This window comes from Cricetulus griseus, chromosome 5 (genome assembly GCF_003668045.3).
Source record: "Cricetulus griseus strain 17A/GY chromosome 5, alternate assembly CriGri-PICRH-1.0, whole genome shotgun sequence".
Classification (NCBI taxonomy): domain Eukaryota; kingdom Metazoa; phylum Chordata; class Mammalia; order Rodentia; family Cricetidae; genus Cricetulus; species Cricetulus griseus.
Window position 1 is genome coordinate 181,214,953 of NC_048598.1, and position 138,461 is coordinate 181,353,413.

Sequence of the window (138,461 nt, forward strand, 5' to 3'; positions counted from 1 at the left end):
CCCTGGCGTGAAGGAGGTGAGACTGGGACTGTATCTTTATTGAGCTGTGTGAGTGGGGAAATGCCCAAAGAAATAAAAGGAATGTTCCACTGGATCATAGCAAAAGAGAACCCCAGTCTCTCAGCCCATGAACCAATTACTAGACTTGAGCCAGTGTAGATGCGGAATTCCTTGCATGAAGGGTAGGCCAGGTTCCCCTGAGGAAGGATCTTGATAAAATACCTGTTTCCCAGTTAGTGTTTCTCCAGCCCTTTCCTGGACAGACCTATATAGCCTTTTACAAAGGTAACTGTCCCCTGGGGGAAGGAAACCATCAGACTTTCTGGGGTTTATTGGATACTGACTCTGAATTAACACTGATTCTGGGAGACCCCCAAGAAATATTGGGGCCCTTCAGTTCAAGCAGGGGCTTGTGGAGGTTAAGGGATTAACGGAAATTTGGCTGAAGTCCCACTCACTGGGGAAGTGAGCAAGCTGTGAAGGCAGGAAGGCAGTCGCACAGCCTCACAGTCTCACAGCTGGTCTGGGCAAGGCGTGGGCAAGGACCAGAGCAGGGCACATATGAGCTACCGGGAGGGTGGTGGGGACCAGGGGATAGGACATGGCTTGGTTACTTGGGAAGCCAGGAACCAACACTGCAGTTTCCTCTGAGCACCACAAATGGGGCTACTGGGGGGGTCCTGAGCAATGATCCATTTAAGGGGCTCTGTCTGCTGCAGGCATGAGTGAGTGGGCTTGCAAAGGCAACGGCCAGTGGGAGGCAGCGCTGAAGTACCAGGAATCACCAGAAGGAAGCAACATCAGCCGAGAAGCCAGAAGCAGGGAAAGTAGTGCAGGACTGTATAGATACCACTTGTGTTTAAATTTCCCTGAATACACCGACCACTGTTAATTACAATCAGAAAACTTCTGTATCAGAGGCACCCACAGATCTGTTTCCTCCCTGTTTAATGTTTCCTTTTGTTTTTCTTTTGCCATTTTGGTCCTATGGCCCAAAACATGTGATTAAATTATAGATAGGGGGAAAGAATGGACAGAGGTCCTGAAACACATTTTTTACTCCAGTGAGTGTTTTTTTTTTTAAAGTTTGTGTGATGAAATTAATTGCCAGTTTGACAGAATCTATAATCACCCAAGGGATGGACCTCCGGCCATGCCTGTGGGGATTATCTTGGTGGTGTTGGTTGAGGTTAGAGGATCCATCTTAGCTGTGGTAAGACCTGGGTTGAACAGAGAAAGGCTGAGCACTAATTTCTTAGCTAGGGTTTCTATTGCTGTGATGAAACACTGCGATCAAGAGCAAGTTGGGGAGGAAAGCATTTATTCAGTTTACACTTGAGCATTGCTGTTCATCATCAAAGAAAGTCAGGACAGGAACTCAAGCAGGGCAGGAACCTGGAGGCAGGAACTGATGCAGAGGCCATGGAATGCAGCTACTTACTGGCTTGCTCCTCATGGCCTGTTTTAGAACCCAGGACCATCAGCCCAGGGGTAGCACCACCCTGGGCTGGGCCCTCCCTCACTGATCACTAATTGAGAAGGTGCCTTACAGCTGAATCTCATAGAGTCAGTTCCTCAGCTGAGGCCTCTTCCTCTCTGGTGACTCTAGTTGTGTCAAGTTGACACACAAGACCAGTCAGTAACATTAGCTCAGCATTCATAGGTCTCTGTGTAGCTGTGGACACTCTGTGACCAGCTCCCTGAGGCGCCAGTGCTAAGATCTCTCCACCTTGATAAGTAGTACCTTGAGCTGTGAGATAAGGTAAACCTTTCTCTTGTCTTTTTTTTTTTTTTTTGAGTATTTTTATAATAACAGGAAAAGAAACTAAGACAGTTGACATACAGACTTTCATTATGACTTTTTTGTTTTTTACATTTATTTGCCTATTTGCTTGGAGTCATGGCTAGTGCATGTCATAGCATGCCTGTGGAGATCAGAGTACAGCCCATGAGAATTAGTTCTGTCCTTTCAGCATATTGGTCCTGGGACCAAACTTGGGTCATTAAGTTCAGGGAACCGTGGAGTTGGCCTGTCCTAACCGCCACACATTGTAGGTTTTTCAGGTTTGAGTGCGTGGTTCCTGGGGCACTGTGTGTGTCCCTGAGAATCGAGGTCCTCCCTCAGGCAGTGACGCTTCCATGCCAAACTGTGCTTCTTGTATTGTTCCCTTGGAAGTCAAGGAAGCACCGAAGCCTGACAGGACAATTGGTATTGGACAGTAACCTGTGTGCCCTGTAAAGTTTGCACACATCATTGTATCCCAGCAGCTACAACTGTATTGGTCCTGGCAACTGACATTTAGTCTGTTCCTGATCAGGGCATGAAAACTCTGATTGCTCTCAACAAAACTGTCAAAATTCTGGTCTTGCTGTGGTCCTTCAGCCTGAGCCTGGTTTAATTTCTTGCCTGCCATATCAGATAACCTTGGCCTGGTAAGTAAGAATGGGCACTTAAAGTCAAGCTTGGTGGTAAAGCACCTTTTCTGGCTGAGCTATCTCACCAGCCCTCATGACATTTTCATGTGAGGATATGATTGTATTTTGTTCCTATTCAACCCTGCCCCACTCACCCTCCTGTTCCCCTCCCTCCCCCAAATGTTCCCTTCTGTTTCGATGTATTACATAGAATATTTTAAAATTCAATGTGTAGTTGGCTTGTCTTTTTTTTTTTCCCTCTCTTTGCTCTCTGGGGGGCCTGCCACCCAGCTCCCAAATAAATACATGATTCTTATTTATGAATACCCTGCCTTAGCTTGGCTTGTTTTTGGCCAACTTTTCTAATTTAAACTATCCCATTTCTCTTTAACTACATTTTGTGTCTGGGCTATTATTGCCTTTCTCTATTTTTCTTCTTACGCTGTGGCTGGGCCTGTGGCTTTCTGGCCAGCCCCTGGTGGCCTCCTCTCTCTCTCTCTGTCCTCCCTCTCTTCTCCTACTTATGGTCTCTGCCTGGCAGCCCTGCCTATCCTTTCTCCTGCCTTGCTATTGGCTGCTCAGCTCTTTGTTAGAACAACCAGGTGTTTTAGACAGGCAAAGTTAAAACACTTCAGCAGAGTTAAATAAATACAATATCAAAGAACACAACACATCTTTGCATCGTTAAACAAATGTTCCACAGCGTAAACAAATGTAACACCTTCAACTCATATTCTACAATAGCAATATTTATATCTAGATCCTGCATGATAGAAAACATGTTTCTCGTCTGGCTTCCTCTGAAAATGACACAATTTCACTCTTTTTTCACACCTGAGCCTGACTACACTTCCAATCTGTAATAGAGTATTTGTTTTCTTTTTCTCTGCCAGCTTGATGGGCAGAAGGCAGCGCCTGTCATGGCCAGTTTGCCTTGCCCGTTCTGACAGAGCAAGCATGTCTGGGGGCTGCTTTGGTGTTTTATTTTGCTTTCCCATGCCATCTGTTTGTGGATCTTGTTTCCAAGTGCACGACAACTGTGTAGGAACTGGATCTTCATCATTGACTTTGTATGTTACATGCCCAGGTGTAAGTCTTCATGGAGTTACTTTACCACGCCTGTCTTTCACCTAGTGTATTGTCACTGTCAACTTTCCTGTCTCCCACCGGGTTCTTAACTTGTCCTCTCTAAGAATCAAGTGGGCAGACAGGAGAGAACAAATGAGGAGGGTGTGATTTGTATGTGAATGACAACACAGACAGGATGGAGGGGCACCAAGCAGGAGCAACAACCCAAGTAGAGCAAAATAGAAGGTGACAGTGGGATACCAGCTGAGATGCTGCCAGTGAAAGTTATAGCTCTAGGTGCTCTGGCAAGCCTCAGGATGTCAACTGTTCTCCCTGGACCACAGAGAGAGCTTTGGAGCCTATCCTGGAACTTGCTCTTGTAGACCAGGCTGGTCTCGAAACTCACATAGATCCACCTGCCTCTGTCTCCTGAGTGCTGGGACTAAAGGCGTACACCACCAACACCCGGCGGTTTCAGTTTTTAAATCAAGAAGTCTTATCCTTGTTTTGGTGGCGGCCACATCCTAGGGGTGTGGCTTCAGGTGCAGACATGACCCCCTTATAAGGATGAGGGGCAGGCTCTCTTGGGTTGTGGTGAGAGTATCTGAAGGGCAGAGACTGCTTCTGGAGGGGGAAGATGTTTGCTATTATTTGTGTAAGTGCTTCCCTAACAAATACCTGTTTATCATCTATCTTGGGGTTGGGGTCTTGTGGACTCATTTAAACTCTGCCTTCAAATAAATATAGCAAAAAAAAAAAATTTTTTTTTTTTTTTTTTGGTATAGGGATTTTACCTGCATGTATGTCTGTGCACCATTTTCATGCCTGGTTGTGAGCCACCATGTGGGTGCTAGGAACCAAATCCTGGTCCTGTGGAAGAGCACCCAGGGCTCTTAACCACTGAGCCACCTCTCCAGCCCCTGCAAAATGATGTTGTTGAGTCAGGTTCTCACTATGTCATCCTGGCTGGCCTGGCTCTCTCGATATAGACTCACAGGAATCGGCTGGCCTTTGCCTCCTGAGTGCTAGGGCTAAAGTCCTTAACTCCCACTTGAGGCTACATTATTAAAAGATTATTAATCTTTTAGAGTACATCCTTTCAACAAAGTAACTTCAAAAGCCACCAAAATTATGTACTCTCTTGAGCTGTACACACACACCCTTGGGTGTGCACTGCTTCCCCAACCTTGTTTCATAGAATCCTGAATCCTTCCCGCTCTTCAGGCTGCCCCGTTGAGTCACCTCTCACTGCCAGTGACATCTGCAAGCACTCCTCCACGGTAGTCTAATCCCTCGTCGAACCCTCTGAGGGCTTGCAGTGGAGATTATTAAGCAGCTCCCATCCAGCCTTGCTCTCTTTGGGTGACGCCTGTCAAATGCAGAGACTCTCTCTTGCCCTAATTCCATTCAGGGGTCAGCTCAACTCTGGTTTCCTTTGGGTTCTTAGTCTTACTAATAAAATAACTTAAGACGGTTCTGGAACGAAGGTCATGGACAATTTTTATTAGATTTCGAGGAAAAGAAAAAGAGGGTGAACACATTGAAAAACTTGTGGCCTCCAAGAGGAGGGGGATGAGGAGACTGACTGCCTTTTAAGTTAGACAAGGAGGTCAAAGAAACAGAAAGCCCAAAGTCTCAGGGAAACTATGCCTAGGCTTTTGGCCGGTTCCCAAAAGAGACGAAGAAAAAGAAAAGGGAGCCGAAGAGGCAGCTCAGTGGCAGCTGACCACCAAGCCTAAGGTTCTCAGACCCACATGACAGAAAAAAAGTGATTCCTGCAAAGAGTCGTCTGTCCCCCACGAAACACTAGATAAATGTGCTTTTGTAAAGTTAAAGCACGGGTCGGAGAGATGCCTCGGGGGGGTTAGGAGCAATTGTAGTTCTGACAGGACCCGGGTGAGGCTCTCAGCCCCCACACACACCCACGGTGGCCAGGTCATGCACAGGCACACACGCAACTGACGCACACTCATACATGCGGCGCAACACTAATGCACACAGAGATTAAATTTAAAAGAGCAGTAATAAGAAAGGAAGACAGGGTGTCGATTCCGAGGGCCTTCCTTTGTGCGGCCTAAGGAAGGGCAGGGAGTGGGCTGGTGAGCCGGGAGAGCCAGCGCGCAGCGCACAGCCGAGCGCCTGGCCCTGCTTTTCCCGGCCTTTCCCTGCGCACACGCTTGTTTCCGGCCGGAACGTGGCACCGTCCCTTCTGCCAGCCACCGGACACCGGCTTCACGCGTCACCGGCGGCGGCGGGACTTGGGGTCCCGCCGGAAGACCCCGGGGCCTGGTTCCGGGGTTCCACCCCCGAGGCTCGTTCGGCCCTCCTGGGCTTCAAAGGAGCCGCCGCTACGGACAACCGCAGGACGGAGGTCGACGGAGACCGAGGGCGAGCCGGCCGGGAACCGGCAAGGGAGGGACGCCCGCAAGGTTACCTGGGAGCCGGGGGCGGGGCCGAGCGCGCGGGGATTCTGGGAGCCAGGGCGCGCGGAATGCCGGGACCCGCGGTCGGGCCGTCCAGAGACAAGGGAAAGGGGGCGGAGCGAGGCCGGGGGGCCGGGGCGGGGCCGGGCGGGGCGGGGCGCCCGGCGCGCGATCCTAACGGCTGAGGGCGCTGCGCGGGAGCCCACGCGGCACAGGCTCCGCCTGGCGTGGGTTTGAACGGAGCTCCGCCCCGCGCTCCACCAATCGGCGCTCGCGCGGCGGGCGACGCCATGGCGACCCTTTGTGGGCGCTGAGGGCCGGGGCTGCACGGCCGACGGGGTGGCGCCGCAGGTAAGCGGGCGGGCTGTGTGCTCCTGCGGGCCCGGGGCCGGCCTGCGCGGAGGCCGGGCGGCGGCTCCTCCCGCTCGGGCGGGCGGGCGGGCGGGACGGGCGGCTCGCGCGGCGGCGGCGGGGTCCCCGGGCCTCGGCCTCCCTTGGCGTCGGTGACGCTGCGGCGCGTTGAGTGACACATCCCGAGAGCCGCGGCGGCGGCTGCTGCGAGCCGGCGCCCCCGCCCTCCGCCCACGCGCCCGAGCTTCCGCTCCGTCCCCCTCCTTTTCCTTTCTCCTCCGCCCGGGGCCCCCGTGGGTTCGGTCCGCGTCGGCCTCCGCCTCGCCGTCCGTGCCCGGTGCGGCCGCCCCTGCGGGGGCTGCGGTTTGGGGATGGGGACGGGGACGGGGCGCTAGGCTTGGCCTGGCTCCTAGCGACACCGAGCCCCGTCCGGACGTCGTCCGCTTGCCGGCTGGGGGCGGATTCCCGAGAGGCCAGGGCCGCCGCCCGCCCGCCCGGTGAGTGCTGGCCTTGCCGTCTTGTCCTTTGTTTCCCGAGTTTTGATCCCCCTGAGGTTACCCGGTGTCTTGTGTTGCCTAACCCCTTCCCCTGCTACCGTATACCCCCGCCTCCTCCTGAACTCATCTTTTGTCGCCCGGTGTAGATACTGCCCGCCCCGGGGATCTGTGGAACTCGACGGGGAGCCAATTTGGTCTCCCCTAATCTAGCCTGAGGCTAAATGGAACTGGGGGTGGGGTGGGGAATGCCAGAGGCTTTCTTTTATGGTTTCTCTCACCCAAATAAGACCACCAGGGAAGGGGGTCCTCCCAGAACCTGGGACAGAACCTGGGACAGCTGTACTTACTGGTCCAGCCTGTACCTTGTCTTGGTGGCCTTTGTATCTGACTACCAGACAGCAGGGCTGAGGTAGCCATTGATTTAATAGCTCCACAGGAAACGTCGTCTGCATGCAGTATTAAGGTTTATGTTTCATCAGAGTCCTGCATGCAGCTTCATCGAGGTTCTATGGATGAAATGTAAAATGCATCCAGGAATCCCTTCCCCATTTTTGGAGGTGCTAGTTTTTAGAAGGTCAGGAAGTTTCCCTCAGGTTGTCACTGGAACCTACTGCCAGGCTTAAGAAAGCCCCACAATACTTCTAAGGAGAAATCTAATTAGGAATTTTTAGTGAACTGTTTCTACAAAATCTCAAGTAGAAACAGTGGGACAATAAACTTCATCATTGGGCCCGGCAATTTCCCAACTTGTTACCTCCTCCCAGTTGCTTTTGAGGAAGTAGTTTAAAGCAGTTGTGATTTTTGTTGTTGTTTCGTTTTTTTGTTTGTTTGTTTTGTTTTTATTTTTTGATACAGGGTTTCTTTTAGTCTTGGCTGGCCTCAGGCAGACACTGTAGCCAGAAATAACTGTTAACTGTCCTTGTCTCTGCTTCCCAAGTGCTGGGATTACAGGTGTGTCACCATGCCCAGTTCTGAAATCACTAAATCCTGATTCACCTTAAAAATCCAATATCCAGATGAGTGCTTGACTGGCCACAGTACAAGGCCTGGTTGTGATAGGTCTATTCACATAAAACCAAGACTCTGGTGGCTGCCTAAAGTCATGGTGGGAGCCCAGGAAGCTGCATGTAATCCTTCACTAGAAGAATTAAGCAACTCAGGTGGCCACAGGGAGCTGTACCCAGGGCAGTCTAAGAGAGTCCCTAGAGCTCAACCATTTACAGAACCTGTGCTGGTGATACAGACCTTCACCTTCAAGTTTCCCCTTTCCTCTTGCTAGTTACACCATCACCATCCTGTTCATAGCTTAGGTTCTAGAGTGACAGGTAAGCAAACAACTGTATTTTCCATTCCAGAGCTTTTGTCCTGGAATACCCCACAGCTTACCTTGTGACAACAACCCCCCCCCCCCCCCCCGTGGACATTGAATCCCTGGAACTAGAGTTAGAGGCAGTTGTAAGCCATCATATGAGTGCTGGGCACCCAAACTTCATCATCTGTAAGAGTCTCATCTCTCCAGCCACAGCGTGTTTAAAATCATTAAATCTGAGGAGGGTGAACAAGACTGAAGGACAGTCTCTGGCCCTAGCAGGATAGGGAGTGTTGGTTAAAGCTCTGTTGTGCAAGAGTTTTATGTACCCTAAGGAAAAGGGAACAGAGGCAGGGTGGTGATGGCACACACCTTTAATCCCAGAACTGGGGAGCCAGACACAGGTGAATCTTTGTGAGTTTGAGGCCAGCCTAGATGACAGGCTCCGAAGCTACACAGAGAAACCCTGTCTTGAAGAAAAAAAAAATCAAAAAAGCAGAGTTGGGGAAAGAAGAGAATGTTTAACTTGCAAAGTTAGTAAATGTGGAGAGGGTAGTTTTCATAGCAAATATGAAAAATTAATGTTTCCTAGGATGGTGCTGGCTGTAGGCTGCCTGGTGTGCTTGTGCATGCGACAAGTAGGCACTCCCAGAAATGATGACCCCCTTGTTCCCTGACAAGATAAACAACTTGTGGAAGCCAGTGCTCAGGACGAAGAAAGGGGCTGGGAAAAGGGACCTAGAGAATGGCAGGTTTTCTCTGCACGGTTAGAACTGTGGAGCATTTTTGTTTTCTGATTTTTTTATTCTCTTCCAGATTGTCTAGTGAGCTATGCAAATAACCAGCCAAACATGGGAGAGCATGTGGAGGCTGTGTCACCAACACTTCTGTGGCTGGGAGTTGGTCCCATCACTATTTGGCAGTCTTGAGGAAAGCTTTGCTGGGGGTGGCTAGGGGTGGGCTGACTAGGTGATGAACATCGCCTATGTGAGAAACAGCACCTCCATTCTGTAATCACAAATTTAAGAAGCAAAACAGTTTTAGTTTTATGACTCTGCAGAAACGGATGTCAGCCTAGCAAAAATAGCTTTCCAATTTGGCACAGAAAATGGTTTTTAAAGTCCCGGTGAAAAACTCAGCCTTTTCTGTTTTTCTGAGACAGGGTCTCACTCACTGTATTCCTTTGAACTGAGGAGATCCACCTGCCTCTAGTGCTGGGCTTTAAAGGCTTTTACCATCGTCACGTCACACCCTACAGTTCTGTCCTTTCTCCCATAGGCTGGTTCTCTAGAGAGAAAAGGTTCACATTTACCTAGCATAGCCTGCTTGGTGGACTCCTCATCTAATGGATATTCCGGGTTCCAGATCCGTCACAGCAGACTGCAACTTCTCAACCTTAGGATGAACTAAGTGGGTCTAGACAAGCAGGCTAACTGCTACCTAGGAAAAACAGGAGCCTAGTGCCTCCTATTACTGGTCTGGTTTTCCAGTGAGCTCTAAAGACTTAGCAGGGCAGTGATAGTGCACACCTTTAACCCCGAACTCAGGAGGCAGAGACAGGTGGATCTCTCTGTGTACATTCGAGGCCACCTGGTCTACAGAGTGAGTTCCAGGACAGCCAAGGCTACATATAGAGAAACCCTGCCTTGAATTGGGGGGGCGGGGTATTTTGTTTCTTGCATCCCATGACTGCCTGTAGTAGGTAAATTGCCTCCTTGGCTAGTCCTAAGATGGCACCAGAAATGCTGTGCCAGGCTTTTTCGTTTGGGACTCCAACCAGCTCCTAAATCATGACACGGGGACTTTTAGTTATGAATGCTTAGCCTAGTTTAGGCTTGTTTCTAGCTAGCTCTTTTGACTTCAATTAACCTGTTTCTTGTTTATCAACCTTTAGCCTTGGGGCTTTTTACTTTTCTTTGCTTCTGTGTATCTTACTTTCACTACTTCTTGTGTCTGCTAGCTGCCTGGCTTCTTGCCCCGGGCAAGAAAAGACCAATGATGACTTCTCTCTTCAGCCTGTGCTCTACCTGCTGTCACTAAGAATAGTAGCCAGAAGGGAGGAAACTTCCAGCTCAGGAACCCATTCATTATCTTCTCTGTCCTTTTGTGAGTTCTCTTCACTGCCTCCTCTGGTTGGCCATACCCTCCCTGGAACCAGACTGCCTTCAATTTAAGCTATCTGCTAGATTTCTGTCTAGGTATTCTGTCTGCAAAATAGGGTTTAATTCATGCCATATGAGCTAGTTTGGTTCAAGTTCTGTTGTTAAATCATGAAGAGTCAACCCTGAATCAAAGAGGAACTTGCCAAAGAGGAACTTTTGGGACTTCCCACCCCCTAATCCAGGGTTTCTTGTTATAGTTTGATATAGTAGATTAATCCTTAATAAATTTAGCAGTGTTATCCTAGTGCCTTTGAACGTGTAATTGTTTTTTAAAAAAATGAAAAAAATTAATGTAGACTTAGTGGCTAACACTTGTAATCCCGCCCCTCTGGAGGCTGAGGCAGAAGGATCTCAAGAGAACAGTCTGTTGAACATAGGTACTGTTAAACACACATACTGCCACACCAAAAAAGAAATCTCTGTGATGTAAAGTTACATTGGTTACCTTTCTGTCCCTGTGACAAAACACCTGAGGAAGCAACTTGGGGAAGGAAGGGTTGGTTTGGGCTTGCAGTTAATAGCAGGGACACATTGAGTCCATCAGACAGGGAAGGCACATCAGTGGAAGGAGGCAGCCAACCTGGTAGTCAGGAAGCAGTGTGATGACATCATCTGCACACAGGAAGGAAGCAGACACTAGGCTGTAGGGCCAAGCTGTAAAACTGAAAGCTGTCCCTGGTTGTGCATTTCTTTCAGCACAGCCCGACCTCTTAAAGGTTCTGTGATGTCCCACACAGCACCATCAGCTGGAGATCAAGTGTTCAAACCCAACCTAAGTATTTATTTCTAAAAGATTTTATTTTGAGTGTGTGTAGGTATTTTGCATACAGTACCTACAGAGATCAGAAGAGGGTGTCTGTCAGATACCATGGAAACAAAGTTACAGATGGTTGTAAGCCATCATGTGGGGGCCTGGAATAGAAGGTCCCCATCTCCAGCTCCATAGTCAGCGGAAACAGTTTAAAAAGTATTTTGCCTGGCGTGGTGTCACATACTTTATCCCAATCCCCAGGGAAGCAGAGGCTGGCCTGGTATGCCCAGTGAATTCTAGGCTAGCCAGGACTGCCTGGTTCAAAAACAAAACATAATAACCAGCAGTTGTTTAGGTGTGTTATGTGTGTGCGTGGATGCGTGGGGGGGGGGGGTGCAGAGGCTGATACCTGCTATCTTTCCCATTTGCTCTCCACTTTTAATTTTTTTCTTAAAGATTTTATTTATTATGTATACAACATTCTGCTTCCGTGTATATCTGCACACCAGAAGAGGGCACCAGATCTCATAACAGATGGTTGTGAGCCACCATGTGGTTGCTGGGAATTGAACTCAGGACCTCTGGAAGAGCAGTCAGTGCTTTAACCTCTGAGCCATCTCTCCAGCCCCTCCACTTTTAATTTTTGAGGCAGTGTTTTGTTTGAGTCCAGAGTCAGCCTGCTCCAGGGATCCCTTGTTTTTATCTCCCAAGCTCTGGCATTAGAGTTGGGCCATCACACCTGCCTGGCATTTACATGGGTACTAACTAAGGATTTGAACTCCGATTTTCAATTTGTATAGTAAGCCTCTTTTTTTTGTTTTTGTTTTTGTTTTTTTTTTTTTTTTTTGAGACAGGGTTTCTCTGTGTAGCTTTGGAGCCTATCCTGGCACTCGCTCTGGAGACCAGGCTGGCCTCGAACTCACAGAGATCCGCCTGCCTCTGCCTCCCGAGTGCTGGGATTAAAGGCATGCACCACCAACGCCCGGCGTATAGTAGGCCTTTAATCTGCTTAGCCATTGACCTGGCCTCATGAAATATTTTATTGTTTAGACTTATGTTCTCTGTATGTTCCCTGTTTTTATGTATGTGTGTGCCTGGTGCACTTGGGGATCAGAATAGGGCAATGGATTTCCTGCATCTTGAGTTATAGATGGTTTTGAGCCACCATGTAAGTAGTGGACTCAAGCCTGGATCCTCTGGAAGAGCAGCCATCTCTCTGGCCCCTCCTGATAGTATTTATACTTTGGTGGTCAACTCCTTTTCTTCATTACAAGATAGATGATAAAACTTGAGGGGTAGTGTGGACCAGAGCACTTGCTTATTTTCCTGGGCATAGTCTTAGAGCAAAAAATAAACTATTGGCAGTAGGACTCTCAAGTTTTTATCTTTAGATTATGATTTTCTTCTATGAAGTTGCAAAGGAACTTTATAGCCTCTGCATTCCTCTTTCCGTTCCTTTTTCACTTAGGGTTTCGTGGGATGTGTGGGAGCTGGGCACTTGTCCAGGCATGCTCTCACCTGAGATCTGCACCCACCTCCTGTGGCTGCCTGGTGGCTTGCCCTCTCATTGCATGAGTATAAGGAGGGTGTTTGCCCGGTCATTTCAGCTGGATTGTTTCCAGTGTGGAACAACTGTGAGTGGAGTCCTGTGAACATTCTTCTACATGTTTTTACACGAGCCTTAGCTTTCATTTCATTGAAACAAATACTGAAGAGGTCACGTAAATTATGTACAGGTCTGTGACAATGAAAGGAAAAAGAAATCGGTAGCCTTTTTGTGTCTATAAAGAAATCCTAAAGTTCAGAAGGATTCTTTTAAGAACAACTTGGCATTTAATTTCAAATATATTATTTAAAATAATACTTTTTTATTTTTAAAATAAAAAAAACTGGAGAGATGGCTCAGCAGCTGAAAGGTCTTGTCATATAAACGTAAGGACCAAAGTTCCTGTCCCAGGACCCAGATTTTTATTCTCTTTAAAATACATTTCTGTAGCTGGGTGTAGTGGTATCCTCTTCTAATCTCAGCTCTGGGAGGCTGGGACAGGAGGATCACAAGTTCAGGGCCAGCCCGGGCTACATAGCAAGATATCTCAAAGCAACAATGAAGCCTTATACAAATAACACATTCCTATTTGTGTTCATTTATCTGTTGATGAAAATTATGCTGCAATGTAGATCTCTGTTGTCTGTGACAGTGGCTGTGTCTGAGGCAGGTTCCCAGATGGTGTCTCTGGCACTTCTGTGTTGTCACTTCTCTAGCTGTTAGAAACTGTCCTGGGTACTGTCAGCCAGGAGGCTGAAGTATGCTAAATGGTGTCTTCCTTGGTTCCCACAGAGCACGATGTTTGCTAGAGGGCTGAAGAGGAAATATGGTGATCAGGAGGAAGGAGTAGAGGGTTTTGGCACCGTCCCTTCCTATAGCCTGCAGCGGCAGTCACTCCTGGACATGTCCCTGGTCAAGCTCCAGCTCTGCCACATGCTAGTGGAGCCCAACCTCTGCCGCTCAGTCCTTATTGCCAACACAGTCCGGCAGATCCAGGAGGAAATGAGTCGGGATGGTGTGTGGCATGGGATGGCACCCCAGAATGTAGAACGGGCACCAATTGACCGCCTAGTCTCCACAGAGATCCTGTGCCGTACAGCCAGGGCAGCTGACGAGGAGCACCCCACTCCTGAACTGGAAGATGGCCCCCTGCAAAGCTCAGCTTCTGAGCTCCCCATAGTCAGCCCAGCACAGGGGCAAAGGAGCCCTCCCAGCAGCCTCTGGGAGCTGGACAACCCACAAGAAAACCGGGGGAGCTTTCAGAAGTCACTGGACCAGATATTTGAGACCCTGGAGAACAAAAGCCCCAGTTCAGTGGAGGAGCTCTTCTCAGATGTGGACAGTTCCTACTATGACCTGGACACGGTGCTAACAGGAATGATGGGTGGGACCAAGCCCAGTCTCTGCAGTGGCCTCGAGAGCTTTGCTGCTGCTGCCCCGCCTCCCAGCTCCACCTGCAAGTCTGACCTGGCTGAGCTGGACCATGTAGTAGAGATTCTGGTGGAGACCTGAGAGGAGGCCCCTGGGGGGCCAAGGACAAGGCCACACCCCACGGAGCTCACCTGTACCATGATCCAGGGACAGACAAGCACTTGTTCCAAAGCTGGCCCCCGCCTCTCTGTCTCACTATGAAAACACCCTGGGGCTACATCCCTGAGGACAGAAGAGGCCATTACAGGAACTGAGCTCCGAAGGCTTTGGGCCCTGGGTTCACTTTCCTGTTTGTGGGATCACTGTGGAGGATGGTGGGCCAGAGTTGTGTTTAGTCTATTTTAAATTAGGTAGGTGAACTTTCTAAAATTAAGTTTTATATGTTTTGGGCAACATTTTGTCTTAAGATATATTTTTTAAACTTTTTATACTTTAGATTTTTTCCAGCTATTTTCTTAAAAGTATATTTTTTCTACAAACGTCCTCTGCTGCTACATTAGAAACATTTATAACCTAAATAATTACAATTGGTGTGTGTCATTTTTAAGGTTTAAATAGAGACTATTTTTTTGGTAATGAGTCTCTACACTCCCAAGGCAACGGTGTAAATGTAGACGGCCAGGTGTTTCCACACGAGGCTCCACCTCGGTCTACATTCGAGGGAGTGCCTGAGATGAGAGCCACACAGCTCCACTGCTCTTCACCGGGTCTGCTCTGCAAGTGCTGTCTTCCTAGGCTTCAGTGTGCAGATGGTTTTATTTATGCCTATTTATGTGTAAATGCCACTGAAGGCTAAAGTCAGATGTTTGGAAATTACACCACCAGTTCTATCTTGGGCAGTGCCTTATGTAGGGGCGGGGCGGGGAGGGGGTTGTCCTTGGCCATTACTGTCTGTTTCCCAGTACAGCACTGGGAGATCATGACATTCTAACAACACTTAACGCCTCATGTTCCATGTCAAGTGTGTCTATGGAGGCTACCGGGTACCATGCATGTGTGTGTACCCTCACTCATGTCCTCAATCGGGAAACACCGTGCTCGCTTGCTTTAGAAATGGTGCTCGAACATTGTAAGGTTAAAAGCAATCTTACTCCATAGAATGTTAGGGACCCTTCCTCCTGGGGTGGCCTCTGAGCTGTCTACTTGGGTCTCAAGGTCCCACTACCGGGTCACCTGTCAGACTCCTCGACCCACACTCCCCATGCATGGTTTTTGTTTCTCATGTGCTTTTTTGGACCTCCCCACCTGAGCCTAAGAGGTTTTTTGTTCTTCCTATATTTGTATGACTATTCTTAAATATCAACAATGTAAACCTCATTTTATTAAAAGTATCCAGCAAATGGAATGTGTTATGAACTGTTTTCCATCCTAATCCTTCAACTGAGTTACTGCCTCAGCATTTTATATGCTTTATAATAGATGCTAAGAACTTTTTATGCTAAACAGGCAATGGTTTTATTTTCCTGACCTCATGGCTCCCAAATTCTCCTTTACCTTTCAGCCCCTGCTGCCTTCCCTGGGCCTAAGGGCTCTAGGTAATCTAGGAACAGATTGGCTGAGCCTAGTCTGTGGCAGTGATCTTAAGTGTGTCTCCTTATAAAAGCTAGTTTAAATAGTTTTTCGGGAGGGGGTGGCTGGTTTTTTAAAGACAGGGTCTCTGTAGCTTTTGGAGGCTGTCCTGGAACACGCTCTGTAGACCAGGCTGGCCTCAAACACACAGAGATCACCTGCCTCTGCCTCCAAAGTGCTGGGATTAAAGGCATGCACCACCACTGCCCAGCAGCATGGTTTTTCTTTACATTTTATTTATGGGAGGGTTGTATTTGTTGCTGTTCCTGCGGATCCACAGACAGCTGAGCAGTCCCACCAGCTGGTTCTGCTTGTTTAAAGCGTTTCTGCTCCCTCTAGTATCTATAGTGTCTAAGCTCTTGGCAGCCTTAAAAAGTAGGATCTTTGGAGAATGAGGCCTGCCTGCTTTTAGGATGCTTGTCTTTAGAGAGCTGCTGGGAGACCTGAGACTGAGTGACCAGCCTATCCAAGGCTTTTTATCCTGCTGACCTTGGAAGGCAGCGAACCCCAGAGCATAGCTGCTGAGTTTCCCAGGCACTTTTGGGTTTAGTCATGCACGTGTGACATTTTTAGATTAGATATAAATTTGATGACTGGAAGCAGATTTTCCATGTGTTTGCTAATTTCGTTTACAAACACTTAACTAGGAATGCAGTGTTAAAATCTCAGCACTTGAGAAACAGGATTGCCAGAAATTCAAGGCTAATCTAGGTAAAATCAAGGCAGGCCTGTGGTAGGCTTCACTGGCCAGCATGCCTCAGAGGAACCATTTGGTCAGTGGCAGGCCTCAGCTGCTTTCTGTGCAGACAGTGGGCTCAGAGCCACCCAGGTCAGAGCTGTCTCATTTTTCATGCTTAGAACTGCATTACCTCATCTTTTTTGTAAAGTACCCCAAATGTGTACAAGAATTGGACCCAACAACATTTTATCAGGTGTAGGGTGGGGCCCATGAGGCCCTGCCCCTCTCTGAGGATCTGTTCAGTTAAAGGTCAGGTGAGTGGTGTGGCCACAGACATAGTGGTCCCCATTCTCCAATAAATAATGTCCCCACAGTTGTGCAGCCTCAGGCCACAGAGGGTAAGGAGATTGGGGGAGAAGGATGGAATGACTATAGTGTATAAAATGGCTATGTTGTAAGTCCCAAATACACGAACCACATCCTTACCTGTCCTGCACTTCCCTCCTCATCCCTCTACACAGTTAGTTCATTTCAATGTGTTGCTTTAGGGTCAGGAAGTTTGTGAAAGCAGCTTCCAGGCACCCATGGTGAGATGACCTGAACACTGCCCAGCTGATTGAGAGCACTTGACTATGAGAGAGACATACCAGTGTTCTGCTGACCCCACCAGTGTGACAAAGCAGAGCAAAGAGCAGAACACAAACCAAGCGGGGGCCCCTGTTGTCCCTAAGCTGAATCAAGTCAGATAGAAGCCAGCCCCCAGCAGGTTCAGGCTCTGCCAAGGCCCCCCCACCCATACAACCTTTCAGCTCAGACAAGTCACCATGCTGAGGACAGCAGACGGATAAAGAACAGGAACCAAGGAACCCAGTGACACCCAAAGCAAAGCCAACAGGCAAGTAAGCCTCAAATCTGAGCCTCTTACCTTCTGTTTGGCCAGAGCCTGAACCAGGCTAGGGTATGGCTCCTGCCTGTGTGCCTCCAGGTCCAGTTCTTGGTGAGGAAGAGGGTGGGAAGGGCAAGGACTCTCTGAGGACTTGCTACTGCTGTGCTGTGCTGTGCTGTTCAGGTGCTGCACTCAGTTGAGGCTTGGCTGTCCCAGGCAGCTGGACCCCTAGCTCTTAGCATTGGTGTGTTCTGAGAAGCTCCTGGCGGCTTCACCTTGTGTGCAGCTGCTACGAGCCCAAGAGCAGAGTGCGAGTGCGTTCAGAGCACTTGCGGGATGCTCTGCTTCACATGGCTTGCTCACTCCTGCTTTGTTTGATGGAAACTGCACACATTTAGGCATATATGTTCTCAGATGGCTAAATGGAGCTGGTAACAGTAAATCTTTTCAGCGACTTCTGAGAACATAATTCATATCCCACTTCTGAGACAGGGTTTCTCTGCATAGCCCCGACAGTCTTGGAACTCATTCTATAGACCAGGTTGGCCTCAAACTCAGATCCCCCTCCCTCTGCCTTCCAGTGCTGGATTAAAGGTGTATACCACCGTTCCCAGCTTGGGAATTGATTGTTAAACTACTCCCAGTGCTTTCCACGTTATACGTTAGGTGTCTTGACTGGACTTCCTGAATGCTGACTTGACACTACCCTTGGCTGACACCGTCTCCACCAGGCCCTGCTAACTGCTACCCAGCCTCTGGGGATTTCACATCGTAAGACGTCATCTGCTGGAAGTCTCTGTGCCTGGCTTACTCCACTCAACGTCACGTCCTTCAGGCCATCAGGGTTTCATCTTTTCCTGGGTAGACGGTACTCCTCTATCTACCCAGAGAGCCAGGCTGCAGTGAATGTACAAACAGCTCTTCCACAGACAGTTCCTTCCTTTGGATATACCGCAAAGCGGAAGGATCGCTGGGTCACATGGCAGTTGTTTTTAATTTGGGGAGAGTCTTTATACTGTTGCCCGTAATAGCTGCTCTCATTTACATCTCCACGCCCTTGCCAGCCCATCTCTACAGTGTGGCCGTGCCTCACTGCACTTGGCTGTGCTTCCCGGTGGTAGATGGCGGTAAGTATGTTTTTCGTATGCCTACTGGCCCTTGACTTGTTTTCTGTTTGTTTTTATTATTTTTGTGGTGATATCTTGTTTATACTCTAACAAAGCTCGCCTGAAGATCAGAGGGTGGAGCTAGCCACTAGTTAACCATAGAGGTCTGGAGGTCTGTACAGACAGGAAGTGATGTGGTTCCAATATATAAAACGAGTTCTAATCGGCCTTAATAAAAACCCACAGCCAGATGTTGGAACAAATAAACCCTGAAAGATCAGAGAGAGAAGAGCATTGCTAACTCCTTAGCCAAAAGAGGCCAAGTTCCTGTCTCCTCCTGCTTTATATTCCTCTCTTCGCCCTGTCATATCACTTCCTGTCTGTCTCTACAGACCTCCAGACCTCTACAGTTAACAAGTAGCAAGCTCCACCCCTGATCTTCAGGCAAGCTTTATTTGTTACAGTGTAAACAAGATGTCACCACACATTTACATGCTTTTTGAGCAGCATTTTTTACTTCAGTTATCTTTTCTACTGGGTAGTCTGAATGACTTACACACTGTTTCCTTTCCAGATAGCAGTACCTCTGCATCTGCAGGTACAGGGAAGCTGCAGCTTCCTACTGCCATGTACTGGTTAGTGCTGCTTTCTAAAAATGAAAACTTAAGGCAGCTTCCCCAAACATCTGGCACACCCAAAGCAAACCAAAACAAACACCCCTACCCCAGATAAAATAAAAACAGTGGGTTATCCTTTTGCTATAAGCCTCAAACTATATGTCACCTAGTGGTGGCTGTGTTCAAGGGTCATATATCAGCAGCACCTTCCTTCTCCCTTCCTGAAGGACAGTTCCAACACTCCATATGTCCTGTCTACACTGTCATCTGGTTCTGGACAGCTTGGTCAATTCAGTCAATAGTGAAGCTAACATCTCCTGAGGAAGTCATCCCCACAGTAGCCTCTCCAAGAGCTAATGAGTCAATAACAACACAGGCTTATACAGTCTTTTCTTTTTAATAAAAGTTTACAAAATTCAGTGCTGCCTGCTAGTGTCTGCCCCTAGAAGAAAACTGTCTCAGCAGATGACCAAGGAAGCTGTCCTGGGACACCCAGTGTGGTCTCCTGCCACCCTTTTACTCAGGAAAGCTGTCCCCAAGGCTATGGAGTGAGGGCAGGACCCAGCACAGAGGTGAGCACTAAGGGGATCCAGGGCCAGGGTGGGTTCTGTCTCCCAACTTCTGAACTCATGGCTCCAACTGTGAGCCAGGCAGGGGTCATCAGGCACCTGGTGCCAGCCTACAGTGTCCCCAGAAATGCTAATGGAAACCGGCTCTGCCCTAGGAATTCCCAGTGCACCCCTTCAGATCTGAGTGCATGAGGTATAGCGCAGATTGACAGAGGTTCTAGGCAACTAACATGGGTCCGGGAAACAGTGCCATAGAACAGTTCTCAGATTCTAGTACTAAAACAAACCAGTAAGAATGTAAAATATCTCATAAAGTTACAAAGTACTCTTGCTTTTAGCAAACACCATTACTAAAGAATGCCATCTTTAGGTTGCGTGGAGTAAAGATCTTTTTTTGTGGAATGGTGGTGTAGTGCCCATTTCCTTGTAGTGGTGTCTTCAGAAACAGGCTGTAGGTAATCAGGCTGCCCTGTCTGCTGCCAGATGTCCCTGAGAGCTGAGAGGAAAGTGGTGATCAGAATCTAGATAGGACACGAGGTTGCCTGCACATGAAGCCTCTGGGATTCTCTCCTAGGTCTCACTGTGCAGTTCACAGACAAGCGTCCAGGTCCAGGATGAGGACAGAGGCTATGAGAGTCATCCACTCGGGCCCTGGTCTCTTCTCTCTGTATCTAGTCACTGCTACATCACTTCCCACATGGCCAGACCAAGTTTAAATTGTGTGGCTGCCCTGAAGTCCAGAAGCAGGGTGGGTCCTTTCCTCACTGTGCTCCTGGCCCTTGCACTGGGTCTGGTCACCTTAGCCCTTGCTCCTGGCTCCAGCATCCACTGGTGGACTTCACAGATTTCCACCCTCAGAGCTGCTGCTGGGTATCTCCAAGTACTGTGAGGGATGAACGTCCTAAATGTCTTGTGGCTCAAAGGCAAGTGCAGCTCTCCTTCAGAGGTCTGTCCTTCCAAAAGGCTGAGGGCATGCCCTATTAATTCATAGTGGTGCCCTTTCCTGAATGCCATAGAACCCATCATCTGCCCCATATACCAACCAAGGCTGTGGGCGGCACCACACTGTGTCCTGATGCTTGGCTTTCCATAGAGCCACAGGGCTGTATTCCATCCCCTTCCCCCATCACCTCTCCCCAACACTGCAAAGCAGGTCCTGTGGCACACTCTCCAGTCGCTGCCTCACCGACTGTCTCCTGGGCACACAGAGAGCCCTTTGAAATGCCTGGTTAGAGGTGAGCACAAGATCCAGGTCCAGACAGGCCTGCCCTCCCTCCCTGGTAAGAGAGGGGTAGGAACAAGTCCCTTTCCTGTCCACACCTCTCTTTCCACTGGGCCCTGCAGTGAGGAGCTGATGTGTTGGCTGCACAAGGCCTCAGGGCTGTAGGTGCCTCTGCCAGCCTCTGCCTTGGCAGTCAGCCATCCTAGCCTCTTGATGCCCACCCCAGCCCGCCCTCAGGTGCTCTTGGCACTCTGAGAAATGAGCTTGTGACTACTCACCTTGGTCTGAATCAGGGCTTTGCAGTGGTGTAGATGGAAACTGCTGACTGCCAGCAGCTCTTCCGGCTTTCTGAGGTCAGAACCTTCTAGAACATGATCCTGTCCTCCAGAACCGCTCTAAGGAAAGAAACCTCTGTTACAGTGTTGCCACATTCATTCCAAAACTGTAGTATTACTCCTGGATGCCTTGGGTGTCACAGAGGGTCAGGCCCACAGCCTCCCTCTCTGCCTTGCCTGCTGTGAGCCTCCAGAACTGGGGTGCTCCTCAACCTTCCAGCTGTGGCTTGAATGTGTCTCTAAAAGTGTGTGTGTTATAATCTGAATTCCTAAGTCCACATGTTAACTGCATTTGGAGGGAAGCTTTGGGAGGTGATTAGTATTATCAGAATGTTGCCTCTGTGGTGGCATTAGTGGCTGTGTGAGCAGAGACTAGAGCTGGCATGTTGGCTGTGTCTCACCTCATGATGCTGAGCCATGTTATAATGGAGCCAGATGCAAGCAGGTACCAGCACCATGTTTTTGGATTCCAGCCTCCAGAACTATGACTCACATGAATGTGTAAATGTTATAAAGTACCTAGTCTTAGGCATTTTGTTAGAGCAACAGAAAAAGAATGTCTTCATAGTCAAATCCAGGAAGTTCCCCTTTGCTCCCTGGAGCCTGACACCCAGGAGCCCTGCTTCCTAGCCTGCAGGTTCAATATTTCCTGCATGTTAAGGCCAGGCTGACCTCTATGTGGGGTGTCGGTGGGTAGGGGCTCTGGGAGGGTGCTTGTCTCTCCTCCCAGTTCCTCTCTCACTTCCTGACAAGCTCGGTGTCCTTGGGTTGATAAGATAACCAGCCTGCACTGTGGTCCTCACCAGGGCCAAGCTGCCTTCTTTCCTGGCCTCTTTTTTTTTTTTTTTTTTTTTTTTTCTTCCCTGAGACAGGATTTCTCTGTGGCTTTGGAGGCTGTCCTGGAACTCTCGCTATAGACCAGGCTGGTCTCAAACTCACAAAAATCTGCCTGCCTCAGCCTCCCGAGTGCTGGATTAGAGGTGTGCACCACCACTGCCTGGCTCTCTAAGTTTCTCCACTTAAAGAGCATGATATTTGAGAATGAAAAGACCTTTGCCTTGCTCTGAGGTGTAATGTCTCTGGAAACTCAGGGGCTGGACCTGTGCACACTGCTGCTCACTGGACACTGTCCACTGATGTTCTCAAGCCACCTCCTGAGCTTTTTTCTCCTGCTGCTCTGCCCTGGACCTGGGCTTGGCTGGCTCCCACCTCAGACATCAGGCTTTCTTCTTGGGACTACCGAGTGGCTTCGACCTCCACCTAAGCCACATTACTACATTGCTGAGGTGTCTCAAATGTGCCTGACCCCACACACGTCACCTATCTGTGTGGAACTTGCCCTCATCCCAACCCTCCCTGTGCGCTGCTGTAGCCCCAGCTACCGGCCCTACGCAAACTGCCCATTTTCAGGCACCTGGCTCCTGCCTGTCCTTCCCCACCTGCTTCTGCTCCCTCTGGTGGCTCCCAAGGGGCTTACCACGGACACAGCACTACCTCCTCCCACTTGCCCTGGGCCCACATACATGCCTGCTGGTGTATTCTCCTGCTGGGGTCCTGCACATGCATCTAAGGACACCCCCACCCACCCCAGCTCTGCCCTGTCCCAGTCTCATTCTGAGAAGTACACCACGACCCTGCGGAAGACGGCCTTCCCAGTGCTGACAGCAGAGTCTGTATTCAACACCACCTGCCTTGTCCCAAGTCAGCGGTCTCCGAAGTGTGCCATGCCAGTGTGACTGGCCACAGTGTAGCCGCCACTTTCTTGTTACAGTTTCTTGAAAATGAAAAATCCCCACAGGCTCCCTGCTAGGGGCCTGTTGCCAGCTGACGGCTTTTCAGAAGTGACTGGATTTACCAGTGGATTTATAATTCGACAGCATTATTGTGAAGTGATGGAATTTTTAGGGTGAGGCCTGGTTGAATGAAGTGAGTCACAGGAGGGGTGTCATTGAGGGCTCTGTCTTGCCTTGGTCCCTGCCTGTTACTGCTTCTCTGCTTTCTGTCCACTGTGAGTTTTCTTCTGTGACACCCTTCATCTCCCCACAGGCCCAGAAACATGGGACCAGCTCACCATAGGCTGAAGTTGCTAAAATTTGAGCCAAAATAAGTCTTTTTTCCCCTCCAGGGACTCTGTCTGGTTATGTCGCCACAGGGAGAGAAGCCTCCCACCACACTCCCCAAGCCTCCTTACCTTCTGGGTGGCGTCTATGCCGAGGACAGGAAAGAGGTTTTCCCGACAGTGAGATTCACTCCAGAGACACGGTGAAGCAGACCCGGTGTCAGTGTTCTGAAGGGCTCTCCAGAGCTTCCTAGATTCAGAACTGGGAGAAAGACGCAGTCAGGACAGGAGACTTGAAAGACTTCCCGGCAGATCACCGAAGCCCGGCCCCACAGCAGAGGGCCCATGAGGACTCAGAACTGGGCTCTGCTCTCTTGTAAACCCAAACATTCACTGTCAACTTGTCTTCCCTTGTATCTGCCCACATGTCCCCTACCTATGCCTCTCCTTGGAGAAACCCTGAGGTCAGCTGTACCGGTATCACTCACTCAAATGTCTACAGCCGTAGGTCACAGCACGGATACACACTCGGGAGAACCGATGAAGAAATCCGTAGGGGAATGGTGTTTGTGGCCATGTGAGTGTTGGGTGCCATGTGTGTGTTCAACCCATGAGACGTAAAATGGCACCCAACAGCTGCAAGGCCATACAGGATGTGCCAAATGTTGGCTCATCATTTTCCCATGTGTTTGTGAACATAGAAGAGTGTTCCACCCTAAAGCAATGCCCACCCTCCTGTTCCAGCATGTCTAGCCTTGCCAAGCCTGACACCTGAGCCACCTGGGCCTCTGAAGAACTTGACAATGGCATAGTCACCACTAGCCTGCTGGGGCTGCCCTGAGGCAGGCACTCCTGACAGGCTACACTCTACAGGAGCACCAAACAGCTGGGCACTGCTGGTCACAGCCCCTGGGGTCCAGTGACTGCCCTCGGGGGTGATTCCTGTAACTGTGGATGGGGGGGGGTCACAGGTGTCAGGTACCACTGAGCCAAGTCCCTAGTAGCAGCCCCTGGAAGCCACACCAGGGGCACTACTGGAGTTATCCATCAATTCCAGGTCCCTCTGGAATGCTGTGGCCTACAGGTGGCTACAGGAACAATGTACTGTCTAGGAACAGCCAAAAAGCTTTGTGGAACCACTTTAGCAAACAGAAATGAAGCTGCTGTGACAACCCGTTCCCAGTCTAAGTGCATTACCACAGTCTAGGCACGGATGCAAGGCTGGTGTTTTCTTCACTGCTTTTTTCTAAGAAATGGTCTAAAGAACAAACGTCTTCAGTTGCCTGTTCCACTGGGACTTCTTGAAACGCAAACCTAAAAACCTTCTCATAGCTGAGGATGGACTGGAAAAAAAGAACACTCCAATGTTAGGAGCAATGTATACATTCGGTAACCTTATTTCAAATAACTGACTTAACAGAAATACATTTTGTCCCTGGTTGCACGCTCAGTGGTGTTGCCATCACTGGTGACATTATCCCTCAGAATCTCCAGGAATGGCAGTGGAAACATACTTCACCCTGCACAGGCTCTGAGTTAGGGGAAGTGGTGTCAACACGGTCTGAACCAAGTGGTGGCTGAGAGGCAGCTGGCAAGTGTTTGAGGTTTTGAGGTGAGTATTATGTTTGCTCTGTGTGCTGCAGCCCAGCTGGGTGCACTTCCCTACACTCATCTAGTGTTTTCTGTGAAATTCCCACCGGGAACCAAAGTGTCCTAACACTTCAAACATGGTGGGGATAGTCCCTGCTTCAGAACAAATGGGAAGGTGAAGGTGCAGCTCTACCGGTGTTCAGGGTGAGCCGTTTCGTGGGGAGAACCGCTGAAAGGCAGGGCTCAGAGGCAGTCAAGGAGGCAAAGGTGTGGTCATTTCTGAGGGCTGAGCAGGACCCTGTACTGGCACGACCTGGTTTAGTACTCAAGACTGGCCTGTGATATCTGATTTTCAGGGCTGAGGTGTTCTAACCCTACAGATTCAGGAGTCTTCTGCGTGCCTCAAACAGGACCATACAAGTGCCACTCCAAGCTTCAGAAGAAGAGTTCAGAGAAAACTGCCCAGCTTGGGCCTCCACCATGCCTTGTTCAGATCCATTTCTTCGGAGCCCCCCGTCCAAGCCCTCCATTCCTTGTCCTCCTCTTAAGCAGAGGACAGCCAACCACACAGCAAAAGACAAACCAGGGGAGGGGACTCAAAGGCTGGCAAGACCGCCACACCCTCAGCGCACAGAAGCCTGGGCAAAGTCTAAACGGCTCTACAAAACACTTCCCACTCAACCACAGAAATACCTCTGAAGATGGGCCAGCAGCAGCGCCTGTCACCCAGGGTCCACCCTGCTGCCCCTGGCAAGAACCATGCTCTTTCGCGACTGAAGGGGGTCTCCGCGGCTGATGGTCTGCGGCTCTCCCTGGGAGTTCAAAGGGCTGAGAAAACGGCTCAGACTTAGCCGAAGACTCCCGGAAGCCTTCGAACTCTCCCCAGCCGCCGCTGAGCTCCCCTGGGTGTGGGCAGCTGGGTGGACAGGCGGGAAGAGCCTCTTGCAGCCTGGAGAAGCCAGCCTTCGCGTCGGGCAGAGGCAGGGAGCCGCCGTCGCTGCAGACGCTCCCGGGCTCCAGACCATCACCACTCTGTGGTCCAGCTGTTGGGCGCGGGGACCCCTCTCCAGGCTCCTGCGCGGGGTCACTCACGGACTCTACCCTCATCTCCTGCCCGCCTTGCATCTTGGTGCGGGCTGGCCAGCCGACCCGGGGGAGCGCTGCTCAGAAGGCATGCAGCCGCCGAGCCCGAGTTGCCCAGGGCTTGCGGGGGGCGTTCACGTGCCTCTGTGGATCGGACCCCTCCTGGCGCGCGCCCGCCTGCGCTTGCGGGTGGCCCGTCCTGCCCGGGGGCGTGTCCTAGGGCCAAACAAGCGGGGCGATGGAGGAAGGCCCGCGGGCGGACGGTCGTCTGCGGGCGGGCGGGCCGCAGAACCGGGTCTGCGAGGCCGCGGGCGGAGGGTCGGGAGCTCGGGGATCGCGCGCGTCCCAGGCGCGAGTGTCCACGGGCTCCGGGACCAGGTCCCAGGCGCGGACGCGGGTGCGGACGCAGGGGGTCCCGGGCTCCCAGAGGCCCGCAAAGCGCGCACCCACCTTCGCCACCGCGACGCGCCTCCCGGCGCCCGGCCGGGAGATACCCACAGTCAGCTTAGCTGCAGCCAGCGCCGCGCGTTGCCCGGCAACGGAGCGCGCCCGCGGGCTTCCGGCGTGCCTCGCGTGGCGTCAGCACGCCACCGCGGGGCGTGGCCAGCAGCTACCCCCGCCCCCGCCCCGCCCTCTCTGGCTCCTTGCGGGGCCGCTGCTTGCCGAGGGCTGCGCACCGGCTGCGCTGCTAGCGGGACCCAGCCTGCCACCTGGCCGGCTTTCCTGCCCTCTCCGCCCTACAAGTGAGCCGTTCTCGTTTTGTTACGGTGTCCGGGGCCGGTGTGTCCGATGTGTCCCCCCGCAGTCGCACACCCGGCACGGGAGTAAAGCCACTGCCATGGTGCTGGCCCCTCAGCCTACACCCTCCCACCCCGCCTAGCCTTGGTTCCTGCGCTCCTGTTGAACGGTCTCTCAAGACTGGAGGCCGCGTGGGTGCGATAGAACGAAACTGTCTCGCTGGTTCAGCCTATTCCCAGACCACTCTTCCTTGTACGAGGATGAGGGTCTACTGCCTGCCGAGCAGGAGAGCCACTGCCCTCCCTCTTGTGCTCACAATCTGGCCCTGGTCACCAGCCAGTCCCAAGGCAGAGCAGGGCCAGTCTTGGTCATGGACCATCAGACCCTCACAGCGTCCTGCAGCCAGCTGTGCTGGGTAAGGGCCCTGATGAACTCACCTTGACCCAGCCATAGAAGTCCCTGGCCCTTTCTCATCTGTTCCCATCTGAGGCTCATTAAGTCAGCCTGCAGCGTGTCACATCCCTACCCTGGCCATGCGGGGACTAGCAGCCATTACCAACCTCCCCTGGGAAACAGGTGGGTCAGCTCTGCATCTAAACCCAACTCCAGCCTCCTCCTCCATGCACAGATTTCCCCCTCCCCTGCATTCCCCTGGGCCCTGCCCCTGCATGAATTACTCGGTCCCTCATTCTCGGCCAGCCTCCTCAGAAGACCTATTGGAAAATCTGATTTAAAAGCGACAAGATGAGCTCATTCCCTGCATCTTGGGGCACAGCCTTCCCCGTTCCCTTGGGCACTGTTCTGTAAGCCCTGCAGGCAGAGCTCAGGACTAGGTCTTGGCTGAGCCATTCCAACTCTGAGTGGCCCGATAGGATGGTGTCAGTCAGACACTGTCTGTGCTTACAGACACTGGCTTCTGTTGGCCTCGTTATGACCCAGCAGGTCCTCTCTGTCCATTGGTACTGATCCAAGTCCCCTCACCCACTGCCTTCATTGTCCTTGAGGTCTAGGGCGCTGGAAGGAGACAGGAAAACTGAGGCCTGGCTGGGTTCAAGTGGGACAAGTAGATTGGAGAAAGGAGTGCACTGGAGCCGCCCTTCCAGCCCTCAGCACCTCCCAGGTCTGCCCTTCCTGCCCTCAGCACCTCCCAGGTCTGTCCAGGTCTCAGCTTTGTCAGGTAGGAGGAAAGACCAGAATGCACACAGTTCTAGTTCTGCGGCCACAGGCCCAGGTTGGGGTGACCTGTGTGACCAGTGTGTCAGCTGAAAATGCTCCCCCAAAGATGTCCACATTCTAATCTCCAGAAGCCACGGATATGAAACCTTATCAAATGGATGGGTGTCCCGTATGAGGTGAAAGTGGGGATCTGGAGCTGTGGGGGAAACAGGTCCCTATAAGGAGTCAAGAAAGCTGGGTGTGGTGACTCAGGCCTGTCATACCAACACTGGGAAAGCCAAGGGTGGAGGATCCAAAGTTAGAAGCCAGCCTAAGCTACACTGTAGTTGTCCGGACCCTCGGGACAGCAGCCTAGAGCAAGAAACCTAGGGAGGGGAATGGGGACAAGAGACACAAGAGAATGACCACAAGACAGGATTCTGATCAAGTGGCAAATTTTATTTTTTTCAGGCTAGCTTATATAGTCAGTAGGATGGGGTAAAGGAGAGGGGGGAGAAGAGGCCAAGAACCAGGTGTTAGTTCAAGCAGGATGTCAGAAAACTATGGAAGGAGGATGTTGTCAGCGTAAAAAGTTCATGGGTGGTGGGGAGAGGGAGGGTTACCTAGGTGAGTGGTGGGGAGAGGGAGGGTTGCCTAGGTGAGTGGGGGGGAGAGGGAGGGTTACCTAGGTGAGTGGGGGGAAGAAGGAGGGTTGCTTAGGTGAGTGGTGGGGAGAGGGAGGGTTGCTTAGGTAAGTGGGCCTGTGGTTGGAACAAAGGATTGACGTCTGGGTCATGTTGTTCCTTCTGAGTGCTCATGCTTCTAGAAGCCATTTATAATCAAAAGACAGTTCTATAACTATGTGGCTTGCCAAGTTTGGCCCAAAGGTTCATGTCAAGCTGTATGGCTCCCAGCACTACATCGTGAGTTTGAGACTAGCCTGGGCTAAACGGTGAGACCCTGTCTAGCAGGAGGGAGGAAGAGAGGGGGGTGGAGAGAGGTAGAGGTGTCACAGCCCATGTTGGAGATCAGGGGTGCAGCTGTTCCAAGCCCCCTGAAGAAACAGCCCAGAAAACATCCAGGAGAGGCAAAAGAAGTGCCTGCCATTTTAGCCCAGTCCGTTAGTGATATTTCTGCAGCAAATGTGGTGAACCAACAGACCTGGGTGACCCCTGGAGACTCCACTAAAGAGGGGCTGCCTTGAGGAAGGAAGGGGTGCCTCGGGCTGACTGAAGGAGGAGGTCAGATAGCCCACCTAGGTGGGCAAAGGAGGCAGCGGCTCTACTTGGTTAAGTTAGGGCAGATTGGGCTAGAGAGCAGAGGCCCCTAAAGTTAAGGTGTGAGCGGATGGGCTGTGAGTCCCAAGTGTCCCTGAAAGGGCAGAACCAGTGTGTGGGGGAGGGAAGGAAGAGTCCTAACAGCCCTCCACCCCTCACTTGTTCCTCCCTCTCTAGCCCACCGTTCTTCTGTCTGGGGTAGTGCTGCTTTGCCCAGAGCCTACAGTCAACTCCGTGACTCCCATGGTCGCCTGACAGCAAGGACTGGTTGAACAGACTGTCACAGAAACCACGCAGTGTCTTCCGTGATGGGGGAGGATCCCATCCCTGCTTCTGTGCCTGTGGTTGGGATAGTCCAGAGCTTCCCCAAGCCTCAGGGCAGGCCTGCTTAGTCCACTGCTATAGGGGCGGCAGAACACCCAAATATACCCCGTCATCTCCCCACTTGCTAATCCCAGCTGTGTGCTGAGCTGCATGGATGCAGGGTTGGGAGGACCTGGGGACCACACCCAGACCTGACAAGTACTCAGCATTGAGGAAGTAGAGGCAGGGCCTCTGGCCAAGGGGCTTCTGACAGCCCTCAGCCTCTTTACCTGCAGGCTTGGAAGGAACCATGTCCACCGTCCAAACAAAGCTAAGGGCTGAGATGAGTAGGGTGGCTGTGGGGAGAGTGGTCACAGATGCCACCACCTTCCGCCTGCCTGTGGCCTGGGGTGGGGCAGGGCCATGATGATAGCAAAACTATTTTTGCCATGTTGCTGCTGCGGCTGCTGCAGGATGCATCAATCATTGATGCTCTGGGCGTCATGGGCAGCCTTCCTGGAGAGGCAGTGGGACATCGGGTCAGGAGAATGGGGAGGAGCAGAGAGCGAGACGGCCATGAGCACATCAGATCCCCAGTCCCCGGGACCCAGCTTCTGCGGGGAAAGATCATGGGGTGTCACAGAGCTGCACAACACCCCTTGAGTTGACTTTAGAGCAGGCATGAAGCCTTCGTGTGCTGGGTGTGGTTGCGAGTTGGGTCATCTCCCCACATGCTGGGGAGGGGTATCAGTTCCCGAGCCAGACCTTGCTGCAGGAGCCTCCCCCAGCAGGGCATCTGTCCCCAGAGGAGGACACGGGGAGGAGGCTGGAGCTGTAGTGTGGTGACGGGAACTCCTTGGCAGTGCTCTGCTCTGCAGCAGAAGATGGTCAGGCTTCAGAATGGGGGAAGGGACAGCCCATGGAGCATAGCAGGTCTCCTAACACATATGTTTATCTCCCCTGCTCCCGTTCACCGTGATCCCAGGGCTAGGGTTAAGCTTCGGCCTACAACTAGTGGTGGAAGGGTCTAACTGGGCCCTGGGGAGCAGAGTCTGGCTTGTGGCTGGCCCACCCACACAGGTGCAGCCTAGCTTCCATAACAGGGTCTCCCAAAGACGTGAGTGAGCCACACCCTGTGAGAGCCCAGGAGCACTCCTCAGGAGCGAGCAACCGGCCCCCTGTATTCTGTTGTACATATCTGTGCACGTAAACCTTAGTGTACGCACAGGAGTGTGTGTGCATGTCTGTGTGTACTGGCGCAAATCCAAGATGGCCTGTGGAGTGTGTGTTGGTATGAGTGCTTGGTCTTGTTTTTCTGTCTGTGGCTCTTCCCTGGAGTGGAAAAGCTCTCTAGGCAGATACCCCAAAGTGTCTGTCCCACACTGGCTAGTCTGACCTTTAGTCTAAGAGGGATCTTCCAGGAGATGGCAGCTAGATTCCCCATGTTAGGTCCTCACCTTGCTAGACTGCAGGCATCACAGATCTGCCTCCCAGCCCTGAGTCAGCAGACAACAGAAGGAAGGGGGAGCCTTTGGGTTCCTACCCCACATTCTGGGTCTGGGGCTGCAAATGAGTATGGCAACGGACAGCCTTTTTCTCAAGCCCTGGCAGAGCAGACACAGACGCTCCGGGCATGCATGTCCAGGTTCTGTCACCTCACTGGGCCAAGGGAGGAAGTTCAGGAGGGTCTCAGGTGTCTCAAGGGAGGCCTCACAACCAAGCACAACCTTCCAAAGTATGCTGTCCCCATACTGACAGCGGCCAGTGGGAGGGCCCTGGCACACCCAGGTAGCCCTCACCTAGTGCCATGCCCCAACATGACAGCCCCGGCTCTTCTCTGTTTGCACTTGGGTAGCCTGGATCACGTCCACTTCCCCCAGAAGCTGATGGGAGCCACCACAGCCCTAGGGGGATCGTGCTAGACAATCCGAGAATACTTTGCTTGTACTATGTTGCCCAGAGACAAGGGGACACAGCTGGGTCTGCACCCGAAGGTCTTTGGTCATACAAAACTGTACCTTGTTCCCAGGCCCTTGCTCTCAGACCCCGAAGCCAGATTCAGACACACTGGATTGGCAGGCCGAGACTGTCCAGCCTATCCAGCAGGCAGAGAGACCCACATACCCAGAGACAAGGTAATGTGTTCTTCATCCAGGGCATTTCCCCAGGGAGAGGTGAGACTTGCGTCCCACCAAGGCAAGGCTGTGGCCTATTCAGTTGTAGAAGGCTGCCAGGGCTCCTTCCCATCAGTGATGGGTATCTGTCTGACCAGTGTGTTGTTGGCAGGCTGCCCAACACTGCAGCCCAGCTAACGGGAACTGCCGAGAGTGAGTCATCCCGATGCTTGCTGGCTCACCTGGGCCCTGACTCCTGTGGGTAGTTTCCGCTTGCACTTAAGACTGTGTGCACCTGTGTGCATGTGCGCACTCTGTGTCCTGTTATGCTTATCTGTATATGCAAGTGTGTGTGTATGGGAGAGTGCGTGTGAGTGTGCGCGAGTGTGTATGGGGGCAAACCCAAGGTGGCCTGTGGTGTGTGTTGTCCTGATGCCAGTGTGATTTTTGTCCCGGTGTCTGTGTGGCTCTTCTGCTGCAGCTTAGCCTCCCCTGCCTCCCACCCTGTCTTCTTGCCCTAGAAAAAGTGGCGAGCACGTTCTTCCCAGCACATTGCCAGGGATAGCTCTCTCCCTCAGGTCTGCACCAGGCTGGGGGTCAATCAACTTTACTTTTGTGGAAACAGAATTGCACCTTTCCCTCCCCCCAAATGTGTTCCCTCTGCATGGTGCCCAGTGAGACTCTGCCCTCCCCTGTCAAGCTCCCTCCCCAGGCAGGCTGCAAGGACTGCCTTATCCAGTCCTCTCTGTTAGCATCCAGAATGTCCCAGGAGCACTGAAATCCCACCCAGCCCCGCTGCCCTCACCCAGCAGGTCTTGATGGTTCCCCCCAGGCTTCCACCTGGAGCCCCTTGACGGTCTCCTCAGCGCCTGTCCCAGCAGGCCATTTCCAGCACCTGGTCTCTTGCCCCTCCTGCCCTAAGAGAGGCCCTCATCTGTCCCTTCCTTCTCACCTTGCATCTCTGGGGGAGGGCAAGCCAGTGAAGTCCTGTCATGGCCAGGTCCCGGCTTCCAGGCTCTTTACCAAAACCATTGAAAGGACAAATCCTGACTTGGAACTGCAGGGTGGCCCCAGTTGTGGCCCTGTCCTCCTGGACGGCCTACAGGGAGGGGATCTGCTCAGGGCAGCCTGTCCAAACTAGCAGCTTCTAGCCTGTCCTTGCCCCTCCTCTTTTTGCCTCCGAACCCCATCTTCTCCTGAGGCTCTCAGATCGCAGTCATTTCCCTGCTCCACCGTCACTCCCTCAAGCAGGAGATAAGGAAGACCTGGATTCCGGGTGCAGGGATGTCGTGGGCCCTGGAGGACCTTCTCAAATCTCCGCTCCAGAAACGCAATCTGGAGGAGGGCGGGAGCGGAGGGTGGGGGCTGAGGTCAGCTGGGGAGGGGACAGACCTCATGGGCCTGGGTCCGACGGGGCGGGTCCGTTGTGGGGCGGGTCCTCAGCTGCGGCCACCAATGGGCTGAATGAGGCCGGCGGCACCGCCCCCGTCGTCCCTGCGGAGTGGTCAGCGCGGGCTGGGCGGACCAGGGCGGGGCCGTAGCCAAGGTCTGGAGGTACCCCAAGCGCTAGCCGCAGTCACAGCCCGCCCGCCCGCCCGCCTGCCCGCGGCAGCTCGGGGCAACGAGGCGCTGTGGGCGCCGCCCTTCTCCAGGCGCATCAGCTCCCGGCTGCGAGTGGAAGCGCAGGGCCGCCGCCGGCCCGCACCACCAGCCGCCACGATGTGCGACTGCTTCCACGTGGTGCTGCCCACCTGGCCCGGAGCCCCCGGCAGCGGTGCGCCTCACCCCCGCCTGCAGCCCGCTTCCCTCGGGCGGGTGGGCTCTGCGGGCGAGCTGGGGCGTGACGCGGGCGCGCAGTGCGGGACAGGCTGCGCGCGCGGGAGGAAGGGCAGGAGGGATGGAATGGGGACGGGCGGGCCGGCCGGTCCCCTGTGCTTTTTGGTCCCGCGCCGGCTCTGTGGGTCTCTGCATCTCGTTTGCACGCGTGCCTGTTCGGTGCGTCTCCCTCCTTTCCCCGTCTCTGCTGCTGCTCACTTTGTTTCTCGGGTTTCCATTACTTTGTGTGGCTGCTTGCGCTCCAGACTCGCTGGCTGGCTCTGTTTATCTCTCACGTTTTCATCACGGTGCTCCTGTAACCCGCTGGGACCCGCTGCTTTGCCCAGTAAGGCGGCTACTACGGAGGGAGGCAGGTGTGCATCGTACTGGATGGAACAGGCCCAGGGAGAGCAGGCGCCAGCCCTGGGCTAGCAGACCTGCTGCTAGATCTAGCTTCTGACCTGCTTTTGCGGGGACCATTCTGGCCAGACCAGGACTTAGATTGGGGTTACCAGGCTATGCGCTGTGCTGGATCCACCGTGTGGCTACTGTGTATATGAGTGACCAACTAGGTGTGGCTGGGACAGGGCTAGGCTTGAGGTCTGGGTCTTCCTTCCTAAAGGGCCCGAGTAGGGTTCTGTTGCCCCGGTCAGGGGGATTGACATCCTGCCCCCATGGTCAGTGCCTTTCTTGCTGAGCATCTGCTGCAGAGTGGGTACCTGCTGCTTTTATGTGATGGTCCCTGCCCTGCCCTGGGCCTACCTCTGGTGTCTTGGAGGGCAGGGTGGGGCAGCAAGAAACTGTCCTTCAGACTCTGGGTCAGTTATGCAGCAGCCTGGCCACACCCAGGGCACCTGGCCAGCCTCTGGCCAGGGGACTGGGATGTAGGAGCTGCCCCAGTACAGGCTGAGCTCCTCTCTTTGGGGGAAACAAGTCGATGGCAAATGTCACGATGAGGCCATTCAAGATGCAGAGTGCTACGCAGAGGGGCGGCCCTGCCTGGCATCTTTTTCACCCAGAGAAGAGCTCCCATAGCCCCTCCTATTTGTCCCGTGTGCCATGAGGCTGGATTGGAGCCTGGGACTCTTTGAGAACTGGCTTTTGCTGTCTCAGGGGGTTCTCCTGCTGGGATTCTCCCACATACAGATGGGACCCCAGGAGCCCTTCTACTAGCAGTGGGAGAATGGTGGCCCCCACCCCTTCCTCTTTTCCCATCGCTGGCGCTGACCCTGGTCCACATCACAGCAGATTGGCCTCCCCAGAGGGAAGAAGCCCAAGGACATAGGGCTGCTCTGTCTCCAGTTTGCATGAGTGGTTTCCTTGTTCTTAGGTTCAGGTTGAGGCACCACCTTACATTAAAAAAAAAAAAAAAAAGATTTATTTATTATGTATACAGTGTTCTGCCTGCATGTATGCCTGCAGGCCAGAAGAGGGCACCAGATGGCGGTGAGCCATCGTGTGGTTGCTGGGAATTGAACTCAGGACTCTTGGAAGAGCAGCCAGTGCTCTTAACCTCGGAGCCAGCTCTCCAGCCCCCTCTCCCTGTCTTACTCACATTCTGTGCCCCGCCCCCAAGGGCGTGCCTCTTCCTCCACCAACAGTGTTTCTTCCTGATTTAACTGGTGGTCCCCCACCTTGTCTGGAGCAGTTTCTCCTGTGTGCACCTAACTCTTAGGGAGTTAGGGCAGTGGCCTCTACTGCAGCTCTGGTAGGAGACTCAGGATAAGGGCCTGGATGGCTCTGCCCAGGCTGTCCTCAACCCTGCACCGGGGCCCAGGATATACATGAGGGGGAGGGTGGGTTTAGGCTTTTACCGCTGTAGTCCACTCCCAACAGGACAGAGCTGCCCCCTCATGTGCCAGTCATACCTGGTGACTCACGCCCCTGGTGCCCACCCTTGGCAATCGGCTACCTCCAAAGTCCAGAGCAGAGCCACCATTGATCCAGCTAACTTGCTCAGAGGCTGCCCCCTGGTGGATGTGCTGGGGATGTCCTACACAAGGGTGGAGAGGGGTGGAGCTGGACAGGGATGTGATCAACCCAAGCACCTTCACCGGCTGTGAGATGGACCTTACACACGCTCCCTAACTGACATCAGGAAGTTTAGCCCTGTAAGTGCTGGGTGTCACACCCTCAATGCACATATGTGGATTTCTTCCCAGAGGCGTAGCCGAATCTCAGAGAAAGTGACAGGGAGTCATGCTTTCCAAGCCGTGACCCTGGTGTGCACCTGCATGAGCCGGCACGGCCTAGGCGCTAACTCCCAGCATTCTTCAAGAAACTCCTGCTGGAGTCCCCAGGTGCCGTGGCATCGTGAGGATGTCTGGGTGTTCTATCTTTGGAGTAGGGGGTGGCATGGTGTGACCAGCTCCTTCTCCCCAAGAGTATAGGGCCAGAGCAGCACAGACCTGACATCTGTGCCCAGGAGTGCCTGGGCTGCCATCCTGAGAGAGCTGTGCCCCCATTGAGGGCACAGGCAGCACAGGTCTGTCATCTCCTGGACAGGGTTAGGAATCTACATTCCTGTTCTGAAGATGGGGTACTGAAGCAGGAAGCAGGGACACTGAGCCCTGCACCATGGCACCCAGCCGAGAGAGGAGATAGGTGGCTCTGAAAGATACTAGCTGTCCTGTCCTACCAGGCAAGGCAGAAAAGAGGCTGGGCTCTGGCAGCCTCTCCTCAGGGTCCATCGGCAGGCACGGAGTGGGAGGCAGTAGAGGGTTAACCTGGATCACTTCTCTACTTGAATGAGATGGGATAAAAGCTGCTTTTGGGTGCTGTATCAGTCACTAACAACACCCCAGGCTCTCTCTCTCTCTTGGCAATCGGTTACCTCTCTCTCTCTCTCTCTCTCTCTCTCTCTCTCTCTCTCTCTCTTTGAGACAGGGTTTCTCTGCATAGCCCTGGCTGTCCTGGCGGTCACTCTGTAGACCGGGCTGGTCTCAAACTCACAGAGATCACCTGCCTCTGCCTCCTGAGTGCTGGGATAAAAGGCGTGCGCCACCACTGCCCAACTAGGCTCTTCTTTTGGATGACTCAAGGGACAGGGCTGTGTTCACCCTACTCTCTCCAAGCCTCAGGCTGCACCTACTTTTTTTATTATCAGCCAAGAAAGGGGTGGTTTGGGCTTGAGAGTGGAGAGGAAGGTGGAGCCGGCAGATCCCCTAGCCTCCCAACCTCCTGTGTTGGGCAGCCGTGCCCACCTCCACCTCGGCTGGGGCTGTAGCAAAGCCCTTACTCTCCTCTCTGATCAGACAGGCTCTTCTGTCCTGGGCTGCACTGTTGCTGCCTCCGATGGGAGCATTTTACTAGCTTGCTGTGTCTTTCCTTCTGTAACCCTCCTCCACACCCCTTACTGAAGATGTTTGCATTGCAGATTGGATCAGCTTGGCTAGGGAGGAGAGGCTTGAGGCCTGGCATTTTCTGCCCAGGGAGAAAATCTTGCATTCAGGGACGGTGTCAAGTATGAGAGATGTCCATTCATCCCTTCCTGTCCACCTACCTGCGCCTGAAAACTGATACCACTGCCCCCTGGAGGTCCCCAGACTTAGGAGGGAGAGCAGAGATTTTCCCCTTTGCTTGTCTAGCAAGTGGGAATGGGCTGGGTACTTCGTGGAGGAGTCACAGAGGGCTCAAAGGCGTCGACGAGGAGGGAGGCCACAGGCAACAGTAACCATGTTTACCAGGCTGGATCAGGGTAGTTCTTGGATAAGGAACAGGGTCCAGGGACATGGAGTTGGACAGAGGGAAGGGTGTATCTGTGAACCCAAGGGAAGCTGTTGTTCTGTGAAGGGCATTTCTCTAGGGGCCCTGTCTTCCTGTTCCCTGCCTCTGCCTCCGGGTTTCCCTTCATTTTTCTTTTTTTGGAAGTCATGGGCCAAGGGAGCCAAGGCCTGCTTTGCTGGGATAAACATTTAATAGTCCGAAGCACTTTCTCGGATGGAAAACTGGATCTGGGCCCAGGAGGCCTGGGGCAGGAGGGCAGCGCTCCCACTCCCCACACTCCCCACACCCCCACACATGGCAGACATGCTTCCAGCCACTCCTGCCGCCAGCTCCTCCCTGTCCTGCATGCTGCAGGGAACACCTGGCCCCAGTGTGGTCGGGAGAGGACAGGGGACAGCCATGAGGGCCCTCTCCAGGGTCCTTGAATCCCAGTGATGAAGGAGGAGTGGTGGGCAGAGTCATGGGGGTGTCGTGAGGCAGACCAAGAAGGGACCTCAAGTCACTTTCCTGCCCCGAGACAGTGCTGTCTGGCATTGAGGGCACCAACAGCCCAGGGCCTCAACTGGACCTGGGCCTCCTGGTCCATGGGTTTGTCACCTTCCACTTAGGAGCTGCCCAGCACTGGGATTTCCAGGCGCAGGTGTCTCCGCCCCTCCCTGGTGAGTCAAGGCCCCTGCTTGCCTTGAGGGGAGATCAGAGCAGGAACCAGCCCGCAGGGCAGGCATTGAGCTCTAGCCACCTTGTCCCTTTCCAATGTCATCTTTGATTCCCTGGTGACCCTTGTTCCCTGAGAGCTGGACCCTCTGTGGGAGGGAGAAGAGCAGCCTGCCACAGATGCTGGGGGCCAGCCCACTCCTGGGTGGCTCCTCCTTGGCAGGCCTTGCTAGAGGGTGGGAGGGAGGCAGCAGCACCCAGGCCGTGCTGTGACACATCCCGTGGGAATGCCCTCGGCTGAGTCACTATCAGCTGCCCCCAGCCCCACCCGATCTTGTTACTGCCAAGTTCCCATGGTACCAAAGAGCTGGGCTAGGGGACCTGGCAGCTTCAAGCCAGAAGTGCCTATGTGTGCAGAGGGCGTCACTTGGCACATCCAGACACCCAGGTCTCAGGGTCTGTGACCTGGGACTCAGCAGGTGCCCACTGCCCCCCACTGGCTCACACCTGATCACAGGGCCCTGCTACATAGAATCAAGGGTCGAGCAGGGTGTGTGCAGGCATCCTTAAGATCTGAGGTCAGCCAAGCCTGCTGAGAGTCAAGTGAGCCCCTGTGGGTTGGATGTGGGCCAGGAGCAGTTCTCGAGGTCCTTCAGATCCTGACTTTCCCTCACTGCTGTCACCTGTCCCAATCCCTGTCATCTCAGGAGCCCTTGCTACAGCAGTGAACCCGGAGATGGCAGTAGGTTTCTATAGCAGAGCCTCTGCTGGGGGATCATGACCCCCTCAGGTGAGAGGATGACTCAGCCATCCCGAAGAAGCAGGTCCCTTTGTAGGGGACATCCCTCTGGCTACAGTGAGGGGGGACTCTGACTAAGGCTATCTCCATGGTGATCTCAGAAGAAGCAGGGGGAGTCAGAAGGCACTGAGGGGTGGGCCTCAGGGGCAGAGGGCCCTGACTGGATTGATCACCAGGCTCAGGAGAGTACATGGTGGCAGCAGGGGACTTGTTTCCTGGCAGCATCCTTCCCACCTCACTCCAGCTATACTGTCCCAGCTTGCAGCTCCTTGCTGACTCAGCCAGCCTTGCCCCACCTAGAGTTGACAGTTTGGTCTGGTGTCAGGCAGTAAACAGAGTTCCCAGGTAAGAGTGGCTTGGGAGTGGGGCCCTGGAGCGGGAGGTGGAGAGACCTTTCCAGCCTTCCTGTGTGGCATAAACAGAGCTGTTTTCTCCTTTCACCGTTAGGTTTTTAGGGCAGGGTTGGGGGTGCTGCTAGTTCTCCCCTTCCAGGACTGAGGATATCCCTGAGGTCTCTGTGCCTATTTGGCCACCAGTGACCCCTGCCTTCTCCCTTCCTTGGAGTTCTCTGAGGTGGTTTCCACCTCAGGCTGGTCTTGGCTTCTGTATCCCTACTGGCTCTTCTATTGCCCCCAGGGGCTCTCATTTCTGGGCCATGTGATCATCTAGGGCCTGGCATGTTTAACGAGACTGCCCGTATTGACCCTTCCCTGTCCTGGAACCCTGGGCTGGACCCCTTAGCTGTGTGAGCCTGCCGCAGCCTGCCCTGAGGTTCAGGGGCCCACAGCCAGTCCTGGGATCCCAACTACAGTTAATGCAGCTGGTGACTCCTGCCCAGGCCTGCTGGCCACCTAGAGCTGAGGGTGGAGATGGCCGAAGGTGTGTGAGAGGGAACAGCTCTGGGCAGTGGGTGGCTTGAGATCTGAAGCCTGAGGACCATTAATCTGGAAAAAAAAAAAAAAAAGGTGGGAGTGAAGTGCAAAGGCCAGTTCTGAGGTCTAGCCTCACCTCTGTTATGCAGCACCCCTCATCCCATCTCCAGGTGCAGGAGATGCCATTTGCCAGAGGATTAGAAAGGTATCCAGACTTCTACTAACAACTGCAACTTCTCTTCTTCTTCTTCTTCTTCTTCTTCTTCTTCTTCTTCTTCTTCTTCTTCTTCTTCTCCTCCTCCTCCTCCTCCTCCCTCCTCCTCCTCCTCTTCCTCCTCCTCCTCCTCCTCCTCCACCTTTTTTTTTAAAAGATAGGATCTCACCATGTAACTCTGACTCTTCTGGAACTTGTCATGTAGACTAGGCTGGACTCAAACTCACAGGCTGGACTCAAACTACCTATCTCTACCTCCCAAGTGCTGACATAAACCACCACATCCAGCCCCTTTCCCTTTTTTGACCCCCCCCCCCGGCCACTGCAGGGAAACTGAGGCCCAAGGTTTGGGAATGAGAGAGCCTGCTTCACGTCTGTGTATCCACAACAGCAGGCGGGCGCTCACACAGTTGGCAACTGGCTGGGCCAGTGGTTGTGAGTCAGACAGCAGGCGTTTCCTCTTCAGGTCAGCTGCCTGAGCTGGTGGGGGTGGGGAGCTGGGGTGGGGTCCCTGGCCTTGTGAGGGGAACCTCCTACTCCCTCTGGTAGGGTGTGTGCCTGTGTTGGGGAAGGGGGGTTGGCAGGGCACTGAGCCTGGCTGAAGACAAGGGAGGAGGGACAGTGAGGGGAGGGGCTGTGGAGGGAGGGACCGGTGGGAGGCAGCCAGCCCAGGGTTTCTCCTAGACAAGTTTGGGAACGAGTCTTCTCTCCGAGAAGTGGCTGCACCCCTTCTGCAACCCTTCCCCTTCTGGGCTCAGCCCTGCAACACCTGTCCCTCTCGCCACTCAGCAGGTCAGAGGGGGCTGGATGGGCAGCCAGCAAGGGGGGCGAAGGGGCAGAGCTGGGCTGGGCATCTTCCTTCTGTTCTGCTTCCTGCCTATGTTGGAGGATAGGGGTGCCAGGGCCAGGGCCAGCCAGGCTGGGGTGGGAAAATGCTAGCAAGGAGCTGTCTGGACCCCAGATGGTCTGGAATCAAGCAGGCCCTGGAACAGGACCTCCCAGTTTGCATTCCAGGCTGTGAGCTGCTGCAGAACTCCCAGCTGCCCGTGCCCCTGTTCCTGACTGGTGTGACTAGTGGTTTTTGCTTGGACAGAGCCTAGGTTGTGAGGGTCATTGGTGCCAAAGGTACCAAGTAGCTATTTTAGTAGCAGGACACAGAACTGCAAGGTTGGGCCTTGTGGCCTAGGGAGGGGTTCTCAGATGGTAGCCACTGACCTGGTTTGGTGTACTGAGGCCTGGGATGGCTATAGAGGGTGGAACTAGAAAGTGGGCTGCCCATGACGGGCCACAGTGTCCCTGGTGTCCATATTTTTGCCCTTCAACTCAAAGGATCAGAGTGGCTGGTCGGTTCTTGGATGGCTGAGGGTGTGGTGGCCATCCCTGCTGGCTTCTGAATCTTTGGGGGTTGATGGGCTAGTATACTTTTCCAAGTCTGTTTCTCCAGTTAAAGGAACCAGCCTGGGCCCAGCTGCTGCTCCTATAGACCACAGGTGCAGCGTCTTCCTAAGTCTGGGCAGGGCCACCCATTGCCATTTTCTTTCGGGTTTTGAAGCAGGCTCTTTCTCTGTAACCCATGTTGGCTTGGGACTCACTGTGCAGCCCTGGAGCCCACCTCAAGCCTCGTGTCTTCTTATCTCTGCCTCTCAAGTGCTGGGATTAATGGCCACACGCCACCACACTCAGCACTGCCAGGAGTTCCAACCAGCTGGTTCTCTTTCTCTCCTTAGCCATTTACTGCATTAGCACTTTTTCTGTACCTATTGTATACCAAGCTCTAAGTTCTTGGGGTGGAGAGGCAACAGGACCACCTCACTGCTTGAGAGTTTGCCTCTGCGGGAGTGGAGGGGGGCAGCCTGTGGAAAGTCCAGCATTGCATAGGAGAAAGCCATGCATTGAGGCAAGCTGAAAGGTCTCACGCGGGTGATTCCAGGAAGCTTGTTTTGGGAGAGAAAAGTGCGAACATCCTCCTGGCATAGCTAGCCTATGTGGGGAGAGCTCTGGCCCTGGACTGTGTGGCTCAACCCTTCAGAGCTGGCACTGGTCCCTAGTCCTCAGACTCATCCGCAGAAGCGTTGGGGGATGGAGTGGCAGGCCTGCCACCGCCTGGGGTGTTGCTTCACAAGGTCTGAAGGTCTCATGACAGTCAGCCCAGCTTGGCTCTTGCTTTGTGAAGTTCCAGGATGGGGCGAGGCCTGGGTACATGCAAGGTGGGGTGGACCTGGCTGTGAGTGAGCCCATGAGGGTACGAGGGTCCCAGTCTGAAAGCAGTGGCCTCCACAGTGTGAGCCTGCCCTGGGCCCCCACGGCCAGTGCTTCGAGTCGGGCTGTCAGTCACTGGATGCTCAGAGGGGCAGCCCTGATCAGACACAGGTGCACACTGATACACCCATACACACAAACTTACAGGCAGCTGGAGAGCTTTGAGGCTCTCAGCCAGTTTCCTAAGGGTCCCTCCCACTGCCCTGGCAACATGCAAACATGGCTACCACATTAGGCCCTGCCTGGAAGTCAAAGCAGTCTGAATGCAAACTCCAGTTTTGTTTAAGTGAATGCCCCACCCTGCCTCCATGGCCCTGCTGAGATGATCCTGAACAGAAAGGTGGCCACGGATCATGGGGGCAGCATGGCCCCTTTATGCAGCCCCTGCCTCCCTCACCCTACCTGCCGTTCATCTGTTCAGCCTTACCCTAAAACAGTTCAGTTCCTAGAACTCCATCTTCTTCAAACTGGGGGTGCCCCCATGAGTGCCCCCTCTGTGTCCTTGTTCAGCCCCATGGTGCCCTGGCTGGGAATTGGCTTCCCTAGGGTCCTGTGGCCCCTGCCTGAGTGCAGGTTTGTGCCTATAGGAGTGGCATGTTAGCGGCAGTGTTTGGAACTCTGTGAAGGGGTTGGGGTGCTGGGGTGTTGGGGTGCTGGGGTGCTGGGGGAGGCAGGGGATTTGGGGAAATACCAGGTGACAGTGGCCAGACCTGCTAGGCTTGGCTCAGGTGTGTTCCCTCTATAAAGCGGGGCTTTGGTGACTGTCAGCGACAGTCTGTGTCATTGTTTAGGTGGCAGTGTTCAAGGCTGGGTTGCTTGCAGAGCTGTCTTTGAGAGACTATATGGGCAGGCGGTTAGGGTGCCTCCATGTTCCCCCGGGCCTGGGAGTCACTCTGCCCTGAGGCTCCCCTCATCCCCACAGCTGGTAGGGGTAGGCAGCCTCTCTTCTCCCTCCACCCTGCAGCCAGCAGAGCTTCAGTTTTCCTCTCTGTGCCTTCCTGGGCAGCAGGGGGTGGGCAGTGTCCTGCTAGCCCCTGGAGTGCAGCCTTGTGGCAGAGTTCATGCCTCTTCTCAGGGCCCTTGCTCTCCACTCTTATAAGGAAGCAGGGGTGGCACTGTGTGGGTAGGATTGGCTATACTGCAGCTTGTTAATCCGAGATAGGGCCTGAAACCCAGCCAGCAGGGCCAGGGCTGGCCTGCCTCTTGCTTCCCACATCCTAGCTGTCAACACTTTTCCTCATAGGCTTTTGACACCCACGAGACTCCCCTGAAACAGATTTGGAATACAATTTCTCAGGGGTAGTTCTCTGCCTGGCTATGGAAGTCTGCTATTCTGGACCCCCATCCAAGCCCTAACTGGGTCCAGGCCCCAGGCCACAGCTCCAGCCTCAAGTAGGGAAACAGAACGATGTAGGTTCACCTATCCTTGCCTGGCTTCCAGGAAGGGGAGTTGACCCAGAGTCCCTCCTATAGCTACACCCTTTCTACACCCCTTGTTCTGTCCCCTTCTTTTTCCATCCCCTAAGTCAGTATGTGGCTTTTCGGAGCAATCCTGGGCACCCCAGCAGTGGTGGGGCACATGGACAAAGCCTGGGGGCATGGCAATGGAGACAGGTGGTTGGCACACGTCCCTCTACCCCCAGGTTATGGGGTGGTGGCCTGTGGGACATGCACATGAGGGCTCCAGGGATATTGGGTTTCTTGGCTATTGTCTTGCCTAAGGCCAGTCTTATAAGACCGTGGTTTTCCTGATACCCTGGAGCTGGGGGGTCCATGGTTTAGCCCACAGAGCAGCAGGGAGGAGAGGTGGGACCTGACAGGCCTTCTTTGACCCTCCCCACCTCCCTTCAACCTGGCCCCTTTGAGAAGAAAAACAGCAAAAAAGGTTCGAGAAGAACTGAGAGTGGCCAGTGCTGATAGGCATAGCTCCAGGGTGTGTCTCTGGGGACAGGTGTGTCAGGACAGGCAGGGTGGCCTCTGTGTATACATGGGGAAATCCAGGTTGGCCAGAGCACAGTAGTTATATCCAGAGTCCTGGTAGGCCTGGAACTCCTTGTCCCCATGGGAATGTCATCAAGGTCAGTGGACAGGACTCCATTATCGATAGACAAAGTCTGTGTAGCAGGGACTCAACTCCTCAGGCCTGGAAGCAGGGGTGGGGCTTCATCCTCAGCATCTCTTCCCTTGTGGAGGTGGTCCTGGAGGCCCAGGCCCAGCCACAGTCCACGCCCATCAGGGCTGTTCTGCCTCTGAATATTGGGGTTTTAGGCTGGAGTTCTATGTGGGAGGAAGTTTTGTTTGTTTTCTTCTGTGTTTCAATAAAACTTTATTTACAAAGGCAGGCAGTGGATGAGATGAGGCCACTCACTGCCTTTCTATCTTCTGACTAATACAGAGGAAGCACCTTGACATATCTTTAAAAACTTTGTAGAGTGCTGGGTGTGGTGGAAGCCCCTTTAATTCCAGCACTCAGGAGGCAGAGGCAGGTGGATCTCTGTGAGTTCCAGGACAGCCAGGGCTACATGGTGAAACCCTATGTCAAAACAAAATAAAAAACCAAAAATGAAAACAAAATTTTGTAGGGCAGAGATGAGCACAAGTGTCGCTAGGCGAGCAGAGCATACTGGTACCACGATCGCATGCTGGTGTCTATTGGCTTGTGCCTGGCTGGGAAGCTGCAGGCCTGGCAGGTAGACAGAAACGGCCTCGGTCGATACCAGCAGACCATTTTCCAAACCGATTGTCCCAGTTCACCTCATGCCTAGGATGGGACAGGAGTTCCGGCCACCTACATCTTTCTCCTCTTCTGCCTTTTTATCTCAGCCACTCAGAGCGGCAGACTCCTCGCTGTGGATTCAGAAGGCCAGTTGTAGCTCTTGTGTGCATGCTCTCCATGCCTGTTCCTCCCCTGTCCTCTCCTGCCTCCCTCCTTCCTCCCGTCTTTCAACTGGAAATTAAACTCAGGGCTTCTCAAGTGCTAGGGAAACATTCTACCGCCCTTGCATGGCTTGCTTTCTTTCTTTCTTTCTTTCTTTCTTTCTTTCTTTCTTTCTTTCTTTCTTTCTTTCTTAGTCTCTCTCTCTCTCTCTCTCTCTCTCTCTCTCTCTCTCTCTCTCTCTCTCTCTCTCCAGGGTTTCTTTGTGGCTTTGGAGGCTGTCCTGGAACTCACTCTGTAGACCAGGCTGGCCTTGAACTCAGAGATCCACCTGCCTCTGCCTCCTGAATGCTGGGATTAAAGGAGTGCACTGCCACCACCGCCTGGCTTCTTACCTGGTTTTCAACTGGGTAATTTAGTCCTTGGATTTGCAAGAATTATTAGTACTTTCTGGGCAGGATGTCTGTATTTGATAAATGTCTTACATCTTTGCCCAGGCCGAGGACTGGGTTTTCACACTCTCACCAGTGTCTTTGCCTAACTGAAGATCTAAATTTTAAGGTAGGCCTGATTTCTCACTTATATCATTTGGGCTAATTTTTTAAAAAATTAAAATTACATTTATTTATTTATTTATTTATTTATTTATTTATTGTGTGAGTGTATGTGTGTGTGTGTGTGTGTGTGTGTGTGTGTGTGTGTGAGTGTGAACACATTGTGGCACATGGAGAGGCTAGAGAACAGCTTACGGGAGTCAGTTCTCCCTTTCTATCACATGGGCCCCAGGTGTGATAGAAAGGTTATCAGAATTGGTGGCAAGCTCCGCCCAAGGAACCGTATCACCAGCTTTGGGCTAATGCTTTTGTGCCCTGTTTAAGACTTTTTTTTTTTTTTTTTTTGCTTTCTCCTATTAAATCTTCAACTTTGGAATTGTAATTCACATAAAATCAATGTTTTTGGTGGGCTTAGTCGGTGATAAAGACTAATATTTCCAGTCCAGTGGCCCCTGCACCTCTCACTGAGAAGAGCCACCCATTCCCATGGGTGCTGGGGCATCTACTTTCTTTTGTGGTTTTTAATCTGCATCTCCCTGATGGCAATGGTGTTAGGGGGCTGGCCCCTTTTTCTCTCATTAATTGGCCACTTTCACAATGTCCTTTGTAGAGCATGCAAATTTTGAACTCCTGTTTGTAAGTGTGGGTGTGTGTTCATGTGCCTGCATGTTTGCGTGTGTGTGTGTGTGTGTGTGTGTGTGTGTGTGTGTGTGTGTGTGTGTGTGTGTAGGACCTCAGACATTATTCCCTAGATACTGTTCACACTAGGCTTTTTTTTTTTTTTTTTTTGGAGACAGGGTTTCTCTGCGGCTTTAGAGGCTGTCCTGGAATTTACTCTGTAGACCAGGTTGGTCTCAAACTCACAGGGATCTGCCTGCCTCTGCCTCCCAAGTGCTGAGATTAAAGGTGTGTGTCACCAATGCCTCACTCACACTAGTTTTTGAGGCAGGGTTTCTCATGGGCCTGGAGTTCTCCAAGTAGGCGAGGCTGGCAGGCCAGTGAGCCCCAGGAAACCACTCACCTCTACCTCCCCAGTGTTAGTGTTAGGAGGGCAAGCCACCACACCCACTTCTTTAAAAAGATGAGCTCTATGGAAGCTTGTCCAGCACGGGTTGGTTCTGGAAACCTGACCAGGGCAACAAGGGAGTGAAGAGAGGACAGACACACAGACGCACATACAGAAAAGTTAGGGCTGGGTAGGCCATGCTCCCTGATGGAACCGCATTGACCAAGCACAGCCTGGAACCTAGGTGCATTTATTCTGTACAGCGCGAGGAGGAGGACTTAGCTAGTCTGCTGGGAAGTGGTCTCTCAGCTGCGGTCATCTAGGGAGAGATGTGCAGGCAGGCTCGCTGAACCCTCTGTCAACATTTGCACACGGACTAGAAGAGGCCTTGCCAGTTCCCATGAGTCTGAGGCATTCATTCGGGACTTCACGTACCAACTGAGCCTTCCTTCCTTCCTTCCTTCCTTCCTTCCTTCCTTCCTTCCTTCCTTTTCCTTCATCCTCTCATTGTGTACAAGTGTAATGGTTGTTGTAGGACCATGGGTTATGGAGTTCTTGACTGACAGCTCTTTTTATTTCAATCTTTGCAAATATTGTTGAATTTTTTTATTTTCACAGTGATTTTCTTGTTTTTTGAGATAGGGTTTCCCTGTGTAGCACTTTGTAGACCAGTCTGACCTCAAACTCACAAAGATCCGCTTGCCTCTGCCTCCCGAATACTGGGATTAAAGGCGAGCACCACCACTGCCAGGCTAGTTCTTTATTTACTTTTATTTTTGAGATAGGATCTCAGAGTGTAGCTCAGGGTAGTTCAGAACTCACTCTGTAGACCAGGCTGCCCTTGAACTCGAAGAGATCTGCCTGCATCTACCTCAGGAATGCTGGGATTAAAAAACCAACCCCACCATACCTTACTTCTCTTTAATATTTTCTTTGAGTCATGGTCTTGTTGTGTTGCCTAGACACTCTCTCTCTCTCTCTCTCTCTCTCTCTCTCTCTCTCTCTCTGTGTGTGTGTGTGTGTGTGTGTGTGTGTGAGCGCACAGGGGCCCATGCCATGGCACTTATGTGAAGTTTTCCCCATTCATCTTGAGTTCCTGGCTTTGATTGACAGGCACCTTTACTTGCTGAGCCATCTGTCTCACCAGGTCCAGGGGTGCCTTTTATTCCATATTTCTGACAAGCTGGTTGTCAGTGGTGTTTCTGTGCCTGTGTGCTGGGTCACTTTGTCTCAAGAATCTGACCATGGTTTGTTCCGTGAGGACCTGTGCTTCTCTTGCTCGGCATTTGTCCAGGCTCTGGGACCTGTCAACTGCTTCCTTCCATTGCTTCTTCAGCGAGGTTTTCACCTTTCCCTCCTTTTCCCACAGAATACTGAGGCTCCACTCTGCTCTGCTCATCTTCCTTCAGCTTTTCCTCGTGTGTTCCTCAAGCCGGTTATAGGATCCAGTTTGAAGTACTTCCTTTAGTTTCCTCCAATCTACTGTTGAGTGTCTCTAGTCCACACTCTACTCCAGAATTTTCACAGTTTTGGTTTTAAAAACTCAGGGTTGAATTTATTGATTTTTTTCTCTTTTTTTGGGGGGGGTTTCGAGACAGGGTTTCTCTGTGTAGCTTTGGAGCCTATCCTGGCACTTGCTCTGGAGACCAGGCTGGCCTCGAACTCACAGAGATCCACTTGTCTCTGCCTCCTGAGTGCTGGGATTAAAGGTGCGCACCACCAACGTCCGGCTGAATTTATTGATTTTTATGTGATACATGGTGACATATATCCCTGATTGGCTTGAAAATATATGTCTGAGGATAACCTTGAACTCGTAGTCCTCCTGCATTCACCTCCCAAGTTCTGGAGTTGCAGGTGTGGGGTTTGCAGGTGTGGGTTTGCAGGTGCGGGTTTGCAGGTGTGGGTTTGCAGGTGTGGGGTTGCAGGTGTGGGTTTGTAGGTGTGGGTTTGCAGGTGTGGGTTTGCAGGTGTGGGGTTGCAGGTGTGCGGATGCAGGTGTGGGGTTGCAGGTGTGGGGTTGCAGGTGTGGGGTTGCAGGTGTGCACCTCCCCTGCTGGGTTTTGCAGTCCTGGAAATTGAAACTGCGCTGTGTACATGCTAGGCAAGCAATCTACCAACTTAACTACATCTCTATCCCTCATAAGTTCTCTTCCTTTATGAGAGCCTGCCATCGGTCTTCAACACTACACATGGTTTCCTTTCATGTTTTAAGTAATCTGTTAGTGGTTGGTTGGAGTCTGTATTAAATGCACACCTGTGGACTCTTGGTGACACCTTCCATCACTTGCCTTGCTCTTCAGTGTGGACCTTCACCTTCTTATTTCTTTTTACTGCCTGTGATTTTTTGGTTGGATGCTGGACCCTTAGCAGAACATATTGCAGCAACTTTGGATGTTAATTTCAGGCTCCAGGTAGCTATTGTTTGTATTTCTTTCTTGGACTAAATTTGCAAATATGAATAATGTCTGAGCCCGGAAATCCCACCTAACTGCTATCCCGAGGTTGCTCCCACTCTCCCACGGAGGGTCTCTGGGTTTTCCATCAGCCAGTGTTCACCCTTGCACACCCTGTTTTCCCGTGTTCACCTGCGGCCTCCCGCCTTCATGTCCACTGACAGCTCCTATTTCCACAGTGTCTGGCAGACAGCTGCAGCAGCAGGAGCCAGGGGCTGAGACTGGAGAGAATGACTCAGTAAGTGTCACCCCAAGAGGAAGCCCTTCCTCTTCAGCCGCACCCCATCTCCCCCAGGCTGAAGAGAGAGCTGATGGTTAGAGGTAACTTTATTCTCTCCTGCCAGGTGACTGAAGGTCCTGGGGGTGAGATCATTCGGCCAAGGCCGCAGGGGTCCTCACCTGTTTATGAATACACACCTGAAGGCGCTGGCTTGGGAGCCCAGGTAAGCCTGCTGGGCAGAACAGCTGGCAGGAGGCAGGCTCAGGTGTGGCCCCTGGGCATCATTATGCCCTGTTCACTGGAGTCTCAATTCATTGCCCTTCCTGCTGCACGCATTTTGTCTTCAAAGGCCTCTCCTTCAGTGCCCCATCTTTTAGCTGTGGGGGTGGGGACACTTGCCACGTGTGTGTGTGTGTGTGTGTGTGTGTGTGTGTGTGTGTGTGTGTGTGATGTGGCAGGGGCATAATCCTTCATGGCACAAGCATGTACCCGTACACTCACACCATCTTGGAGAGGAGACTGTGGACTTCCTTGTGAGAGGAGCCATGCAGTGAGGAGAGGAGGCGTGTCCGAGCTAACCAGAATTCTACACTTTGACACTTTGAAAGTCTTCCCCATTCTAAAGCACCCCCACCCTCCACAGCCCCTGCTGCTTCAGGGTTGGGGCATGCCTGGACTCAGTGAGGAAATAGGAGGCTGAGAGTTGCTTTTCCCAGTGAGGTCCCTGGGTACTCAGCTCCCCTGTTCCTGGACAATCCGCATGCCCAGAGTTCCTGTACTCTGGCATCCTGGGCACCCCTGTCTCCTTAGCAGAGTGAGTGATAACTCCCAACCCCTTGACTACAGGAAAACAGCCAGGGCAGGCGCAGCTCCTCTGGCAGAAGGAGATCCTGGTGGAAAAGGGATTCAGGGGAATCCACAGGCTTCTCTAGCATGAGTCATTCAGAGGTAAGTGCCATAGCAGCAACAGTTGGGATATCCCTTCCTCAAGGCTTCAGCCACAGGAGATGGAGGGAGGGGCATACTCTCATGCCTGGGCGGGACAGATCGAGAGGCTAGTATCTACCTTCTAGTGAAAGAGTCTGACTTCTGACTAGCATATGCACACCCATGCCTCAATGTGCAGTGGACAACACGGTGGAAAATGGTACCCAGGCTGTGGTGAGGCAGGGCCTTGGCCAAGGGAGATGGAGGGGTTCAGTGGGTGCCCATCAAGGGGTACTTTGCCTCTGTGCTTTCCTGGAGAGTTTGGTGGACGCCGGGGGTGACCATCATCTGCAGCATCAGGTGGGCTGCAGATTTCCCCAGTGTTCGAGCCCCGTCCTGGGACCCAGCACGGGGACTTTATGTGGCATGGGTGCTTCACACATTTGTAATGAACCAGTGAGTGCTCTTCAGGGGGGAGGCTGACAAGAGCCTCTCCCCTGGTGACTCATCTGCCTGGACATTCTGCCCCCTGTGGGGACAAGGTGAGATGATTCCATCTGAGGCTGCCTGCAGCTGGGTTTTCCCCAGACCCCAGATACAGCAGTCTGGTCTACTTGGATGGTGCCCCAACCTCTACCCAGGCAGCACAGATCACCATCCTTGGGACACACTGACCACTACAGTAAAGCCCAAATGAGGCAGGCAAACATTCGCCATACCCTTCATGTTCTTCTGCCCCAGGGTATGCAGGAGGCCACAGAAGTGACCCTGAAGACTGAGGCAGAGTCAGGAGCCAGTGGCTACAGTGTCACAGGTGGAGGGGACCAGGGGCTTTTTGTCAAGCAAGTGCTGAAGGACTCCTCTGCTGCAAAACTATTCAGCCTGAGAGAAGGTACCACAACCATCCCATCACCGGGGGAGGGTGGCAGGGTCCATCGTCAACACCAGGATAGGGGCAATGGAGAAACCTGGAGGGCCTAGGCCTCACCTAAGGCTTCAGATGACCCCATGGACTTTGCTCAACCACTCCAGGCTGGGACTGCCCACTGTGCCCTCATTTTCTGTGAGTTGTTTGAGGTGCCACTGAGGAGCTGGACATAGGCTGTAGGCCTTCTCTTTGCCAATGCAGTACAGCCCCCAGGCCACTTGTATTCTGGTGGGGACTGGAGCCCTGAACCTGGTTTCTTCTTCCTTTAGGGGACCAGCTTCTCAGTGCAACCATATTCTTTGACCACATGAAATATGAAGATGCTCTTAAGATCCTGCAGTACTCAGAACCATACAAAGTCCAGTTCAGAATCAAACGGAAACTCTCGGCCAGCAAGGGAGAGGAGTCGGCTGTGCATCACTCTCAGCAAGGCTTGAAAGGCCAGGAAAACCAGGTAAGGCCCTGCCCAGGGACCCCCTTGCTATGGACACAATCTGGGGCACATGCAATTGTACCCAAACCAAACAGCTTCTTCTCCTGTTTCAGGACATTGCTGATGGATACATGGAGACCCCTACAAAGACTCTAGAGTCAGATGGAGACCGGGAAAGGCTAATTTCGAAGTCCAGGGATGGTCGCCAGAGGAGGCCCCAGGACAGACTCTCCTGGCCAAAATTTCAAGCCTTAAGGAGCAAGCGGGGGCCAGGCCCCCGGCGTTCACACAGTTCCTCAGAAGCCTCAGAGCACAGGGGCACACGTGATGTGTCCCCGACAAGCACAGACACAGAGGCCCAACTGACAGCTGACAGCCAGGAGCAGACTTCAACGACAGCAAGAGGAAGAAGGAGGTTCCTGAACCTGAGATTTGGTATGGGCTCAGGGCAGGGTGAAAATACAGCCAAGCAAACACACAGAGAGACTCAGGACAGGCAAGATCACGCAGGAGAGCAGCACGAGACCCAGCCACAGGAGCATGAGACACAGGAAACAGGGGTCATGACAACCCTAACTGCACAGATGCCCAAGGAACACAGCCATTCCAGCTTAAACAAAGAAGATGTTGGAGAAGTGGAAGTGAAATCACAGAGACAACAAAGGAAGAAAAAGCACGAGGCAAAGGAAGCCAAGGAGAAGACAGTTTGTGAGCCCAGGGGAGAGCCGGGCCCAGGAAGGAGTTGGGATGATGAATGGGAGGAAGTACAAAGTCTGGAAATTGGCATTGCAAGATTGTCTCTGCAAGACAAACCTGAACACGGCAGCACTCAATTTTCACTGTGCGACACGCTAAGCACTGAACATGGGTTTTCCAGGAAGATGACAGAAGGTGAAATGGAGGAGACAAGATGGAGAGAATCAGGATACAGGAAAAAAATAGACATGCAAGTCACAGACCAAACAAAGGAGGAAACAAGACACTCCACAGGAAAAGGAGGAGGGCGAGAAGACATAGGAAGGGACACAGAACACAAGGAAGGAGGGGACTCAGAAGAGGTGACAGATATGGGACTGATAAGGGTGAGAATGCCAAAATTCAGGATGCCATCATTTGGATGGTCCCCTACTAAGGAGGCAATCACAACACAAAAAGAGAGAAAAGATTTGGAAAAAAAGGACAATGAAAAACTCAAAGAAGAAATGGAAACATACAAAATGAAAGATATAAAGGAAAGAGAAACAACAGGAAAAAAACAAAATACACTTGGACAAGAAAGCAGAGAGACAAAAGAACGAACTAGAGACAAAAGTGAGGCCACAAAAAAAGAAATGAACTTCAAAATGCCCAAGTTCAAGATGCCCACCTTCGGTGTGTCCATGCATGGAGAGCCAAACGAGGAGGCCTCGCTAGAGGTGGCCGCCCCAAAACTGGAGGCAGAAGTCACCCTGCCCTCGATGCAGGATGACATCAAGACAACTGACCTGAGCATTAAGCTGCCCATCGACAACATGGAGGTGAAGGCCGACCACGTGGGCGTGAAGCTGTCCCAGCTGCCCGAGGGAGAGCTGCCCGCACAGGCTGCTGCTGGAGCTGACCTCAAAAGCCACATCCTCAAGGTCCACATGCCCGACCTCAACATGCCCAAGGTTGACCTGAAGGGACCGCACGTTGAGCTGAAGGTCGCCAAAGTGGACGTGAAGGGCCCCAAGGGCGAGGTGAGCGGCCCAGAAGTGGATGCGTCCCTGCCCGGCGTGGAGGTAGACATCCAGGCCCCGGGAGCCAAGCTGGAGGGGGACCTGGCCCTGGCCGACAAGGACCTGGCCGCCAAAGACAGCAAGTTCAAGATGCCCAAGTTCAAGATGCCCTCCTTCGGCGTGTCCTCGCCTGGCAAGCCCACCGTGGATGCCTCGCTGGAGGTGGCCGCCCCCAAACTGCAGGCAGAGGTCACCCTGCCCTCGGTGCAGGGCGACCTCAAGACACCTGACCTGAGCATTCAGCTGCCCTCCGCCGACCTGGAGGTCAAGGCCGGCCAGGTGGGCTTGAAGCTGCCCCAGGGCCAGCTGCCCGAGGGAGAGCTGCCCGCACAGGCTGCTGCGGGAGCAGGCATCAAGGGCCACCTGCCCAAGGTCCAGATGCCCAGCCTCAAGGTGCCCAAGGTTGACCTGAAGGGACCGCACGTTGACCAGAAGGTCCCCAAAGTGGACATGAAGGGCCCCAAGGGCGAGGTGAGCGGCCCAGAAGTGGATGTGTCCCTGCCAGGCGTGGAGGTTGACATCCAGGTCCCGGGAGCCAAGCTGGAGGGGGACCTGGCCCTGGCCGACAAGGACCTGGCCGCCAAAGACAGCAAGTTCAAGATGCCCAAGTTCAAGATGCCCTCCTTTGGCGTGTCCGCGCCTGGCAAGCCCACTGTGGATGCCTCGCTGGAGGTGGCCTCCCCCAAGCTGGAGGCAGACGTCACCCTGCCCCCGGTGCAGGGCGACCTCAAGACACCTGACCTGAGCATTCAGCTGCCCTCTGCCGACCTGGAGGTCAAGGCCGGCCAGGTGGGTGTGCAGCTGCCCGAGGTCCAGCTGCCCGAGGGAGAGCTGCCCGCACAGGCTGCTGCTGGAGCCGACCTCAAGGGCCACCTCCCCAAGGTCCACATGCCCGGCCTCAAGATGCCCAAGGTTGACCTGAAGGGAACGCACGTTGAGCTGAAGGTCCCCAAAGTGGACGTGAAGGGCCCCAAGGGCGAGGTGAGCGGCCCAGAAGTGGATGCGTCCCTGCCCGGCGTGGAGGTAGACATCCAGGCCCCGGGAGCCAAGCTGGAGGGGGACCTGGCCCTGGCCGAAAAGGACCTGGCCGCCAAAGACAGCAAGTTCAAGATGCCCAAGTTCAAGATGCCCTCCTTCGGCGTGTCCGCGCCTGGCAAGCCCACCGTGGATGCTTCGCTGGATGTGGCCGCCCCCAAACTGGGGGCAGACGTCACCCTGCCCTCGGTGCAGGGCGACCTCAAGACACCTGACCTGAGCATTCAGCTGTCCTCTGCCGACCTGGAGGTCAAGACCGGCCAGGTGGGCGTGATTCTGCCCGAAGTCCAGCTGCCCGAGGGAGAGCTGCCCGCACAGGCTGCTGCTGGAGCAGACCTCAAGGGCCACCTCCCCAAGGTCCACATGCCCGGCCTCAAGATGCCCAAAGTAGCGCTGAAAGGCCCCAGAGTGGACATGAAGGGTCCCAAATGTGAGGTGAGTGGTCCTGAAGTGGAGGCGTCCCTTCCCGGCGTGGAGGTGGACATCCAGGTCCCTGGAGCCAAGCTGGAGGGGGACCTGGCCCTGTCCGACAAGGACCTGGCCGCCAAAGACAGCAAGTTCAAGATGCCCAAGTTCAAGATGCCCTCCTTCGGCGTGTCCTCGCCTGGCAAGCCCACCGTGGATGCCTCGCTGGAGGTGGCCGCCCCCAAACTGCAGGCAGAGGTCACCCTGCCCTCGGTGCAGGGCGACCTCAAGACACCTGACCTGAGCATTCAGCTGCCCTCCGCCGACCTGGAGGTCAAGGCCGGCCAGGTGGGCTTGAAGCTGCCCCAGGGCCAGCTGCCCGAGGGAGAGCTGCCCGCACAGGCTGCTGCGGGAGCAGGCATCAAGGGCCACCTGCCCAAGGTCCAGATGCCCAGCCTCAAGATGCCCAAGGTTGACCTGAAGGGACCGCACGTTGACCAGAAGGTCCCCAAAGTGGACATGAAGGGCCCCAAGGGCGAGGTGAGCGGCCCAGAAGTGGATGTGTCCCTGCCAGGCGTGGAGGTTGACATCCAGGTCCCGGGAGCCAAGCTGGAGGGGGACCTGGCCCTGGCCGACAAGGACCTGGCCGCCAAAGACAGCAAGTTCAAGATGCCCAAGTTCAAGATGCCCTCCCTCGGCGTGTCAGCGCCGGGCAAGCCCACTGTGGATGCCTCGCTGGAGGTGGCCTCCCCCAAGCTGGAGGCAGACGTCACCCTGCCCCCGGTGCAGGGCGACCTCAAGACACCTGACCTGAGCATTCAGCTGCCCTCTGCCGACCTGGAGGTCAAGGCCGGCCAGGTGGGTGTGCAGCTGCCCGAGGTCCAGCTGCCCGAGGGAGAGCTGCCCGCACAGGCTGCTGCTGGAGCTGACCTCAAGGGCCACCTACCCAAGGTCCACATGCCCGGCCTCAAGATGCCCAAGGTTGACCTGAAGGGACCGCACGTTGAGCTGAAGGTCGCCAAAGTGGACGTGAAGGGCCCCAAGGGCGAGGTGAGCGGCCCAGAAGTGGATGCGTCCCTGCCCGGCGTGGAGGTAGACATCCAGGCCCCGGGAGCCAAGCTGGAGGGGGACCTGTCCCTGGCCGAAAAGGACCTGGCCGCCAAAGACAGCAAGTTCAAGATGCCCAAGTTCAAGATGCCCTCCTTCGGCGTGTCCGCGCCTGGCAAGCCCACCGTGGATGCTTCGCTGGATGTGGCCGCCCCCAAACTGGGGGCAGACGTCACCCTGCCCTCGGTGCAGGGCGACCTCAAGACACCTGACCTGAGCATTCAGCTGTCCTCTGCCGACCTGGAGGTCAAGACCGGCCAGGTGGGCGTGATGCTGCCCGAAGTCCAGCTGCCCGAGGGAGAGCTGCCCGCACAGGCTGCTGCTGGAGCAGACCTCAAGGGCCACCTCCCCAAGGTCCACATGCCCGGCCTCAAGATGCCCAAAGTAGCGCTGAAAGGCCCCAGAGTGGACATGAAGGGTCCCAAATGTGAGGTGAGTGGTCCTGAAGTGGAGGCGTCCCTTCCCGGCGTGGAGGTGGACATCCAGGTCCCGGGAGCCAAGCTGGAGGGGGACCTGGCCCTGGCCGACAAGGACCTGGCCGCCAAAGACAGCAAGTTCAAGATGCCCAAGTTCAAGATGCCCTCCTTCGGCGTGTCCTCGCCTGGCAAGCCCACCGTGGATGCCTCGCTGGAGGTGGCCGCCCCCAAACTGCAGGCAGAGGTCACCCTGCCCTCGGTGCAGGGCGACCTCAAGACACCTGACCTGAGCATTCAGCTGCCCTCCGCCGACCTGGAGGTCAAGGCCGGCCAGGTGGGCTTGAAGCTGCCCCAGGGCCAGCTGCCCGAGGGAGAGCTGCCCGCACAGGCTGCTGCGGGAGCAGGCATCAAGGGCCACCTGCCCAAGGTCCAGATGCCCAGCCTCAAGATGCCCAAGGTTGACCTGAAGGGACCGCACGTTGACCAGAAGGTCCCCAAAGTGGACATGAAGGGCCCCAAGGGCGAGGTGAGCGGCCCAGAAGTGGATGTGTCCCTGCCAGGCGTGGAGGTTGACATCCAGGTCCCGGGAGCCAAGCTGGAGGGGGACCTGGCCCTGGCCGACAAGGACCTGGCCGCCAAAGACAGCAAGTTCAAGATGCCCAAGTTCAAGATGCCCTCCTTCGGCGTGTCCGCGCCTGGCAAGCCCACTGTGGATGCCTCGCTGGAGGTGGCCTCCCCCAAGCTGGAGGCAGACGTCACCCTGCCCCCGGTGCAGGGCGACCTCAAGACACCTGACCTGAGCATTCAGCTGCCCTCTGCCGACCTGGAGGTCAAGGCCGGCCAGGTGGGTGTGCAGCTGCCCGAGGTCCAGCTGCCCGAGGGAGAGCTGCCCGCACAGGCTGCTGCTGGAGCCGACCTCAAGGGCCACCTCCCCAAGGTCCACATGCCCGGCCTCAAGATGCCCAAGGTTGACCTGAAGGGACCGCACGTTGAGCTGAAGGTCGCCAAAGTGGACGTGAAGGGCCCCAAGGGCGAGGTGAGCGGCCCAGAAGTGGATGCGTCCCTGCCCGGCGTGGAGGTAGACATCCAGGCCCCGGGAGCCAAGCTGGAGGGGGACCTGTCCCTGGCCGAAAAGGACCTGGCCGCCAAAGACAGCAAGTTCAAGATGCCCAAGTTCAAGATGCCCTCCTTCGGCGTGTCCGCGCCTGGCAAGCCCACCGTGGATGCTTCGCTGGATGTGGCCGCCCCCAAACTGGGGGCAGACGTCACCCTGCCCTCGGTGCAGGGCGACCTCAAGACACCTGACCTGAGCATTCAGCTGTCCTCTGCCGACCTGGAGGTCAAGACCGGCCAGGTGGGCGTGATGCTGCCCGAAGTCCAGCTGCCCGAGGGAGAGCTGCCCGCACAGGCTGCTGCTGGAGCAGACCTCAAGGGCCACCTCCCCAAGGTCCACATGCCCGGCCTCAAGATGCCCAAAGTAGCGCTGAAAGGCCCCAGAGTGGACATGAAGGGTCCCAAATGTGAGGTGAGTGGTCCTGAAGTGGAGGCGTCCCTTCCCGGCGTGGAGGTGGACATCCAGGTCCCGGGAGCCAAGCTGGAGGGGGACCTGGCCCTGGCCGACAAGGACCTGGCCGCCAAAGACAGCAAGTTCAAGATGCCCAAGTTCAAGATGCCCTCCTTCGGCGTGTCCTCGCCTGGCAAGCCCACCGTGGATGCCTCGCTGGAGGTGGCCGCCCCCAAACTGCAGGCAGAGGTCACCCTGCCCTCGGTGCAGGGCGACCTCAAGACACCTGACCTGAGCATTCAGCTGCCCTCCGCCGACCTGGAGGTCAAGGCCGGCCAGGTGGGCTTGAAGCTGCCCCAGGGCCAGCTGCCCGAGGGAGAGCTGCCCGCACAAGCTGCTGCGGGAGCAGGCATCAAGGGCCACCTGCCCAAGGTCCAGATGCCCAGCCTCAAGATGCCCAAGGTTGACCTGAAGGGACCGCACATTGACCAGAAGGTCCCCAAAGTGGACATGAAGGGCCCCAAGGGCGAGGTGAGCGGCCCAGAAGTGGATGTGTCCCTGCCAGGCGTGGAGGTTGACATCCAGGTCCCGGGAGCCAAGCTGGAGGGGGACCTGGCCCTGGCCGACAAGGACCTGGCCGCCAAAGACAGCAAGTTCAAGATGCCCAAGTTCAAGATGCCCTCCTTCGGCGTGTCCGCGCCTGGCAAGCCCACTGTGGATGCCTCGCTGGAGGTGGCCTCCCCCAAGCTGGAGGCAGACGTCACCCTGCCCCCGGTGCAGGGCGACCTCAAGACACCTGACCTGAGCATTCAGCTGCCCTCTGCCGACCTGGAGGTCAAGGCCGGCCAGGTGGGTGTGCAGCTGCCCGAGGTCCAGCTGCCCGAGGGAGAGCTGCCCGCACAGGCTGCTGCTGGAGCCGACCTCAAGGGCCACCTCCCCAAGGTCCACATGCCCGGCCTCAAGATGCCCAAGGTTGACCTGAAGGGACCGCACGTTGAGCTGAAGGTCGCCAAAGTGGACGTGAAGGGCCCCAAGGGCGAGGTGAGCGGCCCAGAAGTGGATGCGTCCCTGCCCGGCGTGGAGGTAGACATCCAGGCCCCGGGAGCCAAGCTGGAGGGGGACCTGGCCCTGGCCGAAAAGGACCTGGCCGCCAAAGACAGCAAGTTCAAGATGCCCAAGTTCAAGATGCCCTCCTTCGGCGTGTCCGCGCCTGGCAAGCCCACCGTGGATGCTTCGCTGGATGTGGCCGCCCCCAAACTGGGGGCAGACGTCACCCTGCCCTCGGTGCAGGGCGACCTCAAGACACCTGACCTGAGCATTCAGCTGTCCTCTGCCGACCTGGAGGTCAAGACCGGCCAGGTGGGCGTGATGCTGCCCGAAGTCCAGCTGCCCGAGGGAGAGCTGCCCGCACAGGCTGCTGCTGGAGCAGACCTCAAGGGCCACCTCCCCAAGGTCCACATGCCCGGCCTCAAGATGACCAAAGTAGCGCTGAAAGGCCCCAGAGTGGACATGAAGGGTCCCAAATGTGAGGTGAGTGGTCCTGAAGTGGAGGCGTCCCTTCCCGGCGTGGAGGTGGACATCCAGGTCCCGGGAGCCAAGCTGGAGGGGGACCTGGCCCTGGCCGACAAGGACCTGGCCGCCAAAGACAGCAAGTTCAAGATGCCCAAGTTCAAGATGCCCTCCTTCGGCGTGTCCTCGCCTGGCAAGCCCACCGTGGATGCCTCGCTGGATGTGGCCGCCCCCAAACTGCAGGCAGAGGTCACCCTGCCCTCGGTGCAGGGCGACCTCAAGACACCTGACCTGAGCATTCAGCTGCCCTCCGCCGACCTGGAGGTCAAGGCCGGCCTGGTGGGCTTGAAGCTGCCCCAGGGCCAGCTGCCCGAGGGAGAGCTGCCCGCACAGGCTGCAGCGGGAGCAGGCATCAAGGGCCACCTGCCCAAGGTCCAGATGCCCAGCCTCAAGATGCCCAAGGTTGACCTGAAGGGACCGCACGTTGACCAGAAGGTCCCCAAAGTGGACATGAAGGGCCCCAAGGGCGAGGTGAGCGGCCCAGAAGTGGATGTGTCCCTGCCAGGCGTGGAGGTTGACATCCAGGTCCCGGGAGCCAAGCTGGAGGGGGACCTGGCCCTGGCCGACAAGGACCTGGCCGCCAAAGACAGCAAGTTCAAGATGCCCAAGTTCAAGATGCCCTCCTTCGGCGTGTCCGCGCCTGGCAAGCCCACTGTGGATGCCTCGCTGGAGGTGGCCTCCCCCAAGCTGGAGGCAGACGTCACCCTGCCCCCGGTGCAGGGCGACCTCAAGACACCTGACCTGAGCATTCAGCTGCCCTCTGCCGACCTGGAGGTCAAGGCCGGCCAGGTGGGTGTGCAGCTGCCCGAGGTCCAGCTGCCCGAGGGAGAGCTGCCCGCACAGGCTGCTGCTGGAGCCGACCTCAAGGGCCACCTCCCCAAGGTCCACATGCCCGGCCTCAAGATGCCCAAGGTTGACCTGAAGGGACTGCACGTTGAGCTGAAGGTCCCCAAAGTGGACGTGAAGGGCCCCAAGGGCGAGGTGAGCGGCCCAGAAGTGGATGCGTCCCTGCCCGGCGTGGAGGTAGACATCCAGGCCCCGGGAGCCAAGCTGGAGGGGGACCTGGCCCTGGCCGAAAAGGACCTGGCCGCCAAAGACAGCAAGTTCAAGATGCCCAAGTTCAAGATGCCCTCCTTCGGCTTGTCCGTGCCTGGCAAGCCCACCGTGGATGCTTCGCTGGATGTGGCCGCCCCCAAACTGGGGGCAGACGTCACCCTGCCCTCGGTGCAGGGCGACCTCAAGACACCTGACCTGAGCATTCAGCTGTCCTCTGCCGACCTGGAGGTCAAGACCGGCCAGGTGGGCGTGATGCTGCCCGAAGTCCAGCTGCCCGAGGGAGAGCTGCCCGCACAGGCTGCTGCTGGAGCAGACCTCAAGGGCCACCTCCCCAAGGTCCACATGCCCGGCCTCAAGATGCCCAAAGTAGCGCTGAAAGGCCCCAGAGTGGACATGAAGGGTCCCAAATGTGAGGTGAGTGGTCCTGAAGTGGAGGCGTCCCTTCCCGGCGTGGAGGTGGACATCCAGGTCCCGGGAGCCAAGCTGGAGGGGGACCTGGCCCTGGCCGACAAGGACCTGGCCGCCAAAGACAGCAAGTTCAAGATGCCCAAGTTCAAGATGCCCTCCTTCGGCGTGTCCTCGCCTGGCAAGCCCACCGTGGATGCCTCGCTGGAGGTGGCCGCCCCCAAACTGCAGGCAGAGGTCACCCTGCCCTCGGTGCAGGGCGACCTCAAGACACCTGACCTGAGCATTCAGCTGCCCTCCGCCGACCTGGAGGTCAAGGCCGGCCAGGTGGGCTTGAAGCTGCCCCAGGGCCAGCTGCCCGAGGGAGAGCTGCCCGCACAAGCTGCTGCGGGAGCAGGCATCAAGGGCCACCTGCCCAAGGTCCAGATGCCCAGCCTCAAGATGCCCAAGGTTGACCTGAAGGGACCGCACATTGACCAGAAGGTCCCCAAAGTGGACATGAAGGGCCCCAAGGGCGAGGTGAGCGGCCCAGAAGTGGATGTGTCCCTGCCAGGCGTGGAGGTTGACATCCAGGTCCCGGGAGCCAAGCTGGAGGGGGACCTGGCCCTGGCCGACAAGGACCTGGCCGCCAAAGACAGCAAGTTCAAGATGCCCAAGTTCAAGATGCCCTCCTTCGGCGTGTCCGCGCCTGGCAAGCCCACTGTGGATGCCTCGCTGGAGGTGGCCTCCCCCAAGCTGGAGGCAGACGTCACCCTGCCCCCGGTGCAGGGCGACCTCAAGACACCTGACCTGAGCATTCAGCTGCCCTCTGCCGACCTGGAGGTCAAGGCCGGCCAGGTGGGTGTGCAGCTGCCCGAGGTCCAGCTGCCCGAGGGAGAGCTGCCCGCACAGGCTGCTGCTGGAGCCGACCTCAAGGGCCACCTCCCCAAGGTCCACATGCCCGGCCTCAAGATGCCCAAGGTTGACCTGAAGGGACCGCACGTTGAGCTGAAGGTCCCCAAAGTGGACGTGAAGGGCCCCAAGGGCGAGGTGAGCGGCCCAGAAGTGGATGCGTCCCTGCCCGGCGTGGAGGTAGACATCCAGGCCCCGGGAGCCAAGCTGGAGGGGGACCTGGCCCTGGCCGAAAAGGACCTGGCCGCCAAAGACAGCAAGTTCAAGATGCCCAAGTTCAAGATGCCCTCCTTCGGCGTGTCCGTGCCTGGCAAGCCCACCGTGGATGCTTCGCTGGATGTGGCCGCCCCCAAACTGGGGGCAGACGTCACCCTGCCCTCGGTGCAGGGCGACCTCAAGACACCTGACCTGAGCATTCAGCTGTCCTCTGCTGACCTGGAGGTCAAGACCGGCCAGGTGGGTGTGATGCTGCCCCAGGGCCAGCTGCCCGAGGGAGAGCTGCCCGCACAGGCTGCTGCTGGAGCAGACCTCAAGGGCCACCTCCCCAAGGTCCACATGCCCGGCCTCAAGATGCCCAAAGTAGCGCTGAAAGGCCCCAGAGTGGACATGAAGGGTCCCAAATGTGAGGTGAGTGGTCCTGAAGTGGAGGCGTCCCTTCCCGGCGTGGAGGTGGACATCCAGGTCCCGGGAGCCAAGCTGGAGGGGGACCTGGCCCTGGCCGACAAGGACCTGGCCGCCAAAGACAGCAAGTTCAAGATGCCCAAGTTCAAGATGCCCTCCTTCGGCGTGTCCTCGCCTGGCAAGCCCACCGTGGATGCCTCGCTGGAGGTGGCCGCCCCCAAACTGCAGGCAGAGGTCACCCTGCCCTCGGTGCAGGGCGACCTCAAGACACCTGACCTGAGCATTCAGCTGCCCTCTGCCGACCTGGAGGTCAAGGCCGGCCAGGTGGGTGTGCAGCTGCCCGAGGTCCAGCTGCCCGAGGGAGAGCTGCCCGCACAGGCTGCTGCTGGAGCCGACCTCAAGGGCCACCTCCCCAAGGTCCACATGCCCGGCCTCAAGATGCCCAAGGTTGACCTGAAGGGACCGCACGTTGAGCTGAAGGTCCCCAAAGTGGACGTGAAGGGCCCCAAGGGCGAGGTGAGCGGCCCAGAAGTGGATGCGTCCCTGCCCGGCGTGGAGGTAGACATCCAGGCCCCGGGAGCCAAGCTGGAGGGGGACCTGGCCCTGGCCGAAAAGGACCTGGCCGCCAAAGACAGCAAGTTCAAGATGCCCAAGTTCAAGATGCCCTCCTTCGGCGTGTCCGTGCCTGGCAAGCCCACCGTGGATGCTTCGCTGGATGTGGCCGCCCCCAAACTGGGGGCAGATGTCACCCTGCCCTCGGTGCAGGGCGACCTCAAGACACCTGACCTGAGCATTCAGCTGTCCTCTGCTGACCTGGAGGTCAAGACCGGCCAGGTGGGTGTGATGCTGCCCCAGGGCCAGCTGCCCGAGGGAGAGCTGCCCGCACAGGCTGCTGCTGGAGCAGACCTCAAGGGCCACCTCCCCAAGGTCCACATGCCCGGCCTCAAGATGCCCAAAGTAGCACTGAAAGGCCCCAGAGTGGACATGAAGGGTCCCAAATGTGAGGTGAGTGGTCCTGAAGTGGAGGCGTCCCTTCCCGGCGTGGAGGTGGACATCCAGGTCCCGGGAGCCAAGCTGGAGGGGGACCTGGCCCTGGCCGACAAGGACCTGGCCGCCAAAGACAGCAAGTTCAAGATGCCCAAGTTCAAGATGCCCTCCTTCGGCGTGTCCTCGCCTGGCAAGCCCACCGTGGATGCCTCGCTGGATGTGGCCGCCCCCAAACTGCAGGCAGAGGTCACCCTGCCCTCGGTGCAGGGCGACCTCAAGACACCTGACCTGAGCATTCAGCTGCCCTCTGCCGACCTGGAGGTCAAGACTGGCCAGGTGGGCGTGATGCTGCCCGAAGTCCAGCTGCCCGAGGGAGAGCTGCCCGCACAGGCTGCTGCGGGAGCAGGCATCAAGGGCCACCTGCCCAAGGTCCAGATGCCCAGCCTCAAGATGCCCAAGGTTGACCTGAAGGGACCGCACGTTGACCAGAAGGTCCCCAAAGTGGACATGAAGGGCCCCAAGGGCGAGGTGAGCGGCCCAGAAGTGGATGTGTCCCTGCCAGGCGTGGAGGTTGACATCCAGGTCCCGGGAGCCAAGCTGGAGGGGGACCTGGCCCTGGCCGACAAGGACCTGGCCGCCAAAGACAGCAAGTTCAAGATGCCCAAGTTCAAGATGCCCTCCTTCGGCGTGTCCGCGCCTGGCAAGCCCACTGTGGATGCCTCGCTGGAGGTGGCCTCCCCCAAGCTGGAGGCAGATGTCACCCTGCCCCCGGTGCAGGGCGACCTCAAGACACCTGACCTGAGCATTCAGCTGCCCTCTGCCGACCTGGAGGTCAAGGCCGGCCAGGTGGGTGTGCAGCTGCCCGAGGTCCAGCTGCCCGAGGGAGAGCTGCCCGCACAGGCTGCTGCTGGAGCCGACCTCAAGGGCCACCTCCCCAAGGTCCACATGCCCGGCCTCAAGATGCCCAAAGTAGCACTGAAAGGCCCCAGAGTGGACATGAAGGGTCCCAAATGTGAGGTGAGTGGTCCTGAAGTGGAGGCGTCCCTTCCCGGCGTGGAGGTGGACATCCAGGTCCCGGGAGCCAAGCTGGAGGGGGACCTGGCCCTGGCCGACAAGGACCTGGCCGCCAAAGACAGCAAGTTCAAGATGCCCAAGTTCAAGATGCCCTCCTTCGGCGTGTCCTCGCCTGGCAAGCCCACCGTGGATGCCTCGTTGGATGTGGCCGCCCCCAAACTGCAGGCAGAGATCACCCTGCCCTCGGTGCAGGGCGACCTCAAGACACCTGACCTGAGCATTCAGCTGCCCTCTGCCGACCTGGAGGTCAAGACTGGCCAGGTGGGCGTGATGCTGCCCGAAGTCCAGCTGCCCGAGGGAGAGCTGCCCGCACAGGCTGCTGCGGGAGCAGGCATCAAGGGCCACCTGCCCAAGGTCCAGATGCCCAGCCTCAAGATGCCCAAGGTTGACCTGAAGGGACCGCACGTTGACCAGAAGGTCCCCAAAGTGGACATGAAGGGCCCCAAGGGCGAGGTGAGCGGCCCAGAAGTGGATGTGTCCCTGCCAGGCGTGGAGGTTGACATCCAGGTCCCGGGAGCCAAGCTGGAGGGGGACCTGGCCCTGGCCGACAAGGACCTGGCCGCCAAAGACAGCAAGTTCAAGATGCCCAAGTTCAAGATGCCCTCCTTCGGCGTGTCCGCGCCTGGCAAGCCCACTGTGGATGCCTCGCTGGAGGTGGCCTCCCCCAAGCTGGAGGCAGACGTCACCCTGCCCCCGGTGCAGGGCGACCTCAAGACACCTGACCTGAGCATTCAGCTGCCCTCTGCCGACCTGGAGGTCAAGGCCGGCCAGGTGGGTGTGCAGCTGCCCGAGGTCCAGCTGCCCGAGGGAGAGCTGCCCGCACAGGCTGCTGCTGGAGCCGACCTCAAGGGCCACCTCCCCAAGGTCCACATGCCCGGCCTCAAGATGCCCAAGGTTGACCTGAAGGGACCGCACGTTGAGCTGAAGGTCCCCAAAGTGGACGTGAAGGGCCCCAAGGGCGAGGTGAGCGGCCCAGAAGTGGATGCGTCCCTGCCCGGCGTGGAGGTAGACATCCAGGCCCCGGGAGCCAAGCTGGAGGGGGACCTGGCCCTGGCCGAAAAGGACCTGGCCGCCAAAGACAGCAAGTTCAAGATGCCCAAGTTCAAGATGCCCTCCTTCGGCGTGTCCGTGCCTGGCAAGCCCACCGTGGATGCTTCGCTGGATGTGGCCGCCCCCAAACTGGGGGCAGACGTCACCCTGCCCTCGGTGCAGGGCGACCTCAAGACACCTGACCTGAGCATTCAGCTGTCCTCTGCTGACCTGGAGGTCAAGACCGGCCAGGTGGGTGTGATGCTGCCCCAGGGCCAGCTGCCCGAGGGAGAGCTGCCCGCACAGGCTGCTGCTGGAGCAGACCTCAAGGGCCACCTCCCCAAGGTCCACATGCCTGGCCTCAAGATGCCCAAAGTAGCGCTGAAAGGCCCCAGAGTGGACATGAAGGGTCCCAAATGTGAGGTGAGTGGTCCTGAAGTGGAGGCGTCCCTTCCCGGCGTGGAGGTGGACATCCAGGTCCCGGGAGCCAAGCTGGAGGGGGACCTGGCCCTGGCCGACAAGGACCTGGCCGCCAAAGACAGCAAGTTCAAGATGCCCAAGTTCAAGATGCCCTCCTTCGGCGTGTCCGCGCCTGGCAAGCCCACTGTGGATGCCTCGCTGGAGGTGGCCTCCCCCAAGCTGGAGGCAGACATCACCCTGCCCCCGGTGCAGGGCGACCTCAAGACACCTGACCTGAGCATTCAGCTGCCCTCTGCCGACCTGGAGGTCAAGGCCGGCCAGGTGGGTGTGCAGCTGCCCGAGGTCCAGCTGCCCGAGGGAGAGCTGCCCGCACAGGCTGCTGCTGGAGCCGACCTCAAGGGCCACCTCCCCAAGGTCCACATGCCCGGCCTCAAGATGCCCAAGGTTGACCTGAAGGGACCGCACGTTGAGCTGAAGGTCCCCAAAGTGGACGTGAAGGGCCCCAAGGGCGAGGTGAGCGGCCCAGAAGTGGATGCGTCCCTGCCCGGCGTGGAGGTAGACATCCAGGCCCCGGGAGCCAAGCTGGAGGGGGACCTGTCCCTGGCCGAAAAGGACCTGGCCGCCAAAGACAGCAAGTTCAAGATGCCCAAGTTCAAGATGCCCTCCTTCGGCCTGTCCGCGCGTGGCAAGCCCACCGTGGAAGCCTCGTTCGTGGTGGCTGCCCCCAAGGTTGAGACGGACGTCACCCTGCCTTCTATGCAGGGCGACCTCAAGACACCTGACCTGAGCATTCAGTTGCCCTCTGCCGATCTGGAGGTCAAGGCCGGGCAGCTGGGCGTTAAACTGCCCCAGGGCCAGCTGCCCGAGGGAGAGCTGCCCACAGACGATGCTGGTGGAGCAAGCATCAAGGACCTCCTGCCTAATGTCCTGGTGCCCAGCCCCAAGATGCCCAAGGTGGACCTGAAGAACCCGCACGTGGACCTCATGGTCCCCAAAGTGGATGTCATGTGCCCCAAAGGCGATGTGAGCGGTCCCAAAGTTGAAGGGTCCCTGCCTGATGTTGATCTTGTTTCCAGTCATTTTGAGCATCCAGAGGTCTCAGTTTCTCTTCCAGTGTCTTCCTGTAGTGCTCGCATTTTCTTTCCAAAGTTTCATAAACCAAAATTTGTTATTTCTCTACCAGCATCATCAGTGGACTGTGACCTATCTGTGTCTGAGCCTGTCCTAAGTTCAGCTGTGAATGCCGTGCCAATGTCAGATCTATTCGGTACTGAGGTTCTAGGTTCAGACTCTCCTCTTTCTCATGATTTGGAAAAATCCTTAGTTGATTCTGCAGTTAATAGTCAGCTTTCATCATCAGACCTTGATAGAAATGCAAGTTCCTTCAAGTTGCCTGGCATCCAGCTCCGTTCATTTAATTTGTCTCCTAAGAAGCATGCAGGGTCTATAAGTGATGCCGAGTCCTTGCCTGGTGATCCTGTTCCTAGTGTTGCTTTGTCTGTTGTTGAAACGGAGACTCAAGTTGGGACTTGTGCTTCTGTCGTGGAATCTCAGCAGTGTGTATCTATGGAGAAAGATACTGAGAAGGGGCGAACCCGGAAGCTCAGCTTCTCCATGCCTCGACTTGGACTACCCAAATTAAAGGGCTCCAAGGGTCGAGCTGGCGTGCCACAGGCAGATGTGAAGCCTTCACTTATCGGTACCACAGCTGGAGGAGACTTGTTAGTCCTACGAACCACTGTTAGTGATACCCATGTTTTGGCCAGTCCTTCAGAATGTGTCACTACAGAGACCTGTATCAGCTCCTCTTCCATGACAGCAGAGGCTACTGCCTCCAAAGCTGATCTTCAACTTCTCCAAGGTGTCCAGGATGTCAGAGGTGACAGCAAGAGTCATATGTTTGCAGATGTGTCTGTAAGCCAGCCGCTTGGGGAACTGACAGCACCAGTGATGGGAGACCTGCAGCCATCCTGTAGACAAGGAGGGAACGCCCCCACCATGGACTGCCCTGAAATGGATCCTACGGCAAAAGAGATGTCAACAGACTCGCATGAGCGCTGGTTCAAAATGCCCAAGTTCCGAGTTCCTGGTTTCAGGCGCTCCTCATCCAAGGAGAGAGAGGGCACTGGAGGACAGGAAGCTTCTCAGACACAGCCTCCAGCCGCCGGCAAACCCTTAGAGGCAGAAGTAGCAACAGCCACTGTGCAGCTGTCCCATGTGCCTGAGACCAAGGTAGAGGCATGTGTCTCCCTGGGGTCTCCAGAAGAAGGGACCAGTGTGAAGAGCCTAGAAAGTCCTACGTATGCAGATGTTGTAAAACGTGATCTCCATGGAACAGGCTCTAGGCTGCTCAGCTCCCCTGCTGCCATGTCCCAGACTCATCTGCCTGCCCCTGAGCCAGGGACCCATCCAGCTAAAGACTCCTCTCTTGAGATGTCTGGTGTGAGAGTCTCAGAAGCCCAGCTTCCTCCAGAAGGAACAGCCAAGCGGCAGCATCCTGGGCCAGGAGGAGACATTCTTGCTGAGGCGGAGGCTAGAACAGGGAGCTGGCCTTGCCAGCCCCAAGGGCCCCTGAGGCTGAAGGCTTCCCTCACTGATATGCCATCCCAGGTCTCTGTGGTGAGCACGCGTCAGCTCTGGGAGGATTCCGTGTTGACTGTAACATTCCCCAAACTAAAGGTACCCAAATTCTCCTTCCATTCCTCCAGCTCTGAGGCTGATGTATTCTTCCCTGTGGTGAGGGAGGTGCAGTGTGCACAGGCCGCCATTGACAGTGCCACATGTAAAGACGGCCCTGGGCTCTGGGAAGCCAGTCTTCTAAAGACAGGAGCCGAGGATCCCAGAGGGCCACCAGCAAGCCTTGAGCAACCAGAAGCATCCCCGATTTCTAAGGTCAGAGTGCACATTCAGGGGTCTCAAGCTGAGAGTCAAGAAGTCACCATTTGCCACAGGGTGGAACGAGAGGGTGCTGATTCCTCTGCACAACAAGCCTTTTCTACTCAGATCGTGAGGGAATCGGAGATTCCGGCTTCTGCAGTTCAGACTCCTTCTTACGGGTTTTCTTTGCTGAAAGTGAAAATCCCAGAGCCCCCTGTGCAGGCTAGTGTGTATACGGTGATTCCTGACTCCCAGACACAGGAGGGCTTGAGTGGAGCTCCCATGCCAGGTGCTGCAGGGAGACACTCCATTCCTGGCGATATCCCACCAGATTCCAGTGAACCATTTGAAATGATCTCGTCCAGTGCAGGCATGCCACCGATGTCACTCACACCTGAACTGCCTACTGGGCCCCAGCTTGTAGACAGCACCTCTGATGAGGAACCAGCAGAGATTCTTGAGTTCTCTGAGGACAGCCAGGAGGTAAAGACCCCCGAGATGGCTACAAAACAGAAGCCAGAAGGCAAAAAGGCCAGCCTGCTGTGGTCCTGGCTTCCAAGCATTGGGTTCTCCTCTGTGGAAGAGATGACTACTGATTCCAGAGACGACACCCAAAGACCTGCTCCTGTCCACGTGCAGCCTGCAGCTCGGCTGGACCCCGAACTGCCCAGGAAACAGGAGAAGACGGGCTGGTTCCGGTTTCCCAAGTTAGGGTTCTCCTCTTCACCTACCAAGAAGAGCAGAAGCACCGAAGATGAGGAATGTCAGGCAGAGCCGAAAGCCCAGGAAGAAACTATCACCTTTTTTGATGCCCGAGAAAGCTTCTCTCCCGAGGAGGAGGAGGAAGCCAAGCCAGAGGTGACAAGTGTCAGGCCCGGTTCCAAGGCAATGGTGGCGTCCTCTGCAAGAACAGAACTAGTACTACTGGAGCAGATTAGAGACACCAGCGACAAATCTACACCCAGGCCTGTGGCCAAATGAGGGCCAGAGTCCAGAGTCAGTGGAAGAGACAAACGACCTAAGTGGAAAGTCAGGGACTAAGCACTGTGACAGCGCCCCGCCCCAGAATGCATGTTGTAGATGGTGATCCACAGCCTGGAAACCCAAGCAGAAATGGATACCACTTCTGCATCCCATCCTATATAGACCCCCAAACAATGCTAGTTTCTTCTGCAGAATTGCCTAGCCTTGAAAGTTACTGCTGGAGAACTCTGTTGGCCTTTGTGGGGCAAGTCCCAAGAGGCCGTCCGAAGCCAGGAGTGCAACATTGCCTCTGAAGTTCCCATGTTTGTCTGTGGGTAGGAGCAGCTTTTGGTGTACTCTCTGCCCCACTGTTGCTGCGGTTTCCTCGTGTGCTCGCTTTTCCTGTCAGGCGGAATATGGTGTGTCCTGGGAAACCCCACTGCCTTCTTGCTCGTGGGCTTCCTCCTTTGTTGACTGTCTCACTAATGGCAAGCTTTGGGACATTGACTGTGATGATGGGTACGTGTGGCAGAAAGGTCTGACCAGCGGCTGACGGCGCTCTGTGACAACTGTGGGTTACCCACAGACAGGGGCTTGCCATTAGACCTTGGTATGTGTCTCTTTGTCTACCTGCCTGCCAGTGTGCATCTGTTTCCCCCAGGTGTGTACAAGCCCTTTGTTCTGGCTCCTAAGCTCCTCAAGTACTGATTGCAGCCCATACAGACAGTCCCATTCAGTCACCTCCTATGGGACAATAAAGGAAATGATGCAACCGGTGGTCCAGCTTGCCGGGGTCTTTTGTTCTGGGATCCTCATTTATCCCTATCCTTGGTTACTTCTATGCGTTGAATTGTCCATCTCTACAATGTTACTCCAGAAACCAGAGCTGAGGTTCACCTTAGGGACCCTGCCCCTTCTCATGTGTTTGTCTACACCCATGTCCAGAGACCTCAGTGCATACAAAAGAAGAGATTGGGGGCCCTGAGTTCATGATAGGGCACCCTCCTGCCAGCCAGGCGTCAGTGCTAGGATGGAGCCTGGCATGCAGAGTAGGGAAAACGGGGATCAGCTGACTTGGAGGCTCAGCTTGGGGCTTGGCCCACTATCAGAAGTTGCTTTCACCCAGTCTGCAGTGAGTCCCTAATTCTAGAGCAAGTTCAGGAGTTCGCTGCAACCCCCAGCTGCCTGCTAATGACCTGCTGATAGTCATTGTTCCCAGGAGGCTACTGGAACCTGGACCCTGCTCCCTTCTGACCCATGGAGGCTCTTAGCAACAAGTGTTTCGTGTCTCTCAGACAGGATGGCTGTGACCTGACTGAGCTACCCTGGGAGGACTGTGGGAGGAGCATACTGGCCACTCCCAAGGATTCCCTGAGAGGGCCAGAAGGGTGGCTGCTGACATGTACAGGGGAGTGGCCATCAAAGAGAGGTTGGGCTCTTCTCTCCATGTCACCACGAGTAGCCATACACGAGTATGGGGGTCATCCGAATTGAGGAGACATAGAAAATTCTGGAAAGCTGGTTGCTTGGTCATCCTTGCCCAAGGTACCTAGCCTCCCTCTGGTTCAACTTACAAACAGCAGCCAAACTTGATGTGTGCCCAATGGCACTATAGAGAGCGTCTGTCTAGTACACATTTTTAATTCCTAGCTTCTAAGGGTCACAAGTCCCTGCCTGCCTGAGGTGGTCCCCTGCTCAAGATTCTACAGGGCTGCCATCAGATGTAAACAGGGGCTGTGTCTCATCTTCAGATAGAAGGATAGGAGCCACTGAAGTTGCCATGATTGCTGGCTATATCAGTTACGGGGAACTGGGTGAGCATGGCAGACCTCAGCTCTCCTGGAACATGTCTGAGAGCCATGCAGAACCCAAAGAGCAGGCCACATGTGCACTCTTGGAGGGCAGGACTCCAGAGGCGCCAAGGACACCACAGAAAGGCTCACACCATCAACTGACCTCCCTGGTTCTGAGGGCCAGAGCTGGACAAGACTTTCTTTCATGAACACAGGCCTTAGCTGGAGTGACCATATTCATGGAGTCTTTGAGACTCCCTGTGGGATAAGGAGGTTGCTTGCAGGTGTTGGAACACTCAACAGGACACCTTACTTGTGAGACAGCATTGCTGTTTGGGTGTACCCAGTGAGGTATAACTGAGGGATCCCTGATGGAAGTGGGCCTTTGGGTGAACTTATGTCCACTGTAGGGGCTAAGCCTTCCTGATGCTGGAAACATTTGCAAGCAGAATCCTTGCCTGGGCAGGAGAGGCCTGTGGGTACAGTCACGACAAAGCATACACGCGCGCACACACACGCATTTGGAGACTGGCAGGAAATCCGGGCCCACACATAGTGAGAAGATGACACACAGGGGACAGGAATATGGCCCAGCAGGTAAAGTTCCTGCTGTAGAAGCACGAGAACCCAAATTCAGATCTCTAGCATCCGAGTTTAGCCAAGTGCCTTGTAATTCTAATGCTGGGGAGGCAGAAACAGTTCCTGGGGCCTGTGGATGAGCTAGTCTAGCTAATCCAGCAAGCCCTGGGTTCAGAGGGAGACCCTGTCTGAAAAACTAAAGTGGATGAAGACACCTAGTGCCAACCTTTGACCTCTGTACATGCATGGCAAGTGGGCCTGCCCAAACATAAGAGTATGTGCACACACCAACAACAAGAGTGGGCAGGGGGACAAATGACAGAAATACTTGTGACCTGGGTCAGGTCTACAAGCCAGTGACAGGGTTTTATTGGGGGTTGCAGCTGGACAGCTCTAATGCTACATCTGGGGACAGTCATAGCAACTCATCGTGGTTGGGCCAGAGAGGGGCAGCTGGGTCCTGGGGTCACTTATGTATAGTCCCCCCCCCCCCCCCGCATTGCTGTGGCCTTCCTCTCCTTTAGCTTCTCCTTCATTTAAAAGCCACCCAGAGCTCTGAGCAGCTGTTTGCCAGATGACAATCTCAGGCCCCAAGTGACAGAATTTTGCTTTCTCAGTTTCTGAGCTTGAGTGAATGGAAGCCCTGTGTTCACCTAGCACATCAGGCCAGAGTCAAAGGGGTCAACCCTCAGCCCTGCCACACACAGTCCTGGCTCGGGGCTCCTTTGTCCAGGCCCACAGCGTAGCGGGAACTCCAGTCACGTTCGAAGAGTCGCCTCAGCTGCTCCTGCACCAGGGTGACACCTGGCTGGGCACCAGGGGTCATCTGACTGACAACGAGGCCTACACCAGAGGTGCTGCTGAAATAGTCCTCTGACCAGTTAGAGGTACCTAGAGGGAGAGAGACACTTGTCCCTGAGGCTATGTCCCCTGCAGTCCAGCCGCAGGCTGAGGGACAGCTCAGAACACTGACTAATCTGTTGTCATCAGACTGCAGTCAGGGCAGCGCCTCAGGTAGGCACAGTAGGCCCTTTACCTGTGTCCTGGGCTTCAGTGTTCAGGGCTTTCCTGGCAAGCTGGGCTACTCGCATGATCCCCAGAACATTCAAGTGCCTCTCTCTGTCATCCAGCCCTCTGTCCTCCCGTGCCTCATGCCAGCCACTCACCTATATAGGCTGCCTTGTCCGTGACCATGAACTTGCTGTGGTTCACACGGCTGAATGGGATGTTGGAGTGATTGCCCACTGGCACGATGAAGACTTTCTTCCAGGAACAGGAGTGAGTTAGGGTGGGCAGGCTGGGAGCGGAACTTCCTTTTCCCCCAACCCACAAGGTCAGTTTCTTACCACTTCCACCGAGATGCCAGCCGAGGGGTTACTGAAAGCCTGCAGGGATCTCAGGAAAGCAAACATGGTGGGGTCTGTGTTGAACCAGCAGCTGACCAGTAAACGCACACGCACACCCTTGTTGAAGGCCGCTGCCCGGAGAGCGTTGTCCAGTACCGGCCAGTACCTAGTAAGAGGGGATCGGGTGTTCTGCCTAAAACCATCATGAGTAGGGGGCTCAGCTGCTGGTAAACTGTACCCAGGAGTTGCCGATCCAGAGGGCGGACCTCATCCAGACGCACCTGGCAGGGTGAGTGTAGCACTTGGTAGGGAAGTAGTCCATCACAGAGACATAGATGAACTCGCGAGCACCCGCCATCACTCCCAGCACTGCATCCAGATCCCGGGTACGGCCACGGGGGCAGAGTGCGGGTGGTGAGGCCTGTAGTGGGAGAGATGTCTCTCAGAACATGGATTCCTAACTACCTCCCTTGAAGCAGGCTTTTCCTGGGTTCGTGACACTACCGCTCACTCTACACACTCTGCCTGACCCTAAGAAACTCCACTCGGTGAGAGAGGCAGCTCCCCAATGCCCAGGGGTGCTCCTGAGGCCTGGGTAGGAGGCATCCTGGGTCCCAGGGGGCTAACTTCACAGGCTGTCCTGCCTGGGCAGTCGATCTGCTGTCTCCAGTGGGCTCTACACAAAGTAGGCTTTGCTCCATCTGCCTCAGTCTCTGCTCGGGACCAATCTCTGGGCTGGACTTTCCTCTGATGTGGCGGATTGCCAGCTTTCCTTCAAACTAAAGAGTAATCAGTGCTCGGGGCTCCCCTACCCTCTCTGGAGCCCAGCCACTGCCTTGTGGCCCCCCAAGTCCCCTCGACAGCCTGGAGAACCCTAGGACCTCAGGTGGGCCACCCACCAGCACTGCTCTCTTACTGCTGGCGCTGGTCCAGCAGCCTGCCCCAGTGTGGAGTCTGCCTCCCGCAGCAGCCCCAGGGACACTGTGGGTCAGCCATCTTACCGAGAAGTAGGCTGTGGTGGGAACCCCATCAAAGAAACCCCGAAAGGGGTGGAAGCAGTTGGTGTGGGAGGAGAAGTTCCGAGGCCAGGGTTTAGGGAGAACAGCTTGGGGAACCCCTAGCACCCAGTAGGTCTGGAATGTTTTCTCAAGATCTTGAGCCAGTTGGCTGCAGTTGTAGATGACAGCACCCAGTTCCTTTACCTGCAGGGATCAGGGTCAACAGACATGGAGAGCAAACTTCCCCAGGGGTGGTGTGGAAGCCACCAGGGATGTAAGGCAGGGTCCAGCTCCTGTTCAGCCGACAGCCACTGGTCAGCACCAACAGGTACCAGGGTCCCTGTTTTCCTTAACACTGTTCCAAAACTCAGAAACAAATACAGTAGAAAAAGTTTGAAAACACAAAGGAAACGAGACCATTGTTAAAGCCGGGTGTTGGTGGTGGCGCACGCCTTTAATCCCAGCACTCGGGAGGCAGAGGCAGGCGGATGTCTGTGAGTTCGAGGTCAGTCTACACAGAGAAACCCTGTCTCCAAAAAAAAAAAAAAAAAAAAAAAAAAAAAAAAAATCATTGTGAATTCAGTCAAATGGTAACTCCTGGTATTATATTTCTATCTGCCATTTGTACTAACAGTCGTATGTGTGTGTGCTTTAGATTGGACCTCGGGAAGTTTGGGTGCTAGTCACATACTGAGCCACAGCTCAAGCTTTGGAATGCATCACTTCTAAAGAGCCTCAGGCTCTGTAATCTGCATTTTTTATGTGTGCATGTGTGTGCAGGTACATGTGCATGTGTGGGAGTCAGAAGACAGCCTCAGGCTTCATACTTGCAGAGTATGTCTGCCTTTGCCTCCCTTGTTATTATTTCATGTTTCCCCTACATGTATGTCTGTGTGTCCCCAGTGTTTACAGAGGCCAGAAGAAGGCATCAGATCCCCTGGAACTAGAGTTACAGTTTATTGTGAGTTGCCATGTGACAGTTGGGAATCGAACCTCAGTCTTCTGGAAGATCAGCCAGTGCTCTTAACTGATGAACCATCTCTTCAGCCCTCCATCTTGGTTTTTTTTTGAGACAAAATCTCTCACTGGACTTGCTGACAGGCTGTCTGGCCAGAGAGCCCCAGGGACCCACCAGTCTCCACTTCCCCCTGCACTGGAACTACAAGTGTTTGCTACCATGCCCAGCTTTGTACATGGATTCTAGGGCAAGAACTCAGGCTCTTACGCTTGCAGGGCAAGCACTTTACCCATTGAGCTGTCTCCCCAACACTGAGCTGTGTTTTCCCTGAGAGCATGGCCTGCATGTCTGCCCAAGTCTTAAATGCTGTTCCAGGACCCGAGTGCAAGATCATACAGAATCTTGTAACTGGCGATTGTGATTGGGCCCCCCTATGACACATGACAAAAGCAACATGTGACCCAAGTTTCTGCTTGCTAACTTCTCACAATACCAGCTTTCTTCAGATTCCTGAGGACACAAACATAGCCCCTGGGGATGGAGAGGGGCGAAGCTGCTCCTGGGCCTCCCATCCCTGGATCTTAGAGCTCACCTGCGTCAGGGACCGCCAGTCCATGTTGGCACTGCCCACGAAGACATGCTGCCCATCTACGACCCAGAATTTGGAGTGTAGGACACCTCCAGTAAACTGCCTCATGGGAACGTGTCGTATCTGGGCACCTGTGATAGGTAGATAGGCAGATAGATAGACAGACAGATAGATAGATAGATAGATAGATAGATAGATAGATAGATAGATAGATAGACAGACAGAGAGAGCTGGCTCTTTAACTCTGGCTTCAGGACAGCCTAACAGATGTACTTAGAGTTCACTCATTTACCCTCAGAACGACCATATGCTCAAGGTTGTTGTGTGAGGAGACAAAGCCATAGGCTGACTGTAGACTCCTCTAGGCAGCCCAGAGCCTTGGTGATGGTTATGCCTACTGCCTTGTATTTTTCACTGTAGCCCAAGGCTTTATCTAAGTTCCCCTTCTCTGTCCTGTAGGCCCTGGGCTCAAGTCCTCCAGGATGCTGGCAAATAGAGAAACTTTCCACACACCTTGCAATCCTGCTAGTCTTTGGCTTTGTCTATTAGTGACAGCCGCGCAGTGCTGGGGAGCCCCAAATGCAGACACCTACCGTGAGCAGCCAAGACCTGGAGGTCAGTGGATGTCCTGGCCAGTGTTGGGCTGTGGGTGGCCACTGCCAGGGAGATGTTCCTGACCAGGAGCTGTTGAAACTTCTGTAGAAGGGCCTCTCCCTGGAAGGCCAGGCTAGCATGAGAAGCTGCCCCAGGCTGGTCCTCTGCCCACAGCCTAATGTAGACCAAGTCCTGACCCATGACCAGAAGCCAAATAAATGACACCAAATGCTCCATGCCCAGTCCCTCTGCTCTTGCCCCCAAAAGCCACCTGGGGAGCCTGGCCTTGCTGCTTTATGCCAGCTCAAGCACAGTGCTGAGCCCTGGGCACGGCTCTGTACTGACAGAAGCCTAACTTGCTGAGTGCAAAAGGCAAAACCAGAAAGCAAAAACAAGGACCAACCATCTGGGAAGATGAGTCGTTGACTCCAATGTCGGGTCCAGTGAGGGACCAATAGTATGAGGCGACATGGACACTCTCCTGAGCAGAGTCTAGAAGCTGCAGCCAAGCCTGGGCCAGGGGCTGGGCAGCTGGGCTGCCGGATGCAAATGGCAAGTCCTGGGGGATACTTTCCACAAGGATGAGCCTGGGGACCAAACCAAAAAGGGGCCCAGGTATGACTGTAAGAGCCACCAGTCAGCTATTTGCTCTACTCTGCTGCCCAGCTGGAGGGACTGACCTCAGTGTGGCTGCAGAGAGAGGACAGTGAAGTGGGAAAGGTTAGCCCCACAAACCCTAAGTGTGGTGATCCTCGGGGGAACATGCAGTGAGGGTGCTGAGAGCCTTGAGGGGGCCACAAGGAATTCCCTTGGGGAAATCTCGGTTTTATCCCTCTGGGACCTATATCGTCCCTGAGACCTATATCATCCGCTCGGGGACCCAGTGATGCACCCGGCTAAGACTCTTACCCCACAACCCCGAGAAAGTCCTTGCTGTTCACTCACTGACAAGAGTTACTCGGCTGCCCAGTGTCTCCTCCCTGGACCTCCCAGGACCTGGAGGGCGCTTCCTTGGGGCACATCTGATGACTGGTCAGAGAGGTGGGCACTTGTCCCAGGAACAAGATGAGAGTCACAAAGCCGAGCCCCACTACAGCCAGCATCCCCACTACCTGCAGGAGGAGAGACATCCCCACAGCCTCCCTGGCAGCCAGGAAAACCCTCCCTATTCTATCATGTCCAGGCTTCTGGGAAGGGATTGGGGGAGCAAGCGGGCATGAGGGACACACAGAGCAAGGCCCAGATGGACTGGGTGGTTTACAGTCCTCTCTGTGGTCCTCTCTGCTGTGATGAGGCAGGGACAAGCTCTGCAGCACTCCAGGTGGCCTCAATCTGGCCTGGGACACACCACCATCCCCACCACCGCCATCCCCGCCATCCCCACCGCCATTCCCGCCATCCCCCCGCCATCCCCACCATCCCCACCGCCATCCCCACCACCATCCCCGCCATCCCCACCGCCACCGCCATCCCCACCGCCATCCCGCCATCCCCCCACCATCCCCGCCATCCCCACCGCCATCCCCACCATCCCCACCGCCATCCCCCATCCACCACCATCCGCCACCACCATCATCCACCGCCATCCCGCCACCTACCATCCCCCCATCCCCACCACCACCATCCCCACCACCATCCCCACCACCATCCCGCCATCCCACCACCATCCCCACCAACCACCACCGCCATCCACCACCATCCCACCACCACCCACCCCCACCATCCGCCATCCCCACCACCACCCATCCACCACCAAACCATCCCCGCCATCCCCGCCATCCCACCACCACCATCCCACCATCCCTGCCATCCCCCCATTCCCCGCCATCCCCCACCATCCCCGCCATCCCACCACCACCATCCCCGCCATCCCCACCACCACCATCCCCGCCATCCCCACCACCACCATCCCCACCACCACCGCACCATCCCCGCCATCCCCCCACCATCCCGCCATCCACCACCACCATCCCCACCACCACCATCCTGCCATCCCCACCACCACCATCCCTGCCATCCCCACCACCACCATCCCCACCATCCCCCACCATCCCACCATCCCCACCATCCCCGCCATCCCACCATCCCCCACCCCACCCCCATCACCACCAGGCTGGTTTTGTAATCTTTAATCAAGCCCCAGGACCTAACATTTAAGAAACTAAAAAAGGTAAGTTTTTGACCATGGTTCTGTTGGAGGTTGGGGTCAGCCGGCCCTCCCTTAGGTTCTCCTGTCCTACCATGGCAGCTCTACTGTGTGGGCCGGGGGATGAAGCATAGCAGGGCCGCTCGGGGACCTCCACTGCCGTCTGGAGAAGTGCCAGCATCTGTCGGGAACAGTGTGTGTCACCAGCAACCCAGCTCCACGGTGTCACCTCCTTAGGCAGTTCCCACAGACACAGCTCAGACATGGGAGCAGCCCAGACTCCGCCCTGCAGGCAGCTGGCCTACAGATGCGGCCCCTGTGGGCCCCGAAGGCAGGCTGTGTGCTGCTTGTCCTGCTGGCTCCCTGGTCTCCCCCGATGTCTTGAGTGTTTGAGTCTCAGTTCCTTGTTTCAACCACAAGTGAAACCAGGTCTGAAAGTGCCGTTTCTGCTTCAGCCGCCTCATCCACTCCTCCTCCTTAGCTGGGGGCAGCTGCTTCCCTTCCCCAGCTGGGGCCCCGTTTTGGTCCCAGGGTGGGCAGCGGGCTGGAGAGTGGGGCACAGCAGAAGGGCCACCGAGGGCCCTGTACCCGGCTCTGCTGTCCAGGGCGGGGCGGGGGCGGGGGCGGGATGGGGGACTGGAAGGGATGCTGCAGCTAGTTGGGTTGCAGCACTTGCTTTGTGCTCTTGGAGTGGTCACTCTTCAAAGAGCCAAGGAGGCCCCTCGGAGGGAGGCCCTGAAGCAATGAGTGCCACCCCACACGGGAAAATCCTGACACAGCAAATGGGTCACCCACAAGAACAGGCACTGACATCACTCCCAGCCTGAATGCTATCTGGGGCCCAAGGCGTTGTAAGACTGTAGGTGGCTGGGTGTTGGAATCTGGGGGCTTCTTCAGCTCTGTGGGACAGGCCATCGCCCCGAGAGCAGTCAGCCCCATCCCACTGTCCACCAGCAGTTGTGTTCGATGGCAGCCTACAGAGAATGTAGCTAGCCTCAGCACAGGGAGAGGACTGACTGCACCAGCCAGGCCTGGGAATGTGTCTGCCCCGGAGCACAGTGTCACAGGGAAGTGGGGCCTAGAAACCACACTAAGAGCATGCAGTTGGGGGTGTGCTGAGGCAGAGTCACCCACAGAGGCCCAGCACCCTCTTACCAGAGATTCCCAAAGAAGGGAGTCAGGAGATCACCTCCACCCCAGAGCAGGGCTCCTGCTGGTGGAGCTCTCTCCCACCCTGACTCATGGGGGGTGAGGTGGGGGCAGCTCTGGAAGCCCAGCTTCTGCCTTCCACCCATTTTTATAATTTCCAGAGGAGGTATAGACAGGAGGTATAGACCAGGGTCCCCAGAGACGTCCCTCAAAGAACTGCTGGCCCGTCTTCCCTGGCCCCCCTGAGAGAAGTGTTCTCACACCCTCAAGTACCTGGGGCTGTCTGTCTGGAATCACTCTCTGGTACTGGGATCTCAGGAATGGGGTGCACTGGGGGCTGGGCCTTTGAAACCCCCTAGCCTGTGGGCCAAGCTGCGGTCCCCAGGCTGGGACAGGACTTGGCTGTCCAGTGGCTGGAGACCATGGTATCCAGGGATCGAGCAAGGAGTGGTTGTCTGCAGGCCTGTCTGGGTGGTTTGTGGGATCTGGGGGGCTGGGGGGCTGGGGCTGGGGGAGGCAGACAGAAGGCCCTCTGTCTGGCCCTAGCCTGGCTGACACTCACCTCTGGGTGCCCTGGCTTGTCCGTCATGGCTCCAGCCGCTGTGTGCAGGCTTTGCTTGTAAGGGCACCTGCCTCCTCTCTGGCCTATTGCTTCCCCTTCCATCCACTTCCTCTCTGTTCTGAGCACCCCACCCCCACCTCAGACTGAGTGGGCCTCTAGAGGGTGGGGCTGAGAACTTTCTCCTCCAGAGAAAATCTGCCATGCCTACCTCCTAGAAAGGGCCCCTCAGTCACACGTCCAGCGTCACAGTTAAGTTTGACTGAAGGTACCAGAGACTCAAGCAAGAGTGGTTCAAACAGTAAAAGTGATTGCATCATGACTAATTGACAAGTTGGTCCACTGATACAGTCATGATGGACACAGAGTGTGAGGAGGTGGGCCCTGTGGAAGCTAGGGCCTGATTGAAGTTCTGGGGGCAGAACTTTGCAGGCCATGTCTTGTACCTGGGTTCTTCATGTCTGCTTCCTGGCGACCTCAGGGCAAGCTGCTTGCTTCTTTCTTGCTCCTGCCTCTGTGCCTGATCTCACTGTAGGTCCACGGCAATGGCAGCGGCTGACCGACCCACCAGCCACACCCCAGGACTGGTGTCTGGAGGAGTTGTCTGTTGCAGAATATTGTTTTAAGGTGTGTTACCTTTGTTTGTGCTCTGGAACATTTGTGTAATGATGCAAAGATGTGTTTGAGTAAATGAAATCCACCTGCGACTGGTCAGGAGGCTGGGTCAGCAGCTAGCTGACAGGAAGTTGTAGGGAGGGGCCAGGTGGAGAAGGTTTATAAGGAGGGGCGGAGAAGACGCACTTCTAAGGAGACTGACTCAGGGAGGTGAGGTAGGTGAGCTGCTTGCTGTTCAGGCTGAGCATGGCATCCCACCCTAAGGAATGGGCTCCAACAAGCTAGCTCATGTACCAGGTTTGTATCGTGGTCCTACTGCCAGGGGCCCCTCAGCTAGTCCAAGCTTCACAACTGTCTCCCACATTCGGAGGGCCTGGTTCAGTCCCCTGGAGTCTCCACAGCTGTCAATCTAGACTTCATGAGTTTCCGTGATCTTGGTTCAGCTGTCTCTGTAGATTTCTCCATCATGATCCTGACCTCCCTTGCTCATGTGTTCCCTCCCCACTCTCTTCTCCTGGATTCCCAGAGCTCAGCCTGGTTCTTGGTTGTGGATCTCGGCATCTGCTTCCATCAGTTACTGGATGAAGGCTCTATGGTGATAGTTGGTATTCACCAATCTGATTACAGCGTAGGCCAGTTCTGGCATCCTCTCCACTATTGCCGGGAGTCTTAGCTGGGTCCTCCTGTGGATTCTTGAGAATTACCCCAGCACCGGGTTTCTCCCTAACCCCATAGTGGCTCTCTCTACTAAGATTCCTTTCTCATTGCTCTTCCACTGCACTCCTCCCAGCCGAGGCCATCTCGTTGCCTCCTGTTCTCATCCCCCATCGTCTCCCCCTGACCAAGTCCTCAACCCCCAGTGTGCCTCACAGATCTCATCTAATTTCCCTTCCCAGGGTGACCCATGTGTCCCTCTTAGGGTCCCCCTTGTTACCTAGCTTCTCTGCAGCTGTGCATTATAGTCTGGTTATCCTTTGCTTTACATCTAGTATACACTTATGAGTGAGTACATACCGTGTTTGTCTTTCTGAGTCTGGGTTATCTCATGCAGGATGTTTGTTTTTCTAGTTACATCCATTTGTCTGCAAATTTCATGAGGTCATCATTTTTTTTTCTGCTGAATAGTACTCCATTGTGTAAATGTACCACATTTTCCAAATCCATTCTTTGGTTGAGGGCATCTAGGTTGTTTCCAGGTTCTGGCTATTATGAATAATGCTGCTATGAACATGGTTGAGCAAGTGTCCTTGTGGTGTGACTGAGCATCCTTTGAGTAAATGCCCAAGAGTGGTATCGATGGGTCTTGAAGTAGACTGATTGCCGATTTTCTTAGAAACCACCATACTGATTTCCAAAGCGGCTGTACAAGTTTGCACTCCCACCAGCAGTGGAGGAGTGTTCCCCTGATTCCACATCCTCTCCAGCATAAGCTGTCCTCAGTGTTTTTATCTTAGCCATTCTGACAGCTGTAAGATGGTGTCTCAGAGTCATTTTTGTTTGGATTTCCCTGATGATTAAGGATGTTGAGAACTTAAATGTCTTTTGGCCATTTGAGAGTCTTCTGTGAGAATTCTCTGTTTAGCTCTGTACCCCATTTTTCAATTGGGTTATTTTGTATTTTGATGTCTAGTTTCTTTATATATTTTGGAGATCAGACTTCTGTCAGATGTGGGGTTGGTGAAGATCTTTTCCCAGTCTGTGGGCTGCCGTTTTGTCTTAGTGACTGTGTCCTTTGCCTTACAGAAGCTTCTCAGTTTCAGGAGGTCCCATTTATTGATTGTTGCTTTCAGTGTTTGTGCTACTGGTGATATGTTTAGGAAGTGGTCTCCTGTGCCAATTCCTTCCAGGCCACTTTGCACTTCCTCTTCTATTGGGTTTAATGTCATTGGATTTATGTTGAGGTCCTTGATCGGCTTGGATTTCAGTTTTGTGCATGGCAATAAATATGGATTTATTTGCAATCTTCTACATGTTAACATCCCGTTATGCCAGCACCACTTGTTAAAGAGGTTTTCCTTTTTCCATTGCACCATTTTGGCTTCTTTGTTAAAAGTCAAGTGTTCAAAAGTGTGTGGATTAATATCAGGGTCTTCAATTTTATTCCATTGGTCTATCTGTCTATTTTTGTGCCAATACCAAGCTGTTTTCAGGACTATGGCTCTATAATAGGGCTTGAAGTCAGGGATGGTGATTCCTCCAGCTGATCCTTTATTACACAGGGTTGTTTTGGCTATCCTGGGTCTTCGTTTTTCCTTATAAAGTTGATTATTGTTCTTTCACAGTCTGTGAAGAATTGTCCTGGGATTTTGATGAGGATTGCATTGAATCTGTAGATTGATTTGGTAAGACTGCCATTTTTACTATGTTGACCCTACCTATTTAAGAACATGGGAGATCTTTCCATTTTCTGATATCCTCTTCAATTTCTTTCTTCAGGGACTTAAATTTCTTGTCATACAGGTCTTTCACTTGTTTGGTTAGAGTTATGCCAAGATATTTTATATTTGTGGATATTGCAAAAGGTGATGTTTCTCTGATTTCTTTCTCAGCCCCTTTATCATCTGTATATAGGAGGGCTACTGATTTTTTTAGTTAATCTTGTATCCTGCCACATTACTGAAGGTGTTCACCGGCTGTAGGAGCTCCTTGGTAGAATTTTGGGGGTCACTAATGTAAACTATCATATCACCAACAAATAGCGAATGTTTGAGTTTTTCCTTTCCAATTTGTATCCCCTTGATTTTCTTTTGTTGTCTTATTGGTCTGTCTAGAACTTCAAGCACTTATTGAATAGATAAGGAGAGAGTGGGGCCTTGTCTTGTTCCTGATTTTAGGGGGATTGCTTTGAGTTTCTCTCCATTTAGTTTGAAGTTGGCTGTTGGTTTGCTGTATATTGCCTTTATTATGTTTAGGTATGTTCTTGTTATCCCTGATCTCTCCAGGACCTTTATCATGAAGGGGTGTTGGATTTTGCCAACTCTTTTTCAGCATCTAATGAGATGATCATGTGGTTTTTTTCTTTCAGTTTGTTTATATTGTGGATTACATTAACAGATTTCCATATGTTGAACCATCCCTGCATCTCTGGGATGAAGCCTACTTGATCACTGGTGGTTGACTTTTTTGATGTGTTCTTGAATTTGGTTTGCCAGTATTTTATTGAGTGTTTTTACATCAATGTTCATGAGGGAAATTGGTCTGTAGTTCTTTCTTTGTTTTTCTTTGTGTGGCTTGGGTATCAGGGTTACTGTAGCCTCAGAAAAGGAGTCTGGCAATGTTCCTTCTGTTTTTATTGTGTGGAACAGTTTGAGGAGTATTGGAGTTAGCTCTTCTTTGAAATTCTGATAAAACTCTACACTGAAGCCATCTGGACCTGGACTTTTTTGGTTGGGAGACTTTTAATGATTGCTTCTATTTCCTTAGGGGTTATAGGTCTATTTAAATTGTTTATCTGGTCTTGATTTAATTTTGGTGTGTAGAACCTATCTAGAAAACTATTTCTTTTAACTTTCTCAGTTTTGTGGAGTACAGGTTTTTGAAGTATGATCTGATGGTTCTCTGGATTTCCTCTGGATTTCCTCAGTGTCTGTTATGCCCCTTTCATTTCTGATTTTGTTAATTTGCATGTCCTCCCTCTGCCTTTTGGTTAGTTTGGATAAGGGTTTGTCTATCTCATATTGATTTTTCTCAAAGAACCAACTCTTTGTTTTACTGGTTCTTTCTAATGTAATTTTTTATTATTTCCTGTCATCCACTCTTCCTGGGTGAGTTTGCTTCTTTTTGTTCTAGAGCTTTCAGGTGGTTTGTTAATTCACTAGTGTGGGATTTCTCTAACTTCTTTATATAGGAGCTTAGTGCTATCAACTTTAGTAATGGCGTTTTGCCTTGCCTGTGAACTTGTAGTGATGGCCACACCCTTTGGGCGTGGTTCAGGTGTAGACATGACACATTATAAGGTTGAGGAGGAGCTGACTCGTGCTCTTTTGGGTTGCAGACAGCATTGAAAGGGCAGAGACTACATCTTCTGAGGAAATATTTGTCTTTGAAGTTGAGGTGTGTTTCTTGTATGCAGCAGAAGGATGGATCCTGCTTTCATATCTATCCTGTTAGCCTGTGCCTTTTTATAGGAGAGTTGAGTTCATTGATATTAAGAGATATCGGTGACCAGTGATTGATTCCTGTTATTTTTTTTTTTTGATGGTGGTGGTGGTGTGTGTTTCCTTTCTTTAGGATTTGCTGATGTGAGATTACTTATTGCCTGTGCTTTCCTGGGTACTTCTAACCTCCTTGTGTTCGAGTTTTCCTTCTAGCGCTTTCTGTAGGGCTGGATTTCTGAATAGGTTTTGTTTTCAATCTGTTTTTGTCATGGAATATCTTGTTTTCTCCATCTATAGTAACTGAAATTTTTGCTCGGTACAGTATTCTGGGTTGGCATCCATGGTCTGTTAGAGTCTGCATAATGTCTATCCAGGACCTCTGGCTTTGAGAGTTTCCATTGAGGAGTCAGGTGTGATTCTGATGGGTCTACCTTTATATGTTACTTGACCTTTTTCTTTTGCAGCTCTTAATATTCTTTCTTTCTTCTGTATATTTTGTGTTTTGATTGTTGTGTGACAAGAGAACTTTTTTTGTCCAGTCTACTTGGTGTTCTGTAAGCTTCTGTAAGCTGATATTCTTCTTATTCCCTATTAGTCTTGGGTTTGGTCTTTTCATGGTGTCCCAGATTCTTGGACATTTTGTGTTATGACTTTGTTGGTGTCAATGTTTTCTTTGATCAGTGAATCTAACTTCCCTATTGTATCTTCAACACCTTAGATTCTCTTCCATCTCTTGGTTCTGTTGGTTTTGCTTGCATGTGTTATTCCTGTTCACTTACCCAGATTTCCCATTCCTAGAAGCCCTCTGTTTGTGTTCTCTTTATTGCCTCCATTTCAATTTTCTAGTCTTGGACTTGTTTTTTTGTGTTGTTTTTTGTTTTGTTTTTTTTTTTCTTGGCTTTCTTGACTTTAAGGGATTCTTTAAGGGATTTATTGATTTCTAGTTTTTTTTTTTTTTTTTGTGTGTGTGTGTGTGTCCTTTTCTCCATTTCTTTAAGGGAATTCTTCATTTCTTCTTTAAGAGCCTCCATCATCTTGATCAAATTATTTTTAAGGTCATTTTCTTCTGCTTCTTCTGCACTGGGATGTTCATGTCTTCCTGATGTAGTGCCACTAGTTTCTGGTATTGTTATATTGCTCTTTAGGCTGTTGAATGCATTCTTGTGTTGACGTCTACCCATATCTTCTTCCCGTTGGTGCAGACTGTGTCTATCCCTCTTGATCCAATCCTCTCAGTCCACTCTCTCAGCCCTCTCTGTACAGTAGATGTCTGTGTCCCAGGGGGCTGCTCTCAGTCCTCTCTGGGCAGTGGGCAGCTGAGGTTGTAATGGATGAAATTGGGAGCAGCATGGGATTTGTAGGTTACAGGGTCCTGGGGGTGGGGGGTTGATGTAGCCTGCCTGCGGGAGTCTTTCCTGCTGACCTGCTAGTGTGGCTGAGATGGTGGGGGGAAGGGCTTAGAGGCTGTGTGGTCCACATGGGAAACTGGTCACTTATCTCTCAGTCCTCTTTGTGCAATTAATGTCTGTGTTCCAGGGAGCTGGTGAGGTCCCAGGGGATTGCTGGAAGAGATTTAAGTCAGTTTTCTCAGTAGCTTTGAAAGAGTCAGTGCCTGAGGAAACAGAATTCCCTCAGGCTTCAGCTCTTGTGTCCTAGCTGCTGCTGGTAGTGCTGGAATGGCAGTTGCTGGATAAGATAGCTGTAGCTTAAAAGGCAGTAACAATTTAAAAAGAAAAACCATTACCAGCACCACAGTCACTTGGAATCTAGCTCAGCCTCCAAACTTCACAGCCCTAAAATGGCATCTGAAGCTCAGCCATCATCTCAATATTCCTAGGAGAGAACAAAGCGCTCCTAGAGACTTTTGGGGACCAAACAAGGTTCTTTCATCTTTTTATTACCTACAACTTGATCTAGACTTGGTCACAGGGCCATACCTAACTGCAAAGGAAGCTGGGATGTGGACGTAGCCATGAACAACCGTGCTGAGGAATTCAAGTGGGGCTGTCTCCTGGCCTGGCCATAAAAGTAGGGTGGCCAGTGGCTCCTTGCAGCGTTTCTGCTTCCCCTCATACTCCAAGAAGGACCTCCTGAAGACCAAACCTCATCGCCTTTAGATCAGGGTCTCAAGAACTGCCCCTGCTTTGAGTAGGGAGTAGTTTGACCTCCCTTCTCCTTGGCAGGCAGTGGGCCTCTGTTCAGGGGCCTGGCCTCACAGTGTCAGGGAGGGGGGAAGGAGGCCAGCTTCACAGGGTGGGTAGAATTCCTGAGGGCAGGACCTAACCTCAGTGACCTGTGCCCAGAAAGTGGGTGGAACAGTCTGTCCTTCACTTCCTGTGGGATAATGTCCTAACTTGGCTTTGGGGTTGTCAGTCCCCTCTAGGACACAGAAGGTGGCCACTGCATGCCTGAATGTGCTCCAGGTACCCACCCAGAGGGATGGGTCTTCAAGGATTTTGAGTGGGGGGGACCACAATAACCAGCCAAGAGAGAAATCAGCTTTCTCTCGTGTTGGTCAGTGGGACAGGGGTTTTCCTCCTGCCTGAAGGCAGGGTTGGCAAGAAACCTTAGGTTTCCTGAAGCTCTCAATAAATAGTTTTCGGATATGGAAGGACTGACTGGCCCATGACTTCAAGGAAGCCCAGTCCATCTGCCACAGCTCCCGCCCTCTGCCACATCTGAGGCAGGTCCGGGAACGCCATGAGGCATCACCTTGGCATAGATTCAGCTTGAGTATGTCTAAGTAGTCTTGGGACCTATAGGGGCCAGTGCACACCCAGCACAGGTCTCTTGGCAACATGAAGACTGGGAGTTTGGTGACACCCTCTATCCATATTACCATGCCTCAGAAAACCAGGGTAGTTTTGATTGTGGAGACTGAAGGAGACAAAATGCCCGTGAGACCCCTTTGGCCTCACGTCTCCCCACACCCTAAGGAGCTGGTCCTTCCCCAGCCTCTGCTGTGTGGAACAGCCTGACTCTTCCCTCATGGTCCTTTCAGCACCCTCAAGAGTCAGGGTGCTGAACCAGCCTGGGGTTCTTTTCTCACCTTGAAGGATAAAGTGGCCACAGAGAAAACTTCAGGACAAAATAGACTCCTCTGGCTTACACACACACACACACACACACACACACACACACACTCACGCACACAAGGGGGGGCAGGGAGACAGAGACAGACAGAGAGAGAGGAGAGAGAGAGAGAGAGAGAGAGAGAGAGAGAGAGACTAGCTATCCCTGAAGTGTATGACACTGCTGCTGCTCAAACAGTGCTGTGTTGTTTTAATAGCGGGTTGAAGGCGCACACCCCAGAACTGATTCAGAATGCAGCACGGGGACCCCGTGAGTGTGAGTTCACCACCACCATCATCCCAAGTACAACAGCTGTGCATAAAGAACAGGCTGCCCTTTTGCCCTTTCCCAGGACGGCAATGCTGTGGCTGATGCATGCCCGTGTCACACAAACATGGGAGTCGTGTGTTGGCCCCTGATGGTGGCTGTGAAATCACCAGGTGTGAGCCTTGTCACCTCAGGACGGCTGTTGCCTGTGCTCTCCTCTGACAGGCCTCTGTTCCCTGGGCTCTGACACCCCATGTTGAGCTTGGTTCCCTATGCTTTTCCTTGCTGCATAAGAGGAAAGCAGAAGGCGGGATCTTGGCTTCTTGTGTTTGTGGCAGAGTCTCACAGAGCCCAGGTTGACCATAGCACTGCCTATGTAGCTGAAAATCGCCTTGAACTTCTGATCCTACTGCCTCCACCTCCAGAATGCTACAGTAGCAGGCACCATGGCAGCTGTTTTGCAAATGCCAGGTAAGCAAACTGAAAACATGATCACATCCCCAGCCTCCTGGATGCCCTTTTTCTGTTTGTTGTTGACGTCAATGAATTCTTTTTTAACACTTTCTTTACCTTGTACACCCCAGGGTTTGGGAGTTTTATAGTATTTTCTTTTTAAGATACGCAGTTTTCATTTTTTTTCTACAAATAGGTTTGGGAGGGGTTGCTTTGATGTTGGGGGCTAGAAAAGAATGTTTTATTATTCTTGCTTTATTGACATTAGAAAAATCAAAGATATTAAGTTCTGGTGTCAGGAAACACATGGCAACAGTAATAACAGTAATGAAAGGAGCTCCCAGCTTGTGACAGAGGATAGGGCACCCTCACTCTCCCCAACCCATGTCCTTCCAAAGAGTTTTCACCTTCACACTCTCGAGCCTAGGACTGGCCGACTCCTGAGGAACCTCCAGGGCATCTTTCCTAATATAATAGTACAAGGTGCTTTCTCCAGTTCACTTTTTTTTCTAGAAAGGGGTTCACTTTGTAGCTGGCCTGGAACTCGCTATATAGGACCAGGCTGGCCTTGAACTTACAGAGATCCCCCCGCCTCTGCCTCTCTGGTGTTAAGATTTGTAGCAGGCTTTTTTGGACTGACAGACCCAAAATCATGACATGGAAACTTTATTAATTATGAATGTTCGGCTTTAGCTTAGGCTTGCTTCTAGCTAGATTTTTTTTTCATTAGACCCTGAAAAATTGAGATAAAGGTCAAGTCCTGGGAAAACCAGTTATATTTTTTAGTTAAATTAGAAACAATTTTTAAAATACATGAGGTTTGTTTGTTGTTGTTTGTTTTTTTCCAAGACAGGGTTTCCCTGAGTATCACTGGCTGTCCTGGAACTTGCTTTGTAGACCAGGCTGATCTCGAACTCACAGAGATCCACCTACCTGTGCCTCCCAAGTGCCAGGATTAAAGATGTGCACCACCACCACGTGACTACAGTTGTAACATTTGTTGTCAGTCTCAGAACTGTTCCCATGAAAGGGATCAGTATACACCACTTGTAAGTTTTCTGGGCTTATTTCTTTATGTTTGTAGCCAAGATTTTTAGGAGGCTTCCCCTCATCAAATCTGACCTCTATTAACCTTGAAAGAATCCAGCCTTTCATTTCCCGTGGAAACAAAAGTATAACCTCTTCCCCAACACAACACATTTTCTGAATTTCATTTTGAAGTTAGGACATTCCTAAAGTATCTAGGCTGGTTTATCTCAGCAGTCCCTTTTACAATCCAGTGGCTCTCCACAGCTGTCATTCGCTCATCAGTATTCAAGAAATTCCAAGTCAACACACCATACAGGATCCAGACTCCCAGTGTGCTTCCCATCTGTATATGGCTTTTCCCTTTATATTACTTTACTCTCTCTTTAAGGACTTTATTATTATTAAACTATTTTTTCCTGTGCTGACTGTATCCATTTTGTTTTCTTTTTTTATTTTTAAAGATTTTATTTATCATGTATATAACATTCTGCTTCCATGTATGTCTGCACACCAGAAGAGGGCACCAGATCTCATCACGGATGGTTGTGAGCCACCATGTGGTTGCTGGGAATTGAACTCAGGACCTCTGGAAGACCAGTTGGCGCTCTTAACCTCTGAGCCATCTCTTTAGTCCTTGTTTTCTTTCTTAAGCCCCCACACATTTTTAACACACCGTTGTCTGTTTAGAGGGTTTTTTTTTTCCTCCCATCTGGACTGTCTTTACTGTGTCTTTAGACTTTTCTGACCACTTGAGCCAAACCTTAATCTGGTAAGCAGCTCTGCCAGCTTGCTCTGCCCCCTCCTTGGATCTATGAGGGCTGAGCCTTGAGCCCAGTAAGCATTGGACTGCCCCAGCTCCAGAAGTCTTGTGCCAGCACTGTAGCAAGTCCTTTTAGCCTTTTGTTTCTGCTAAACATGCCAGTTTTACTCAAGTGCTCCTTGTGCTACAGAGCCTCTTAAAGGAGTCATGTCCCCCTTTTCCCCCAGCTTTCTCAGGTCCTGTCTGGAAATTTGAACCCCATGTTAAAAGGCCAAATGTAACAGCGTGTCCTTTGGGCCATCAACCAGCCCCCAAATCATGACACAGACTTATTATCTATCTTAGGCTTGCCCACTAGCTCCCACCACTTAGTTCACCCTGTTTCTCTCCTTCCATGCTTTGCTCCAGGGCTTTTTACCTTTCTTTCATTCTGTGTGTCCTACTTTTCCTGCTTCCTCTGTGTTTGGTTGCCTGGCATCTCCCCCTCTTTCTCCTTCATTCTCTCTCTTCTTCTCCTCTCTGTTCTACTTATTCTCTCTACCGGCCAGCCCCACCCATCCCTTCTCTGCCTGGCAATTGGCCAGCCAGCTTTTTATTAGACCAATCAGGTGCCTTAGGGAGGCAAAGTAAAACAGCAGCACATCTTTACATAATTACACAAATGCAACACATTTTCAAGGTTAAAGCTGTTCTGCAACACCAATGTAACTCACCTTCACTTAGTTAAACAAATATTCTATTCCACAACAAGGATGAAGGGTGTGCATTGTCACATCTAGATGCTTTTTGTTTTTTGCTTTTGAAGCAGGGTCTTACTATGTAGACCTGAAATCCTGATCCCTAGGTTTCAGCCTCCCCTGTGTCAATTGACAGGTGTAAGCCACCAAAATGACTTTATAGCATATGGCTACTCCTCTGGTAGGGTCACAATTTGATGGCATTGTTGAAAGGGGCTAGAAACTTCTGGAGATGGGGCTGGTTGGTGGAAGCTGGTCACTGAGGGTGTAGTCCTAGGGTCTGAACCTCTTCCCAGGCCAGTTCCTCTCCCTCTGCCTGCTTTCTGGCTGCTGGGAGGTGAGCAGCAACCTCTGCCACAAGCTCTTACTGCTATGGAGTTCTATTTGGCCCTAACCCAAAGCAATGGACTCAGCTAACCTTACTGTGCCTTGCTTTTCTTTTCAGCAGTGCAGAGGACCAAACCCAGCATCTCCTGTGTGTTTGACCTTGAGGCAAAACTTAAGAATCCAAGAACCAAAACAAACCTTTCTCCATACATTGTCGTCCGGTATCATGCCATAGTGACAAAGGACCACCTTAGCATTTTTCTTCAGTATTTCCATATTATTTTTCTTGGTTGGGTTACTGGACTCTTGGGTTTATAGTTTTCATCATACTTGGAAATTACTTTGTCATTTCTTTGAACATTTTTTTCTGTCATGACATTTTCTGGAACTGTGGTTATTTATAAGTGGGAGTTCTGTTTTGTTTTGTTTTTTTCTTTTTTTTCCAAGACAGATTTCTCTGTGTAGCCCTGACTGTCCTGGAACTCGCTCTGTAGACCAGGCTGGTCTTGAACTCAGAGGCCTGTCTGCCTCCTGAGTGCCTCGGTCAAAGATCTGTGCCACCACTATCCTGCTAAATTGGATTCTTTGGTGTTATCACGTTAACTATGAATGCTTTGTTGTTTTCTTCTGTGATACATTTTGAGTGTTTCTCATGCCTTACCCTACAATATATGAAAGTATTACAGTTAAATGTTGGGGTTAAATGGCAAGGTCAGGAAATGAGGAAATAAATAAAGCTTCAGCTGGGTATGAGATGCCTGAGCTAACCAGCTAGGAGGAAGGTCAGGGCTCTGGGAAAAACCACACACATCTCAGTGGGCTCCACATGGCTCCCTTCCTAGTGTGTGGGTCTTTACATCTTTATAGACATCATTATAGACATCAGCATCCATTGCCTCTACCTGGATTGTGGGTAAGGAGGGCTTTGGAGAGTTCAGGAAGGAGAGCACCCAGAGTGCAACGGGAGCAGCAGAGGCTTGTCAGTGCAGACACCAGAGGCAGCCCTTTGCCGCTGCCACTCGGCTCCATCTGCTCACCACCCTGGAAGGGTGTACTCCCCACTTCTGCTTTCTTACTTACCGAAAAATAAACTCTGACTACTGCTTAATCCACCTGTGCCCATTGTGAATTCTCCTTCAGAAGTGCAAAGAACAAAGATTGGGGTGGCAGGGACCCCTGGAGGATGGTCTTCCCATTCATAAGAAAAATAGCAAGAGAATGACGCCGCCTTACATGTCTCCCTGCTGGTCTTGCATCCGCTACTTTTTTTTTTTTTTTTTTTTTTTTTTTTTGGCTTCTATATTTTCTCACCTCAGGATAGGATCTTGCGCTTTTCCATGCTGGGTCACTTTTGACTGGACATCACGTTACTGTGTGCTGGATTTTGTTGCATCCCCCGAATGAACAGACTTTACCCTGCCACAGCTGTTTTCCTTTTGAGACTGGTTTGTAAGCATCACTGCGCAAGTTACTAGGTGGCTGAAGACTGAGACTCATGTCCTGTCCCTCCTCTACAAATGGTGACAAGATAAACAGTCGCAGCCCTGGAACAGTTTCAAGGTCTGTGCAGCCTCCATCCCTGCTCAGCGGTTGCTTCCATGGCCTCCTGCAGTTTCAGCCACAAGTGCAGGTCATGGCCAATCTATGCAGCCCAGAGCTCGGCTGCTCGGTCCTCCCTGATGTGACATGTCTCTCGGGAGCACCTGCCCTTCTCCATACAGTAGAGGGCAGCTGTCAGCTCACTTGTCCCTTCAGGAGGGTGACAACCCTGCCCTGCTGTCCTGCCCTGCTGTCCCACCCTGTGACTCCTTGTGGCTTGAATCTGGAATGTCCCCTCACACACGCATGATTTGGCTACTTGGACCCAACCCAGCAGGTAAGACTGGGAGACTGTGGACCCTGAAGGAGGCGGGACCTGGCTGGCAGAAGTTGGGCAGTAGGGGGCCCAGGTTGTCTGGTCTCTACTTTCTCATCTGTCGGCTGGATGGGTGGTTAGGACCAGATTTAGATGTCAGCTAGCAAGCACCTATAACTCCAGTTCCCGATGCTCCAATGGCCCCTTCTGCTCTCCACTGGTCCTAGGTATGCAGTGTATACACAAACGCAGGCAAAACAGTAACACGGACGATTCTTATTTAAACAAACATCGGCTGCTCCCTTGTTTAGGCCGCCACCTGGTGGCAGCATCTGAATTTCAGTGATGGTTCATATTATTTAAAACAAAACAAAACAAAAAACAAAAAACATTTATTCTTCCCTCACATATTAAATGGTGACCGCAGTTTCCCTCCCCTCTTCTCTTCTTAGTCCCTACCCTCCCCCTCCCACCCCAACACCCACTGCTCCCCCATTTCCCTTCACAAAAGAGCAGGCTTCCAGGGTATCAACCAAATACAGCAGAACAAGTTACGTTAAGACCAGTCACCTATCCTCCTATCAAGGCTGTATGAGGCAAACCAGTAGGAGGAAAAGGGGCCCCAAGAGAAGAGACAGAAAAGACTCAGAGACCCCTACTCACCACTGTCGGGAGTCCGTCTAGAACACTAAGTTACACGACCACAACACATATGCGGAGGGCCTAGGTCAGACCCTGCACAGACTCCCTGATTGTCGCTTTCGTCTGAGACCCTGTGAGCCCTGTTAGTTGATTCTGTGAGGCATGTTCCTGTGGTGTCCTACAATCCTTCCTCCCTTTCTCCCCTGGATAGGATTCCCTGAGCTCCACCTAATCTTTGGCTGTGGTTCTCTGCGTCTACTCCATCAGTTACTTGATGAAGCCTTTTTGATGACAATTATGCTAGACTCCAGTTTGAATATAGTAGAGGGTTTTTTGTTTTTGTATTTTGGTTTTTTCCAGTCATGTTTGGTTCTATCCTGGGTCTCTGGCAGTGTCAGGCAGGACAAATCAGTTCAGAAGGTATTGTAGATGGTTTGGTGTCCACTCCCTCCATTGGAAGCCTTGCCTGATTACAGAAGATGGCTGGTTCAGGGTCTGTGCCCCTCACTGCTAGGAGTCTTCACACAGGGTCACCCTCATAGATTATATTATATTCGGTTTCTACCCGCACCTCAAATGCCCCCCAATACCAGTTGTCTCTCTCCTTCCATCCCAACCTGACCCTTCCTGTTCCTGTCACCCACCCATGAAATCTATTCTATTTCCCCTTCCCAGGGAGATCCATGTGTTCCCACCTGGAGCCCCTCTAGGTCTACGGTCCAGGACCTAGAGGACCGTAGCCTGGTTACCCTTTATTTTAGAGCTAATGTCCACTTATGAGTGAGTACACATGTCTGTCTTTCTGGGTTGCCTCACTTAGGGTGATTTTTTTTTTCTAGTTTCATCCATTTGCCTGCAAATTTCATGATTTTTTTTTTAAAGACATTACTTTAAAAAAAAAAAAAAAGAACCAAACATGACTGGCCAAAATAAATAAATAAAAATCAGTGAAATGACTCCTAACGCTATTCTGCTGTATTCATCGATCAGAACCTAGCCCTATCATCCAAGAGGCTTCCCCCAGCAGCTGATGGGAACAGATATAGAGACCCACACCCCAACATCAGGCAGAGCTTACGAGAACCCCACAGAAGAGGGGGAGGAACTGTAGGAGCCAGTGGGGTCAAGGACATCATGAGAACACGGCCCACAGAATCAGCTAAGCAGGGTTCACAGGGGCCTGCATGCGTCTGCCTCGGCCCTCTGCACACATGCTTGTGGTTGTTTAGCTTGGGGTGTCTGTGGGATTCTAATGGCTGTCTCTGACTCTTTTGCCTGCTCCTGGAACCCTTTTCTTCCTGGGCTGTCTCATCCAGCCTTGATTATGAGGGGTTGTGCCTACTCTCACTGCATCTGGCTATGGCATGTTTGGTTGATATCCCTGAGAACCCTGCTCGTTCCTGAAGGGAAACAGAGGAACTGTGGATCTGGGGGAGTGGGGTAACTGAGGAGCGGGGGGCGGGGGGTGCTGCAGTAGAGGGGTATTATATGAAAGAATTTTTAAAAATATATTTATACAGGGTCTCGTTGTGTAGCCCTGGCTGGCCTCAAACCGAGATCCCTGGATCCCAAGTTCTTGGACCAAAGGCCTATGCTACCACACCTGCTGCTGTTGGTGTCTGGACCCACACAGATGCCTTGTGCCAAGGCAACATAGCCATCCCCAGAGAGCCAAGGCGGCAGGCGCTGGTGTGCTGCCACGCGGAAGATGGTTTATTAGAACAAATTCCATGACAAATCATATAAAATAACCATTTTCTGAAAGACATCCACAAGACCACCTGAGAACAATGTACAGACACCTTCACGATGCCAGGCAAGTAGGATACCAATGCCAGGTCGAAGGCTGGAGGGACACAGGAACTAAATGTGGGGAGAAACACCAATTTGTGCATTAAAAAAAAAATTGTACAGTGATGGCCAGGGGGTACTGGCTCTGCAGAGAGACAGCCATTTACTATGGGGAGCAGGCTGTGGGCAGTGTGAGGGACATGCAGGGGGAGCAGCCAACAGGCTGGGCTGGCACCTCCTCCAGACAGACAGCAGGCTCTACACACATACACGTAAACATCAGGGGAGTTGGGCAGAGGCACACAGGACCCGTGTATGACTCGCTGTCAGCTAAGTGTAAACAGGGAGGCCCGTGCTACCCCTGAGGGCTCTGGGTCTCCTGCCGCAGCTACCTCTTCCCCCAGCAGATAGGTTCTGTTCAGGAGCAACACCCACACACACGTCAGGCAGGGCACAGAGCACACCCGTGCCAGCTTGGTCGATACGGGATGCTCCCCCATCCCACTCCAGCCAGCGGGCTCTTTGGCTTAGTGCCTCTGGAAACATCAGCAAGGGCCGCAGCAGGGCAGCCACAATCTGCTCCCCTGGCAGGCCCCAGCCGAACAAATCCTGAGAAAGCATACCCAGTAGTGGGCCTGTCCCTGCCAGGCCCCTACGAAGGATCAGGCCACAGGAGCCTGCTGCAGTTACCACTCTGTGCCCACAGCATCGAGGACGGCAGGGGACACGGTTTAGATCACAATGCCAGGAGCTTCCAAATCTCTTTTTCTGCCACTCTGGTAAAATACCAGAACCAAAGGGGCCGCTGGCCCACCCAGCTCCCCCAGTCCCACTGTAAGGAGGCCCAGGGTCCCGAGTTGGCATGAGTCCATTCAGGAGGACTTGCTGGGACAGTACCCAAACTCAGCGGGTTTGGCAGTTGTGTTGGCACCAAAGGCTTAGAGCCGTGGGGTTCCTGCCCCAAATACCTCCACGAGCCACTCATCTGCCCAGGCTGCTGGACTCTCAGCAGCTCCAGCCATGGACTCAGACAGGAGCCACAAAGTAGCCCCCTTCCTGGGCAGTTTGAGGACATGCCAAGCCCACCCAGCTTCTGTGTTTGGCACTGACGGACCCTTTTCTCTGTGTGGCCTCAAGCCAGCACACAGGGATGAGACAGGGCCTCTGAGGCTGGAGCTGTACCTAAGTCAGGCCTGCAAAGGGGCAAAGTACTCTTTCCTTTAAAGCTAGGGACAGGGGCAACAGTGTCGGGGAGGAGGTGAAGGTGGGCCTCAAGGGCTGGCCCTTGGCAGTGGATACCCCAGGGGCTAGGCTAGGAGGCCTGTGAAGGTGGGGGTAGCCATTGAGCTCAATGGAGTGGTTGGGGTGCTGGCTGAGGAGGGGCCCAGGAGGCACCCATCCATGGGGTTATGGCACATATGGGGTTTTCACAGAGAACCGCCTGCAGCCAGGCAGGGGGGCCATGGGATGCAGGCAGGCACAGGACACACGCATAAGAAGGCTGGCCTTGCCTGTCTCATAGGTTAAATCAGGAACCTCTCCGCATCAGGAAGAAAGGCAGGCTCTGGGAGGCCAGGGGGCCCACAGTTGGCCCGTTGTGGAAAGCTCCTGAGGGGCAGGGCTGGCAGCAAGGTGTCCACCGAGGCAGAAGTTGAGCTCTGAGCTGCTGGCCTGGCTTTCCCAAGCCCTTGCTGAATGGACCCTGCAGGAGTCCTGTTTCCCATGAGCAGGTCGAGGTTCACGCTAGGGTCCACAATGGCATTGATGACTGGAAGAGAGAGGAGAGTCAGGCCGGTTGAGAATGCCTTTGCCTGCCCTAGGTCTGTGCCACACCCACCTTCCAGCTGCTTCTGCACACGTCGCAGTTCCTTCAGGATGGAGCTGATTTCCTGGAAGGACAGAGAGGAGGTGGGCTACAGTAAGGACATGTGGTGGCCTTTCACCCTCCTGATGGACTTGGAGTAGGATTGAGGTTCTGGTCCAGACCAGCTCAGCAGAGCCCACTGGCTGGGGAGCCAGGCCCAAGGAGGGGTCCTTCTGTCTCTCACCTTGTTGGATGTCTTCAGGATGGGCACTTCATTCTCAGCGTTGATTCTGGCCTCTAGGTCCTCCCATGCGCGGCCTGTATTCTGGAAGAGGATCCTGGGAGGGGAGCAGGGACAAAGACAGAAGACAGGATGGTACCTTCCCAGACCTACGTCTCTCTCACTGGGGTGAAGAGGGAAACTAAAGCCCAGAGCAGGAACCTGATGCTTGAGGTGAGAACAACTCAGGGAGGGGCCGCTGGGGATACAGATGGGGCTGGAGAGAGGAAGGAGAGGGCCCCAACCTCAGAGGGCAGTGTAGGCATGCAGGGAGCAGCTCCCGGCACACGACCTATCAGGCTATACATTCTGATACAGATGCTAGGCCTGGCACATGTAGCCCTGCTGGCACTGCACCAGGGACCACCCACTTACTTCATCTTCTCAGCAAGATGCTCTGTGTTTTCACGAATGGCATGCGACAGCTGGGACACGGGGTTTAGCATCAGATTATCAAAGATCACCTGGAAGGACCTGGTATGAATATCGATGCAGCCCTATCCCCTACCTCAAGTTCACCCCCGGATAGCTGGCCTCCATCTCACAACCCAGACACACTGTCCAAGGCATGCCCCAACCCGCAGCTATAGTGTGGAGGGGAACCGTGCCTCCTCACGGTTCCGAGGCCTTGTCTTATTGGCCAGGGCATCCTCACAGCTGTCGTTCATGTTCTGATCCAAGTTGTGAGAGTTCATGGAGCCAGGTGGCACCTTCTGGAAGTTGAGGCTGGCCTCTGGAATGCGCTGTACCAGCTGCAGAGAACAGAACCAGGCACCATTGGCTTGTCTGATGCAGAGGGACCTCCAGGAGGTGGAGAGAGGCCCCTCCACTGCTCCAAATGGACAAGGGATAAAACAAGTTCCTATCTGCGCAAGTTCCTTCCCAACACCCACTCCCTTGGAAGTAGACGGCTACGCTTGAGGACAAGGGCCCATACCACAAGCTCTCAGGGATACTGTAGGGAGCCTTAGAGACCTCTACCCTGGTAGGTAAACACCCTCCCTAGCAATGTGCACCTGAGAAGTCTGGGACTCACCTCTTCACGGGCTGAGATGGTTGAGGCAGGGGTGCTGGGCACATTCCCAAGAGACGGGCTGCGAGTGGGTCCTGGCGAGCCCAGGGTGTCCCCATCCCCCGCCACATCATGAATCTCCCTAGCCAGAATGGCCACATCCTTCACTAGCGTCTGGCTCAGCCTGTGGCCAACAGGAAAAAATGAGCTCTGCTATAGGCCCTCTTGGGTGGTGGGGACCTACAAGCCCTCCATCCCCCCCCATGCACACTGAATTAGGGGGAACACAATTTCTCTGTCTGAGGCAGTGCTGGATAAAGGCCTGCGCCTGGGGAAGAACAGTGAATAGGAATCCCCCAGACTGTCTCCTCTCCCTGCACACTAAGGCTAGACATGGTGGCTGCTGAGCCCTCCCAGCATGGATACAACTCGGTCACAGAATGTGTGGGGACCACCCTGGCAAGCAGGGAAATGGAGGCAGGGGAGGAGCGATGGAGACCACCATGGCTAGCATGACTCCAAGGGTCAGAGCTGGGTAGAGGGACTTTGCAGCTCTTCCAGTATGGCTGAGAGCTAAGCTCTGATCCACACCAGGGCAAACACACACCTCTATGCTGACAAGGGTCTTAGGCTTGTCCCAGTAAACGTTCCTGGGCAGACAGAAGACAAGGGAGGCAGCAATTCCCTGAGCTTGCTACCTTGAGGCCCTGGTTGGGTCTACCCAAGCTCATGAGCACATGGCTGGCCCCCTCTTTAGGGAGGTCCCTGAAGGTCCTACAGCCCATCTCTTGCCTTAAAGGTTCTTCAGGATCATCAACACCATGGTCCATCCACTTGAACCCTCAGCACCAGGCTCCGGGTACCCTACAGCTATCCTCATGGGTCTACCTAAGACCTGCACCCTGGACAGAGATCCTGGCCCCAGCTAACCTAGGGACATTGCCACACTTGTCTCTCGTGGTCTCCCAACTGGGCTGCTCAGGACCCCCACTGGTTCCACGGTTCTAAAATCAAGAGGGCATAGAAGCAGGCCCCTCTGACTCTAGGTGACACCACAACCTCTCCCACCCATGTTGCCATTCTTGGGCTCTTTCCATATAGAGGCTGTACTGTCTCCTGGGCCCAGTAGGCTGGCAAGCTAGAGCCTGAGAAACCCTCATGGGACAGGTCTTTTCTTGTTCCTTCTCACACTAGGCTGAGACCTGGGGGCCTCTGTTCCTTTGCTTCTTACCTCAGGGCCATTTGTCCTCCTAAGCCCACAGCTGCTTCCCAGGAGGCCGCTTCTTCACTCCATTTCTGTTGCCCTGTCCCCTACATGACCTCATCCATCAAGGCCTCAGTCACTGTGATGTTACAGTAACTGTGTCCCCGCCCCACACGGGCCACTTTCTCAGCGCTTCAAAAGCCCTCAAGTCCGGCACCTTCCAACAAAATCCCTGATGTGCACAAAGGTCCTGGGGGTCCTCTACCTTTCCGGGCCTGGCCATGCTTAACTAGATCGATCCATCCCTGCATACCCCTCCCCAGAACACACCCAGAGAATGACCATGTAAGTAACTTTATTTAGAATAAAAACTGTGGTCACACTAGCTACTTGAACTCAAAGTTCCCCACCCTCCTGGACAGATATCATCCATCCATCTATCCAAACATCTACTAGGGACAACCCATCCATCCATGAAGCCATTCAACCATCTATCCACTTTTACCAACCCCTTTATTACCCTTTTACCCATCCACCCACTCATCTATCCACCACCCACCAAACAATCTCCATGCCTAATCAGAGTTAGGAGCCCAGCCTTGCTCTCAGCCAAGGGGAAGAATCTATGGCTTCATCACTCACCTAGCAATCTCTGCGATTTCTGCTGTTTGTACAATGAAGCCGTAAGGGTCAGGCTCTTCCTCATCATCGTCCGTGTCTCGGGGGCCGGTGGCCTGGGAACGAACCCTGGTAGAGCTGCTGGCCCTTGGGGTCTGCGTGGCTGTTGAGGCATGGGAGCGTGTGTGTTTAGGGGAGCTGTGGTGGGACCCATACTCCTCCTCAGAGGTGGACGTGTAATCCGAACCCTGCTGCCTCCGCCGCGTGCCTTGGATGAGTGGGTTGGTTTCAGAAGCGAGAACAGAACAAAGAACACTCAGTGGCTTGGTAGCCCAGGGTCCCTCAGGATGAGAGCCCTGTGCTGAAGGACAGGCTACATCAGTTGTTCCCAGAAACCCCCCAGCAGAAGCACCTCCAGCCCAGAGGACATGCAGGGCTGGGGACTGGGCACTCCCAGGGCCAATGCTGCATCCAGGGGGCTGGGAGGGGTCAGAGTGGTAGACGCCTATGCCAGGCGCGAGGAGAGCTGTTCGTTGGGCAGAAAATGAGGTAAGCCACACACAAGGACCAACTATGGTACTACATAGCTGGATCACACAAGTGGATGAGGTCAGGCTGAAGCCAGTCATTGCTAGGTTCCTACAGTTTTCATCAGACTCATGTCCTCAGGTGTGGCTGCTTGGGCAGGATCTTAGACTCCTTGGCTCAGGGCTATTTTGAGCACCAAGCAGCTCTGATAGCAAACACACTCTGGATGGAGGCATATGGGGCCTGCATGCTAAGCAGTGCTGGCAGGTTAGGGACAGCAGTCTCTGCCAAGTCAAGGTCCCCAGTCAAGCCAGCCACAGTGTCCTTACCCAGTGGGCCCAGCAGGCAGAGGTCTATGAGAAGATGCTGGGAGGCAGAGGAGGTAAGTAGAGTCAGCCAGGAACAGCAAGGCCAAGGGCTGGGGTTACGGCACCTTGGCTCAAACCAATCCACTCAGCCCACTGGGGCATGGCACAGCTCCCTCCATGGGGTGGGACAGAGGCTATATGGAATGGACACCAGCCACTCCAGGGATGGGACCAGCTCCAACAGCAGCAGCAGTCTGTCCCTTCTGACTGTACATACACAGCTTAGGGCATGGGGCTGAGGCCACTGTTCATGTGGACTGACACAGCCCTCTCAGGCCAGGGGCTCTGTGGCCATTCAAGGGTGCCAGGAAGGCTCCTGATAGGTAGACACCCTTCCCTGGGCTTCATAGCCATGGCAGGACAGGGGACTGGGAGCTGAGAACTTCGGGAGAGCCCTCATCGGGTTCTCAGGTGGGCAGCTTGGGCCCCCACAGCGTCATCAGAACTGTTAGCCTAGAGACACCAATCACTGGGGTGATGGGAGGCACCCTGGGGAGGGTGTCCTGCTACACAGGAGCCATGGGTACACCTGGCTGGTACACGTGTGTGTGTGTGCAGCTCTACAACACATTTACTCAGGGGCTCAGCTGCCGCTGGCCGTCCTGCCCACCCACCATGCCATGACTGTCACCGCACACTCACTGGAAGAGTATCTGGCGCTGCCCGGGCGGGCCCTACTGAAGGGTTGGCGGGGCCCCGTGTTGGCAGCAGGAGCAGCAGTCTTCCTGGCAGCAGCTCGGGCCTCGGCTATTGTAGGCTTACGGCTGGTGCTGTAGAGCTCAGCACTGCGGCCAGAGAAGCCAGTGCGGGCTGGGGCCGTCTCAGAGTCACTGGGACCTGTGAAGGAGCCTGCCCGCTTCCGGGGCATGGCCAGGATGTCCAAGCGGGTCAGTTTCTTGGCCTGCTCAGGGGCTGATCGATTGGCTGGCTCAGGGTTGGCTGCGGTCCCTCGTTCGCCATCGACAGCCTCAGTGTCCGAGGCATCCCCTAACCGGGCCCGCCTGAGTCGGGAGGCCCTAGTGGGCCTTGGGGTGGACAGGCTATTGGAGCGGGTCAGTGCCTGCTGAACCTTCTGAGCAGTGCTGGAACTGCGGCTTGGCTCTTCCCTGGCAGCTGGTGATGGTGGAGGAGCCACTGGTTTCCGGCGAGGCCCTTGTCGACCTATCCCAGTGGCCTCAGGGGTCTCGTGGTTAGAACTGGGCAGGTGGGCAGGGCCAGAGCCTCGCTCCTCTTCAGGCCAGTCCAGGGACCCTCGAGACCCATGGCCACGCCGCATAGCCAGGCGCCTTGAGGGCTCTCCATGGCCCAAGTCTGCAGGGCCCGGTGGGCGATGCTGTTTCTCTGACAGCCGATCTCGGGCACTGCCCTGGGTAGTACCCCCAGGGTCTGGCGCGGCTGGTGGAGACAGCAGGATCTCCTTCTGTGGCCCTGGAGTCTGGGGTGTTGTCGGGCTGGGTCCATTCTTGCCACTGAGCAAGCTAATGGTGCTGGCTGTGTCCACGTCTGAATCCCCAGATAGGGAGTCCTCTGGAGGCCTGGGGGTGCTGCCCCCCTCATGTTCATCTGCAGACTTGGAGCGCAGTCGGGCCTCGAGGGCTGCTAGGGCTGTCTCAGTCTCCTTCAGGATCAGGTGGGTGTCCTGTGTGTGGAAGTCCATGCGTGAGGCCCGGGCTGCAGCCAAGTCTTGTAGGAGGGGGTGGTTAGAGATGTGGGGGAGTTTCCCAGGTGCTGGGGGGCCGCTGGCTGGTTCCTTGGTGAAGCTCTCTTGCCGGGCAAAGGCCAGAGCCTCTTTGGGTGGGGCTGGGTCAGGCTCTGGTGACCGGCCACTGCGCAGTTGAATCATCATCCTCCCGTTGGCACTGACATAGAGGCTATCCCTTGCTGAAGGGCTGGTCTGGACCACCCGTCCTGGACCATCCACCTCTCCAGGAGCCACAAACGATTTCTTGGGGAAAGTGGCCTCCCCATTCTGATCACCAATGAAGAAAGAGGTGGGGGCTGGCTCCCCAGGGGCCCTTGGTGAGCGCCGACCCTTGGCCCATGCCAGCTCCTCCTGTCGTTCTGGGCCTGGTTCTGGGCCTCGGCCGCCATCTGACCCGCTGGCATCACTGAGGCTGTCAGGGTCCAGATCTTCCTGGCCTATAAGGTGACTAGCTTGCTCATTGCCCAGCTCTGGTGGCCCTGGGCCACTCCGCCTGGCAGCTTCAAGGCCTGCGGGGCTATCAGCCCTATCACTGGGCAACTGAGGGAGCAGTCGCCGAGTACGCACAGGCAGGGCTCCCTCAGGCTCTCCAGTTCTTCGCCCAGGACCATCCTCTGCAAAGCACAAGGCCAATACAGTTAGAACGGCCACAGCCCTGCAGGCCCTACATGCACACAGAGCCCCAACCTTCTTCCAGGCACAGGCTGAAGCAAACTGGATCTACGGTAGGACCTAAGGTTGCCTTGGTATATCCCCAATCCTTACAGAAACTCTTGGCTCACGTACCTGCCAAGCCAGTGTCTGAGTAGCTGTCGGCCAGACTAGCCCACCGGGAAACCCACTTCTGACCTCCAGGGGAGCCTGGAACCAAGAGGCTCTGCAGAGAGAAGGGCAAGAAAACATCACAGCATGGGAGACACAGGCCCAGAAGACAGGTCAGGGGCTAAAAGAAACCCCACCATGCTGTGCTTGCCATAGGCAACACCCTCTCCAAAAGTAGCCAGGAGGGCCTTGTGGCCTTCCCTAGGCCTGTGAGACCCCAGTGTCACCACCAACCGAGGCAGCTTCATCAGTGTATGGGGACTCAGTCCCAGGTCTATAGCTATGGCCCTTTTCTTCCTCGACTCTTCTTGGGGTGGCTGCCCAGCCTCATACCTGCTGCTCCATCTGGGGGGCCATGCCTGGTGCTCGGGAAGCAAACTCTTGCAGCAAAGCCATCCGCTGGGCCATACCCCCATCACTGGATTCATCTTTGTCACCTCTGATGACGGGGCGGAAAGTAGCTGAGGACACCCTAGAGAGTTCAGGGGATTCAAACACACCAAAAACCTGCAAAAGGGGACAGTGCCAAGGGTCAGAGGTGCCCGGATCTCCACCCCACCGAGATGTGGCCCCAACTATTCATCTGGGCATGGTGGGTAGGAAACAGGCCCTCTTATGACAAGGTAAGAGGCAGAGCCAGGGGCCTTCCCTCCTCCATGTGCTCTTGCCCAGCTAGACTCGACACATGACTGGACAGCAGCAGGCCAACATCGGGCTCCCTAACATGACCATCAGCCCTGGAGTGCCTTCCTGCCCCACAACCCCCATGAGCGTACCATCCAGCCCGCGCCGTACCTGGTCTATCATCTTCCGCGCTTCCTCGACTTCTCTGTCTTGAGCCTCTGTCTCAATGGTGTAGGTGCCTGCATCGCTGAGGCTATCATCCTCCTCCTGTCTACGTGCCTTGGTCAGCTGCGGGTCAGTGGGAGGTGGTGGAGTGGTTGAGGGGGTCACAGGGCTGGCCCCACGGGGTGTCAAAGGGGCAGGCAGTACTGGAGGTGTCTTTTCGGGGCCGGGTCTGGTAGCGGGGGAGCTGTCCCGCATACACTGGGCCATGAAGTCCTGGGCTAGGCGGGAGCGACGCCCCACACTGCCAAAGGGGCGTGTGGAGGCCCGGGGGATGGGAGAAGTGTTGCCCAGGCGCTCCTCAGTCTTCTCTCGCTTGAGTGAGCTGGCCCTCTGAGGTCCTGAGCTGCTGCCCGCTGCACGGACTGTGACACCAGGGCGCTCTCTGTCAGCAGTCCCAGTGCCTCGGCGCTTGTCAGCCTTGGGGTCTACAGGTGGGGTGTGTGTAAAAGACTGCGAACGTTTCTTGCGGGGCGTATCCTCATCAAAGAACTCGATGACAAAGGCCTGCTGGTTGTGCAGCAACTCTTGGGGGTCCCTTTTGATCTGCCTCTGCAGCCGCACCTGCTCCCCACTGGCTTCTGTTGGGGCTCCAGACACAGAAGCAGCCTTGGCCAGGGGGTCCTCTGAATCACTCTGTGTGCCGTCCTCATGCCTGTGGCCTGAGAGAATCCTTACTCATCAGCACACAGCAAGCATTGTCGGGAAGCCTCACTACCTACACCCATGGGGAAGGAAGTCCTGCACCCCTGGGAACCCAGCCCTTGTGGCTCAGTGATGTAGACGACCCCAGACACTGCCCCTAAGGCCAGGCAGGTGGTTCATGGCCAATTCACTGGAAGATGAAAAATCAACTAAACCTGGACCCTCACTGATATGGTGAGTGTGTAGGGACAGGAAGACATGGACCACCTGTTAGCTTAAAATCTTGTACAGCCAGCAGTGGTGGTACCTGACTTTAATCCAAGAACTTGGGAGGCAGAGGCAGGCAGATCTCTGAGTTTGAGGCCAGCCTGGTCTACAGAGCAAGTTCCAGGACAGCCAGGGCTACACAGAGAAACCCTTTCTCAAAAGAAAAGAAAAAAGAAAAACTTGCCGAGGTGCCAGCAGGTACTTACCCTTGAGAGTGCGAGTGTGTATAGGAAGGTCACTTTTGGTGCTTTGACGGTCATCCCCTGGGCCATCCCGGCGCAGCAAGCTTGGGTCATTCTGCACCAGCCAGTCAGCCACCTTGGTTTCAGCTGAGACCATCTCCACAGGTGTGGCCTCCTTGCTGGGGGGCCGCCGCTGGCGCAGGGAGAACTTGGTGATGTGGTCTTTGATCTTCACCTTGCCTGGGCTGCAGTCATCAAACTCAATGGTGAAGGAGGCGTGGCTCTGCACCACAGGGGGCGTCCCACCACCACTGGCCTCCTGGTCTTTTGTGGGCACTTCCTGTGTTGGCACCTCAGGGAGGAGTGGTGGCTGTGGGGCTTCCTTTGTGGGAATCTCGAAGTAGCTGGGCTCACGTCTGAACGAGTAGTCTGGTGGCTCAGCAGGAGCGCGGCAGCCATCTAGTTCACCATCTTGGTGTGCCGGGTCCTTGGGACGCTCTGTGGGGAGAGGTCCCCAGGTCAAGCCTTTCAAAAGCCGTCCCACCACTCTCCAACCCAGCCATAGGCGAGCCACTGAGACTCACCTGGGTAGGGCTCCTCCTGGTGCCGGTCTTCAGGTGGCGTGACACTGTCATCCTCCCCCCACCAAGAGGGTTGCCCATACAGGGGTGTGCGGTAAGCTACTGCCTCTGTAGGGGAGAGTTCAGAACTCAGGTTGCTATAGTCCCCAGCATGAAGATCTGGACCAGGGCCAGTCTGTGGACCAGGCCCTTGTGTCACCTCCCAGCTGGGACCTGCAGCTCAAGTCCCTGGGCAGTGGTTGACCACTCTGGGCCTGTTTCCACATCTGTGGGTAAAGATGAGCACTATCCCTGACTGGGCCTCTCTCATCTGGTGATGAAGGAAGGCTTCTCCTAGGACACTCAGTTCTGGGGCAAGGAGGCAGCAGCTTCTGCCTTAGAGTGCACAGGGCAACAAGAGTCCATAAACAGGGACCTGCCTCTTCTAAGGTCCTAGAAATGGTTCTGCCACAAAGGATGGTCCTGGCGCCGAGGGACACCACAATCTGAGTGGCCAGTGTGGCAGTTTGGTGAGTTTATTTTAATGTTTGGATTCCTGTCTAGAAGTTAACACCCTGAATCTAGGTTTTCAACTCCTGTTTGGACAAGGGCAGACTCCAGTGCCCCAGGGCAGGGTGTCGGCTATGATTTACAAACAGCCCTGTCCCCCATAAACCCTTCCATTTCTGCTGGGCCCAACAGTCATCAGAATCTTCGTTATTGGCCCAGCTGCTCACACCAGCAGTCAGTGAAGAGGGTCTGAAGGCTGGGTTACCTGCCAGTCAACAAGTGTCCCTGTAGAATGGAGGATGTCCCTTGGTATTTTGTGCATGTCTCCTCCTCCCCGAGGGACTCCACTCTTTACAGAATTACCATATATTCTCTATACAAAATGATGGTTTCACCATGCTGTTCCCCTGTGGTCCACCATGTGCACGGACCTTACTCCGCCATCCACTGTCCTCTCCTGCTGTGGCCCTGAGCACTGACCTAAGGACCTCAGTCTCACCCAGTGCTGTACGCAAGGGCCCTCGAAGCACCACGCGTCTGCCACTGAGCAGGGCGCTCTAAGCTGTTGGCTCCAAGCCTATCTTGGGTCTCCCCGAGTGATGTACCTGCTCTGCAGGACTGAGGAACTGACTCGCCCAGCTGGCTGCACCTGCTATAACCTCGGGGACAGCTCCAAGCCACTGTCACCAGCTGTGTATACTCACAGCCTGGACACCGACAGGTGCTCTGTGCAGGTCAGATGACTCCTGGAAACCTGCCCAGTTCCCAGCAGTCTTCCCAAAGACAAGCACAGGTCAGGGTCCAGAGGCAGATGGCTCACTGTTCAGGGCCCACCTGCATCCCCAGCCACAAGCCAGCAGTTCAAGACACCTCATGTGGGTACATGGGGTGACCCTCAGGCACAGCAGATGTTGGTCAAAGCTGGGGCAGCAAGGTGGCCTTCCTGATACAGGAAGGACATAAACCTTGGTTTGTCCTAGAAACACCTTTGTCCCCCTAGAATCTGTCCAGCCGCTACTGCATGCCCAGGCAGGACTTACCCCTCCTGTTCCTATGCTATGCTACCCCTGTGCCCACCCAGACACACACACTACTGCTCACCTTTGCACTAGCTCCCTAAACACGGGAGTCAGACCTCACTTCGAACTCACCTACCCACCCTAGCCCCAGTGCCCATGTGATCTGCAGTCAGGCCCAGAATCCTGACTTCAGGCAATTGAGACCCTCCCGCCACTGCCCTGCTGCAGACCACAAGGACGGCCATCTGATGATGGTCAATCAACGGCCGGAGGCTCCCAGGACCTGAGAATAGTGGGCATGCCTGGGCGGGGTATGTGCAGACACACAAGATAAGTCTGGGGTGAAGCAGGCCTGGGCCCTGACTACCGAGCTGCACTGTACACTGGGAGTGCAAGCTGGGGGAAGAGTCATGTGGGGGGCGGGATAAAACAGGGGATGATGGTACACAGAGGGGCGGGGCACTGGGAAACAGGAAATGGAAGAAGACAGGCCTTGGGTGCTCTGTAATTTTGCCCTTCCCCATCCACCCCAGTCCCCATACCCATGGCCTACCTGCTCCATGTCTTCGGTCCCCTTTCTCTGGTCTGGGCTGTGAGGACTCACAGTAGGGCGTGTGCTCGGGCAATGCCTCACTCCTCTTGGGTGCAGAGGCCTTGACACTCACCTGCAGCTGGCTGGTATACTTCTCGTGCTGCAGGCAAGCACACAGCACGGTGAGGGGTAGCGTGCCAGCCTTGGGAAACATTGCAGACAGCCCGCCCTGCCTCTTCTCCACAAAGACCAGAAAGAACTAAGACTAGTCCACCTGGTGGGCAGCTGAGGGTCTAGGTCTGTGAAGGAGCCTGGGGTTCACAGAGCTAGGGAGAGAGCTGGAGTTCACTTCTCTGGAAGGAAGGAAGCAAGCTAGGATCACAAGAGCAGAGTCTTAGAGGTCAGGCCCTGGGAAGGTAAGCCACTCAGGGGCCCAGCGATATGGCCCCTTACTTTACAGACTCATCTGAAAAACTGGGTAAAGACAGACTACCTACACGGTTCACACGAGAGCTCAAAGCTCCATGACCCATACACACAAGAAAGCACTGGCTTGCCACAGCCCCTAGGAACTCAGTTCCCTGGATGAAACTCCAACTGGTGTGACCTTAGTAGTCTCAAAGACACCAACCCAGAGGACATACTGGTGGCCTCCATTTGCCCTCAATTTCCTGTCCCCCCTTTGGCCGCCTGACTAGGTCCTTCCTTGTGTCCTCCTGGGAGTGGCTCCAGGACCCAAGGAAGGAATGTGGTCTGGCTTTCCACCCTGGTTGGCCCACTCTCCTCCCACCTACATCGCCAACTTAGCATGAGGGGCTATCTCCTGAGCCATGACCCTGTGTCCCATTCCCTACCTGACTTACAAGGTCCAAGGCCATATCTTGTAGGGCTCAAAAAGTCCCATCTGCTCCAGTACTCCGACCACTCAGCCTCGCCTTCACTGTGCCCACCCCCAGCTGTCCCTGCCACCTGTGCTGTGTGAGCCCGGGAGTAATGACTACTTCTCACCTGCTGGACTGGGCTATCCAGCAGGACAGGCCAAGCAGCACTGATTCATGGCACCTGCACCAGCAAAGGGTGGCTTAGCTGAGGAGCCTGGGGGGTGTGTCTGGGGAACAGACCAAAGCAGGAGCAGAGCATGGCTGGCACAGCCAGAGGTCCCAGTGCGGGGTTTGCCTGACACTAACCTTGAGCGCCTCCTCAGGAACACGGTGCTGCACACGCTCCAGCACGTACATGTTGGAATGTAGCTACGAGTTAAGGAGAACACAGAACAGGAGGGGCAGGAGAGGCCTGCGCTTGGGGCACGGAGGCTAGCACCGTAGTCATCGGTAGTGAGGAGGCGGACTCAAATATTCCTGGAGGTGGGGACAGGGCCTCTCCTCGGGGAGGACCAGCCACATCCCCCCATACTCAAGAGCAGAGAATGTCCAGGTTTTGGAACTCAAAGTCAAAACAGGACTCTGGCTCCCAGAGAGTGCTGGCTTGTTCCTCAGCCCCGCTCTGAGCATGCTGAGGCTAGGGGACAGACAGCAGGGGCCGGAGAGTCGCAGAACGCCCCACCAGCAGAGGAAGCCCAGCCTCAGGTGGAGAGCCTCAGCTGCGATTAGGAAGGCCCCTAGCCTGTTCTAACACAGCACAGCGACTGCAGCCCTGGTCCTGAGGGAGCAGAGAAGGATATCATAGCCAAAGCGGATGACGTCATTCAGCCTCAGTGTGACGTACTTCTGGTCTGGGATGCGCACGTCATTCACAAATGTCTACGGAAGAAAGGGGACAGGAGGCCTCAGCAGACCCTCCTTGCCTTCCTGCGCTCCCGGCTCACTGTCCCGGGAGCAACTGAGCAGACTCTGCAGGGCCCAAGTGGGAAAACCTGATTGGGCCTGGGGCCAGATACCCCAGGGACTCTCCAAAGCCCAGGGGGTGACGGGGAAAGGCCTACTTGTCACAAGCCCCTGCAGGGTGGACTGCATTATCTGAAGGGTGGGCCAGGAAGGAGGGGAGTTGAGGGTGATGGCAAATCTCGGCCCTGGGTTCACACCACGTAGCAAGGCATGCTGGGGTGGCTGTGGGACACCTGCTCAGGGCTCACAAGTTTTATCGAAACAGTGTCCTGGGATGGACCACGTCTAACGAATGTAGGGTAACACGTCTACACAGGACACACAAAGGCCATCCCTGTCCTATCCCATGTCCAGCTCCTCTCCCCCCACTCCTGTAGTTAGGGCCTCCCCCTCCCTTTCCCAGGTGGGGCTGGACACATCTCATTGGTTTTGGGGGGACTCATTTCCTCTTTGTGCTTCCCTTGCCCAACAGAGCTCTGGCTGGTGTCGCTAAGGAACAGGTCCCTGGAGTGGAGGGAGTCAGAGGTGGGTACGATCAGGGCTGGGTGGGACCAAGCAACAGCCCAGTACGCTCACCCCATTGAGACTGCCCAGGTCCTTCACCCAGTGCTCGTCACGGTCCTGGTCGTAGTTGATGACAGCATGCTGCTTGTCCACGCTACGGGACTGAAAGGAACAGACAGTGGTCCTCAGGTGCCCGGTTCCAGGGTGGGGTCCCCCATGCTGTCAATGCCGCAAAGTCCCTGAGCCCCCTACAGTGTGCAGTCAAAGCCACTCAGCTGCCACAGCAAGCCACGGGGCTGTGCAGGGCACCAAGGCCACTCCATCCTGTCATCCTCCCATGGACACCATTCCCAGCACCCTGTCTCCAGTGGCTCGGGCTCCTCCTAGTGGGAGGGCATGGGAACCCTCTGGTCATCTGAGACAGGCTGTTGTCTCCCAAGGACAGGCAGGGGAGACCAGCCCAGCTCCACTTAGGCCAGAAAGAAAGGGGACATGTGTGCTGCACCCTGGCACAGCCCACAGGAGCACACAAACCCTGTGGAGCAGGGACATACACCTCCAGCAGAACTCACTTGCCATTTGGTCCCCACCCAGCTTCCACTGTCCACTCCAGCAGGGCTTGTGGTACTAATTGCAACATATATGTGGTACTTTCACTCCAAGTTGGCCTCACCTTTCCTGACCATCAACCTGCCCAGGACCCTTCCCAAGGACAGTCACCCAGCTCTTCTTCACATGGCTGAGCCCCAGATTCTACCCCCAGGACATAGGCTGGAGCACAGTCATGCTACTTGCTTGGCACTGTCAGTGTGGGTCCACGTCCCCAGTCTGCAAGGCTGACTATCTCGGCCCCCAGCACCAGTGCTCATCTCCATCCCCATACCACATATGACCTGCACAGCTAGGAGCGGTGGTGTCTGGCTGGCCCCTTTCTCTGCCCTGAGGAGCCCAGCCCAAGAGAGGGCAATAGAATCAATCAATCCAGGGAATCGTATGACCCAGGCGGTGCCTCCCAAACAAGGTCCATCTCCTAGCACACTGGTGAGAGCCTTTAGTTCAAGACAGCCCCACAGCTGACAGAGGGTACATCAGGGTGTGCGGTTCTCAGGTCCTAAGTCAGGGCACTGGCCCCTCCAGCTGCTCACTCAGGGCCTCTCAAGCTGCCCCCCCCACCCCCGCCACCGCCACTGCAGTCCAGCCCCTCTTCGTTCCAGGAACCAGCATCCTGCCCTGCCCCCAACAATAATTAATCCATTCAGGGTGAGCACCCCTCCAGGGCCAGGGACATGGCAGACTAGGGAGAGGATGGACATGGACTCTGGCCCAGCGCGCCCCTACTGCTAGCCATCCAGCTTGGCAGAGGTGACTTTATTTCCAGCCTCAGATGAGACACTAGGGAAGGTCCTAAAGATAGGACTGCAGCTGAGTGGGTTCCAGCCACTGCCACCTGGGGAATAAGTACTGCAGCCCTGAGGTGACTGGGTTTTCCGTGACGATGGGCTATAGTGAGGCAGGTTCTGGGGGGCAAGAAAGGGTCACACCTCACTCTGTCAGGATTCTCAGTCCTTTCTGGAAGTGAGTGGGACACAAGGATGACAACGGGAGGGCAGTGCCCAAGGTGGCCATCCTTTAGCTACCTCCTCCTCCAGCATAGCCCACATTTCTGTGGGCCTGAGGTGGATGGGGTGGTAGCTTTGGTTGACCCTTCCAGGCTGGGGAGCTTCTCGCCTGAAACCTCACATACCCTGAACCCGATGACCACCTCCTCCACTCACCCGGGACAGCCCCAGGCACTTCAGCCCGGTCTACCCTCCAGGATCCTTCCAGAAACGCCCATCCAGCATGCTCCTGGCCATTCCTAGAGGTGTATGTACTCTGCTAGTCTCTGTATTCAGCAGATTTCAGTTTACATCCAAAACATGGTCTCTCCCTATTCGGGCCTGACAGTCCGTGCCATCATCCCAGCCTTGCTAGGTCTTGAGTAACTTCCTGAGCCCCCTGGAGGCCCCTTCACCTCTCCAGGCTACACAGGCTCCAGTCACACCACACCACACCACACCCCACCTAGCCTGGGTTCCAGCCCTCACGCCACCATCCACCCTTTGTCTTCCCACAGCATTACTCCTTCCCTGACCTAGTTCCAAAACCTCTGATTTGACGCAGGGTTCCCAGGAGCTCCCCCGCCCATGGTGGGGTTGGAAGCCCACCAACTCCCAGGACTGTCCCTCCTGACAAGTTCCTCTCACAGACAGTAGGAATGCAGCTGCCTCCTTGCCACCCCCAGTCAGAAATCTCCAACACCTAGGGCCAGCAGTGAAGTTCACACAGCCATACCCTCATGCTCAGAAGCTAGAAGCCAGCCTAGTCAGGAGCTGCAGCTCTGGGCCAGCACTCAGGGCTGACCTCAGGCAGAGAGTGGACAATCACAGGCATTCCAAGTGGCCGGAAGAGCAGCAGACACACACTAAAGGAGAGGTTAGTGCGCTGCTTAAAATGCTAAAATGATAGGGTTCTAAAGCTCGTGCCTGGCACCCTCCACGGAAGAGCCTGTCCTGGCTGTGCTGACCCTAGCAGCGGCCACACCCACCTCTGGACACGCCTTCCTGTCAGCTCATCTACAGTATAAGCACAGCGGAGCTACAGGTGCCCACAGCGGCTAGCTGAACTTGCTATGTACACAGGGCTCTGAGGCGGCTTGGCTCTGGGATGTGCTTTCTGGGTTAAGGTGTCACACAGAGCCAAGGACAGCCAAAGAACAGACTAGGTGGAGGCAGAAGCCAGCTCTCCATCAGCTAACAGCACAGACATGTACATGCATAAATCATACATAACATACTTTGAAAAATACCTGCAGACACCCCATGTATGTACACGTGTATGCATGTGTTCCCATTTGCATGACACAGCATGTCATTCATGGGGGCTGGCTCTGTGCCAGGCAGGCCTACACTGGGAATACCGTACTGATAGAACAGCAGGCCCCGGAGAGCGCCATCCATTGATGGCCTGTGGCTACTGTTGATGGCTCTGACCCAGAGCACAAAACAAGATTCCTCTGCCCCCTGCCTGACTTGATCCAAGCCATAGTCTCTCCTAACCAGCTGTGGCCCTGCTGAGGCCGCCCGGCTCCCCTCGTTGCCCCTCTGCCCTCCCATAGCCTACCTTCTCTACAGTGGCCCTTCAACTCCTTACTCAGAGGTCGGTCTACACAGCCTGCTGGCACCTCCCTCCCCCTCACTGTTCCTCCCTCGTGCTCATGTGTCTGGCCTCTCCTAGGTCCTCCAATGCCACCCACAGCAGCATCTTCTCACACCTCTCCCCACACAGGGATTGAAGCAGGGTGTATTGCTGTGGATGCCCAGGGTGCATGCTGGCCCTGACAGGGAGCTAGAGAGCAGGACCACAGGGAGGGAGACTCTACAAGAGTGAACAGGAGCCGGCTGGGGTGGCCATGGCTGTGACAGGAGAAAGGTGAAAGCACCAGTAAGAAGGTGGATGTAAACCGGGCGTTGGTGGCACACGCCTTTAATCCCAGCACTCGGGAGGCAGAGGCAGGTGGATCTCTGTGAGTTCAAGACCAGCCTGTTCTCCAGAGAGAGTGCCAGGATAGGCTTCAAAGCTACACAGAGAAACCCTGTCTCGAAAAACAAAAACAAAAACAAAACAAGGTGGACGTAGAATCAGACACCCAGGAGCAAGGGGCGGGGCGGGGCTGGGCTGGAGAACTCTGGAGGCTCCCAATGCAGGGTAAGGGAACAGGGGGCAATGGTGGGTGTGGCCCCTGGCAGAGATGGAGAAAGAGGGGGGTGGATGATGGCAAGCCTAGGCGACCTGAAAGGTCCCAGAACAGTCGTAGAGCAGCTCAGATGCTGGGTCAGGGAGGATACAAATGGCATGTAAAGCCCCTGGCCACCAAGCAGCCAAGAGGGTGAGAGGAAGGGCTGGCCTGAACGAGGGCCAGCTGAGCTGGGCAGGGCAGAGGCAAGGCCTACTGCAGGGGTGCTAGGAGGGGTTCAGCTTCTCTGCACTAATTCTACACCTGTATGACCTCCCAAGCTTCGCCTTCTGTATGCAAGAGAGAGACACCCCTTCCATAAACAATCACACCCTCAGGGGTGAGGAGGGCACAAATGCAGCCATACCAGGAGCTACCAGCATGGAAAAACTATTGCTCTGGTCCTGTTAGCACTCCACCACTGACAGGCCTAGAAACTAAGAACCTGACCCCAAGCCTGCTCTGCACAGTGACCCCTGAGTAGGAGTCCTGGTGAGGCCAGCTCCTTTCAAAGCCCCCAGAATGTTGCCTGTTCCATGGAGCCATCCTGGTGACCCTGGGGAAGGGAGCAAAGCCAGTCAGCCAGGGCCGTGGGTACAAGGCTGGGAGCACAGCCTGCGGTTCCCACCTGGTCCATCGGCTTTATGCTTTCAAATGGCTAAGAACCATCCAAAGCTAGTTCATGCTTCATGAAACCAATGTCCATTAGTAAATAAGCTTCCCCGTGTATTCCTGCACAGTCGCCACACTCTCTAATGCTATGCAAACAGGGCTGCACGCCATGGTAGAAACTGTATGGCCCACACAGCACTTATAGGACAGATCTAACTCGTCTCCTCCTGTAGAGTCATTTAGGAACAGAGGGCTGTGCAGGGAACCTAGGAGTCTCCCTTCCAGCAGGAAGAGCATCTGGATTTTTTTGTTTTGTTTTTTTAAGTTGAAGCTCACCAGACATCATCTGGGGAAAAGCCAGAATATCCAGACTCACTCTAGCCTGTGCTGTGACAAAATACCTTAGACTGTGGAATTTGTAAACGATAGAAACTTACTGTTGATGGTGCTAAAGGGGTGGGTATCCCCAATCAAGGTGCCAAAGACAGCACCTTCTGGCTGGGTCCCCACTTGGTATAACAGGTGGACAAGTTGCCTCTGGAATCTTTTATAGGGACCCTGTCCCAGCTAGTTTTTGTTGTTAATTGACACAAGCTGAAGTCAAATGGGAAGGGGGACCTCAATGAAGAAAATGCTTGGGGCTGGAGAGATGGCTCAGTGGTAAAGAGCACTGGCTGCTCTTCCAGAGGACCCGGGTTCAATCCCCAGCACCCACATGGCAGCTCATAACTGCCCATAATTCTAGTTTCAGGGGACCCAACAACTTCACATAAACATACATGCAGGCAAAACATGAATGCACATGAAATAAAGAAACCATTTAAAAGGAAAGAAAGAAAGAAAGAAAGAAAGAAAGAAAGAAAGAAAGAAAGAGAGAAAGAAGGAAGGAAAGAAAATGCTTCTATCAGATCACCTGCATACAAGTCTGGGGCATTTTACTGATTGATAATTGATAGGGGATGGCCTAGCCCACTGTGGAGAGCGCCACCCCTTGAACTGGCAGTCTTGAGTAGTATAGCAGGCGGAGCAAGTCGCAGTCTCGAGGAGCAAGCCAGTAAGCAGTGTTCCTCCCCAGCGCCTACTTCACTCAGTTCCTGACTCTGCATTACCTACTTCTGTGACACAGTATAAACTGTGAGGTGGAATAAACTTTTCTCCCCAAGTTGCCTTTGGTCATGTTTTTTTGTTTGTTTTTGTTTTTGTTTTTATCATCACAATAGGAACCTAAGACAGACCTTAATCCCATGCATGAGGGCCCTCATGTCCCCACCTCTTAATACCATACTACTAGGGACCAGGTCCAACATGAACGCTCAGAAAGCAGCACAGGTGTGAGCTGTGCTAGCCTTGGGCAGGTGCATCAAGGCTAGGGGTCTCTCTGTGCTCAGCTCAAGCTCAGCCCACTTGGGGGAACGTCACACACCCTAGCAGTGTGGCCATACTGTACGTGGGAACTTAAGTACAAGACCCATCTAGGTGTCAACGCTCCTAGGGACACTAGGCAGCTTCTCTGGACCTGAGCAGAGCGTTGCACGGTTAATAAAGGACCCAGAGGCAGACACTGGTGTTCAAGCTTCAAGCTGAAGAGCAGAGAAGCAAAGCAGCCAAGCCAGTAGCTCTTACCTCTACCCAGCAAAAAACGGCAATCCTGTCCCCATGAGCTCTCACCAAACCTCAGACTCCTGCCTCTCCTCAGCGTGGCTGGAGAATAATCCTGAAACTGACTACTGAAGACCCTGCTCCTATCTTTTATACCTCTCTAATGTTGGGATTAAAGGTGTGAGCTCTGTTTCTCTTTTAGACTGATTCAATCTTGTATAGCCCTGGGTGGCCTTGAACTCAGAGAGATCCATCCGCCTTTGTTTCCTGAGTCCTGACTTCTATAGCTTGTGTCTGACTTTGCTTTCTGAATCCTCAGGGAAGCTTTAATAAATCATAAATAATATATCACCACTGAAGACCCCTTAGCTGGACTAGATGAGCTCATCAAGACATTCATTTCCTTCTCAGAGTCCCATGACAGGGCATGGAGCCCAAAGTCTTGGGGCTGGGATAGCATGCTCTCTGCTGGAATGGAAGCACTCAGAACTGCAGGGAGCCCATTGTACTCTCAAGCCAGGATGGACCTCAGGTCAACACAATATCCCACCCTTTGTTCCCAAGCCAGATGCACAAGCTCCAAGAAACCCAACTCAAGCTCTTGAAAACCAGGTGACGCAGTCATATGACCACCCAGGGAGGCCGGCAGAACACATGAAAATGTCACCAGCATTATCCACCATCTCTGGATACATTTGCTAGACCTCCAGGACAGCCCTCAGGCTATCCCTATGGCAAAGCGATGAGGACACAAATGACCCCCCACCTCCAGTATCTTCCCTCAGCTCCATCTGTACAGGGTGCCTTCTCACCCTTCCTGGAGCCAGGGCACTAAGAAATGGGTCTGACATGAAGGAAACTCCAGACCCATGAAATTCACTCACCCACCCCCTCAAGCCCACTGCGGGTCTAGGGCCCAGGTGATGAGGGGTCTCTTCCTGGGTGTGATGTCCCTGAACCACATTCCCAAATGCAAGAAGCCCCCACTCACCTGTAACATGAGCTCACACTCATCACGCCCCACAAAGATGAGCTCGCGCGGGAGCCGGTGGCGGGTGCCACTGCTGCTCACCAGGAACCATGATGTGACGCTCATCTTGGCACTGAGAAGGCCCGCCTGGCCCTGCAGGAAAAGGGTCAACAGTGGGACTCCCCAGCCTGGACTCTGGTCCCCTGGATATGCCCAAAGCCATCAAAGACCTGCTCCTTTAAAGACCCATGGCCAAGGTCTCAGCATCTCCGTTGTCCTCCAGGCCCTACATCCTTTTTCTCCCCAGGTGACTCTGGCTATACTGCCCAAGTAGACAGATCCACCTGTCCAAGTGAACCTTGAGAAACAGCTCCCAGGTAGTACCCAGCATGGCTCAATGAGGTCTCCAGGATGTACCAGAGGGTCTGTCTCCCTCCCAGCAGGCCACTCTGCAAATCCTGGGTCAAGAAAGAAGTTCTCAGAGCACAGGACTGGCTCCATCACTACAGATCCCAGTACAACACGAAAATTCAAACAGGAAGTTAGCTTCAAGAGAAGATCATAAACCCATGCACGGGTCTGGGCCGGGACTCTGTGCTGGGACACTGGTCCAAGAGGGCAGTCCAGAGTTCCTGGGTCCAAGTGTGTCAAAATCTACACAAGTAGAATGGCTGGGGTGTGGCCCGGCGCACACATGAGCGTGCGCGCACACACACACCCCTCACAAGAAAATAGCTGTAAGTCAGGAGACTGAGAAATAGCAGAGATAACTAAGTCAAGTGGAAGATTTGTCACAGGGGTAAGGCAGGGATGTGGGCTAGAGGGGGGTGAGGCAGGGCCACAGCATGCAGGAGCTTGAGCTTAGATGGCAGGCAAAAGAGTACAGAGAGACTCTGGGTCCTGCCCAGGGCTGGTCAGGTGGGAGTCACCACTGAGGCAGGGCCAGCCATACAAGGCTCTCCCCTCATCTCTCTGGAAGTGTGAGCACACACGCTTGAGAGGTCACACTAGTGAGCCTAGGGCCCAGCCCTGTCCCGCAGTGTCCAGTAGCCGCGCCTAGAGGCCTGAACACAGGGATGCTCACCCAGGTCTCAGTTCCCTTCAGAGTAAGGGGCAGGCAAGAGCACAGGGCTCTGCCCATCTGTGAAGGCCCAAGTGACCAAGCAGCCTATAGCAGCACTCCATCGGGAATCAGGAGAAGATAGCTCCAGGTGACCAGGAACACACCCCCTACCCTACTCTGCCCCACTTCCTCAGGGCCCAGCTTCCAGAGGGGCGGCACTAAAAGGGTAAGATTTCAATGCCCTTGCGGGCCCCAGGACACAGACCCTATGGGGTCTCCACAGCCCTAACTCCCAGAAAGATCCAATCCTTCCAGCAAAGGTGTCAAGGCTGTCCAGGGAGCCCCCAGAGGGTCACTGAGCCTGCTAGCCCCACCCAGCCTGGATGTCTCCCACTCTGACATCACCTGCTGCCATCTCACTGTGGACACCAGGCACGGGGACGCCCTCAAAGGAGGGAGAGGCTAAACCCTAGACCCTGGCCATGGGGTGACCACTGCCAACGCCAGTCCAACTTGGAAAGGCTTCGGAGCCAGGGCTTGCTGGAAGAGGTTTGGAGCTGGGCTAACCCGGCCATCGTTGCTAGGAGGGAGAATAATAAACACCCCAAACTTGTCCCCTCGGCCGCGCAAGCCAGAAGAGCCACCACCCGAAGGTGAAGGAGGAGGTGGCGATGCGGATGCTAAGGAGCAGGAGGAGGCAGGGGGCAGCAGAGCAGCTGAAAGCAGCAGACAGAACGAGGTCCCCTCCCGGCCGCCGACAGGCCCAGAGGAGGCAGGGGAGGCAGGGAGACGGCGGCGGCGGCGGCTAAAGGAAAGGAAGGAGAGGGAGAAGGAAGACGGAGGGAGGGACCGGGGAGGAGGGGGGACCGGGCAGCCGGGAGGAGGCCCGGAGGAGGCCGGGAGGCGGGCGCGCCAGGCCCAGAGGGGGAGGGAGCGGCGTTGCCTCCTGAATCAGCGCCGGCCGTGCCCGGGCGTGGACCCGGCGCCCAGGTCTACCCGCTCGGCAGGCCGCGTAGACATGCGCGGGGCCGGGCCCTGACGCCGGTGCCAGGCGGCCCCTCCCGGGCGCGCACAGACCTGGGCAGCATCGGCCGGGCCAGGTGAGCCAGGCGCCCTCGCCCTCGCCTGCGCCCTGCGCCCTGCGCCCGGCTCGCCGCCGCCGCCGCCGCCTTTGTCCGGGCCGGGCCCCGCTCTCGGGGAGCCCTGAGGCGCGCAGGTGCCTTGCGGAGGGAGGCCCGGCCGCCGCCAGGAGCGCAGGGCCGGCGCGGCCCCTCCTGCGTCCTACCTGTGCTCCCGCCAGACCCGCGGCTCGCCCGCCTGCTCGCCGCCCGCCCCAGGCCGGCCCTCCGCCCGCCGGCCGAGCGCTGGGCGGGGCCGCCGCCTAGGACATGCCCGGCGCGGCCCGCACGCTGGCGGCAGCCCGGCCGAGCCCACGGGCAGAGCGCCGGACCGCGGCCTCGCGCGGCGGCTCCCCTGACGTCTGCGGCGGCCGCGCTCCGCCCCGGCGCGCCCCGCCCCCGGGACGCCCCGCCCGGGCCGCCCCCCCGGAAACCAGGTTAGGGCGGGCCAGTCGCCGCAGGTGAGCCGGACTCGCCAGCGCCGCCCCAGAGGCTGAACTCACCCTCTCCGGTGCAACCCTCCCGACCCGGCGCAAGCGATCGGGCCGACAGGCACCTTTGTCCCCGGCCGGGCCCGGCCTGGCCTGGCCCGGGTCCACGCGTCTCTCCACCCTGTGCGCCCCGCCTCCCCCACCCGCCTCCCGCCGCCGCCGTTGCCGTTTGCGGCTCCACCGGCGCCGCGTCCCCGCCCAGGGCCCAGTGGTTCCCGAAGCCAGGACTGCAGCCGCGCCCCCGGCCCCAACCTTTGGACTTTCAGCCCAGCCGGGGGGTTGCAGCGCGAAGGAAGCAGGACGAGTCCCAGAGGCCTGTGCGCCCCGCGGGTCGCTTCCTCCTGCGCCCTGCGCGCTGCATGCGGGAAAGGCCGTGGGCGCGGGTCGGGGTGGTGGGCGAAGACGCCAGCCTACCTGGCCGTCGCCGTGGGCTGGGCAGGGAGGGGCGGGGAGCTCGGAAGGCGCTCCCAGTTCCTGAGGTTAAGTTCTCACTGCCGCTAGCCCCGGCCAGGTGCAACCGTGCCGGTGTCAGGTGTTCAAGGGGTAGGGATTAGCAAGGGGCGGGCGGGCGGGCGAGCGGGCGGGGCTGGCGAGCCGGGCGGGCGGCTTCGAAGAAGTGGTGGAGGGACTGTGGTCCCGGGTAACAGTGACGGAAGTGGCCTGCAGAGCAGGACTCTGAGCCAGGGAATGTGAGCCTTTATCCAGCAAGGTTGCCCCCAGTCCACCCCTCCCCGAAGTCCAGGCCCCACAGCCTGCAGACACAGTTGTCCAGCCCTGCCCTAGAGAAGGAAGCGGAAGGGCTCCCACACAACTTAAGAGTAGAGGCAAGCCCGCCAGAAAGACGCAGGTAGGAAAAGCTCCGTGAGCAGGTGCCAGGTTGTTGGGCCCTGCGGGCTTCCAGTAAAGGCCCGAATAGGGGAGCCTGGATTGCCCTGGGGGCAGAAAAGGAATGTAGCCTGGGTGGTTGGTCTTTGGATGTGATCCCAAGGAGAGTGTGGCACAGGAAGTTTGTGCCAGCCGAGACCTGCTCAGATGAAGGCCTTGGAGACGGTTCTAGATGTCCACGTGGGCGAATAGGAGGGGAGTACTTTGAGGGAGAGGCCAGGGGCTGAAAGATGGAGGCAGAGGGGGAGGACGGCAGGTAGTGGAAAGCGGGGAGCTGGGTACTTTCCTCCCTCCCAGCTCCATCTGCCCTTGCCAGGGGCTGTTAGCCCCAACACCAGCTTCTGGGAGCTGTCTGGGATTTCCCAGGCTTCTTAGTAGGCGCAGAGCGTCCTGTTTCCGAGACCAAACTCTAGACCGACCATGGCCCTTTCCCGTTCTCTTGGTTCTGTGGACAATCCTTTCTCCGGCAACTTGACTGTCCTGGCAGCCTTGTCTACCCCTTGTGGATGTTTATAAACTCTTTTTTTCCTACCTGGGTTGTGACTTCCTCCAAGGTGAAGTGCAGGGGGTGAAATATTGGTGTCCTGGATTCTGACTGAGGCTCCTGCAGCTATGCAGCCTTCACTGGGTTGGAAGGCATAAACCTGAGGGCAAGTTTGGAGTTAGGCTGCTGCTTACTGGATGGGAAGGGGCCAATCGCGTTTGAGTGGCTTGACCAGTAGGACCTGAGAGTGGTAGCTTTCCTCTTCATCAAGTGAGGGTTGACACTTAGACCCACTGAGTGGAGAGGCTTTAGTTTAAACTAAGAACACGTGGACCAAGTACGGAAAACCAAGGAGTGAGGTACCACTTCCCACCAAGCGACCCATGCACTAAACATAACCACGTTCTTGAAAGGACTTAAGTCTAAAACAAATAAACACAGATGGCCAAAAAACACATAAAGAAAATGGCCAACACCACTGATCACTATGGAAGTGCAAGTCACAAGGACAATGAGGGTCAAGATAGCTGCAATGACCCAAACAGCAATTACCATGGAGGAGGGTGTGGAGAACTGGGGAACCTTTGTGTGCAAAATGGCTCAGTCACCTCAGAAATGACAGGAAATTTACACATAGCCTGTGCTCCTGCAGTCCCAGTTCTGGGAAGTCACCTGAAAGAACTAGAAGTTCAGGCATGAACAGTCTTCTCTCTCTCTCTCTCTCTCTCTCTCTCTCTCTCTCTCTCTCTCTCTCTCACACACACACACACACACACACACACTCTCTCTCTCTCTCTCTCTCACACACACACACACACACTCTCTCTCTCTCTCTCTCTCTCACACACACACACACACACACACACACACACACACACTCAGAAGCAATAGAACTAAAGAGCTGTGTAAGAAATTGCACCTGGCTCTCATGAGGCCTGTTGAGTGTAAAGGAGACCGCACAGACCGAGCTGCTCTGATACCTAATGGAGGAGCAGGCCCTTATTGGTTGGCAGGGATAGGATGACAGCCACCATCATTTTCGCCTGAAGGACTCTAGGTGTTCAGAGGTTTGGGGTGGGGTGGCGGCGGAGGAGGCCAGTCACCATCAGTGTGTCTCCCTCCTTGTAGGGTGAAGAGAAGCTAAAGCAGCAAGGAGGAAGACATATGCCAAATCTTTTCACTTACTCCCAGCCACCCATGAGACATCCACAGGCCCAAGAGTCGGTGTTTTCAGGAGATACAGCCTTCAGGTGCCTGAAGAGTAACTCGGGCAACCGTTATCACAACTCACAATCTGAGCTATTACTTGTGAAGTTACTGGGACACTAATAAAATACTGCCTAGCTGTTTGACTTCCAGTATCAGTGGCTTTTAAGTCAACTGGGATCACGTGAGGCTGGAGGAGATGGGGTGGGTGGGGCTCCTCACAGCACATTCAGCTTCTAAGCACAGTTGTTCACCACAGCCAAAAAGCAGAAGCAGAGTCGATGTCCTATCCAGGTGTGTGCAAGTGCGATAAACTATTATTAATCTTAAAAAAGAAATTTTGACACATGCTACAGCATGGGCAACCCCCCCCAAAAAAAAAACACATTTACTTAGTAATTCCACTCATCTAAAGGCCCCAGAATGGCCATGTCCACACAAAAACGGAGGGAGACTGGGGCTTCTATGGGCTGTGTTTAACAGGAATGATTTCTGTTTGGGAAAATGAAGAGGTTTTGAGATGATATCGGGCTACACAGCATGTGTACGCTGCTGCCTCTGAACTGTGTGCTTGAAATGCTTCCTTGGCTGTATTGCTGTGACAAAGTATCTGACATACACTGTTATGGAGGAGAGACTTCCTTTCAGTCACAGTTTCAGAGGCTTCAGTCTGTCTTGGCCCAGAGTATGTGGCAGAGCTGAGCAGTGCACGCCATGGCCCCAGAGCATGAAGGGAAGCTGGTAAATGGAGAGTATTTGCCTGTGCTTCGAGAATCACTTCTCTCTTCCTAGCCTAAGGACGGTGACCCCACATTCTGGACAAATTGTCCCCATTTAGCTAATCTTCTCTGGAAATGCCCTCACAGATACATCTAAGATGGACAAGATAGACTTTACCAAATCTCTCTCTCTCTCTCTCTCTCTCTCTCTCTCTCTCTCTCTCTCTCAGATTTATTATTAATTGTGTATATAGTGTTCTGCCCGCATATATGTCTGCAGGCTAGAAGACGGTACCAGATGTCATTACAGATGGGTGTGAGCCACCATGTGGTTGCTGGGAATTGAACTTAGGACCTCTGGAAGAGCAGCCAATGCTCTTAACCTCTGAGCCATCTCTCCAGCAACCCCCTCTCCTTTTTAATGTATGCTCATGTGTGTGCAGACACGTGTGCAGGCATGTGCGTTTGGAGGCCAGAGGATAACTTCAGGTATCATCCCCAGGAACAGCTTCTACCTTCTTTGATACAAATGTCTGTCACTGGCCTGGTAGATCAGTAAACTCTAGGAATCCTCTTATCTCTGTCTTCCTAGTGCCGGAATTACAGATATACTGATGCCGGGTGTGGTAGACGATCTCTGTGAGTTCAAGGTCAGTGTGTTCTGTCCTGGGAGTTCCGGGATAGCAGAGATACATAGTGAGATCCTGGCTTAAACAACAGCAACAAAAAAGGCATACCTATGTGCCTAGCATTTTTATGTGAGTTCTGGGGGTTCAGCTCCGGGTCCTCATGCTTGCAATTCAAGCATTTTCCCGACAGAGATCTCCCAAACACAAGCTCTCTTTTAAAAAGGATTTATCAGCTGGGCATTGGTGGCACATGCCTTTAATCCCAGCACTCAGGAGGCAGAGGCAGGTGGATCTCTGTGAGTTCGAGACCAGCCTGATCTATAAGAGCTAGTTCCAGGACGCCCCCAAAAGCCACAGAGAAATCCTGTCTCAAAAAACCAAAAAATAAAAATTAAAAAAGATTTATCTTATTATTTTTGTAAATTGTTTATTATTTTATGTGTATGGGTGTTTTGGCTGCATGTATGCCTATGCACTGTGTGCATGCCTGGTGCCTGCAAAGGCCAGAAGAGGGCATCAAATCCCCTGGAACTGGAGTTACAGTTGTGAGCCACCTCAGATGCGCTGGGAATTGGCTTGGGTCCTCTGGAAGAGTGGCCAGTGCTCTCAACTTCAGAGCCATCCCTCCAGCCATGAGCACCAAACCTTCCAGCAGCCATCTCTCTCTCTCTCTCTCTCTCTCTCTCTCTCTCTCTCTCTCTCTCTCTCTTTTGGGTAGTTTTATTGGGTGAAGGCAAGGGAAGGGAGAGAGGAAGAGAGGAGGCAGCTGCTTTTCTCAGCCCCCATCGCACATGCTCTTATTTCCTGGTTAAAATACACATTTTTCTAAACTTTCCCCACTGTGTTTTATTCTGGATTCTCACTTGAAAATCGTCTGGAAGCAGTTTTGTGCTAGAGGATAACTTGGATGCTGGGCTACACTGAAACCTCCTCCGTTAGTGTGTCCCCTTTAAGGTCTGGTGGACTAACCGCAGACAAGTTCTTCCCTACATGTAGCCTCTACTCCATTTCCCAAGGCCTCATTCCACCTGAGTCGTCACCATCCACATTTCTGTCCATACACTGCTCTTTTGATCTCCTACCAGAGTTACCCACTGGGTTTTGCTCATCGCATTCCAGGTCTTCTTAAGCCACCGTGTTTGCCAGGGCCCTCTACAGAAGTAGAGCCAACAGTGTGAGTGTGTATTTCAAAGGGAGTTTACTCTACTGGCTTACACGACACAGTCTGGGTAGTCCAACAGTGGCCACCAGCACAGGGGAGAAGCCCAGATACCTGCTGGGTCCATAGGGCTGGGCGTCTCAGCAGTCCCAGTCTGGCACTGAAGGCCTGCAGGATTCCTGAAGAGCTGTCATCTTCAGTCCATACTGAATGCCTGAGAAATCTGGGTTTTGATGGCAGTGGCAATGATGGACTCACTTAGCAGCAATAAGGGAGGGCAGGCAGCCCCCCCCACATTATTACATCTGGGCTGCTGTAGGAAGATGCTGCCTATTCTAAGGAGGGATCATCTTGCCTCCCTGGGTCCTTCCAGGAAATGTCCTCACAGGCAGCCTAAACGAGAGTCTTTCTGATGATTTCGGAGCCAGTCAACTTGACAATATTCACCATCACATCCACACCCCTAAACTTGGCCAACGTTCTCCCACAAAGCAGTTCTCAAGGCTCTTCACCCCCATGGTCAGGTAGTCATAGGGACAACTCCACTTCTTGACAGTAACCCCACTGCTGGTACCAATTTTCTGTTAGACTTGGGTGCTGTGATGAAATGACCGGCAGAGACAAGGGCGGAAGAATTTGTCTGGGTGTCAGCCCATGGTGGAGGAGGGTGTGGTGGAGCTCACGAGTGTCCAGGATGCAGAGATGGGGCATCTGTGCTTATCATGGAAGCCGCCTTTCCCCCTTCCTTCCACAGGACCACCTCTCTCCCCTTAGCAAATCCTCTCCAGAAAAGCTTGTACACACCCAGAGGTGTGTTTTACAATCTTCTAGGGGTTTTTCAGATTAGCCACCACAGGTGTTAGGTGTATTTTACTACCAAAAGAATGAGGAGGAGGGACAAGAGCGCATGGAAAAAGGTAGCAGCAGGTGGAGTAGGGGATGGGAGAGTGTCTCCAGCTTGCCAAGGCTGTGGAGGAATCTATCGTAAGATCAACTGGAGCATTTTGTCATGGATAATTCATCGGCACACTGACACACGATCTATGCGGCCACTTAGTATGTGATTATCCCAGCGTTCAGAATGTATAAGGATCAAGACATTACTGAATGTGGGCCACCAAGATAAGATGGCTCAGCAGGGACAAGCGCTTGCCTCCAAACCTAAGTCTAATTAAGTTACAAATGGCACCATTTGCCTAGAAAACTGCTTCAGAGTCAAAGCATTGCAACAAACTAAAGAAACATTGTAATCTATGCTCGATAATAGGCTGGTTGTGGACAGAGCTAAGCAAAAGAAAAAGGAGGCAATGACCTCAGAAACCAGCCAAACCCGGTGGGAAAGGAAGGTGGGAGGCTGCTGCCTGAAGATGCTCATCTCCAGCTGCAGAGCACGGGAGTTCAAGGCCAGCCTGAACTAAACGGGAGTCCTTCGGAGTTGTTTAAAACAACAACAAAAATTGCTTATGGGTTTGGAAAGATGATGGCTCAGCAGTTAAAAGCACCTGCTCTTGCAGAGGACAAGTTCCCAGAACACATCTGGAGCAGCTTAGAACCACCTATAACTCCAGCTCCAAGGGATCCGACATCATCTTCTGACAGGTGACGAACATACATATACACACACATATACAAACATGCAAGTAGGCAAAATATTTATACACATAAAAAATTTTCAGCCAGGCGTTGGTAGCGCACACCTTTAATCCCAGCACTCGGGAGGCAGAGGCAGGTGGATCTCTGTGAGTTCGAGACCAGCCTGGTCTACAAGAGCTAGTTCCAGGACAGCCTCCAAAGCTACACACAGAGAAACCCTGTCTCAAAAAAAAAAAGTAGAAAAAAGTTTCAAAAAATTTAAAATGTTGGTAAGTCTATATATCTAAGAAGTGGCTTGACATTTCCCATGATCAGAGAACTGCAAGCTTGTGCTGTCCGGGAGAGTGTGTCCACCTGTCAGACTTGGGGTGGGACACGCACCTCCAATTGCTATGGTGTAAGTAGAGGCAGTCTTCGTTGATATAAAAGTTCCCCACTCTTTCAGTGGGGACACAGGGAGGCATGCTTTCACTATGTTGCTTAGAATATTTTCCTGTATTCTTTAGGGGGGCGATCAAGAAGGTGGGGGTTCCCACAAGGAATGTGGCAGAGTCCAGGGGGTGACCAGCAGGTCACTGGGACTTTAGGGAAAGCACGATGGCTTCAGAGCTGGACAGACCTCAGATGGTACCTAAAACTTGATGCCTAAGATGTAGATGCCTCCAGGGAGTTGGGGTGGTGGTGACCAGGGATGAGGAGAAAAGGCAAATGAGGTGCAGTGGGGACTGAGAGTATTCAGGCATCTGTAGTGGCCTGCTCTTGGGGTTCTAACAGGAAACTCCTTCAGCTGCAGCCACTAAGAGCACCGCCTGTGCACATTCACTGTGTTCCCTTTTAAGAGGACCCTGCCACCTCCCATCTCTCTTTCTCTCCCTGTCTGTCTGTTCCCCCCCCCCCCCGTCTCTGGAGGCTGGTCTCCTCCCTCCCCTTTCCCCTTTTAATGATCCCTTTCCCTAATTAAAAAAAAAAAATCCCTGTGTTTGAACCCTGTCTCATTGAGTCTTTCTCTTGTGTGCTACTTTTCTTAAATTACAACAGGGATTAGAAGCCTCTGATCTCCCACACAGCCCCAGCACACTGCAGCCTTTTGAAACCGTTGAACTGAGCAGTCTCTTGTGACCTGGGACTGGGTCCACCCTCAGGGACTCCTGTTCCCCATCTCATCTTGAACCCCAAACTCAGACTCTCCAGGCTTTGGGGCCGTGGGACCTGCAAGTGTCCTTTGGAATTTTTTTTTCAGTTGTAATCACACAAAAACTAAATGCTGCCAAACTTCCAGGAACCAGCAGGGCTCAAAGAACCAGTGTGTCTCCTCCTTCGCTGGAGGAGCCCCAGAGACAATCGTGGTGGCCACAGATCAGAGTGTGTCCATAGGTGAATTACATTCACACCTCCACCGATCCCTGAATGCAAGGAGCACAGATAGATCCCACAAGCCCATAATTCTGGGAGTCTCTGCTTTCATGCAGTTCCCCTGCCCTGCATTTTGCCAGCATTCGCTACTTTTGTTGTCCTGGAGGCATCTCACCCACACGGCTCTGGATTCTCACCTCCACTGTCCAGCAGCCACACAGCTCCTGTTCCCTGTGTTCGCACTGCTGCTTATATCCCTGCCTCTAATGTTCCCCTACATTCTCTGCCATCTTGGCTCTGGATGCCTCTGTAGGACAATAATGACCTAGAAGAAGTCACTTGTTGGGTTAGTCCCGTGGTCCTATTTGAGCCTAAGGGTGGATCATAGAACCCATGTCCATTCAGTCCTGTCCACACCCTCCATCATTCTTACAGACATGTATTCCTGTAGCCCTGTAGTTACCTCGGTGGGCAAGGCACACGGAAGGACAACAGGAGGCACTTGCTACAAAAAACTCTCTGTGCTCTCCAGCATGGCTGTCACTGATGCCACCTACCCTAAGCTCTGCCTTGTTTCTTCTCCACAGCTAGGTTCTTCTCATCATCAGGGACCAGGTCCTACGCTGGCACGGGGACGTGTTCGATTTAGGGCCAGTGTGATGAGCAGCCATCATGGTGGTTGGGGTGTGACTTTGGGCATTCCACTGGAGAGATGGAGAGAAGAAAGACACTCTCTACCTTGTATTACTCCCCTTTCTGGGCAAACCATGCTGCCTGGAGCTGCTGCAGCCATCTTGTGACAACAGAAGACCTGGAACATAGCAAAGAGGTAAATGTAGATTGAAGTTCATGGCTGACCCAGGTTAAAAAAAAAAAAAAACTCCTTATTTTCACTAAATGAAAACAACAGGGAAAACCCTATGTGGCTCACAGTCCTCTGGGTCAGAGGCTGTCTTACCTTCAGCACACACAGTCTGCTTAGCTCTCAGATTTCCCCAAGCCCTGCTCCTTGGAATACTGGAGATCAATGCTCCCTTTCGGTAAAAGTCTATTCTACTGTTAATTTTAAAATAAAAGCATGTCAACCCTGCCTTAATTCTGCTCCTGGCAGTCACAACTCCTGGCCATGAAGTCAGCGGCCTCTTCTCTGGAGATAGATAACAGGTTTGAGAGCCACATGCTCTTCCTGGGAGTTGTGATGATAAAACACCCGAGGTGGGCAGCTTTATAAATGAAAGAGGTTGGTTCAGGGCCCCAGTTTTGAAAGTCAAAGCTCCAGCTGCATCTTATGGTCATGTTTTTGGTTTCAGACTCCTTGGGCAGCACAAAGCCCCACGTGGTAAGAGGCAGGGGGCATACCTGGACATACCCTGGTCCCATGTGCCCATCATGGTCTCCTTATAAAGCCACAGAGTTTAATTACAGACTTCATACATATGACCTTGTTCGGTACTAATCCCCTTTCATAGGCTCCTTCTCTGTAATTCGGTTAGGTTTCTACCCCCTTTAACTCGAATAGGGAGATTATATGTCATCACGTGGGACTTTGGGGCCTTCCACACAATAGAGCAGCAGACCACAAGCCAGAAAACCCAGAGTGTGCCCTGGCAGAGCTCTCGAGAACCTGCCACCCGGGTCACGCCATCTATCAGGAGTGGGCCCTGGATGAGAAGACCAGAGGAATTCTGGGATAGGAGCTTGGATATGAAGCAAGTTTCAACCAACCCTAGAAGACTGAACTAGTAGAGTCTGTCTGATCACAGTGACATTATGCCAACACAAGTGGTGATTTGACTCCTCCAGGACAGTTCTCAGCTACAGACTGGAAGGATCCAATGTGTAAGAAGCTCAGCTTCCTCAGCCCAGGACCTGCACACCTTACATTCCCTAGAGCTCCTGATGGGGATGTCCTTCAGCATGTTTGTTTCTCTTACTGGTTGACGGATAAAACACTGTTTGGCCAATAGAGGCAGGAGGATAGGTGGGGCTAGGAGCCGAGGAGGATGCTAGGAAAGGTAGGCAGAGGGAGACCAGAACGATACACCATGTAGCCAGCAAAGGAGTAACAGGTCCAGGCACGTGGAAATACATAGATTAGTAGTTATGGGTTAATAATTAAGAGAGAGCTGGGCGTTGGTGCGCATGCCTTTAATCCCAGCACTCAGGAGGCAGAGGCAGGTGGATCTCTGTGAGTTCGAGACCAGCCTGGTTTACAAGAGCTAGTTCCAGGACAGCCTCCAAAGCCACAGAGAAACCCTGTCTTGAAAAACCAAAAAAAATAAGAGAGAGAGAGCTAGCCAGCAAGAAGCCCTAGCCATCGGCCAACAGTAACTAATATAGTGTCTCTGTGTGTTTATTTGGGGCTGAGGGCAGCGGGACCTGGTGGGACAGACGAACTCCGGCAGCAAACTCCGTCTTGCCCACACTGGCTGTCTTCTTGCTCCACGTCACATTTTCATATGCCCGAGATCTCCCTGGAGCCCTGACCCGTGACCCCTGGCTTAAAACTAGTTGAAACTTAGCCCCACAGCCCAACATAAAAGCTCACGGCTGCAGATCTGGTGTCCTGTTGAGGAATGAGACAGACACCACGTGGGAGAGACAGGTGGCTTCTCTGTGCACTTTTGTAGCAATCCCTTCAGGGCTCTGCCTGTACCTCCCAGCACTCCCTAATGCCACTGTTGGGGAGCAGTTTTTTAACATAGGATTTGCAGGACCAATCCCACAGTGTCGAGACCATATTGAATCACCCACACTTTCAGGTGATCTCAAAAATTCCTGCAGAGTGAAAAATCTCTGGGTGAAGCAAGTGTGCACAGGACAACCGGCTTGGCTCCTCTGGGGGAATCCTGGAAGCTTTCTTCTCTGTCCCCTGATTTGCGATGTGGGTGTTTACGCCCACACTTCGTCAGCTAAAGTGCTTGGGGTACCTTAAAGAACCGCTTGGTGCTTTGCCTCTGAAAACCTAGAGCTTCAACCTCCAAGCAAGCATCAAAACCTCTGGTCTGTGTCAGGGCAGCTTGTGTGTCCTTCAGGGCCCTGAGCAAAGACGGCTGAGCGGAGGAGTCGGGCTCTGTTCTGTGGGAGTCTGCCCTGGCCCCATAGCACAGGGAAGGGGACCTGTCACCCTCAAGCTGCAGCATCTCTGTGTCTGGATTCTGGGGTGCCCTCTGCTCTGCTCTGGAGACAGGACACCTCTAGGACAGCTCTCAGTCACAGTCAACAGAGAGTACCGAGAAAAGAGGGCTGCCTAGCTATGAACGCGATAAAGATGGCAGACACAGGAAGAATAGGGGCAAGCCCTCTGCCCTCCCCCTTTGCTGCTTAGAATATTGTGTGCACATGTGTGCCTGCTTGTCTGTATAATGCTCCTTGCAAGTGCCCTTGGAGGCCAGGAGAGGACATCAGAGCTCCTGGAGCAGGAGATTACAGGCTGTTGTGAGTCAGTGGGAGTTGGGAACTCAATCTGTGCCCTGAGCAGGGAGTGTTCTTAACTGCTAAGTCAACTTCCTAGCTGACTTTAAAACATTGTTTTTTAGAATTAAAAAACAAGGACCAGGAGTTTTTCTTTAATTTTTTTAGAAACATTTTTTTTTTTAAAGACAGGGCTTCTTTGTGTAGTGCTGCCTGTCCTGGCACTCGCTCTGCAAACCAGTCTGGCCTCAAACTCACAGATATCCACCTGCCTGTCTTCTGAGTGTTGGGATTAAAGGTGTGTACCACTACTGCTCAGCTTTTTAAAACAAGTTTTTAAAAAAAAATGTTTAATTTTGAGATGAGTTCTCACTGGCCTCAAACTCACAGATTCACTTACTTCCGCCTCTCCAGTGCTGGAACTAAAGGTTTGTGCCACCATGCCCAATGTATGTATGTATTGGTCCCTTCATGTATATGGTGAAAGGTTCAGGCATTGTGCTGACCTGCCCCTGTTACCTGTCAGAATCCACTCAGGCAGTGCCCTGGTCAGCCCAGGGCTCCATGGGAACTAAGTCTGCAGCAGGTGTAGAGGACCCTTTAAAAGACAGACCCCTGACCACTTACACTCTCTTCTCTCTCTTCATTTACTCTCTCTCTCTTCTCTCTTACTCTCTGCCCTGCTCTGTTCTTCCATTTCTCTCTCCCTCTCTCGCTCTCTTGCTCTCTCACTCTCCTGCTCTAAAATGAACTAGTTAATGTGCTCTCTATAGTCCATGTCCATCTCTCGAACTTTCTAATTTAAGCAAAAGAATAACATATGGTCTCACTGTATAGAGCTTCAATTTGTTGCAATCTTCCTGTTTTTGCCTCCCGAGTGCTGGGATTACTACCATACTGTGGCGGTTGGAATATGATTGGCAGGAGTTGGTACTGGGAGTGGGGTAGTGCTGTGATAGGCCTCACTGTGCTTTTGTTTGAAGGAATACGGACCTTGGGACAAGTCAAAACAGCAGCTGAACTCTTTAAATGCTGCTTAAGGGGCATACAAAAAGGAACATGGAAGACAGAAGGGCTGAGTGAGATTTGATGAACTGTGGGGGTCTGGCTCAAGAGGTTTCAAAGGAGAATATTAATATGTGGTCTGGCGATCCTTCTTGTGATATTTTGATGAAAAATGTGGCTGCCTTTTGCCCTTGTCCAAAGAGTCTGCCTGAGGCTAAAGTGAAGAGTTTAATTTCTTTGGCAGAGGAAACTTCAAATCAGCCTAGTACAGACTCCGTTGTGTGGTTGTTAGTGGTGACTCTAATGAAGATTTATAATGAGAAGGAGCAAGCTGAGCAGGGTAAATTGCAAAAGGTAAGATTTGGGGAGAAAAGGAGCACCAGGAAGTGGAGTGGGGCTAAGTCCTGTGTCCAAGGAGGACTTAGTGTGTTCATGGATTAAGGAATGGAATAAAAGGAGCGGTGACCTCAGGGCAAGATCCCACCCAGCTAAGTTTCCAATTTGTAAAAAGGAACTCAAGAAAAGCTTAGAGCCAGGCAGTGGTGGTGCACACCTTTAATCCAAGCACTGGGAAGGCAGCAGCTGGTAGATCTCTAAGTTTGAGGCCAGCCTGACCTACAGAGCAAGTTCCAGGACAGCAAAGCTTAGGCAAAGAAGGACAGAAAGCTAGTGAAGATTGAACCGGGGGGTCGTGTTCCAGTCCCAGCGAGGAGCAGAACTTGGTAGCTTTGGTCACGTGGTTCGGGTTTTAGAGTTAAGGATAGAAAAAAGGAGTTATGGAATAAGGCCACTGAGGCCAGGCACGTGTTGAGGGTGTCCCTGGATGGAGGCCTAGTGGAGAGGCCATTGAGTGAGCTATGAAGTTGAACCCTGGATTGTCTTAGAGAAGCCAAGATGTTGGAGACGCCAGAGCTGTGGGCTGCCTGCCGAGGCCTGCTGCTAACGGGAAGTGGACACGGCCCAAGAGAAAGAAGCAAAGCTGAAAGGAGCTGGCGATCTGGGGTGCTTTGAGCACTGCGGAGTTTGGAGTTTGCCCAGCTGGGTTTTGCTCTTGCTTTGGTCCAGCGTTTCCTCACTATGCTCCCTTCTCTATATTTTGGGTTAGTAATGTATATCCTGTGCCGTTCTATGTTGGAAGTGTGGGGTCTGGCTTTTTATTTTGATTTTATAGGGGATCACAGTTCAGAGACTGCGTGACTCTCAGAGGAGACTTTGAACTTTAAAACATTGTCGAGACTGTGGTGGACATGGGGACTTTTGAAGTTGGACTAAATGCATTTTTTTTGCAAATAAATGAAGTACTTTATCATATTTGTAGATATCTTATTGAATAAAATAAATAACACCTTTAGTTTTCTCATGACATTATCCAAAGGCACAAAAGTCTGAAGTTGATTTTTCAAATTTAGTTGTTATATTCTAAAAAAACACAAGTATTTAAAATGGACTAAATGCATTTTGATACTGTTACAAGCTTATGGGGGCCAGGGAGTGAAATGTGGTGGTTTGAATGTAACTGGCCCCCCAAATCTCATAGGGAGTGGCACTCTAAGGAGGTCTGGCCTTGTTGGAGGAAGTGTGTCACTGTGGGGGACTCTGAATCTCCTATGCTCAGGGTACTGCCTCAGTTGGCTTCCTGTTGCCTGCAAGTTGTAGCCCTCTCAGCTCCAGCACCACGTCTGCCTGCACGCTGCCTGCAGGCTCCCTGTTGTGATGATAGTGGACTGAACCTCTGAAACTGTACGTGCCACCCCAATCCAGTGTTTTCCTTTATAAGAGTTGCATGGTTGTGGTGTATCTTCACATCACACACAAAAAAAGCCAAACCAAAACAAACCTAACTAAGACACATGCTAGCCTAAGATACAGTTTTCTTGTAGTATATTCGTGGTGGTTTGAATAGTAATGGCCCCCACAGGCTCGTTGAATAGTAATGGCCCCCACAGGCTCGTCGTGTATTTCAACATTCGGTCATTAGGGAGTGGCACTGTTAGGAGGTGTGTCCTTGTTGGGGTAGTTGTGGCTTTGTTAAAGGAAGTGTGTCACTGGGGGTGGGCTTTCAGATTTCAGAGGCCCAAGTCAGGCTCTCCCTCTCTTCCTGCTGTCTGTGGGTCCAGATGAAGAACTCCTCCTCCAACACCATGTCTTTCCGTGTGCCACCATGCTTCCTGCCATGATAACAATGGACTAAACCAGCCAGGTGATAGTGCCGCACGCCTTTAATCTCAGCACTCTGGACTCAGAGGAAGGGGGGTCTCCTTGAGTTCAAGGCCAGCTGATCTACTGAGTTAGTTCCAGCCAAAGCTACGCAGAGCAGCCCTGTCTCGAAAAACCAGGAACCAAAACCAAAACAAACAAAAACATCTAAAGAAACGGCATGGGTCAGTGTGGTGGTTTGAATGAGAATGGCTCCATAGGCCCATATATATTTGAAAGCTTGGTTCCTAGTTGGTAGAATGAACTGTCTGGGGAAGGATTTGGAGGTGTGGCCTTGTTGGAGGAGGTGTGTCCCTAGGAGTGGGCTTTGGGGTTTCAAAACCCACTGTCAGGCCCGGTCTTCATCTCTCTACCTCCAGCTTTGGATCAGGATGTAAGCTCTTAGCTATTTCTCCAGAGCCATGCTTTCTGCCTGCTCCCCTGCCGTCATGTACTCACCCTCTGAAATTGTAAGCAAGCCCCCAGTTAAATGCTTTCGTTTAGAAGTTGCTGTGGTCATGGTGTCTCTCATAGCAATAGCAGAGTAACTAAGACAGCAAGATAGCTCAGCGTGTGAAGCTGCTTGTGACCGATCCTTACATATACCACGGCATGCATCCTCTCCGCAAATAAAAATACAAACATACATATAAACATACATACATACATACATAAAACATAAAAAGCAAATTGTTTTGTTTTTGTTTTTGAGACAGCATTTCTTTGTGTAGTCCTGGCTGCCTTGGAACTCACTCTGTAGACCAGGTCAGACCTCTTAAGTCACAGAGATCCTTCTGCCCCAGACTCCCGAGTGTTGGGATTAAAGGAGTGTGCTATCACCGCCCATCACATAAATGCAATTGGGGGGGGGGGGTTGGAACCTGTCCTGGAACTTGCTCTGTAGACCAGGCTGGTCTGGAACTCACAGAGATCCGCCTGCCTCTGCCTCCTGAGTGCTGAGATTAAAGACGTGCGCCACCACCGCCTCGTTTATAAATGCAATTTTTAAAAAAGAAACAGAATGACTTCTAGGTCCACATCCCAGCCTGAGGTTACAGCTCCTGAACCCAGGTCTCCACCCAGATGGCTCTCTGCTTCTTAACTCCCACCACCGAGGTAGCCTGAGGTCAGTGTCCTGTGCCCTCACTCCAGTTAACACCCTTCCTACTGTCCCCACCCATCCACACAGGACCACCACCATGCCACCCTTCCTCAGTGCCTCCTGCCCTGCAGCCGTCCTTCCCTCAGTCACTGGCTTTCACCCGGTCCAGGTCAGCTACCCCTTACCCCTCATCGCGCTTATCCACATTCTCTGAAGCAAGCCCATTGCTTAAAATCTAAAGATGCCCGCTCCTTCTGGGCGCCTACTGCCTGCAGCCCCTCATCCCTCCAGCCCGGTTTCTTGCTGCAGAGCAGGTCCTGGCCGATGCAGTCATCCTCCCCCGGGGTGGGGACTTCTCCATGCTCTGAGCACCCTCAGCTCCGGCAAACCCCCCACCCCCGGGAGGCCTCTGCAGCTGCTCCAGCTCATCTCTTTCGGAGCCGGGGGCGCCCAGGGTCTCGCAAGCCGTCGGACCTCGCAGATCTCTCGTGCGTTCACGGTGTGGAAGGGGCTACCGTCTCTCTGGAGCTCGCCACGGGAGAGAGGAGGGGTGCGAGGGAAGTAGTGGAGACCGGAACGCAGGGAACTTGGGGGAACCCCTAGCGCCATCCGATGAAAGAGCTCCGGCTGGGGCGCAATTGCACCGTTTCTCCGCCAGGGGTCTCGCTGGCCGTGGGGACCTGCGAGCCCGGCGCTGAGCCGACCTTCAGCACATCCTGGGATTTTCTGGGTCGGGATCCTGACTTCGCCTTGAACTGGCCAGGACTGAAGATAAACTGGATTCCCACCCAAGGCGTCCTGGGGTGCAAAAACCTTTTGCTCAGGGAGAACCTTGACCACAACGCTTCCCCTGAGGAGGAAGTCCTGCGCGGTGCCAGTGCCCCCTGCGTGGCCTTTGGAGACCTCCGGCTTGGCTTGCTGGGTATCCTCCTCCAGGCACCGTGCCCTCAGAAGCCTGGTGCGATCCTGCCACTTTGAGGATAGGGCTCTTCGGAGATTCCCACATCTCGGAGTACACGCCAAAATCCCAACATCAGCCCTGCAACGCCTGCGTGATTCCTCTCACACTAGCTAGCTCCGGGCACCTTGGCTGCCCCGCTGAGCCGCACCAACATCAAACCGTAGACAGGATTCATGCTCGTGGCCCTTTGCCGGGATCTTCCAGCATCTGCTAAAGGTACCCACAGAGGTCCCTCTATGCGCTCACCGTCAGCATCTGACAGAACGTTGACTTCCATTTAGGTCAGAAAAATCTGCTGTGTGCTACGTGAGTCTCACCCAGAAGGTCCCGGGGCCTTCTAGAACCACCCAGAGTCCCCAAATGAGCTTTTCCAGCAGACCTCACACACCCTCGAGAGTGCACCTACAACAGGTTCCTGAACACCTCAGTCCACACATCAGTCAAAACCTCCAGGCTTCCACCATCTGGACAGCCTATCCCACCCAAGCCTTCCGTGTTTTATGCTCAGGCAGCGTCCCTAGCCAGGCCCCAATCACCAGACCACCTTTCACACACCCAAACCCAAACATCCACCTTTGCAGCCACCTCGGCAGACTTCCCCCTTTCCTTCGGAAATGGAGGGGAAACCTCCATTTCCGAAGTGAGCCACCTGCTCTTGGTTTTTGAGCAAACACAGCCGCACTTGTTAGATACTTGCTTTTATTACTATTTCTTAACATCTGGCTGTTGTATGCGTATGGATGCTTGCCCACGAGTACATATGTGCACCTGCGAGCATGCCTGGTGCTTGCAGATGCAGAAGAGGGTGGCAGACCCCCTGGAACTGGAGTTACAGGTGGTGGCTGAGTTGCCACATGGGTTTTCTGGGAACTGAGCTCTATCGAGTTTTCTGTAAGAGCAGCCAGTGCTCTTAACTGCTGAGCCATCTTTCAGCCTGGCTATTTGCTTTTAGATGACTACAAGTAATACCTCGGAGGGAACACAGATGCAGTCACCTGGTAAATATTTTGGAGCACTATTCTACACATGCTTGGCCAACTCGCCAATAAACTGTTAGTATTTCGCAAAACTCGCAGTTTAATTCATTAGTATACTGTGCAATGGGCAGAATGGGGCTAATTCAGTAACATCCATCCACATGTATATACACCCTTCTGTCTGTCCACTCTTCCATCCATCCACACCTCCGTGCAGTGGATCTCTACAATGCCCTGAGAGCCTGTGGTGGACACTGCTTCCCAGAAGCACTCCATGCCCAGCCCTGGGATGCAGAAGTAGCCCCAGGAGAGAGATCCTCATAATGGATTTTGGGGCCTGGGTTGTTCACATCTGGTAGCCCAGTGACCTCACTGAAGGGGCAGTGGGACACAGACGGTATGGTGTGTGACAGTGACGGCGCTTGTATCTGCAGTCGG

The 138,461-nt window shown here is 53.9% G+C and overlaps 5 protein-coding genes across 10 annotated transcripts; 2 read left to right on the forward strand and 3 right to left on the reverse strand.

The window, feature by feature from the left end:
- Positions 1 to 5,771: 5,771 nt before the first annotated feature.
- Positions 5,772 to 15,298, forward strand: Cdca4 (cell division cycle associated 4). 3 transcript variants are annotated; one of them, XM_035445288.1, is made up of 2 exons: positions 5,772 to 5,912; positions 13,315 to 15,298. In XM_035445288.1, exon 2 carries the CDS (start codon positions 13,321 to 13,323, stop codon positions 14,032 to 14,034), a length of 714 nt encoding a protein of 237 aa, XP_035301179.1. In that variant the 5' UTR covers positions 5,772 to 5,912; positions 13,315 to 13,320; the 3' UTR covers positions 14,035 to 15,298. The 3 variants fall into 3 exon arrangements, with proteins under 3 accessions (XP_035301179.1, XP_027272456.1, XP_027272455.1); XM_027416655.2 differs by lacking the exon at positions 5,772 to 5,912 and adding an exon at positions 6,106 to 6,257; XM_027416654.2 differs by lacking the exon at positions 5,772 to 5,912 and adding an exon at positions 6,446 to 6,754.
- Positions 15,299 to 19,188: 3,890 nt separating this feature from the next.
- On the reverse strand, positions 19,189 to 26,086 carry Clba1 (clathrin binding box of aftiphilin containing 1). 2 transcript variants are annotated; one of them, XR_004770141.1, is made up of 6 exons: positions 25,279 to 26,086; positions 24,193 to 24,338; positions 23,128 to 23,257; positions 20,880 to 20,996; positions 20,423 to 20,604; positions 19,739 to 19,875 (listed from the first exon to the last, which is right to left on the reverse strand). XR_004770141.1 is itself a non-coding variant. In XM_027416652.2 (5 exons), the coding sequence occupies exons 1-5, from the start codon at positions 25,708 to 25,710 to the stop codon at positions 19,714 to 19,716; spliced, it is 987 nt and encodes a 328-aa protein (XP_027272453.1). In that variant the 5' UTR covers positions 25,711 to 25,744; the 3' UTR covers positions 19,189 to 19,713. The 2 variants fall into 2 exon arrangements, 1 of the variants encoding a protein (XP_027272453.1); XM_027416652.2 differs by lacking the exon at positions 20,423 to 20,604 and having other exon boundaries at positions 19,189 to 19,875; positions 25,279 to 25,744.
- Positions 26,087 to 32,959: 6,873 nt separating this feature from the next.
- On the forward strand, positions 32,960 to 69,887 carry Ahnak2 (AHNAK nucleoprotein 2). Its single transcript, XM_027416650.2, has 7 exons — positions 32,960 to 33,029; positions 48,665 to 48,723; positions 48,830 to 48,928; positions 49,552 to 49,653; positions 50,374 to 50,524; positions 50,830 to 51,014; positions 51,107 to 69,887. Exons 1-7 carry the CDS (start codon positions 32,975 to 32,977, stop codon positions 69,125 to 69,127), a joined length of 18,672 nt encoding a protein of 6,223 aa, XP_027272451.2. The 5' UTR covers positions 32,960 to 32,974; the 3' UTR covers positions 69,128 to 69,887.
- Positions 69,888 to 71,897: 2,010 nt separating this feature from the next.
- Positions 71,898 to 79,027, reverse strand: Pld4 (phospholipase D family member 4). Its single transcript, XM_035445910.1, has 12 exons — positions 78,874 to 79,027; positions 78,418 to 78,656; positions 78,207 to 78,293; positions 76,912 to 77,078; positions 76,370 to 76,553; positions 75,966 to 76,086; positions 75,376 to 75,503; positions 73,829 to 74,029; positions 73,109 to 73,248; positions 72,828 to 72,993; positions 72,648 to 72,744; positions 71,898 to 72,372 (listed from the first exon to the last, which is right to left on the reverse strand). Exons 1-12 carry the CDS (start codon positions 79,025 to 79,027, stop codon positions 72,170 to 72,172), a joined length of 1,887 nt encoding a protein of 628 aa, XP_035301801.1. The 3' UTR covers positions 71,898 to 72,169.
- Positions 79,028 to 95,364: 16,337 nt separating this feature from the next.
- On the reverse strand, positions 95,365 to 120,214 carry Cep170b (centrosomal protein 170B). 3 transcript variants are annotated; one of them, XM_027416648.2, is made up of 19 exons: positions 120,017 to 120,214; positions 117,690 to 117,821; positions 110,785 to 110,874; positions 110,046 to 110,124; positions 109,552 to 109,610; positions 108,386 to 108,524; positions 106,328 to 106,432; positions 105,768 to 106,241; positions 104,599 to 105,311; positions 104,137 to 104,310; positions 103,768 to 103,858; positions 101,922 to 103,595; positions 100,408 to 100,546; positions 98,586 to 98,745; positions 98,158 to 98,301; positions 97,925 to 98,013; positions 97,514 to 97,607; positions 97,303 to 97,354; positions 95,365 to 97,233 (listed from the first exon to the last, which is right to left on the reverse strand). In XM_027416648.2, the coding sequence occupies exons 2-19, from the start codon at positions 117,792 to 117,794 to the stop codon at positions 96,989 to 96,991; spliced, it is 4,626 nt and encodes a 1,541-aa protein (XP_027272449.1). In that variant the 5' UTR covers positions 117,795 to 117,821; positions 120,017 to 120,214; the 3' UTR covers positions 95,365 to 96,988. The 3 variants fall into 3 exon arrangements, with proteins under 3 accessions (XP_027272449.1, XP_027272448.1, XP_027272450.1); XM_027416647.2 differs by having other exon boundaries at positions 100,408 to 100,651; XM_027416649.2 differs by lacking the exons at positions 109,552 to 109,610; positions 110,046 to 110,124; positions 110,785 to 110,874 and having other exon boundaries at positions 100,408 to 100,651.
- Positions 120,215 to 138,461: the final 18,247 nt, after the last annotated feature.

Coding starts and splice junctions, on each gene's coding strand:
- Cdca4 (XM_035445288.1), top strand. CDS start 13,321: ATGTTTGCTAGAGGGCTGAAGAGGAAATATGGTGATCAGGAGGAAGGA.
- Clba1 (XM_027416652.2), bottom strand. CDS start 25,710: ATGCAAGGCGGGCAGGAGATGAGGGTAGAGTCCGTGAGTGACCCCGCG. Junction 24,339..25,278: donor CTGCTGGCCCATCTTCAGAG/GTATTTCTGTGG, acceptor CTTTTTTTCCAG/TCCATCCTCAGCTATGAGAA. Junction 23,258..24,192: donor GCATCCGTGCCTAGACTGTG/GTAATGCACTTA, acceptor TCTTTCTCCCAG/TTCTGAATCTAGGAAGCTCT.
- Ahnak2 (XM_027416650.2), top strand. CDS start 32,975: ATGTGCGACTGCTTCCACGTGGTGCTGCCCACCTGGCCCGGAGCCCCC. Junction 33,030..48,664: donor GCCCGGAGCCCCCGGCAGCG/GTGCGCCTCACC, acceptor CTATTTCCACAG/TGTCTGGCAGACAGCTGCAG. Junction 51,015..51,106: donor TGAAAGGCCAGGAAAACCAG/GTAAGGCCCTGC, acceptor CTCCTGTTTCAG/GACATTGCTGATGGATACAT.
- Pld4 (XM_035445910.1), bottom strand. CDS start 79,027: ATGGCCTGTCCCACAGAGCTGAAGAAGCCCCCAGATTCCAACACCCAG. Junction 76,554..76,911: donor CAGCCGAGTAACTCTTGTCA/GTGAGTGAACAG, acceptor TTTGGTCCCCAG/GCTCATCCTTGTGGAAAGTA. Junction 74,030..75,375: donor ACTGGCGGTCCCTGACGCAG/GTGAGCTCTAAG, acceptor TGATCCCTGCAG/GTAAAGGAACTGGGTGCTGT.
- Cep170b (XM_027416647.2), bottom strand. CDS start 117,794: ATGAGCGTCACATCATGGTTCCTGGTGAGCAGCAGTGGCACCCGCCAC. Junction 103,596..103,767: donor CTCAGACACTGGCTTGGCAG/GTACGTGAGCCA, acceptor TGTGCTTTGCAG/AGGATGGTCCTGGGCGAAGA. Junction 97,355..97,513: donor TCCTGAAGACATCCAACAAG/GTGAGAGACAGA, acceptor CTGTCCTTCCAG/GAAATCAGCTCCATCCTGAA.